The 115,926-nt window shown below is 33.5% G+C and overlaps 13 protein-coding genes, 1 long non-coding RNA gene, 1 other non-coding gene and 3 pseudogenes across 17 annotated transcripts; 6 read left to right on the forward strand and 12 right to left on the reverse strand.

Annotated features, from left to right (window-relative positions):
* Window positions 1-15,899: 15,899 nt before the first annotated feature.
* Window positions 15,900-16,997, forward strand: LOC142515577 (basic leucine zipper 43-like). Its single transcript, XM_075619806.1, has one exon. The coding sequence runs from the start codon at window positions 16,047-16,049 to the stop codon at window positions 16,746-16,748; it is 702 nt and encodes a 233-aa protein (XP_075475921.1). The 5' UTR covers window positions 15,900-16,046; the 3' UTR covers window positions 16,749-16,997.
* A 425-nt stretch (window positions 16,998-17,422) lies between these two features.
* On the forward strand, window positions 17,423-20,589 carry LOC142550078 (putative galacturonosyltransferase 9; annotated as a pseudogene).
* Window positions 20,590-23,433: 2,844 nt separating this feature from the next.
* LOC142545717 (protein GLUTAMINE DUMPER 5-like) lies at window positions 23,434-23,736 on the reverse strand. Its single transcript, XM_075653438.1, has one exon. The coding sequence runs from the start codon at window positions 23,734-23,736 to the stop codon at window positions 23,434-23,436; it is 303 nt and encodes a 100-aa protein (XP_075509553.1).
* Window positions 23,737-33,046: 9,310 nt separating this feature from the next.
* Window positions 33,047-33,735, reverse strand: LOC142515593 (uncharacterized). Its single transcript, XM_075619808.1, has 3 exons — window positions 33,601-33,735; window positions 33,453-33,521; window positions 33,047-33,296 (listed from the first exon to the last, which is right to left on the reverse strand). Exons 1-3 carry the CDS (start codon window positions 33,655-33,657, stop codon window positions 33,222-33,224), a joined length of 201 nt encoding a protein of 66 aa, XP_075475923.1. The 5' UTR covers window positions 33,658-33,735; the 3' UTR covers window positions 33,047-33,221.
* A 937-nt stretch (window positions 33,736-34,672) lies between these two features.
* LOC142550138 (S-adenosylmethionine decarboxylase proenzyme-like) lies at window positions 34,673-37,045 on the reverse strand. Its single transcript, XM_075659394.1, has 4 exons — window positions 36,841-37,045; window positions 36,676-36,743; window positions 36,200-36,356; window positions 34,673-36,096 (listed from the first exon to the last, which is right to left on the reverse strand). Exon 4 carries the CDS (start codon window positions 35,936-35,938, stop codon window positions 34,856-34,858), a length of 1,083 nt encoding a protein of 360 aa, XP_075515509.1. The 5' UTR covers window positions 35,939-36,096; window positions 36,200-36,356; window positions 36,676-36,743; window positions 36,841-37,045; the 3' UTR covers window positions 34,673-34,855.
* A 3,958-nt stretch (window positions 37,046-41,003) lies between these two features.
* LOC142550192 (proline dehydrogenase 2, mitochondrial-like) lies at window positions 41,004-43,055 on the reverse strand. Its single transcript, XM_075659445.1, is given in 5 exon segments — window positions 41,004-41,276; window positions 41,389-41,629; window positions 41,700-41,856; window positions 41,858-42,349; window positions 42,440-43,055. Coding segments are annotated over 5 exon segments (1,482 nt in total). The 5' UTR covers window positions 42,992-43,055; the 3' UTR covers window positions 41,004-41,236.
* A 4,079-nt stretch (window positions 43,056-47,134) lies between these two features.
* LOC142550320 (uncharacterized) lies at window positions 47,135-50,113 on the forward strand. Its single transcript, XM_075659550.1, has 5 exons — window positions 47,135-47,606; window positions 48,204-48,349; window positions 48,604-48,880; window positions 49,029-49,301; window positions 49,378-50,113. The coding sequence occupies exons 1-5, from the start codon at window positions 47,298-47,300 to the stop codon at window positions 49,843-49,845; spliced, it is 1,473 nt and encodes a 490-aa protein (XP_075515665.1). The 5' UTR covers window positions 47,135-47,297; the 3' UTR covers window positions 49,846-50,113.
* A 351-nt stretch (window positions 50,114-50,464) lies between these two features.
* LOC142550247 (uncharacterized) lies at window positions 50,465-53,064 on the forward strand. The gene is made up of 5 exons (XM_075659505.1): window positions 50,465-50,634; window positions 51,100-51,433; window positions 51,516-51,732; window positions 51,828-52,464; window positions 52,582-53,064. The coding sequence occupies exons 1-5, from the start codon at window positions 50,580-50,582 to the stop codon at window positions 52,839-52,841; spliced, it is 1,503 nt and encodes a 500-aa protein (XP_075515620.1). The 5' UTR covers window positions 50,465-50,579; the 3' UTR covers window positions 52,842-53,064.
* A 2,059-nt stretch (window positions 53,065-55,123) lies between these two features.
* LOC142515609 (uncharacterized) lies at window positions 55,124-56,017 on the reverse strand. Its single transcript, XR_012811449.1, has 2 exons — window positions 55,895-56,017; window positions 55,124-55,813 (listed from the first exon to the last, which is right to left on the reverse strand). It is a non-coding gene; the product is annotated as an uncharacterized LOC142515609 (long non-coding RNA).
* Window positions 56,018-59,613: 3,596 nt separating this feature from the next.
* Window positions 59,614-62,810, forward strand: LOC142550466 (protein trichome birefringence-like 19). The gene is made up of 2 exons (XM_075659581.1): window positions 59,614-60,202; window positions 61,907-62,810. The coding sequence occupies exons 1-2, from the start codon at window positions 59,716-59,718 to the stop codon at window positions 62,692-62,694; spliced, it is 1,275 nt and encodes a 424-aa protein (XP_075515696.1). The 5' UTR covers window positions 59,614-59,715; the 3' UTR covers window positions 62,695-62,810.
* Window positions 62,811-68,539: 5,729 nt separating this feature from the next.
* LOC142550547 (uncharacterized) lies at window positions 68,540-72,024 on the reverse strand. The gene is given in 7 exon segments (XM_075659644.1): window positions 68,540-68,937; window positions 69,355-69,409; window positions 69,499-69,595; window positions 69,678-70,422; window positions 70,639-71,000; window positions 71,275-71,382; window positions 71,471-72,024. Coding segments are annotated over 7 exon segments (1,893 nt in total). The 5' UTR covers window positions 71,931-72,024; the 3' UTR covers window positions 68,540-68,871.
* Window positions 72,025-77,981: 5,957 nt separating this feature from the next.
* LOC142515620 (transcription factor DICHOTOMA-like) lies at window positions 77,982-79,596 on the reverse strand. Its single transcript, XM_075619809.1, has 2 exons — window positions 78,252-79,596; window positions 77,982-78,141 (listed from the first exon to the last, which is right to left on the reverse strand). The coding sequence occupies exons 1-2, from the start codon at window positions 79,274-79,276 to the stop codon at window positions 78,126-78,128; spliced, it is 1,041 nt and encodes a 346-aa protein (XP_075475924.1). The 5' UTR covers window positions 79,277-79,596; the 3' UTR covers window positions 77,982-78,125.
* Window positions 79,597-94,550: 14,954 nt separating this feature from the next.
* Window positions 94,551-94,999, reverse strand: LOC142515636 (small polypeptide DEVIL 4-like; annotated as a pseudogene).
* A 7,427-nt stretch (window positions 95,000-102,426) lies between these two features.
* Window positions 102,427-102,498, reverse strand: TRNAD-GUC (transfer RNA aspartic acid (anticodon GUC)). Its single transcript has one exon. It is a non-coding gene; the product is annotated as a tRNA-Asp (tRNA).
* Window positions 102,499-104,869: 2,371 nt separating this feature from the next.
* Window positions 104,870-107,129, forward strand: LOC142550608 (lysM domain receptor-like kinase 4). The gene has a single exon (XM_075659705.1). The coding sequence runs from the start codon at window positions 105,017-105,019 to the stop codon at window positions 106,946-106,948; it is 1,932 nt and encodes a 643-aa protein (XP_075515820.1). The 5' UTR covers window positions 104,870-105,016; the 3' UTR covers window positions 106,949-107,129.
* Window positions 107,130-107,234: 105 nt separating this feature from the next.
* LOC142550672 (UPF0603 protein At1g54780, chloroplastic-like) lies at window positions 107,235-109,003 on the reverse strand. Its single transcript, XM_075659764.1, has 3 exons — window positions 108,475-109,003; window positions 107,775-107,967; window positions 107,235-107,618 (listed from the first exon to the last, which is right to left on the reverse strand). Exons 1-3 carry the CDS (start codon window positions 108,883-108,885, stop codon window positions 107,371-107,373), a joined length of 852 nt encoding a protein of 283 aa, XP_075515879.1. The 5' UTR covers window positions 108,886-109,003; the 3' UTR covers window positions 107,235-107,370.
* A 303-nt stretch (window positions 109,004-109,306) lies between these two features.
* Window positions 109,307-110,694, reverse strand: LOC142546482 (serine/threonine receptor-like kinase NFP; annotated as a pseudogene).
* Window positions 110,695-111,800: 1,106 nt separating this feature from the next.
* On the reverse strand, window positions 111,801-115,467 carry LOC142550730 (protein DA1-related 1-like). 3 transcript variants are annotated; one of them, XM_075659911.1, is made up of 12 exons: window positions 114,756-115,463; window positions 114,298-114,427; window positions 114,114-114,204; window positions 113,858-114,029; window positions 113,656-113,779; window positions 113,479-113,562; window positions 113,249-113,368; window positions 112,890-113,102; window positions 112,733-112,795; window positions 112,542-112,657; window positions 112,407-112,465; window positions 111,801-112,331 (listed from the first exon to the last, which is right to left on the reverse strand). In XM_075659911.1, exons 1-12 carry the CDS (start codon window positions 114,821-114,823, stop codon window positions 112,009-112,011), a joined length of 1,563 nt encoding a protein of 520 aa, XP_075516026.1. In that variant the 5' UTR covers window positions 114,824-115,463; the 3' UTR covers window positions 111,801-112,008. The 3 variants fall into 3 exon arrangements, with proteins under 3 accessions (XP_075516026.1, XP_075515977.1, XP_075515933.1); XM_075659862.1 differs by having other exon boundaries at window positions 112,890-113,099; window positions 114,114-114,427; window positions 114,756-115,467; XM_075659818.1 differs by having other exon boundaries at window positions 114,114-114,427; window positions 114,756-115,467.
* Window positions 115,468-115,926: the final 459 nt, after the last annotated feature.

Consider the following 115,926-nt stretch of genomic DNA (forward strand, 5'->3'; position numbering starts at 1 on the left):
TAAAAAATTAAAGTTTAATATCGATCATCCAAACAAAAAATTTGGTTTGATTTGTTTTTTATTTATGAATTATTTGGTTTGCTACTTAGCAAAACCGGTAAATCGAGTTTTTATTAGAATCCGAACTGATCCAGTTTTGTTGAGTCAGCCTAAAAAAATAAAAAAGAAAATGTCAAATATCTATATTTTTATATTATTTTATTAAGTTTGAAACACTTAGAGTAACTAACTTTGGTGTCATGGTCTGTTTTAATAATTATATATATTAATAAAATTTTAAAATTTTAATGCAAGTTATATGTAGTTCGGTGGATATAGTCAATTTTTTTGGGGTTTATGTATAGGTTCAATTCTTATTGATGTCATTTTTTTATTCTTTTATTTTTCAATTTATTTTTTAAATTATATATCAAAATTACAGTGTAGTCTCTCATTATTTCTTATAATTATATTTTGATCCTCATTTAAATATAAATCAAATGAATTATAAAAAATATTATACAAGCACGCAACGCGTTTGTCGGTGTACTAGTGTTCATGAATGGTGGGGACAGCCGCACAAACTTGGCCTAATCATGGCTTTACCTCTCGCGAATAAGCATTTACACACTAATTTATTTGTATTAATTTAACTACTACTTTTTTCACGGCCCAGACACTTTAATTGCTTCTTTTTAATTTTTTGTCATCGGATGATTCAATATGTCAATATTTTTCGAATTACATATAATACTCAACTCGAGAAAAAATAATATAACTTGAGCTCGAGATCAAACTCAACTATCTAACTCCTATTTTTGATCCCGAGTTCCAGTATTAAATTTTATTTACAACACCTTTTAAAAATTGAGCAGCAAAATAGAACGTAAGCTGTCTTTTTTTAAAAAAAAAAATGCTATTTCAAAGTTGTTAGTTTTCATTAATTTTTTGGCAATGATTTAAACATAAAGTAATCTGTCATTTTCTAAAAATTATTTTATATGCTTATATTTAAAAATACATCACTTTAACGCGTCATATATTATTTATAAAAAAGTAAGTCAACCCTGAAATTGTTTTTTTTAATGAAATGATATTACTTTTTGAACTAATATTATGCAGAGATAGTAACATCCATTTCTAAACATTCTTCGTTATAATACTAGTAAAAAAAGCATACGCGTTGCATAAAAATAAACTATAAAGAGTTCAATTTTTATTAAATGATAGAAATAAGTTATTAATAATTATATTTTAATCGATTTAACTCCGAACGATATACATATATGTGTGTGTATACATTCATATACATGAAAAGGAGAGTATGGTGAAATAACAACATTTTGTAGTTTCAACTTTGAAGTGTATATAAAAACACCCTTTTATTTCTTTATTAAAACAGTATGGAAAATTATGATTTCGATCATGCATATTAATTTATTTTTATTTGTTCAGTTATGTTGTTCAATTTCAGTCTTAGTTCATCATCATCGTATTTTTACAATTTTGGTTCTCTTTCCAACGTGATGTATGATATAATGCCTATATGATGATGTACAACGTTATATGAACATTTCTGGTAAATAAAGATTAATTTTGATAAAAAAAAAAAAATTCAAATATTTTTCTCATGAAACCCCAAAAGATTAAATTTAAATATTCATTAATTAATTCTGCTTGAACAATCGTATATATCTCTCATAAATCCTAGCTTCATATCTAGGTAGAATTATTTTATTCTTATCATATCAATGAAATATTTTATAGGTGAATCAATAAATAAATTGTGATGAGTATTGCTTATGGAGGAATGAAATAGAGCGCAAATAAACAAGAGTTGGCTCCACAATGTGACCAATGCCCACTCAAAAGGGTGCATATCTATCCCTTCAAATATTGCAATTGTTCCATCAAATTCAACACCGTACACCCCCAATACAAACATTCTTTTTTGTTAAGCATCACAAGAACATACCAAGTTGAGAAAACGACACTACAAAATAACAAACCAGACGCTCAATATATATAAACAGATCGAATAATTTTTTCGAGAGTCGTTATATTATAAAATTTACATACAATGATTTTTTAGTTGATTGTCAATGCGAAAGTTTTTTCGTTTTTTACTATCTCCATATTCTATATTATCTATACTATATTATGATAAATAGTGTGTCCGGAACTTCATGTGATATCTAGCTAGGTCAAAATAATCGATAACATGGATAATATCGACCCATAAAATTAAATTTTTTTTTAACACCAATTATAGTAAGTGAAAAAAAAACCCACATAAATTTGCCCTTTTTTTTATCTCATTAAAATTTACTTTTAACAACCAAACAATTATATATCCCACAAAGTTAGTGGATGGGGAACTTGTTCCAAGTACGTACGCACACTTTCGTACTAATGCGTCCAAAATAGTTCCAAATGCACCACCCACAATTTTTTTATGATATTCTTATATCATATAAAATAAACGTCGCCTAAGCTGGCAATGCCTTTAAAAATATTTATTCATTACACACAATATAATGATATAGAATTGATTGTTTGTCGTTTTACTTAAAATTATATTGATGATAACAATACAAGTCAAATGTTTTAAATCATTAAACAACTCAGATATCATATGTTTCGATCGTTCTCTAGACAGAAGTAATTATAACATCCCATGAACAATCAAACTCGATAATTGCACTACTTGGAAGTCCACGAGAATCGAACATGAGACATTTGTTCTGATATCAATTGTATGATCAAGTGCTTGTAACTTTTAAAAAAACTATAAAGAATGGTAATTATATAACTCAACAACCCAAAACATTATGTATGTTTATATAGTCAATAGAACAATTATTGCACCCCATTTTTTTAATTTTAAATGTGTATTTCTAAAATAATATATTATATCGTCCCTGTGTCATAAACTAAGTGTTTGGCACCCTGTCTAAGGAAGTGATGAAGACAAAGTTACCCACACTAATTAATTAAATAAAATAAGATTTAACAATTACGTTCGATGATTATGAAACTTATACCCTATTAACCCAGCTTCTGAGCCTTGTTATATACGTGCTCACTGATATAATATCAAAATTTCAAGATATAATAATAAAATCTTATGATATGATTATTGTAAATATCGTCGTACGATATATTGATTGTATTTTTAATATTATTAAAAATTTATATAAGTAAAGTGGAGTGCATACAACGTAGTAAAAAGTTCGCAAAATCAAAGGTATGGTATATTCAATTTATATATACATTTTGAATAATTAAAAGTATTACAATAATCAGACAACAATTATTTACCAAACTTAATTCTGGTTAACTACTTATCGTATTCCATATTGTTCTTAAACAAAGAAATACTATTTTAATGTATTTTCTTTTTATTTAAGTTGATCCTCAAATGTCCTAAAGGATAAATATATATTAAAATTATATTATTTTTAAAAAATACGTGTGTTTATATGTGTGTGTATCTACATTTTTAAATATATATTACTAAGTGAAGGTCTTTACAACAACTAGTAACTACCATTTACCTATAAATATCGCATTTTATACTCGCGTATAGCCTCATTTTTATATATAAAAAAATTATACTCTAGAAAAAAATTTAATCTACATAAATTATATTATACACATGAAGAATTAGGAGGAATTAATATTGTAGGACCCGATTTTTCTTCTTTAATTGTTGATGTTAATGATAAAACTCAAATATTTTAAGACGTACAACAACTCAAACGTCGGGTTTTGATCTATCTCCTAGAAATAGCATTTATTGCGCTTCAACAATCTCTCTCAATAATTGATTCGTTACGATACACGAGAATCAAATACGTGATATTAACTATCTGTTTTATATAAAATTATAGATTATAATAACGACATAACTCAAATGTTTAAATTATATAGCAGACAAAAAATAAAATTATATTTCGATTGTTCTCTTGGTATTGAGTAATATAAAAATAAATAAATAAAATATCGATACGATCACACGTACCACTCTTACAAATCCAGACAAAAACTTGATAGGGCTCACCACATGATTTTATTTTGTATCGAAATCATTTTCTTTTCACAAACATGAAAGACAAAACCACATGTAGCTAGATAGGTGACTTAAGTGTGGTGTATATGACAACAATTTCACCGTACCAAAAATTATTTCCCCATAAATTCGAAACTTCTAATAAATATTTTAACATATAGTATAATAATCAAAATATACAAATAATTGTGTGTGTGTGTGTGTATATATATATATATATATATATCAATGGATTCTTAAGAAAATACTAGATTACAAAAAGAAAAAGAAAATATAACAATATCAAGACAAATAACAAAGGCCTATGCAGCAGCTCCAAGTCACTTTAAATCCCACCTCGTCCGTTACTTACGGGCCCTGTCCCTATTCATTAGATTTCTTCCACAATTTTAATTTTCCCAAAATCTTCATATACAAAATAATTACTCCGATTTTCTGAGACATTAAAATAAAAATATAGTTGTAAATTATATGCTGGTGGGTTCGGATAAACGACACTTGAATTAATTTGTGAAAAATACGTTATAAATTTCTGAAATGTTTTATCTGAATAAATTCGGTGACAGAGTTGTGCCTTAAGTGGGTTTTAATAATTTCTGTCATTCACGTCAAAAAGAACAAGGTTTCCAGCCAACCCTTTCTTGTTCTTTCCTTTGCCTTGCTTATATATATTTTGTATTTTTTTTAGAAGATAGGAATAAATTTAAAAAGCAAAATGTTTTTTAGGAGAAAGTTTCTTGTCATACGATTAATATGTGAGATGAGTTGACATGATCTGTAATTATTATGAAAAGTAATATTTTTGTCATAAAAATGATATTTTTCATGAGTTGAGTCGGGTTGAACATCTATCTTACAAAATTGACTCATAAAACGGTCTCATAAATTTTTGTTTGTTTTTTAGAGTAAACACATTAAAGTCCACGTAAGGTATTTGTAGTGGTGTGTGTTTTTGAAAGTTAGGTATATTACAAATAGACTAATTCCTTTGTTTGTATGCTTTTTATAAATTAATTATGTTGTTTTAAGAAGGTACTATACATAATACACAGACGTGCGTGTGTGTACATGTATACATTGATAGGTGCAATTTACAAAAAATTAAAGAAATTAAAACGCTCCATTGAAATAAAATTTAAAAGCAATGCCTTAAAATAAATAAAAATTAGCTCAACCACTAAATTTAGTTGATGGGAACTTATAATTTTGGTTGTGTATGTTTTTTCAACTTTAGTAATACATGTTGTCAAATTTCAGAATTAATAATGAATCTTTCGATTTTTTTACAATGTTATTCGTTTTTATGCAAGAATCCTGATATGGCCGCAGCACACATGTTTGTGGCATGTCGGCGTCTTATTTGGAACATATTGGAAAAAGTCTAAATTGAAAAAAAAAAAAGGAAAAAATAATGGACCAAAATTACAAAGACAGAAATTTGACATCAAAATTACCCCAAAAAAAAAAAACAATAAACATCATAATTAATTAATTACAAATTTTCCTGATAGAGCCCGCTGGTATGTCTTGGATATCATATAGTGCCATGGTGGTGATAATACTAAAATATTATTTCTGTTGTTAAAAAGTAAAAATTTATGGTAAAAAGTAAAAATCTCAAACTCTCAAAATTTACCAAACTACACACTTTATAATATTTTTCTCTCTACTCAATTGTGATTTTCTTCACAAATGAGAGATCTATTTATAGAAAATCTTTACAAATAATCCAAAAATAAAATACATCATTATCTACATCATCACACACTAATTTTCAATATTTACAACTCTTATTTTCAACATTCAAATATTCAATACACACATTTTAAATATATTTTTCAACACTCCCCCTTGTGATGATGATCATAATGATTGTCTTCATTACGTGTTTTTATACTGCCTCGTTAAAAACCTTACTAGGAAAAACCCAGTGGGATAAAAACCATAGCAAGGGAAAAAGAGTGCACTCACGTAAACTCCCCCTCATGTTGACATGAACAATTCTTCACAAATTTCGTAGATTGCGCATCCCAATATTATATATATGCTTTCTGAATATTGACGTAGGAAGCGCCTTTGTGAAGAGATCTGATGAATTTTCACTTGATTGAATGTGACGAACATCAATACATTTATTCTTCTCAAACTCCTTGGTGAATGCGAAGAACTTAGGAGGAATATGTTTAGTTCTGTCGTTTTTTATGTATCCTTCTTTCATTTGAGCAACACATGCAGCATTATCTTCATATAATATCACAGGCTTCTCGTCGAATGATAATCCGCATGAGATTTGGATATGTTGGGTCATTGATTTTAACCACACACATTCACGACTTGCTTCATGTAGTGCAATAATCTCGACATGATTTGATGAAGTTGTTACGAGCGTTTGTTTCTGTGAACGCCAAGAAATTGCAGTGCCTCCACGAGTAAAAACATATCCAGTTTGGGAACGTGCCTTGTGTGGATCAGATAAGTATCCAGCATCGGCATAACCAATTATACTTTGATTAGCATCTTTTGAATACAAAAGTCCCAAGTCTGTCATTCTTCGTAGATAACGAAATATATGTTTATTTCCGTTCCAGTATCTCTTTGTTGGATATGTGTTAAATCTTGCCAACAAATTTACGGCAAAAGATATATCAGGCCTTGTACAATTTGTAAGATACATAAGGGCACCGATAGCACTTAGATATGGTACTTCTGGACCAAGAATATCTTCATCTTCTTCACATGGTCGGAATGGATCATTTTCTATGTTTAATGATCTAACAACCATTGGAGTACTTAAATGATTTGATTTATCCATATTAAAACGTTTAAGGATCTTTTCTGTATAATTTGTCTGGTGAACAAACATTCCACATTCTTTTTGTTCAATTTGTAAACCCAGACAATACTTGGTTTTTCCAATATCCTTCATTTCAAATTCTTCCTTCAAGTATGACACAACTTCTTGAATTTCCTTATTCGTTCCAATGATGTTTAAATCATCAACATATACAGCAATAATTACGCATCCGAATGTTGTTTTCTTAATGAAAACACAATGGCATATTGAATTATTTACATATCCCTTTTTCATCAAGTGATCACTTAGTCGATTATACCACATTCGACCAGATTGCTTTAACCCATATAATGATCTTTGTAATTTCACAGAATAACATTCTCTGGGTTTTGAACTTTGTGCTTCAGGCATCTTAAATCCTTCAGGGATTTTCATATATATATTACTATCAAGTGATCCATATAAGTAAGCTGTAACAACATCCATAAGACGCATTTCTAAATTTTCAGATATCACCAAACTAATCAAATACCGAAACGTAATTGCATCCATCACGGGAGAATACGTTTCTTCATAATCAATTCCAGGCATTTGAGAAAAACCTTGTGCAACAAGTCGAGCTTTATATATCACTATTTCATTTTTCTCATTTCGCTTTCGAATAAAAACCCATTTGTATCCAACAGGTTTTACACCTTCAGGTGTAAGGACTATAGGTCCAAAAACATTACGTTTATTTAGCGAATCCAATTCAACCTGGATGGCTTCTTTCCATTTTATCCAATCCTGCCGATTTTTACATTCACCAAAAGATTTTGGTTCATGATCTTCATTATCATTTATGATGTCGATTGCCACATTATAAGAAAATATATCATCAATTTCTTCTATATCTTTTCGGTTCCATATTTTTTCAGTATTAATGTAATTGATAGAGATTTCATGATTCTCGTCAGTTTGTGGTTCTGACAGAATATTTTCATCATCATGTGTTTCTTCAGGAACACCATTCTCTATTTTGTGATCATCATGTGTTTCTTCAGGAAAATCATTCTTTATTTTGTGATCATCGTGTTTCTCTATAAATTTTCTTTTTCGATGATTTTTATCCTTGGAACCGACTGGCCTTCCACGCTTCAGGCGTTTAATGACATCATGAGTATCTTCAATTTGTTTCTTTGGAATTTCAATTCGAGCAGGGGCATTTGCAGCATGTATATATGATTTAGTTACCCCTTTTGTGTCAGCAAATGCATCTGGTATTTGATTGGCTATTCTTTGCAAGTGTACAATTTGTTGTACATCTTTTTCACATTGTTTTGTTCTTGGATCCAGATGTAACAATGATGATACATGCCATGTAATTTCCTTTTCGGTATGTTTCTGTTCTCCCCCTAACATTGAGAAGATTTTCTCATTAAAATGACAATCAGCAAAACGTGCTGTGAACACGTCGCCTGTCTGAGGTTCAAGATATCGAATGATTGATGGACTATCATAACCTATATAAATTCCAACCTTTCTTTGAGGTCCCATTTTCTTTCGTTGCGGTGGTGCAATAGGCACATACACCATACATCCAAAAATTCTCAGATGAGAAATGTTTGGTTCTTTACCAAATGCAAGCTGCAATGGGGAGTATTTATTATATGCACTTGGTCTGATGCGAATTAATGAAGCAGCGTGTAAAATTGCATGTCCCCATATAGAAATAGGGAGCTTTGTTTTCATAATCATTGGTCTAGCAATCATTTGCAGACGTTTAATCAATGATTCAGCCAATCCATTCTGTGTATGTACATGAGCAACAGGATGCTCAACAATGATTCCCATAGACATACAATAATCATTGAAAGTTTGGGAAGTAAATTCACCAGCATTATCATGTCTAATTTTCTTGATTGTATAATCGGGAAATTGATTCCTCAATTTTATTATTTGAGCAAGTAATCTTGCAAATGCAACATTTCGAGTTGACAATAAACATACATGTGACCATCTGCTGGAGGCATCAATCAATACCATAAAGTATCTGAATGCTCCACATGGTGGATGGATTGGTCCACAAATATCACCCTGAATACGTTCAAGAAACATTGGTGATTCAGTTTGGATTTTGGCTGGTGATGGTCTTATAATAAGTTTTCCAATAGAACATACTTTACATTGAAACTTATTATTCTGAAAGATCTTCTGGTCTTTCAGCGGATGACCATGTGTATTTTCTATAATTCTTCGCATCATTGTTGAACCAGGATGTCCCAATCGATCATGCCAATTGGTTAATATTGAAGAATTATCAACTACCAAGTTTGATTCTGTGAGGCCCGGGGTCGAAGAGGGCGGGGGGTGATCGCCGGTGCCATCAGTTGCACGGACAATGAGCGGCTCCTGGCAGGCTTCTAGGTGGAGGGAACATGAATGAACCGACCCACACGGGAATGAGAGGGATTCCGAGACTGTTCAATGTAATGGGCTGTACAGTTGAAGAGGGCTTAAAAGATTTGATTTGTACTACTCATATCACGAAGGTGCATCTTCTTTTCGGTAGCTCATCACATAAGAACTCCAACCGAAGAGGGCGGGGGGTGATCGCCGGTGCCATCAGTTGCACGAACAATGAGCGGCTCCTGGCAGGCTTCTAGGTGGAGGGAACATGAATGAACCGACCCACACGAGAATGAGAGGGATTTCGAGACTGTTCAATGTAATGGGCTGTACAATTGAAGAGGGCTTAAAAGATTTGATTTGTACTACTCATATCACGAAGGTGCATCTTCTTTTCGGTAGCTCATCACATAAGAACTCCAAAGCGTGCTTGACTTGGGGCAATTTTGGGATGGGTGACCTCCTGGGAACTTTCCCATGGTGCGTGTGAGTGAGGACATAAGCACGCTGGAAAGACTCGTCGTGGTACAGTGAGGACAGTCGTCGAATTTGGGGCGTTACAGATTCAATCGGACTTATATGTGCATAATGCAATCCAGTAGGGAGCATTGGTAGTTTTTCAATCACATATTTCTTTCTTGATTTATATGTGATAAGACACATATATTTCTTATTCCCTTCATTCATTGTTTGAGTATCATACCCATGGGAATATATATTATTAAAACTCAACAAATTTCTTTTCGATTGTGGTGAATATAAAGCATCATTGATCAAAAATTTTGTACCATTAGGTAACAAAAATTGTGCTTTACCACATCCTTTAATCAAGTCTACAGGACCTGATATTGTATTCATCGTTGTTTTTGTTGGTTTTAGTTTCAAGAGATATCTTTTATCTCGGAGGATAGTGTGCGTTGTAACACTATCGGGTATGCAAACTTCAGCTTTGCTCATAGCATTTTCCATTTTTTTGAACTTCAAAAAAATATGCAATGAAATAAAATTACTGGCAATAAATATTTAAATATAACACATATCATAATTATACAATAAAACATTATATGGATACATGAAAAATAAATTATTGTACATTTATATTCTACCACTATATTGTTCATTTTCAGAGAAATCATTGAGAAAATCTGCAGCATCAATATTGTTCATTTCTATCCCACCAACATATTGATCATTTCCAGAGAAATCATTCATAAAATCACCAGCATCAAAATGAGTTGAATCACTCAAATGGTCACTGCGTTCAGTGAAGTTGGTCTCCTTTTCTTTCCCCTTTAATGATTCTTTATAAAGTTTACAAAGGTGTTCAGGGGCTCGACAGATTTTGGACCAATGTCCTGGAGTACCACATCTGAAACAAGAACTTTCATATCTTTTTGAGTGATTCTCATTAACACTTGTATTCTCATGATGCCTTTTCTGTGGATGGTTTGGGACGCTCTTTTGAGATGAATTATAAAAATAACTATCTCTATTGTTTTCAAAACCACGGCCTCGACCACGACCACGGCCAATTCCACGTCCACGTCCACGACCTCGACCTCGACCTCAACCAAAACCTTGTCTTTGAATTTGATTTTGGTTTCCAGGTTTAAATTCATTTTTACTTACAGCATTTACTTCTGGAAATGCTGTTGATCCAGTGGGTCGGGACCGATGATTTCTCATTAATAGCTCGTTGTTTTTTTCCGCCACAAGAAGACAGGAGATGAGTTCAGAATATCTCGCAAATCCACGTACTCTATATTGTTGCTGTAGAGTAATATTTGATGCATGAAACGTGGAAAATAGTTTTTCAAGCATTTCCGATTCTGTGACCTCATGTCCACAAAATTTTAGCTGCGAGATTATTCGATACATCGCTGAATTATAATCGTTGACTTTCTTAAAATCTTGGAATCTTAACATATTCCATTCATCACGGGCGGTCGGAAGTATAACTTCCGTTATATGTTCAAATCTTTTTTTCAATCCTTTCCACAAAGCCATGAGATCTTTTTCAATTAAATATTCACATTTCAATCCCTCGTCGAGATGTCGACGCAAAAATATAATGGCTTATCCCTTTTTTTGTGATGTCGATATGCCATTTTCTTTTATTGTCTCACTTAGACCCAATGACTCAAGATGCATTTCTACATCGAGAGTCCATGACATATAATTTTTTCTCGTGATGTCGAGCGCAACAAATTCGAGCTTTGTCAAATTTGACATGGTGGTACTAAAAAAAGTTACGATGCATTTTATTAGTTAATGAATATTGCAATACAAAGTAATGGATAAACAACAAGTACAAGCATTTGTAAAAATAAAGAAAACACACGAGGAAGATATTCTCCAATAAATAAAAGACTCGTGAGTATGATAACCAAAATAATTAAAAATAAACTTGAGAAAGCCATCTTCTTTTTTCTTCGAAAATTTAGTGAAGAATAATTTTTAGAGAAGAAGAGAAAGTTGGAGTGATTGAATGTGTTTATGAAATCATATTTATAGGGCAAAAACTAGCCGTTTTGTTACCGTTTATGACCGTTGGTGTATAAAAAAAATAAAGGTATGTATTTGTATAATTTTATGGTAATAATATGGTGTATATAATATTAGACATATTTAAATAATTATGTATATCATATCATATTATTATAATGATGTGTCATAAGATATTTTATTTAAAAATCTTATAGGCTTTTATACTTGTCGTATCCCTTACCGGGAGTGTGGGATGTCGTCTTAACATCCTCCCAGGATTTATAACAAGTTTTTGAAAAATTTATTTTTATTATTAATAATAACATTATATTATATATTAAATATATACACAATAAATAAATAACAGTAAAATAAATATTATTACTTTTGTTACCTTTTTCTTCTGTTTGGAGCTTGGAAAAGAATGGAGGACTTTTAGAGCTTCGTGCTGATAACGTGTTGTGAAAAAGTAAAAATTTATGGTAAAAAGTAAAAATCTCAAACTCTCAAAATTTACCAAACTACACACTTTATAATACTTTTCTCTCTACTCAATTGTGATTTTCTTCACAAATGAGAGATCTATTTATAGGAAATCTTTACAAATAATCCAAAAATAAAATACATCATTACCTACATCATCACACACTAATTTTCAATATTTACAACTCTTATTTTCAACATTCAAATATTCAACATTCAAATATTCAATACACACATTTTAAATATATTTTTCAACAATTTCATTATTATTAGAGTTTATTTTTTTTCTAAAATATATATATATTTCATTATTACAAGATATAGCGTTTTTTCGGTCCGAACGTCATGTGGAAATAGTCCGACATATTGAACTGTTTTTAAAGATAGACCAGTTTGATAACGAGTTTGATCATGAAAACATTGAGAACAGTTGGATAACTATTTTATAAGATATATCGATCTTTATATTAAAACAAATAACAACTAAACATAAATTTCGCTTAGGGTAGACATATATAACATAAATTTAACAAAGAAGTGAGCTGAAATTCGCGAATGTTGTGTTAGGATTGATTAATTTCAAATTTATTTTTGTTGTTTAGTGAAATAAGATCATAAACTTCAAATCCATCATTTACATGCCTATATTTTTTTTTTATTTCATGTTAATTATGGTGAATTTCAAATTATCCAAATTAAAATGTCATTCTAAAGTTATTATGTTTTGTATTACCGATATGTAAATAAGTAAATTATGAATTTAAGATATGAAATATTGTTACATGGTAAATAATAAAAGACAAAAAATTGTGTGAGACGGTCTCACAGGTCGTATTTTGTGAGACATATATCTTATTTGGGTCATCCATGAAAAAATATTACTTATTATGCTAAGAGTATTACTTTTTATTGTGAATATCGGTAGGGTTGACCCGTTTTACAGATAAAGATTCGTGAGACCGTCTCACAAGAGACATACTCATGATAAAAATATAATTAAAACCATAGTTTGCAAATCAATATCCCAAGATCCACCCGAAGATTCAATGGTAATATTTATATAGTCGACATTACCATTAACATAATGAAAAAGAGAAAATGAAAAGGTTTAATCCATTCTATTTTGTAGCAGATGCTCTTAAAATCGAGCCAAATATTTAAAACTTTGTCGAGAAAGATGATGTATAAATTGTATTTAAACATATAGATATAATTAATATATTAAAAATATTTATTATAATGTATTTTTTTTTTGAAACTATTATAATGTATATTTAAACATATAGATATAATTAATATATTAAAAATATTTATTATAATGCATGCTTTAAGAAAATTAGGTCTCATAACACAACCTTCCATTGTTTATACTATTAATTAGCATGATCGATTAATATTAAATCACATTCACTGTACTTATCCCTCTTTATAATTAACATATTTCCCATTACAAATCTACCATTAATTAAACACTAATTAAAAATTATCACCCCTTGGAAGAATGGATAGGAACTATCGTTAACTTTCATTTATGTATATATTAAATAAATAAATAATTATAATCTATGGAAGGCATCCCTTTCTAACATATAAAGTCGCACTCATGGCTCTATGATTTCCAATAATAGAATGATATAAAACTAACATATGACATTTAACAAAAATCTGAAAAAGTTGTAAAAACTCGGTGGGTTTTTAAAATACTGTGTTTTTAAAAAATCAGGCTGTTTAGAAAGATAATTGATTTTATATAATTCATTTTATTTTTATTTTTATTTTTCGTTTTTACAGAAGTGCTAGATGCAATTTGTCAGAAATAATAATAAAAAAAAGAAACATAACTTAATTATGTTTTTTTTTTATTTAAAAAGTATGAATTTAATTAGTAATGATTTTTTTATTAAACAACTTATGCATCTATTAAAAACATATAGCGAATAAATTATTAATTTGGCTGACCATTATTATCAGTCCCAATTACAAAACTATTTTCTATGACGTAAGCATCTTGGCCTTTTTGAAAAGATTATCCACAACAACAATTAAATAATATGATCTGATATAAACTTCTACAATAATAAATGACTTAAAATATTGTTATTCCAGTGACTCCATAAAAATCAACTATGAAATCATATTATATTTAACTTTTTGTCTTGCAACTGACATATTTTTTATTTTTAGTTTTGTTATTAGTCTATTCATGTCGTATTTAGGGGTGAGCATTCGGTCGGTTCGGTTACCGACTGAACCGAATTAGAGATAACCGAATCGAACCGAATTAATTTTCATAACCGATGAAAACCGAACCGAATTAAAATACCGACCAAATTAATCGATTATTTTTTAAAAAAATTTGTGATTTAAATTTAATTATATATATAATTTTTCTTGAACACTACAATTTACACAAATGCATAAAAACATAAAATCACACACATCACAAATGTATAAGTTTTTTTGAACATAATTAATACATATTATATCGATTTTAAAATTAAAAATTAAAATATATATAAAAATTGATAAATAATAAAAATTTTATTAAATAATAATATTTATTATATCGGTTAATTCGGTTAACCGATTTCAAAATTTTGAAAACCGTAATCGAATCGAATTAACCGATATAACCGAATTTTTTTAATTTGAAAACCGAATTTCCGAAATAACCGAACCGAATTTTCGAATTAGCTCGGTTCGGTCGGTTAATTCGATTTAACCGAAATCTTGCTCACCTCTAGGTCGTATTAGTTCATTCATTTGTAATTTTTTTGTAACTTTAATTATTTTTCATCTTAGGGTTAATATGACATCGAAACCGCAGCAATGATCAGTGTCACATCACGCAATTTCGATAACACATAGTAATTTTTTGATATCACGTCAATATTTCGATGGAAAAAATTAAAGTGAGAAAAGAATGAAAATTATTCGATTATATCCGTGAATTAACCAACCCGATAAGATGACAAAAATGAAAAATGGCTCTGTTGGAATATCTCAGAAAAGATCTTTCTAAGGCTAATGATTTTAACGTTATTCAAGTGTCTATGTTGAAATTGTTTGGGATTGACTTCAATTTCATAAACTGGACCAGTCAATGCTGGAAAAAGTTTAAATTTGGTCGAAAAATCTTCAGTGCTGGAAAATAGTACTTCGGGATAACAATTATTATTATTTTATCCTTTTAAACTTTTTAGTAAAAAATACTTATTTTGAAAATAACTTTTTACTCTATAATTTCATATTTTAAATTGTACATGGATGGATAGAAGACGACAGGTAAGATCTAATGGGCTAATGGTGTTGTCCGTACTAATTTAGGAGTTTATTGCAAAAATAGAAAAAAAAATTATATTGAATGACATTCCACTGCCATAGGTGAGCTCACTAGCTTTGCGTAGATCCCCCCTAATCATAATATCTTCTTTAATAATATTGAGATATTTTTATTTCTAAAATGTATACATTTCCTAAATTCAAATATTGGCTCCACTACATAATAGTATTGAATATTCTTGACTATTCAATCAAATTCCGATATTAGTTTCAACATTATTCTAATAGATTATATTTTTTTTTACAGTTTTAATCATTTTTTTATGTGACGTCACGACATGTATACTGCTGTGTATATATTCAGAACAAATTGCAAAACAAAAGAGGGAAATAATGAAAGATATGAGACTCAATTTCAATAACACAGCATACTCAAATCGTGAAGAAACACAAATATAAAGAAGGAAAAACATTTTTTTTTCTTCTAATGAAATATTCTTGACACAGACATTATTATTTGGGATTATCCTGTGTGACAGGCGTAGGTATCCTGGATTAAACATGGAGCAAAAAGTTTCTCCATTTTCATCATCTTCTCCATACTATAAATTCACATCTTCAATCACGTTTCAATTCGTCTTCAACCTCCAACTTCTCCTCCATTCAATCCAGATATATTTTATTCACCATATATATTTCGCTAAATCCAAAGCAATGCAATCCAGCGAATTTTCAGAGCTCCGCTACCCTCTATTCCCTCAACTCCCGTCCCAGTTCCCGCCCCAATTCCCCCTCGCCGGAATCAACCCACCAGCCTACCACCACCACTTCAACTCGCCGTATCCGAACCATAACTTAATCCAGGAACTCAGCCCCCAACCAGTCACGTGCTGTTTCAGCAGCAACTCGACTTCCGACGAAGGCGACGAGCAACAGCTGAACATAATCAACGAGCGGAAACAGAGAAGGATGATCTCGAACAGGGAGTCCGCGCGCAGGTCTCGTATGCGCAAGCAGAAGCACCTGGACGAGCTCTGGTCGCAGGTCGTCTGCTTGAGGAACGAGAATAGCCAGCTCCTGGATAGACTGAACGATTACTCGGAGCGCTACGATCAAGTGGTGCAGGAGAATTGTCAGCTCAAAGAAGAAGCTTCGGAGCTTCGTCAGACGATCGTTCACATGCAGCTGAACAGCCCTTTTGAAGGACTTCCGGAGCTTGACGATGACCGATCCATGAAATCATCCCTCTTTATGAATGAATAAAATGTTCGGGTCGATTTAGAGTTCCATGGAATTTAATTTCTGATATTGGAGGTGTAGTACTATATCAAATGGACTACTATATGATATCAAGTTGTAGTATCTAAAGTAACGAGTCGTATAAATTCTGGAAATGGGAACCTGCCTAGCATTATGTCCTATCATTTTTGGCTTCGGATAGGCTAATGTTATTTAGCATCCGTACGTCGGTTAGGCTAATGTTGTTAGCGTCCGTTCGATATACTGTGCGAATAAATTCTATACATAAAATGGGGTTCTTCTGTTCAATATATATAAATCCTTCTATAACTGTTGTCTACATTCAACTGAACATACATGATCTTTGTCGTATTGTGCTAATAAACTGTATACATTAAATTCTATAAATATTGTGTAAATATTCAGCTGAGCATAGAATAGCTATATTCTTTGTATTTCAATGCATAAGGGATTACTATTTTTTAAAAACAATATAAAGAGTGGATCCATTAACCATAATTTTCTCAAAAACTAAATAAATAAAAAGAGAAAAAGAGAGAAGAAATTGGGGTCTAAATAGAAATGAGTAAAGCTTGTGGTCTTGTCAGCAATTTAGAGGAAATAATGGACCGATCAAATCAATTAATTATTTTAAAAAACCAACCGACGTCGATTGGGGTCGAGTCGAACCGGCTACTGGTCTCCGTGTTCTTTCTTCTTCCCACTGTTAGATCTCAATCCCGTTTTGTTAACTCTCTCTCTCACACGCGCGCGCGCATACAGAACACCTCTCGTGTAAGTTTAGCCCTAACATTATACAACGTTTTGTTTAATCCACTCGAAGAAGGAGAGGATGGATTAATTTGTGGTTGGACGATCGTGATGGCAGTTGTGCTCCGCGGTGGTCGGGTTGGATCTGGTGGTGGATCCGGGATTCGAAGCCTTTTCAGCTACCGGATCTTTGTTTCCGCCATGTTTACGCTCCTGTTCCTCGCCACTCTCTCCGTGCTGTTCACATCTCATGCCTCCCACGACGAAGCCGTAAGTGCTAGCTTTCAGTTCGCACTGTGTGTGTTTTATTTCTAGCTGTGTCTACATTTGTTCCTTTGTTTCATTTTCGTGATTGATTTACCTTCTGCATGGTTCAGTTTACGTTGACAAGGAAACGGTGCGTTTGTTCTAGTTATGTGGAGTGTAGTTGATAATAATCTCTTTAGATTTTCCCTGCGTCTGTTTACTTCGAAATTTGTGATAGTATTTACAAGGATGTGTTGATAATCATTATATATGAGTTCGGGGATTAACTATTTAATTTGTACACTAGCAAGTTTTGGCAAATATGTTTAATGTAGGTTGCTCGACGAGTAGAAGGGAATACAACCCTATGAACTTGCATTATTTTCTAAATGGAATCGTAAAATGATGTGTATTTAGGATCACCACAGACTTCACTAGTTTCTGTGACTTCAAAATTTCACTCCACGAGCGGCTAACTTTGTTGCACATGCATTAGCTCGACAGACTCTCGGTGTTGGGCATAATTTTGTGTGGGAGGATGCAATCCCATTTCTTTTACATTCTGTTGTACAAGCTGATGCCTCTTTTGATGGTTATATATGGATGTTCTAGTTTTAATATATGCTTGGGTTAATAATATTGAAGGTTGTGGAAATTGAATAAAGAAGAAATGTATTCATTGATACCAATCGCTTTAATATCAACAAAATTATCAGTAATACTTGTCCTACAGTGAAAATCTAGATCCAAATTATTTGCAATTAATGTACCATAGGGAACAGAATAGATTCTTAAACTAATAAATATCTTGCTTGCATTTTCTATGTGCTTTTATTTAGAATTAAATAAACTATCGCTTTATTCTTAGGTGTTTACAATAAAAAAATCCAAGTGCCAAACATAATATATAATTTTGGATTTTTGTCCTTGGGTAAATGTACCTAAAAGTATATGTTTTCTTCGATAAACAGATTATGGAGACAACAGGAAATGCGTATGTAAAACGTACTTTTCTTGCATGGCAATCGGATCCACTGAAGACGAGGCTGGATTTGATAAAAAATCAGGCAAATAATCATGTTGCCTTGGTGAATGCATATGCTGCTTATGCTAGGAAGTTGAAACTTGAGATATCTAAGCAGCTTAAGATGTTTGATGACTTAGCTAATAATTTCTCGGAACTTCTATTGAATCCGAAGTATGTCACGGCATTGTTTGAATCCAATGGGCCAATTGATGAGGATATTTTGAGGCAATTTGAGAAGGAGGTTAAAGATAGAGTTAAGGTAGCTAGGTTAATGATTGTCGAGTCAAAAGAGTCGTATGACAATCAGTTAAAAATTCAGAAATTGAAAGATACAATATTTGCTGTCAAGGAGTTGCTGGTGAAGGCCAAGAAAAATGGGGCTTTCACCAGCTTGGTTTCTGCAAAATAGACTCCCAAGAGTTTGCACTGTCTTGCCATGCGGCTAGTGGAGGAGAGAATTTCACATCCTGAGAAGTACAAGGATGAAGAGCCCAAGCCTGAGTTTGAAGACCCGAGTTTATACCATTACGCCTTATTTTCAGATAATGTTATTGCAATCTCCGTGGTGGTAAACTCTGTTGTTAAGAATGCAGATGAGCCATGGAAACATGTTTTTCATATTGTTACCGATAGGATGAATTTTGCTGCAACAAAGGTTTGGTTTAAGATGAGGCCGATTCAAGGTGGGGGCCATATTGAGATCAATGCAGTGGACACTTTCAAGTTCTTGACGCCATCATATGCACCAGTACTTAGACAACTTGAAACCACTAGTCTGCAGAAGTTTTACTTCGAAACCAGGGCAGAGAATACCACTAAAGATATGAGCAACATGAAGTACAGAAACCCAAAGTATTTATCAACGCTCAATCATCTACGGTTCTACTTGCCTGAATTGTATCCAAAGCTGCACAAAATTCTGTTTCTGGATGATGACGTCGTAGTTCAGAAGGATTTGACTGCCTTATGGAAAATCGATATGGATGGAAAGGTGAATGGTGCGGTTGAGACATGCTTCGGTTCATTTCGACGCTTTTCTGAATATTTAAACTTTTCCCATCCTCTGATCAAGGAGAAGTTTAATCCCAGGGCCTGTGCCTGGGCATTTGGCATGAACATGTTTGACCTAGATGCTTGGCGTCGAGAGAAATGCACCGATGAATACAATTATTGGCAAAATTTGGTAAGCTATATATTTAGTTTTTTATCCTTGCTTGTTTCTCGAAAAACTGTCGGGAAGCTGTGTATTGTTCCTCAGTTTTCAAACATACTTGATGATTTTTTTATTGATTTATGAATAATCAGAATGTGGACCGTACATTATGGAAATTGGGAACATTACCTGTGGGGCTGCTTACTTTTTACTCTACTACCAAATCATTCGACAAGGCATGGCACGTCCTGGGTCTTGGGATCAATCCGAGTATCAGTATGGATGAAATTAACAACGCTGCGGTGATCCATTTCAGTGGAGACATGAAGCCTTGGCTGGACATTGCCATGAACCATTACAAACATCTCTGGACAAAATATGTCGATAATGAAATGGAATTCCTTCAGATGTGCAATTTTGGCATGTAAAGAAGCATCTCGACTTCAATTCAGACTGAAGAAATTCGAGCCTTTTTGATTGTTCATCGCAAGTTGTAACTTTCAAAGAAAAGGTTTTAGGCATTAATTTCTCTTACATTTTTGTTCCACGTAGTTGCTATTATAGTGTTATGTGGTGGCCTGAAGCCAAGATTGATCATGGATTTATATTTTGAAGCATATTCTTTGTACAAGATAGTTTATATACCATCTAAAACGATTAGTACATATTCAGTGTAATCTCAACAGGAATGGGTCTATATATATATAAATATATATGTATATAAATGTTCAGTTTAATCTCAACAGGGATGGACCCATTAATTTGATATGAAGATGTGCCTGGTGGGAATTTTGTGAAGCAAGCAATCAGATGGCTCAAATGAAGATGTATTCTTCAACGATTAACTTTTTTTTTTGTTTCTTGTTATTTGTGCTAGTTTTAAAAAGCTTTTTTACCTGGAAAATTAGTGGATATTTTTTATTTTTCCAAATCAGTTGTTTCAATAACTGCTGGTTTAATCATATGCTTTGAGACCTGTCCTGAATCTCTTCGGTTTCACCTCCTCACGTACTAACACACATCTGAAACGGTAATTTTACATGTTGCTATCCCCGAAATTCCGTTCATTTTCCGGAATCGTTGAGGCCCATGCATTTCATATGTTGAAGCACTTTTGAAAAAAGATCGTTCTTGCCAGAGTAGAATTGCTCTGTGAAATCGCACTGTTCAGCAATATGTGCTAGTTTACACCCCTTTGTTCAAGTTAATCTTATTTTGCAGTTGGTGTCACGTATGGTCGAAAACACACTGTTAATACAGAATACTCACTCAGTTGATATTAAAACGAGAAAGCCTAAGGTAGTAGGAGTCGAGAAATGGCCTCCATTGAAGCTTGTATTCTCTGTTTGTAAAGTACCAGTGGGATATGCCATACGTGGATCAGTACTAAAGACAAGACAAAGGTGTTGAATAAGAATGACGATTATTCTTGGTGCAAAAACATGATCCGTTGCTTTTGCGGGTCCTTTCCGCGGCGTATTACTACTGTTGTAGCTAAAGATCACAAGGTTCTTCCATTAGCGATAATGAATATTCTTCTAAGGGCAGCTTTGTGTGTGACCAGAGAAGCATATGTGCTTGGTCATTTCGACTAGAGGGATGCATAAAAGCCACGAAATTAGAGGATGTAAGATTGCTTTTTTCGCTCATAAGTTGTGTTATGCTCCCGTGGAACTTGTTTCAGGTGATCGTGAGGATTGATGATCGAGAACTTGACTTATTTTTTCTTCTTTTGAGACGGATCAGATATATTACTTCAAATATTCCTTGATAGATTAATATGCATTAAAACTTCGAAATATATAATATCATATTAATAAAATATCACACTTTTTAAAAAATTTCAATTTGAGATCGGCTCGAAAAAATTCAAACACCTTAGAGTTGATATCAAATTCGATAATTTTGAATATAAATATGTCCCTCGTTTTTTCATTGAGAAAGCCTGAACTCGTACTCGAGATGGCGTACTAATTAAGATGGATATTTAATAAGTTGGCGTGCAACATTTATTTCGGGGTTTTCAGTTAATTATTGTTTATTTTTATTTGTGATTAATAAACTAATATGTTTTCTTTCCGCCAACTCATTTTCCGAAATTTGCCATTGTTCTGAAAATCAAAATTAAAATTAAAAATAAGATTATAGCAAAACTAGTATATCATAAAATTCTTATACGTATTTTAAATGTGATATTTAGAATCTATGGGATAAAATCGAAGTAAAAAAATTTAAAACCAAATTCTTAGAGATTTTTTTAACTAGAATATGACTCTCATCATAAAATTTCAATTTTATTTTTCTATTTTTATATTTTTTTTTGCAATTTTGACCTCTTTAAGCGTTGATGTGACAGATGCATACAGTGACACATCACACACCCGATTAAGAATGACAAAAATTATAAAAAAAATTAAATATATATATGAGTAAAACTCAAGACAGAGGACAAAAAACAAACATATTAACGAAAAATGAAATTTTTCCTTAGAAAAATATTTATAAATTGTGGATAAAAACCTAGTATTTAGGGCAATGTTGTTGAGTGGCATCCAAGAAATACGCCTCCGCCGCAGTGCAGAAGCAAATGCGACCCGGAATATCCAATGAGAGATTCGTTTGTCCGCTACAAGTAAAGGAACTAAAGAGCATTAATGATACCACCACAGGTGTCTCCCATTAATCACAGTGTGTGTGTGTGTGTTGTGTGAATCCCTTTTTCTGATGAAACAAAACTTCTCCCATGCCATCATTAAATGTTTGCGTACTCTCGCCGCCGCGTCAACCTCTCTCTCTTCACATATATATATATATAAAAACTTTTCGATTACAAGAGATACTCCATAAATCACTTTTTTTGATAGAAATTTTGCCTAATCTATTATGTACTGTGCACTTTGTTCGGAATAATATTAGATTACGTTTGATTTAGACAAGGATTGATATAGGAGGATCGTCTAAAATTTTTATCAATTCAAACACAGTATTAGTCGAAAGAACTGAATATTGCTTATTGTTGACAGTGATAGTTGCATTGTAAGATATACGGTCATTACATAAAAGTCCTATGTTTTTAAAGTTGTAGCATCTTTCTCATCGAAAAATTGTTAGCTTGCACAAATATTCATGACCAATTAATGTTCACTCGGTCCAATGGGAAAAATAATTTGCAGAAGAAATTAACTGATGGAATTATGACTTGGATGCAATTAGCATTTAACAAGTTTGATTGAATCATTTGTAAATGAACAATTGCTTTGTAAAACATAAAGAAAGAAAGATGGAAGAAATAAACTTTCATCAGATCAAAATTTCTTGATATAACCAACACAAAATCTACTCAACTCTAAGCTCTTTGATCCATTTACATTCCCTGATAAAATCCATGGAAATTGGAAAAACCAACAACCCATTATTATTTCAATCAAGAAACTACTCTGATCTAAACACCACAACACCACAAAAATGTTCTGCCAAAAATCTTGATCATCAAGGCAGCTGTTTGGCGTTGATCAAGAAAGAAGAAGGGGGATAGGAACTGCGAGTTGTGTCGGATTATTATCTCCGGCCATGATCACCACAATCTTTGGCGTGTTGTCGGCCGCAGCGACGGTGGCGGGTAGCTGAGTCGCCTTCTCTCCGTCACGATCGGCGGAGCGAGAGAAGGATTTCCGGTAGGAACAGGCTAAGATGATCAAGGCTACAGCGATCAACAGAAGCATCAAGCCTAAGCCGCCGAACAAGTAAGGCAATGGAGAATTCCAGTTCAAGAATCCAGAGGGATTACCGTGTGCATCTGTTGGTGTTGGCCTCATATCTCCCACCTTTTCTGTGTGTTATTTTATGGTTTTTTTTGTGTGTGTGTGTGTGTGAGGAAATGTATATGATTGTGTGTGACTTATAGGTGTAAACGACGATGGGAGGAGTGTTGTGATATGAAATTACTATCATGTCCTCTTCGGACTTCGTCATAGTGTGTGTGTATATGTGTATATATATATATATATATAAAATCATCCTTCTTGGTTAAAGCGCATTTATCACATAAAATCTGAAGTTGGTGTTTGTGCAGATTTTGATGCCATAGAAACATCATCCATGGGTCTAATTGGGACAATTTTTTAAAAAAACTAGAATAAGGAATATAATTATTTTGATTACTTCTATTCTTTTTGGTTAATTACTTTCTATACTTTCCCATATAAGTAGTACAATTCGTTTGGGTGATATGTTATCAAATTTCAGTTTTAATCATAGTCTTAATATTTTTTTTGACAATTTTATTATTTTTTCATCAGAATGTTGATGTGACATATATACGCACGTCCAAATTGGACGAAAAATAGTCAAAAAAACAAAGATGACGGACTAAAAGAGAATTTTGACGATATAGAAGACTAAAATCAGGAAAAAAAATTATATACTTCAAACGACGTTACCTTGAAGGCTTGAGGAGTCCTCCAAAATAGTTGTTTTTCTATAAAATCTTGATCGATAGTCAAGAGAAAGCGTATCTTTGCGCACTATTTTATGGAGTCAATGTCATGAGCTCGTTTATCACGAACAGCAAACAACGCAATTATTTGAAAGAATATTGTTTGTTAGAATTACTATTCTTGCTATTAAAACAATCGAAATGCATTGTTCGGACGGTTAAACTATTGACAAGAATTTAAGTTACATATTACCATCATGCATTGCAGTATCAACTATTACATTTGTTAATACAATAAGCGACCGATCTTATATATCAACAACTTCGTGTCAAGTTTGGAAGCGTTTATGATAAATTATTGCATATAATCCAATATTTTAAAAAATAGGAGTCTGATCGATTATACAAGAGTTGCTTTTGACCAATATTGCACAATTTAATGCAGAGCATTACACTTTGTTCTTGCTCACCTGCGATATCTCTCGCCGGATGACATATCCGAGGCGCCACATATTTAATCGCTTGTACCAATTGAGGATATGACCATAATTTTTCCAAGGAAAAAAAACAGATAAAGCAAAGGCTATATCTTATATCATCAATTATGTTGCACGAAATCGGTAGTTAATTTTAAATATATTTTTTCTAACATTCTAAATCACGATCTTTTGATGGATCTATTTAATATTTAACATTCTAAATTTTGATCTCGATGGATCTATTTAATTCTGTATAAATTGGTCATATTATAAATTAAATATCTTCTTATTGGAAATTTTGAAACAGGTTGATATCATTTGTCAAACACCGTTGGCGAATGTGAACACTGGTTTTGGACATTTTGGCATTATAATGATGAAGGGAAATATAATTTCTTATTAAATTTATTTTTCAAGATCAATTTTTTCTTATTGATATGATTTCAAATATTTAATTATGATTTTGTATGTGATAATTATGCTAAGATTTTTGTGATATGTTGTTATCTTTGTTTAAAAAGAGTTTGTTTCTAATAAAACTATTACTTGGTTTCTTTGTTGATAAACCCTAGACCTATAAATAAGAGGATTCATCTCATGCAAAGAGATTGATTTAGCAGAAGCACATATATACTATTGCACCTTTGCATGTCATAAACTTTAAATAAAACAATCTACAAGGTTGTTGTTGATCGAAGAGTGCGGAATCCACGTGTTGTCGTGATTGTTGAAGACATCTTCAGACAACAACTGTGAAGGAGTTGGCTGAAGATTTGTTTTGTTGCTCCATTTTTAGCATCGTGTTTTGCTTCCTTATATATTGTTTTTGATGTGGTTATTTGTTTTAGGAAGCATCTGATTTTCTCAACATGTTAAGGAAGATAGTTTTTGATTAAAATCACTAGTCATAGTTTTTGTGTAAACTCGTTAGTTTTCTAGTGATTTTTTTTTTACATGAGGCACCGCGCAAGTATTTATACTTGTGCAAAATTTATTTTGTTCAATTGCATTACTTAAAATTAATTTGTATCACAAATTTATATATTCTGATGCATGTTGTCTGAAATTTGTAATATTTCACATAAAGACTTAATTCTGATAAACACAAACTTATGATCACATATTGTCGTACTAGTTTTACTTTCAAACAAAATTATACCCCAAACGTTGCAAATGATATCTTGCACTATTATTTGCTATCTCCACTAAAACAGAATTTTACTATATAAATTTTGTAGATCAAACATTTATAACCAGGTCAAAAGCCATCAATGCTAGTCAAAGTATAATTTTATTTTCTTATATTTGTGGCAGGACATAGTGCACCTACTTGAGTGATAATGAGTCATGATGTTGTCTCATATACTTTAGAGATCAGTCTTACTATTTTTCTTCCGTCAGCCTGTCCTCAGCAGAGATAATATTACCCGTTAAATCTGATGTCATTTTTTTACGGCTTATCTAGTCAACTAGATCAAGTGACACAACGTATCGTTTGTACGAGAACTTTTTAGAAGTTCACTCATCTCAGTACTACTATCACTCATGTACGATGAACCTAACAAATTTGTATATATATTTTTTGTTTGCTAAGGATGTTCAGTTTTTTGACTTAGATAGTCTTTTATTAAAATTCTTATAAAGCTTACATATTTATCATATGTTTTATTGTCTTATTATTGTTTTTTTCCTGAGATGGTGGGACAGTTTTGGAAAAAAAAAAAAAAAAAAGAAGCAAGGACATGGATTAAAAACAGTAGCCAACCCACTTTGTGATGCAACGGAGGGGACGTCTGGGTTCATTCCCAGTTAATAGCAAAAACCCTCAATCCAATGTAATTTTAAAAAATAAAAAAAATTGCTATTTGTAGCGATGGATGGGTAAATTATAATTTTCTGAAAATTATAAATATTAAAAAAATTCTCATTAATTTGAATGAGAAAATTTATTTATTTTCGTGACGTACTCTAATCGTCCAAATTCCAAAAGGAAACTCCAAGTCAATTTGCTATCAACTTCCACCAAGACCCCAAAAATGGAAGAAAAAACTTGGTGGGGTATATATATATATATATATTATGGTGGGGAATTTTAAAATAAAATAATCAATAAAATGTTTGTGTTTTTCCACTAGAGAAATTGAAGCTTCCTTTAGACTAATTTGCCACAATTTATTGGAACACAACGCACTTTTTACTTACTCACTTGTCTCTTTTCATTAAACCAACATTTATTGATAAAATTTCAAATCCTTATCCAATACTCTCAGATTTAATACTTTGCCGTTATTTTGAGGTTTTAACAAAATTACATGATCGAGACGCCACAAATTTTATCTACCTAACCATTGACAATTAGGGAGGATATCAAAAAATTTAATTTTTCCACCTGACATGAATTATTGATTTCTTAGAGATAGAGATATACCCTTGAATATAAACATTATTGAGAAGGCACAAAATATAATGTTTGAGATGTCGTATGATTCAAAATATCGTAAATGCACTTACACAACTAAGTATGAATTTAATTAACGCGTCATATTTTACAATTGACATAAAAACAAATATTACGCGTTTGATTACGAATAGAAAGTCGATATGCTAATATTGTACGTGGAGTTTGTTAGGAAGCAATAATTTTTAATTCATTGATGTTCTTAATTTATATTAAAACGCAAACAAGACTATATATCTTAGACAAATTTAATATCAAAATAGATCACATCAGTCTCAATTATATATATTTATTTTATTTTTTGGTTGTTTCAAATATATAGTCCAATTTCTACATTTAATGTCGTTTTTTCTTGATTTTTTTCCAATGCATCCATATTAACTAAGTTTTGAAAAACGCAAAACTATTTTTTTGCATGGATTAAACAGAGCTAAAAGAAAATTAAATTCACCTTATTTTTTTTACAAAAAATTCCTACAAAAAACAAATCACTCTCATGTTTTTAATTTTTAATAAAAAAAAAATACATTTAACTTTAAAGAAACTGATGCTGGAAATAGACACCTAAAGCCCGTGTACGGAGTTGCGTATACTCGGCCCGTTAAGCATCAACGTCAGCAATAGTAAGCCATATAACATAACAGTCCTAATTCTAATATAATATCTTATAATTTTTTTACACAAAAACTACTTAATACCAACAAATTTGGCACAACAAAAATTTTAATTTATAAATATTTTATTCACATAATTACTAGTTTATAATCATTTACCTCATAATAATCGTATTGTTTATGCTGGTATAATAAATTTGAAGTGCTCGATCGTGAAACATGGAGCAGATCTATTGTAAACACAAAAATTATTGTGAGATCATCTCACCGACCAATTTTGTGATATGTATATCCAATCCGACTCGATTCATGAAAAATTATTTCGTTTTATACTAAAAATATTACTTTTTTTTTAAATAAATCGTCTCACAAGTGACATACTCTCTCGTAAAATATATATATAAACTCATATCATCTTACAATTTTGGAGGTAAAAATCTTTGAGGTTAGTGTAAAAACCTCCGGGTGTAGCGTCGCAATTTTAAGCCGATGCAAATTGCTCGCTGGTTATTTACAATTCTCCGCTGGCCAAAATTAACACAAAAATCAATAAATTAAACTAACCAAACTTAATTATTGAGAAGGGAATAAAATAAATAATTAAATACATTATATTATGGAGCTAATATTTCAAAATGAAGAAACGAAAAACGACTCAAACTTGGCTGCGAGGAGCAGCGGAGACAGGTTTGGCGAGGTGCGTAGGATTAGTTTCTCCCGCCATGATCACCACCATTCTGGGCTCCATTTCAGGCCGTAAAGCGTGCACCGGGCTTCGCGGTTTATCGTCTTGAGATCGATCAGCGGGTGGCGATTTTTTGTATGAGCAGGCTAAGATTATCAACGCTGTGGCGATAAGCCCGAGCATGAGAGCCAGGGAACCGAAAAGGTAAGGTATCGGCGAGTTCCAACGCCGCAAATCGCCACCAGCTGCGGTGGCGGTGGGTTGTGCTGGTGTTGGTATCATTTCTTGATATTTTGTTATTGCTGTGGAAGATGGATTGTGTTGTGGGACGAGGATAATTAACGCGTGCATATTTATATGTGCCAAGGTAATACGCTATACTGTTACTAATTATAATTATTTTATGCTTTTGAATAATAATAATATATATATATATATATAAACGTATTTTGTGAGACATATATCTTATTTGGGTCATTAATTAAAAAATATTATTTTTTATTGTGAATATTGGTAGAGTTGACCCGTCTCACGGATAAAGATTCTTGAGACCGTCTTACAAAAAAACTTACTCTATATAAAATGGAGTTTTAAGAAGTTTTCAGAAAACACACCATTAGATATAAATTTATCTTATGCAACTTTTTTATACACAAATAAGATAATTTTAGATATTATCTATAATGAATGTAATCATGCAATGTAAATTGTGGGAGTGACCCACCAGCTTTGGTAAAAGTTGGGATTCTTTGTTTTGCTTTCTTTTTTTCCATGCAATTTTCTAGAGGATTGATTTCTTTGCAAGTCACTTCATTTTCTGAGTTTCCTTATTTACCCTCCGAAATTTCATTATCATGGAAAGTCTAAATTGTTTCATCTAAATTTGTCCATGGTTGGCAACATATGTAAGCCCAAGATTAGATAATTTGCGAGTTATTTATTTTCAATCGATTTAGAGCAATATATAATTATTATATTTGATTATTTCGAGGGCATTTTGGTAGTTTCCTTGAATGAGAATGAGTGTGAAGTTTGTCTTAATAAAACTAATACCAATTTCCTAAAAATGGGCTTTATTTACTCATCCCCATCGGGCCCACTAAGCGTGTTCGTTCGGGTCAAGTCTTCCCCAAACAAGTCTTCCATTGCTTGAATTCTACCCAAACAAGTCAAAAATAAGTGGACTATTCCAGCTAACTCTCTGGTAATTTCAACCCAACTTTATTTGGATATATTCTATTTATCGTCAATGTGAAATATCGAGAAAATATGAACTATTTGTGTAAAATTAAAAGTCTTTTAAAAAATCAAACATTACGATATTTTAAAACAAGAATTTTTTAAAAAATCCAAATATATTTTTTGGGTTTTCTACTGGATTTTTATATGTTATCTGCGCAACATTAATTTTCTTATTTTGATTATGAGTAGGTCTCTTGTGAGACAGTCTCACAAATCTTTATCTGTGAGACGGGTCAACCCTACCAATATTCACAATAAAAAGTAATACTTTTAGCATAAAAAGTAATATTTTTTCATGTATGACTCAAATAAGAGATATGTCTCACAAAATACGACTCGTGAGACCGTTTCACACAAGTTTTTATCTTTAATTATATATAACTAATGATAATGATGATAATATCAAATATTTTGAGAGAGATTTGACATCACTACAAGAATTACAGTAAAATGTTATATAAGCTTTTTAAGGCAATTTACGTTGATCACCTTTAAAAATCTTATGATTTTTTCCAGATGACGAAGAACTCGTAGTCATTATTTTTTGTTTGTGCACTGTATAATTTCTGACTGTTCAGAGTATTCCGAAAATCCCACACACTTGATAAATCTGCAAAAGATTGTAGATAGGGTGAGACATAGAAGACTTTTTTAGGATTTGTATATAAGACTTTGATCCCAAATTTCATACACTCCATCAACTCGATTATCTCTTAAGGACAACATAATATGATTTTAAATCATAAGCGTGTATGTCCTATTTATAACTTTTTTCCTTCGGGTTGTTACATTTGTGATTTGAAAGCATAAATTTTTAACACGATATCGAAGTAGAATTCATGTGTTCGAAATATTTTTGTCCTATTTTAATTTATATTTAAGTAGATTAGTGTTTAATGCTAATTGGATTTTATTATTCTATCCAGCTTACCTGCATGGAGAATTAAGGAAATGATTACCAAATTAGCTTTCTTGGCTTAACTGCTCTAATGTTAAACCATTAAACAAGTAATATTGAGTCATTTCATATTAATTAGAATATTTTAAAATATATTATTTCTAGTAAAGCACATGATTAATTATGTGACCTTAAAATTTATTTTCCGGATATGAAATATCAGCCAAAAAAATCATGGCAGACGTTTTTTTGCCTGCTAATTTTTTTATGAGAATATTATAATTTATTTTTTAGAGTTTTTTCTTTGGGAGTTACGTGCCGTTAGTGTCGTTAATTATAGTTTTTAGAAAACTGAAATTGTACACGTTTAGAAATGTGAGGTTTTTGTTTATTTATTTATATCATTCTACTCAATTTTTCTTCCTATAAACTGTTGGATTATATATTGAGTTGTTAATGAGATTTCCATACGCGTGAATAGAAATGAGGGAACTGTGGGTTTATCCTACGTAGAAAAACTAAAGTGATGTAGAAGAGTAAGGGGGTGTGCAATCGGTCTATTCGGTTATCGATCGAACTGAATAGACCTATAACCGATTTCACCGATTTTATTTTCGAATAACCGAACCGATTGAAAAATTCATAGAAATCGAATTAACCGAACCGATTTTCAAATCGGTTGACCGAAATAACCGATATTTTTTTTAAAAAAATGCAAATTTTAACTAAAAAAAACAATGGAGAACTTATAAATAACAAGAAACATTGAACAAAAAATATCAATAACAAATCAAAATATTGAAAATAAAATCATTGAATGAATGAACTTCTTTCTAATGTATGAAAAGTTGGATTTCCTTCTAATGCATTTTTAATCCTCATATACAATTTAAATTAATATATATACTAATTCGGTTAATTAGGTTTAACCGAATTTTTCAAATTAAAACCGAAACCGAACCGAATTAACCGAATTAACGGATTGTTTAAAATTTCAAAACTGAACTTCCGAATTAACCGAACCGAATTTCCGAATTAATTCGGTTCGGTCGGTTAATTCGGTTTAACCGAAATTTTGGACACCCCTTTAGAAGAGCTTATATTATGTTACATTTTATGGAAATGTAAGAATGATCGATCAAGAGCCTTTCTCGCACACGCTAGGGCATGGGTGCAAATCAAGGGTTCGATTTGAACTGGAAAAGACTTGACTTGTTTGCAAGCGTACAAACGTGACCTGAGTCCGTCGAATGTATAGGATGAATCAAGGCAAAAATTGCCAAGCTATGCCACTTTTTACAAATTTTTTTTCCGGAATTAAGAGACCTTCCATATTCCCCGTGAGACCTCTCACTGTCTCACATGCTTGGCTGTTGGTGCTTCGGCTAGATGAATACGATATTAAGATCATAATGAAAATGTAATTTATTTTTCTTCTAACCAGATACATACGATATTGAGATTTTTTTGCCGACGTAATAAAAAATTCTGATAAATTGACAAGGTGATGTAAACCTGAGTTGGAGGATTAGAATGAATACGATGTCAAAATTGAAGTGGGTGTAAAATGTTATTATCAATATTACTTAGTTAAATTAAAATAATTAATAGTGTGAACGTTAGTGGGAACAGAAAGATTTAAAAGTAAGGCATCAAGATTTTGTTAATGGCCATCCTCCCACTAATCTAATTATTTAATTTAATTGATTAAACATATTATTCTTATTCTATTATGAAGTCAAAAATTTTTGAATAATGGAGCATCGATAAACATTTCCAAATATTCTTTTAAATTTAGTTTGGTGAGTTACTATTTTCATTGCAAAATGTTAAATAATGGGGATTTTTATGCAAATTTTTTATTTGGCGACATCGAAATACAAGCAAAGAAAAATTTCGATAATGTATTTTTTGGAAATTTTTATTTTTTGTTATGTATGCTTATCTTTTTATGATTTTTTATATCAATTCGTCAGATTTAATCTTGGTAATTTTAGTCATTTTTTAATGTGACATTGATGCGACACCGATGCAGTGTTGATATAGCGTTTACGCGTATTGTCACGTTAATATTCTATATGAAAAATGATTAAATTTAAAAAAAAGTTGAAGTACACACACTACGAGAATTATTAAAAGCCACATTGGCCTAATATACTAATATTCATCGATCATCTTGGTTTGATCCAAATCCAATGGGGACGCTTTTATTTCATCGGGATTATTCTAGCTAGTTATTCCGGATACAACTCGAAACTTCGTCTCAACCCAACAACTTTTTCATCATAAAAATGAAAAAATGTAATTGAAGAAATCGAGGGAAAACTAATATTTATTTGATCGCATCAAGAAATTCCATGGCATGAAAAAAAATAAATAGAAACCATCAAAATGCGACTCAAGATTGCCAAAACAAAACTCCAACTTTAAATCCTGATCAAACATAAAAAACCATCAACTCAAAGACTTGAAATCCGAAAGTGGAGGCGTCACTTATTCATGCCAGTGGCATTCTTCACAGATTCAGCTGCACCTTGCGCCTTAGCTTTCATCTGCTGTCCAGTCTAAACATCCACAAAAAATTGTCACTATATCAGGACACATATTAGCATATTTGAAAATTTAAAAATTAAATATGAAATTCCTTTGTATGTCTCCGTGACTAAATGTCATGAATAGTGTTTGGTGCCTCTAACATATGGGGCGAGTGGAAAGATTACCTCCTGCATTGATTCCTTGGCAGATTGTGCAGCGTTACTAGCTTTGTCCATCATCTGGTTACCTTTTTCCTGCAATGAGACACAAACTTTTAATGTGAATCGGATTTCGGAATGCCGATTTTACTTAAAGGAGAGTAAAGGGTAACACCTGCGCCTGTCCCTTGGCCTGGCCGGCTTGGTAACTCATGTTCTGTGAATTATCCATTTTCTTGTTTGAATAATGAGGTTGTAGGAGCTGGTATTTATAGCAACTTAGGCTTGCTCGATGTTTGCCAAGCGTCTTGTGAATATAATTAATGTAGGGATTTTGTAACTAATTCTACGATCTATTCAAAAGCAATATACTAGGAAATATTGTTGTTGAAAATATCTTCTCATGCACGTGTGTCTCTAGTTCAACAAAACTATTTGATCAGTCCATATTATCATTATGTATACATACGGATCCCATTATTAAGCTTTGTCTATTTGAGTACTTGGATCCTTATTTAGACAATGATTCTTGATATTTATAACATAACCAAATAATAAGTCCAAAATGCTCTATATATAATTTAAATACTAATTGGCTTTGTGTTTTGGCTACAAAATTATTAACTAAATTAACAAAATTGAGATGTTCAAGGCACGATATTGATTTATAAATGAGAATTTTCTTCGAGAACTTTATGAGTCAGTTTATGCTACACCGAGAAGTGTTTCTCTTTCTATTCTAATATCATTAGCTCATGTGAGTACTTCATATTTTTATAAAAGTTGATATATATATGTTTTACATCAGAATAAAGATTGACCACATCTTATTGTTTAACTTGGGCCGAGTAAGTCGTGTCTATTAATGGATATTACAGTTTAAAATTCCAAATATGGACGTGCTCTTCGTGATGAATTTTTTCAGTTTTCTTGCGAACTTCGTTGAGTTTCATATTCTCCAAACACGTGTCGAGATCTGAGCGATGGATGAGTATTATCTTTGAATATAATTTTCTAATATATAAAATCGTAGGTGCGACTGCAGTCACCATCCGTTCTGCTTTTGCTCCCACTGGCTATGGGCTGGAATCCTATTCTAAATCTTACGCATCAAAGCACCGTAAAAAGACAATGACAAGTGCCGATTTCTTATGCATACAAATTCCTCGTTGGAAATCTTTTATGGCGCCAAATGGAATGTTCAAATCTTTAAAAAGCATTATTGGAGTGAAACATGAAACACAACATTTCAAAACCAGATTAACATGTTTTATATATTTATTACTCCAACGTACAAACTCAAAATCCAATACAGAAAATACTCGACAATCAAGAAACATATAGTAAACTGTTTGTCGACCCTTATTGAAACAATAGAAACGGCGAGTCAAGAAACCAGTGCAAAACCATAGCTAATATAAAACACGAAATTATTTCTTCTCAACCTCCTCATCCTCATTCTCGCTCCAACACGATTGCAGAATCGACCTGGGTGATCCACAGCCCCTCGAGCTAGTGAAGCTGCTGTACATTATGGATCCTCCATTGCCAAGTGCTTCGCAGTTTCGTTCTCCACAACAATATCCCTTCATGCATAGAGTAAACTCAGAATCAAGGTCCTCTCCAGCAACAGAAGAATGTAAAGCCACAGAAAACTTTGCTGGCTGGAAGCAAGCCAACACCCTCTCCAGTAGTAGAGACAGATCTTGTAGATTAAAGTAGTAGCCAACTGCTTCAAAACTCGCGTAACTGAAGCCATCTTCTGGCGTGACGTGAATTGTAGAGATTGCACCGCCTTCTATAGCATTCATCGAGTAACCACAGGGATCAAATTCGAAATCACATATCTCAGAATGCGGAAGGATTTTTCTGATTCCAGACACTTCAGTCATAACAGACGCAGAGCTTGATTGATTCTTGAAAAACACAGAAGCCTTCTTTTGGTCCAAATTCGTCATGCACATCTCTAGAGTGTAAACAGGGCTCAAACCTCTAGTCCCATTGGCACAAGCAGAATAAACGTGCCATTTCTCATGGTCATCAGAATCACCCATCAGACAGGCCTTGCTACTCAGACCAAGTTTGCTAAAATGGTAATCGAGAACAGCAACTTCATCAGAAAAGCTACGGTACGGAAATGGCTGGGAGCCAGGAAAAATGAAACTTCCACGACTGTATCTTACGGAACTCACAGAAAGACCAAGCATACCAGACAGCTTAAGGATAGGTGGGATAGAAAGCAGCAGTTTGGTAGTCCCACAGGTTTTCAGTATAATTTTGTAAGGGTACACAAAGAGGCTTGATTCTGATAGAACATAGGAGTCTACTTCATCATTCTTTAGTGAAGACACAATGGTGCATTGAGCTGGGTCTAAAATTTCATTTAGTTGGAATTTGGACAGAGTCCGAAGGCCACGGCCTCCAGGATCAGCAAATATACCAGGCTCAGAAAAATAAATCTCGAGCCTCTTCTCATAACCTTCGAATCCCATTGGGGAGATCGGTACAGTCATTTGGACTAGAGAGAAAATAGTGGTGCTTTCGAGCAGGAATAACAAGAATGAGGAACGAAGAAGAGACAGGAGAGAGCAGATTGTTAAGACACTATTCTTTTGTTAAAAAGTTGGTGGATAGGAAAACTTGGGTCGTCTCAGGATGGCTTCCGAGCGCACTGCAACAAAGAAAGCCAACTAATTAATGTTTGAACAGTGATCTAAGCATATCAGAATCCAATAAATGAAACAAAATCAGATTGTTCAGAAGGTGAAACTCACGTTGGAGTATGCGGCAGATCTGAATTTCTTGATTCCACCGTTCGGGCGTACGTCTTCAATGCTGTAACCGAGGGGAGCTTCGTAGAATAATGATTTACTATTACTAGACTTCTTCTTACCACCCTTTAACTCCATTAAAACATTCAGTCCTTCCTGGCTGGACAATAAAACGAGATTCAGAACCACGTAAAGCAACACAAAACTCAAGCACCAACCACGACCCAAAAAAGAATTAATACCACAGAATTCTAGCAACGCCGACAAGAAGACAGGATATGGGAGATTAAACATTGGGAACGAAATCAAGAAAACAAAACATTACGTAAACCAACAGATGGATTCCACTGCATGATCTATGAAGTATGAATATGACATTGATTCTATAAAAACTAAAACTTCGTATTATCGACAGATTTATCATCATTTACCGAGGAAAAAAGAAAAGAACAAGAAGGAAACGAGAATCAACAACTAACCAGAAACGATGTATCCAACGATGGCCGAAGATCACCTATTTTCTTCCCGTAATCTTCAAATATCAAATCTGGGAATTAAAAGCAAATAAAAAAAATCTCATTAACACATCATGTACCGCGCAAACAAATAAAAAATCCTAGAACAAATTATCAAAACACACTTACGAAATCAAAACCAACAAATCTGAATTATAAAAAGAAACCCCAGAAATCGAGAACAAATGGCCGTAAAAAATAATTATTAAAAATTAAAAATCGGAGAGGATTCCGTGTTCGCAAAACTTGGAGGAGCGAATCAATGGGGTTTGCTAGTTGTTACGCCAGAGGTCTGCTTAAATAGGGAAACGAAAGAAGCGCGTGGAGCATACTCATCGGGATGTCATATAATTACAATATTACCTTCCGCTTAATTTGGCGATTATTTTGTGATTTACTAATTTACCCTTGTTTTGAGCGCCGATTAAGAAACATAGATTATTACAGATTCATTGCCTAGTGTGTGATTCTTTTCTTCCGGAAAATTTCCGTCTCCTTTTTTATTGGTGATAATCAAAGTCAAAGAATGTTTTTCGTGAGAGACACTACATCGTATTATTATTATGTGACGCTCGTTTTACATAAAACTATATAATCCATATTAATGAAAAAATTCAAATTTTAATAATAGTACCTACAATAATCCAAAACCACAGTTAAAAAAAATTATTTATTATTTATTATTATTAGAGAATTCAAGGATAAAGATAATATCTTCGCACCATCTTGATTTGATGCAAGGATTTGAAAAATCCCTAAACAGAAACTCATATCCGAAAATATATCTCCGAACCCGTACCTGTTTGAATTTTCGTCAAGAGCCTCGAATCTAGAGGAAAATTGTCAATATTCCTATTTATAATAACTATAAGATTATAATCATATCCTTTACAAACGAACGGAATAGATCATCCTAATCAGGGACGGAGTTAGGATTCAGCTTGTTATTTTAAAAAAAAAAAAATTAGGTAGGAGCTAGAGCCCAACTCAACCCCATATGTAGCTCCGCTTCTAATCCTAATTTTAAGATGGATAGTATAATAAAGGGTGTTAGAACTCTCGGTACCACTACTTTCTAAGCAATATAAGAGAGTAATAATAATAAAAAAGCCTAGAACCGAGGATTTTGAATGGCTAGGCATAAAATTATTCTGTTTAGTGTCAAATAGAGAAGAATATCTTCCTTGGGGTTCACTAGTAATAGTGGTCTTTTGACTCTTGATTAAAAAATTCAAATTTACTACGCATTTTAAAATCTTTTTGGCTTCGTTCGTATGGAAAAACGATAGATTTGAAGTTATGAATTTCGAATCTATTTGATTTATTAGGAGTGTTTCGATATTTTTAAATAAAATGAGAGTCAAGGGTTATTAATTTTCTCAAAAAAAAAAAAAAAAAAGCCTATAATTTAATTTTGTGGATCCATTTACCTGCCTGCATGCATGCATGCATGGGCTGCCCCACTGATCAACCACCGCAGCCTCCTCAATTTAACATTCGTCCGATATTTTGTTTTACTATAATAACCTTCCAGTTAACGAAATCCATTCGAAATACAGCTTACAGTTCCCGTTTTATCCCCCAAAGAACGTGATTCCCGTTTTATCCCCCGAAGAACTGATATAACACACATTTTATATCAGTTAAAAGTTATTAATGAAAGAAAGTGGTTCAGATAATATGATCTTTCGGAAAATTTGCAAGCGCTATATAAATATAATTCATCCGTCAAGTTAATATAATATGGTGTGTGTGTGTGTGTATATATTAAAATATTAATATATATAATTTTAATCATTTTCATCATAAATATTAAAATATTATTACACACGACTGAATTTTGTAAAAAAATAATTAATAAAACCTAGGCGAATCGAGCTCACGCTGACTGTACAATTATTAATATAATATATGTGGAAATGAGGATAAGATTGCCAGTCAATGGAACAAATCACCATGAGCTGGTTCCCATGAAACTCGAATTTGGCAACAATAATCCTTTTATTCAATTCAATTATCAAAACACGACAAATATATAACGTGGAATATTTTTCAAAATTTATTCGATTATAATTTGACATTTTCTTAATTAATAATTAGTCCGATAAAATATTAACATGCCATGTCCTACCATAGTCAGATTATTGTCTTAATGGATCTCCATTGTACGCCTAAAGAAGATTATCGCAAATAAAAAAAATGTTTTAGTCTTTGATTGTATTGATTTTCTTGGAGCATCGAAGAATACATGTATGTCACACCCTTACCAAGGGGAGAGGGAAAAAAAATTTGATTTTAATATTATAAAGTATACATATTTTAAGTGTAAGTTTTCTTGAATTGAAATATCAAATGTCAATATTTCATGTTACAAAAATTCAACGTCTCGTTTTCTTGAATTGACTTGGTAATTTCCAGCGCACTTCATTAAACTACTTGGAAGTGGCATAGGCAATTTCCAGTGAATACATAAAGAAATTTAGACATTAGTGTATAATATTCTCTTCGTGTATCGATATATCTAATTCCTTTTTATAATATAGAAGCAAGTTTAGATAATTGCATCGGGTTCCACTTGAATAGATGAATTTGAAATCCACATATTTCGATTATAGGTTTTACTATTTACAACTGAGTGAATTTTAAAGCTTATGATTTTATTCATGTGAACAACAAGAATATATTCGATTACATGCAACCTATTGATTTTATTAATTGATTCATTTGTCATGATTTGGGAATTGATTGCTGTCAAATCGTCCAAATGTTTACATGGAATATATTTATGCGCACACACAATTGACAAAAGCCCAATTGGAAATAATCGAAGTTGCCAAGTCCAATAACACTCTCCCAATCCAATTATATCTATTTGTGGTCAGCCAGCAACAAACCACCCAACTTTCGTTCCTTGGCTTGTCCTGCAAATCAATATCGGGTATATCTTTAGGTGTGGAGTAGAGCAGAAACCTTAAAAGATGAAAGAGATCTATTCATAAACAAGAAAATACCATTGTAGTTTGGGTTGAATCTTGATGAAATAATATATCAATAGAAAGTTAATTCGATTAATTTAATGATTTTTTTCTATTCTAAGGAAGAAAAAAAGTCCAAAACGCCTCTTTATTAAAAAAATTGAAGAAAAAGTCTTTTCGACAAATTTTCAGTGTATCTCCATTGCGTCTGCAGTTCATATCAACTGTTTTACGCGTTAGTTCATCATCCAATTTTTTTTATGCAGTGCTTATCAAATTTTATAAGATTTTATTTCATAAATACTATTATATTTATTACACTTCTATTGAGGAATTAATATTAAGATTGATATTTTTTCAAACACTTAAAAGAGATATTACATTAATTAAAATATTACACTATAATAAACAGGTAAAATCAAAATAAGAGTGTAGAAATTTATATTAAAAAAATTTATAAAGAATTAAATCGAAAATAATATGATAATATTTGTTTTTATTCTGGGACTGAAAAAGGAATGATGGGAAATGAAATCAAACTAAAAAGGTTACTTTATGATCCACGGAGAACTTTGGATGTCTTCCTCAAACCCAAGTGTACAATTAAAGCACGGCAAGTAACTGAATGATTGGCTTGAATAAAGACACCATGACCCTGTCCATTATGCGTACTTGCTAGAAAATTCCACTTGGTCGTGAAATTTCATTATTAAAATTGTTCGAAACACTATTAAAATAAATATTAATAGTAAAATAGTTTTTTTCAACAATTGTATCTTGAATTTGATGGGCTGGTAGTTTTATTTAAGAAAATTGAATTATTAAATTAAAGAAGCTTGTATTTAAGAATTTACGGTGTGCGGAGGATTTTGACTAAATTAAAAGGGACGGAGAATTCTTTATGAAATAGGAGTAAGGGGACCACCTCCCCTCGGCTCCATCTCTACTTCTCCAAGATTCTTGGGTTCCTTGACGTCCAAAATGGTGCACTAAGACTTGATAATTTGTAATGTTTGTGATTTGAAATTTTGTAAATTCAGACTTATAATTTGGTTTCTTTTGATTTTTCGTAAATAAGTTGATTTTTTCAAATACTTTTAGTTTTTTTTTTTGTTGGATTGTTGACGAAACACTCAACATCGTTGAATTGTGTCTAAAATTGATGCTATGACATTGATATTATATCCGGACACAAGCCAAACTACTGAGTCAAAACTTCCTTAAACATAAAATTTACTAGAGTTCGAACCAATTATGTAAATTAATTGTGTGAATCTAACGGGCAGCAAAGAAAACGATCATATATAGATAATCATATACCAATTTCTTTATATAAAAAGAGAAGTTATTGAAATGATCTTTTTGCTATGCACACGGTAAAGGAAACTAAAAAGGATAATATCAAGAAACATGACATTATCCCATTATAAAAGATACAACTTTTCTTCTTCTTTTTCTCATGTACATCAAATTTTCATTGACCATTTTGTGTTTTAATCTTAAATCTATGTACAAATACTACAATCAGATACTTGGATTGTTCCAAAATGTCAAGAAAATCTAGGCGTCAATCTCCGAATCAATTCCTTCCTGCAAAGAAAAAGAGAATCGAGAACCATTAGACTCGTTCGGATTCAAGAATAATGCTATATTTTTCGAATGTAATTCGAATGAACTAGGGTGATCAAAGTTTGATTGATACCTCATAAGTTGTCTGTCAAGAGATGAAGTAGATAATAAACCTCTGTTTTCTTCAGCTCTTCTCAACAGATAAGGCATAATCTGCTCAATAGGCCCAAAGGGCAAATACTTGCTTACTCTAAAACCTGCATTTTTCAAACCAAAAGAGAGGGTATCTGCCATTCCATAAAGTTGGCCGAATTGCAGATTTTGGCTACCCTTTTCAAGTCTGAGATCGATCGCCTTTGAAGCGGCCAATTTTCCTACATTCAAAGAACCCCATTACATACCATCGCCATGAAAACTTAAATTCTTCTTCTGTAAAATGTATACCTGATTCAACATTATGAGTCGCCAGCACGACGGAACCGGATCCATTGCAGATTTCTTGAAGCATAAAAGCAGCACAATCGTTGTAACAGGCATGAGTTTGCTGTATAGTGTCATGGATTGGGGACTTGACTCCCAAAGAAGAAGCCAATTGTCTCTCAGGTCGATAAGTATGCGCCTCTCACCAATTTAAACCCGACAGACACTCCCATCACATCGGCAGATTTCTTAGCTACAACCAATCTCTCTTTCGAATCTCTCAAATAAGCCTGAACCGTGTTGAAAATTAAAGGGCCATCGTCATTTTTACAGTATTGTGTCGCTGCAGAGTAGGATAAGTAGTCTATCCCCGGTTGAATGGAGGTATCCTCCGCATCAATTAGCAGAGGCACATTTGCTTCTATACATTTGATGCAAAGTTTGGTTAATCTTTCGTGGGCTAACTGGAGATTGCTTTCTTCTTCTGGAGTTAGGGGCTCTGGCCTCCTCGGAGTGTGATAAAACGGGCTTGAATCCGTAAAAACGGGTAAAGTTTTGAGCTTCCATGGAAGATGCAAGGATTTATCCTTGTGCTCCCATCTTAATAGATCACTCACCCTCTTGAGCAAACTAGGAGGACAAATTGCCGTAATCTTCAACACAATAAAACTAACCTGGATTGAAACTCTTCTTGTATAAATATCCTGATTCTTGGATAACAGAATTTAATCAATCTCAATTCAAGAAAGTTGATCAAAACTTACAGAAGAATCAGGGTGCGATTTAGCAGATTCAGCTGTTTGAAAAAATTGCTCCAAATTTCGATCACAATCCTCGTTACTGGTTGCGTGTTCCAAACCATAATCCAGCATAGCTCTAAGTCCAGAATCCCAAAGTCTCTCCACAGTTCCTCCCACCTCCTTCAAACCTTTCCCCGCGCAGAAATGATCGTAAAACGAATGTTCGATTGCTTCGAACACGATTTTCTTCACCGGGGGAGACCCCATGAGCTTCGAATTCAGAACCCACATGCCGAAATCGACCATAGGCTCAATCGCGGCCATGTGAAGAATGATCGATGATTTGATCAGCTTTGAGGTGGAGACCGTCGAGAAAATCTTATCGGAATCATCGATATTGATTGCTCTGTCGCATGGGTCGGTGTGGGTGATCGTGTCCTGTTTGGAGGCGGTGGTTTCGGGCTTGAGGTTGAACGCGGGGACGGCGGAGATGGAGGACTGCGCGGCGGAGTTGAGGCGGCGGAAGAAGGAGGGGAGCGCGTGGAGAACCTTTGGGTGGACGCTACGGGTGGTCATGATCGAAGAACACTAGCGGTTAAGGGAGCTATTCGGTTCTTGTTTCTGGAGAGATTAAGGTTGAATAAATAGGCATTATTGGTTATTTTATAGAAAATTGAGATCATTGGCGTTACTCGTTAGTACAATGTAACGAGAATATATATATATATATATATATATATTTTTTCGCTTATTTATTTTAGTTTTATTTTTTTTGGCTTTGTACTTGGATCATAAATATTAAAATAGTACGGCAAAAATTTATCTGAAACGGTCTCACAGATCGTATTTTGTGAGACATATATCTTATTTGGGTCATTCATGAAAATGTATTACTTTTTATTCTAAGAATATTAATTTTTATTGTGAATATCGATAGGTTGATCCGTCTCACAAGAGACCCACTCAAATAGTAAAATTACATGTTTACAAGTTGTTAGTGTGTTCCTTATAATTAATCTCATTTTTCTAAAACCTATTTAATTTGATTTGGGTTTTTTGAGTTGGGGAAGATGTTTATTATAATTAGATGTCGAAATTAAAAATTCGCTTTAAATTTGAGATTTTTATATAAGATATACAAACGATAAACTGAATATGTAACTTATATCTATATAAAAATTGTAAATTAAGTAAGAAGTCAATAAGAATACTAATCATATTTTCCGTCACTCTTTCACCTTATATTATAAGATAAAGTCTGTTTTTTCAATTTATCTAATTATATATCTATTATTATTATTACTATTATAAATATATGAGTTTGAATTGTGAATTTATATGTATATCTTTATCTTCATTAAATTATATTTATTAATACATGTTTTTTGTTTGTTTTTCTTAACTATTAATGACTTCTACGATAAATTGAAAAAAATTGAAATTTAGCTACTATTTTTTAGAATGAAAAATTTAGTTACCATTTTTAAAATGAAATCTAAATTTATTTTTCATTTTTTGGAATGACATTTGCACTCCATTTATTAGAGTTTGAATTGTGAATTTACATGTATGTCCTTATCTTCATTAAATTATATTTATTAATACATGTTTTTTGTTTGTTTTTCCTAACTATTAATGACTTCTACAATAAATTGAAAAAAATTGAAATTTATCTACTATTCTTTAGAATGAAAAATTTAGTTACCATTTTTAAAATGAAATCTAAATTTATTTTTCATTTTTTGGAATGACATTTGCACTCCATTTTTTTTAAAAAAATATGTCTTTAATGAAATTTAAAATAATAGTAATAATTCATTTTCTAAAAAAACTTATATCTTTAATGAAATTCGAAATGATAACAATAATAAATATATGTTTTTTGTTTGTTTTTTTAAATTGTGATGTTACTATCTTGTCCACGAATTGTTGTTGTTGAGATATTTTGGTAATCACTGAAAATTGAAACATTTGATTTGTGTTTTTGGATTTCTGACAATATGTTTGTCAACATATTATTTTTAATTTATTTTTTAAGTATCATGAGGGATAAACACATTTATTACAATATATAAATATTATTGTCTCTTTAAATTGATATTCACTTTTATTTTTGACATGTTATGAGTCTAGCCAAATGAGGAACAATAAGTTCAAGCAAACGAATACATAAAGTTTGGGGCGAAACCAGAATTATGTGGTAACCATAATTAAATATAAATCAATAAATTTTTAGTGAATTTATCGATGTTAAGATGCATAAAAAATCTTATATGATAATGTATAAAATTTTGTGATGAAATTTGCACACCATTTTTTAAAAAAAAAACTTATACATTTAATGAAAATAATAAATATATATTTTTTGTTTGTTTTTCCTAACTATTCTTGAATTCTAAAATAAATTGAAGAAAAATAAAATCCAACCACCACTTGTTGGAATGAAATTTACACTTCTATGTTTTTTTTTTAAAAAAAAAAACTATATCTTTAATCTTTAATGAAATTTAAAATAAATAAAACAATAACTAAATTTACATTCCATTTAAAAAAAACCAACTATTTTCTTATTTTAAAAATAATGTTTTAGTTCTATTTACCAGTTGGGTGCAATAATTGTCATTGCTTAGTAGAACCATCGAACTGTGGTGATTGAGCTGCTGTGCGATTTAAAAAGATTTGAGTTGCACCATTACTACTAGCTATAGCTTTTGGTAAAGCGGCAAGCGCTCGATCCTATATTATCTCCTTTTTTATTAGAATAAAATTGAAGTTTACGTTTTTGTTCAAAATTTTATAATTCTCCTATATTTTAGTAGGTCTTTGTAGGACCGAGTGCTTACCGCTTTACCAAAAGCTATAGCTGGTGGTAATGTTGCAACTCAAATCTTTTAAACTGCACAGCAACTCAAGCACCACAGTTCGATCGCTCTTCCAGCAGGGACAATTATTGCACCCAACAATCTCCCTCCCAATAATTGCACTTCTTGCAATCAATGAGAATCGAACCCGTGACATTGGCTCTGATACCAATTGTAGGACCGAGTGCTTATTGCTTTACCAAAAACTATAGCTGGTGATAATGATGCAACTCAAATCTTTTAAATCGCACAGCAGCTCAAGCACCACGGTTCGATCGCTCTTCCAACAGGGACAAATATTGCACCCAATAGTCTTTTGTAAGACGGTATCAAATAAATATATCTCAAAGACGATTTGATATTTTTTATTAATTAATGTTAATTCATTTAAAATAAATCAAAGAAAAATAAAGTTTATACACTTTTCAAAATTTTATACTTCTCCAATTTTGAGTAGGTCTTTTGTGAGACAATTTTGTAAGACGGTATCAAATAAATACACTCTATAATATATATATATATATATATATATATATATATATATATATATATAATTGTGATACACCGTGCAAAGCCATATAAAAAGCTAATTATGAACATAATGAGAATTGCACTGGCGTGGGTGTCAATGGGCAAACCGTAAAAATTTATGCATGTCAAACCTAAATAATTGTTTGGTGACATGAGAGAACACTTCAACAGAATGAAAATGAGTTTAAATTTGTTTGACGTGTAATAATTACTCTTATATACATCAAAGTGATAGAAAATGAGGAATAAGAATGAATTCATATCTTTTTTTATGTGAAACAAAGTAGTCTTACATCTATAATTACTTAAAATACTATTATAAGATTTTAAAATTTTTCTTATATTTTTTAAATATTTTTTTGGCTCGAAAAATAAATTTTTTTAAAAAATTACAATTATCTTCCTGCTTTATGCCCCGTCAAATTTCTTTCGATGAATACTTGTTGAACTTGTAGCTACTTTTTCAATGATATGATTTATGTATAGAGCTTTATAATTTTAAAATATATCATGAGAAATTCAGAAATTACGGTTGTTGTATTTTCCACACGTGCAACGCACGTACATGTCTTCTAGTATATATATGATATTTCATTTTTTAAATTTAAACAAACCTTTAAAATTTTTTTAACAACTATATTGAAATTGATAGTAGAAGTATTAAATTAAATATTTTAAAAAATATGATTAATATGGATGACACAAGCCGAAAGATAATGAGATAATAATGATAACAATGCACCGTCAGCACTCACATTTAAGAAAGGGCACTGCCGTCTCATCCATCCACATTGAAATTACGTTCTAATATAATACAAATACATAAAAGATATTACCAAGTTCCGAGAATTGGACCATACATTTGCCAAATAGTTGCACATATTTTATTATTCATTATTATATATACCGAAAATTGTGAAGTATTTAGTTACTGGGAAATTTGACTTCGAAAAAATGCACGAGGGGTCGTGTCATGTCCCATCACGATGTTCGGTTTAGATATATATTCCAACTTCGACGTTGATCCGATTAATGAAAATTAACTATTACTTGTTAATAAATATTTTTTTAAAAAAATTATAAAAAAATATTTGAAATTTATAGGTTGTTAATTACTTGAGTAATTTTGATAGTAAAAATTGTTTTAACACCAAAATTATATCGTGTCATATTTGTAAATAATTGAGATTAACCTACACAAACATACAATGATATCTCTATTAATATTCTTTCATGTAAAAAATACATTTCAAATATTGGTCCCAAATCTTTTTTTTAAACTCAATCTAGAAATAATATATCACTCGTGATAGAAATTCTCTTCAATAGGTCTTTTATAATTAAAATTAATCGAGTATTCTGCTTCACCGCCGGCAGCTGAAAACCTACTCGCTGCCGCGATCGACTCCTCGTATTATCTGTTCAGATTTCTGCATAATACTCGGATTACAGATTGATAGCCCAGCCTGTTATTATCATAGCACATAGGAATGGTTAACTCAGAGGAGCCAAAGAGAAGGGTGGCTTTTGTCCTAATTGATGGATTGGGAGATGTGTCTCTGCCAAGTTTAGGCTACAGGACTCCTCTGCAAGCTGCTAATGTACCTAACTTGGACGCCATAGCCTCCGCTGGAATAAATGGTTTAATGGATCCTGTTGAAGTTGGTTTGGCTTGTGGAAGTGATACCGCACATCTTTCTTTATTGGGTTATGACCCTCGTGTTTATTATCGAGGGCGAGGTGCATTTGAGTCAATGGGCGCTGGACTGGCAATGTCTCCTGGAGACATCGCATTTAAAGTAGGTCCTTGCTCTTTGATCATCATCCTGTTGCGCTGTGTTTTCAGTTTCTTGTGATTAACATTCACTATTTCTTGGACTTTATCATGGCATCGATTATTTCATGTGTGCTGCCTGACTGTTTGGGATGATGTTTGTGTGAAGGTCTAAAATGGTGATTTTGCTAACGTATCGATTTTATTACAAATCTGGCTTTAACATTACTGGAGTTTTATGTGGCAGAATTTTCTTTTCTTGTTCAGTTCTCAGCATGTTCAAGAGACCGTGATTGTCCCATCAGTAGTTGTAAAGGAATTCGTCTAAGCTAGTAATTGAAGTTCTCTCCCTTGAGAAAAAGGATTGTGTTTAGAATAAGATGCTTATTTTCCATTCTTAATCAGTTCATTTTCTTTTATACTGCAAAAACTAGAATGCTTTATACACCTGATAATCAGCTATTCGAGCATGAATGCTCAGGAATCTTTGCTACTTTGTATGCGTTTCTTTAAATGGAAAATATTTATACCAACTGTATCGTAGAATTTTGTTTTCTTGATACTTCTGAACAAGTTTGATTATAGTTGTCGGTGCTCAGTACTGACTTTTATTTATACTCAGTCAAACTTTGCTACCCTGGACGAGAAAACTGGAGTAGTTACTAGCCGGAGGGCTGATAGGCATTTTGAAGAAGAAGGACCGATTCTTTGTGCAGCGTTGGATGGAATGAAGCTTCCCTCTTTTCCTCAGTATGAAGTTAGAGTCAGGTGCACGATTTTCCAATTTTCTTACATTTTCGACACTGTTATTCATAGGAACAGTGCATGCTTCTTTCTTGGGTTCTAGCCTACAATCCAAAAGCAAGTGGGGACTTGAATGAGTGACCATGGGTTCACTAATCTATGGTGTTCACTCATGTTATAACAACTTCAAAGTATTCAATTTGAACATAGATTTCAAGTTGTGTCTACTATATTGCCAAGTTAAACTGATAAAGTACATGATTAAATGGATTTTTAAGGTATGCAACAGAGCATAGATGTGGGGTGGTTGTAAAAGGACCAAAATTAAGTGGAAATATATCAGGAACGGATCCATTGAAGGATAACCGCCTACTTTTAGAAGCTCAACCACTGGATGATTCTGATGAAGCTAAAAACACAGCTGCAGTTGTTAACGAGTTATCCAGGGAAATATCTTGCATTTTGGTTGCACACCCTCTGAACGCAAGAAGGGTTGCTGAAGGAAAGAATATTGCGAATGTTGTTCTTTTACGAGGTTGTGGTATTCGAATAGAGGTAATTCTTTTGCGAATTAGGTAATCTCACTTCCTCTCACCTGAAAATATAAATATCATATTGTTTATAAATTGTTTGTCGGAATTCATTTAGTTTATCTTCTGAGATGCCGAGAAATTACTTATGTTTTCACTATTATGTATTTTAGGTTCCTCCATTCGAAAAGATACATGGTTTATGGCCATGCATGGTTGCTCCGACTAAAATTATTGCTGGGTTGGGTTTATCCCTTGGTATCGATATTCTGGAAGCTCCTGGAGCCACTGGTGACTACAGAACCCTGTTAACATCCAAGGCAACTGCCATAGCCAATGCCCTCTCAGCTCCTCAGCAGTTATGCCCCAATGTTTTTGTGCCTGGTGAAGAAGAGCATGAACCTGGCCGATCTAATGGCTATGATTTTGGATTTCTTCACATTAAGGTTGTGATATACTAATCTTTTATCTATTCAGACTTTAACTTTTTTTCTGCAATTCCGCTTAAATTATGTAATGCAGGCGATAGACGATGCAGGTCATGATAAAGCGATCATTTTCAAAGTCAAAGGATTGGAAGCTGTTGATAGAGCTATAGGCCAGTTAGCTAAGCTCCTTTGGCAAGCAGAGTCAAGTGGGGCATTCCAATACTACGTATGTGTCACCGGTGACCACTCTACGCCAGTTGAATATGGCGACCACAGCTTTGAACCAGTCCCTTTTACATTGTGTCGATTGAAAGACTTTGTTGGTGCTGTGGGTGGGGAATCGCATGTCTTGGAAATTTCTCTCGACCCATTTCCACTTCCAATCGTAGCATCTGGTGAAGAGCTGGTAGATAAATATCAAAGTCAAGAAAAGAAACAAGATCGAGCTTTCAATGGTGACGCGGTGCTGGAATTTGACGAGTTGGCTGCAGCAAGAGGATGTCTCGGAAGGTTTCCTGGAAGTGAAATGATGGGGATCATTAAAGCATTTCTCAAGCTGTAACAGAAGCTACAATTATTAGATTTTTGGTGGGTGATTAACCGCATCTGATCAGGAATGAAGTGTGTTTTCAACTTCGACCCGTTAGTTTTGAAGCTTCTTTGAGTAATAAAATGACAGAATTTCTTTGCTTACCGACTGACAAAGGAAGCTATGACAAATTAGCAAGCTAGCAATAAATCATTAGCTGTTTCCCATGAACTTTGGACAGAGCTTGTGTTTCCTCTTGTTATTCTGGTTCAATAAATAAAACTGTATTTATGGGTTTCCACACCAGGCTTCATTGTTTTCTTCAGAAATCTGATGAACTTTGGTAGTAAGATTCTATTAATTATAATATCTATTTCTTATTTGAAAAGCAAAAAGTTTGGCAAATAATGAAAGGATGCAAAATCTCCAGGTTGACTATCGGAGATATGCATGAGAGACTTCTTCCAACTGGCTTTCTGACGCAGCAGATATGTCAACGATATGCCGTGCTAAATCTAAAACCTTTGCCATTAGGGAAGGTTTTTTTAGAATGGGTCACCCAAAAACACGAACTCACTATCATTGAATTTTTTAGGTTAAAGAAAGCCCAGTACATCAAAGTCAGACGTGCGTTACAAAAGCAATAATTGATTAAATAATCCAATGAGATGCTGCCATTATAATTAACAACTTGCCAACCTAATTCCTACTTCCCAGCCTTCACCCACAACTCCAATGAGCACTTCAAATTAAATTAAACCTCGGAAATGGCACAATCCGGTCTACTTTCTCAGGCTGTCTGCCCCCCATTTTGCCTCAAAGGTGACTTCTATCTATCTTTTTGGCTTCTGTATGCAAGTTCTCTCGCGTGTTTGTGTTCGTAAAGAACTGATATCTGTAGTATTACAACTAATTAGAAGCAGTTTTTGTCGATAAATTTCGAGTTCTTTAGTCACGATTTACGAATAACAGATTCATACATGATTCGAAGGAGCATCATGAATTCTTTCCATATTTCCCTTTGTGTTGAAAAAAAGTCCCCTCTTCTTGACAGGGAGTCCATGGATACTTATCCCATTCACTATTTAGTATATTTATGGCAAGATTCGTCATTTTTTAGTCTGTTATTAGTAGGTGAATAGCACGTGAACAACCTTTAGATTATATAAATTGAAACACAATGTTGATTTTCATATCACTAATTTAATTTCTCTTATTAATTGTTAGTAATATACTTGCTTGGGAACTAATAATTACTATTAATAGCTCTGTGAATATGTTATGCAGGGAAAGAGAATTGGCTGGGGCATTTTTCATTGAGGAAAAAGCCATTTTACTTGAACCTTTCATCCGGTTCCAAATTCGGCGCTCAAGCACTGTATTCGGTTAACTCCAAGGCAATCGAAATTCCGAAGCAGTGGTACAATCTGACGGCAGATTTACCAGTAAAACCACCTCCTTATCTGCATCCAAAGACTTTTGAACAGGTGAAACCCGAGGACTTGTTACCTTTATTCCCTGATGAATTAATCAAACAAGAGGCCACAAATGACCGGTTTATAGACATCCCGAAAGAAGTTTTAGACGTGTATAGGCTTTGGCGTCCAACTCCTTTGATCAGGTTGGTCTACTTGCTTGAATGTGATGTATTATATTATGCTCAACTCGTTGAGGAAAATCTTATGCTTGTTATGTTAATCCAGGGCAAAGAGATTGGAAAAACTACTCAATACACCTGCCAGAATCTACTACAAATACGAAGGCGTTAGCCCAGCTGGCTCGCATAAAGCAAACACAGCGGTCCCTCAAGCCTGGTATAATGCGCAGCAAGGTGTCAAGAATGTGGTTACTGAAACTGGCGCTGGACAATGGGGGAGTTCTCTTGCTTTTGCTTGTGCCTTATTTGGGCTTAATTGTGAAGTAATGTACTTTTCTGCTTGTTATTTCTGTTGTGGTCGTTGCTCCTTTGTCGTTGTAGCACTAGGGACAGTGTTAATGTTTGTTTACTGCTGCAGGTGTGGCAAGTCCGGACGTCTTATGATCAAAAACCATATCGTAAACTCATGATGGAAACTTGGGGTGCCAAGGTTCATCCTTCGCCTTCTGGCCTCACGAAATCAGGTCAGAGAGTACTTGAAAAGGATCCGTTGAGCCCTGGGAGTTTAGGAATAGCAATTTCTGAGGCAGTGGAGATTGCTGCTGCAAATGCTGACACAAAATACTGCTTAGGCAGTGTACTCAATCACGTACTTCTTCATCAAACTGTTATAGGCGAAGAATGCATCAAACAGCTTGGGGCTTTTGGGGAGACACCGGATGTGATTATTGGTTGCACAGGGGGTGGATCAAACTTTGCAGGGCTCGTTTTTCCATTCATTCGAGAGAAGCTTAGTGGGAAGATTGATCCTGTTATCAGAGCCGTTGAACCGGAAGCCTGCCCCTCATTGACGAAAGGCGTGTATGCTTATGATTACGGTGATACGGCAGGGATGACTCCTTTGATGAAGATGCATACACTCGGGCACGATTTTGTACCCGACCCGATTCATGCTGGGGGTCTTCGGTACCATGGCATGTCTCCGTTGGTTTCGCATGTGTATGAGTTGGGTTTTATGGAAGTGACTTCAATACCTCAGACTGAATGTTTCGAAGGTATGTTCCTCTCTCATACACACTAGAATACAAATTTTGAACTTGACCTGTGAGGTGAACGTGAAATTATATGTATGATTCTATAACATATTAGTTCTTGTGTTTCTGTATCTTTAGGTGCCATAAAATTTGCTAGGACTGAGGGGTTGATAGCAGCACCAGAACCAGCTCATGCCATAGCTGCGACCATAAGAGAAGCTCTGCGCTGCAGAGACACGGGCGAATCCAAAGTCATTGTCATGGCGATGTGTGGACATGGTCATTTCGATTTAACATCTTATGACAAGTATCTGCAGGGATCTCTCGTTGATTTATCGTTTTCAGAGGACAAAATGCAAGCATCATTGGCTGGTATTCCCCGGCCAGTTCTTTCATGAGCTCAACTAAAATGCGCGTATTGCTCCATTGTAAGATTATGTTTGCTGCTGCATATTTGCCTTAATTCTATAGTGGCTACTTTTGGGTTCTTTTGTGTTCAATCGAATAGTTTACACAAAACGGCCTTTACCAATTCTCCTAATACACAAATCAAACTCATTTTTCTTCTCTGGAATTCCAATATGTTATTCCTCATGCACTAAGATGAAATCACGTTCATAGACTTCGTATAAATCTGTTCAGAAGAGAAGACATCGGATGTGCCTTTTAGAATTCATCTTGGGATCATTTTTAACCGATATTACCTAGAACATCACAACGATTTTAGGCATGCCAACTAATTTCATTTTCTTGTTTCGATTGAAATGCGGAAAATTAGTGTAAAATATTCATTTTGAAAAATGACACATTCTATTTTTAACTGTCAAATTTCTTTAAACTAATTTTGCCAAACAAGTAAAAAATTAAAATAAATTACGAACATATAACTTACATGTAATCAAGTAAAATTTATTTTCATAAACTTTAAGGTAATTGTTAGGAATTAAATTGTAATAAATTTTTATATTCATCTTAAGACTAATTTTTCAACAGTAATCGAGGAAAATTTATTTTCATTAAATGTTTGTTTGTACAACTTAGAAAAAATTTGATTTGAATTATTATTATCGGTTATACTTTTAGGTAAAACGATAAACTCTTGATCATACAATCAGTATGAGAGTCAAATTAATACACTGATTCGATTTTCATGAATGGCAAGAAATGCAATTACTAAGATAAATATTGTTAGGATACATTGTCATCATAAATTATAGTTTTTAATCAAATGACAACGACCTGATCTTTAGAATAAAAATAGTTCTAGTTTTTTATTACGTAAAACTTTATGAAAGTATTCGTTTTCAAATAAATGTTGATTAAATTAAGGTAAAATTAACTGTGGATGTCAAAATGTACACGTCAAAAGCAATATTAATCGTGTCAATACTGTCTCATCGATATAAATTTATTATAGATGTTTTGTCGCTTTGAGGTTGTTTTAACAATATATGTTGAATATCTTATCGAGGAATGCTTAATTTTAATAAAACAAACAGTAATTAAGGGATTAAATTTAAATAAATCATGAATAATATGCTATATCTATAAGATAATTAAATAAATTTAAGTTATAATTTTTAATTAAAAAGTGACGGGATACTTTTATTCACACATTCAATAATGAGTAGGTGTCTTGTGAGACGGTCTCACGAATCTTTATCAGTGAGACGGGTCAACCCTACCGATATTCACAATAAAAAGTAACATTCTTAGTATAAAAAGTAATACTTTTTAAGAAGAGATATGTTTCACAAAATACGACCCGTGAGATCGTCTCACACAAGTTTTTGACTTCAATAAAACCATCAATGGACTATTTTTTATATATAAAATAATAGATAGTAGAGTCAATAAGAAAGATATTTTTGTTAAAAATTTGTCTTATAACAATTCATTTCTCTTTCTAGAAAAAAACAAGTGTTAAAATAGGATATATGATAGAAAAATGAAAGATCTATTCTTTTTTTTTCCCCACGAAATCATTTGGAGATTGTGTAATACTTACTCTAAAACTCTCCATTTATAAAATATAACAAATTTCAAATAGATTCATTATTCGATGAACTTGAAATTCATCATAATTAACATGAAACATTATATAAACAAGTATAGATGAATTTGAAGTTTATAGTTTTACTTATCTAAAACTAAAAAAATATATTTGAAATTTATAAATTTAAAATCCATCAATTCAAATACAATCACATATTTTTTACTCTATTTTACCCTTTTTGGGCGGGATCGTTATGATAACAAGTGTTACAACAAACATAATGTATGCATATATAATATGAAGTACAAAAATTATGTGTTGCTTATATATACTATATATTTTTATTTTTCAAATATTTGATTTAATAGTGATTTTTTTAATCTAAAATGAGAGAAGATAAATGAATTAAGGGTGAGTATCCTATCCCTAGCACTGAAATTTATTATAGCAATGAGAGAAGATAAATGAAATTACCAATAAATACACGAACTGAAATCTACAGAATAAATATGATTTCATGGCAAAATCGGAAAAATTTATGGTGTGACAGATTATAAAATTATTCTAATATCCTCAAACATTATAACATACTATAGAAATTTATTTCCACTAAAATTCTATACATAACGATTTATTATAATTTAAATATATACACGAAATATGGATTATATACTCTCTAGCGTATATCACAGCCAATTTTTTTTATTAAAATAATTTGCATTAGAGAATCGGTAAATCCTTAAATACATCTTTGGTAATAAACAACAAAATCACATTTGAAAACACAAAATATCTACGATTCTTTAAACTATATCCACCTAATTCATTCATCACATGCTTTGCATTTCTTCTGCATCATTGATTTGTTTGGTTCTGATTCTCTTGCATTTGCCACTCAATGATTCTTAAAGTCCCCAACTTTTTCTCCACCTTTCACTTTGATCCATCCTGTCGGTTATATTTTGGTTCTTGTCGTGTAAAGAAGCTATTGACTCTGTTGAGACAGTAACAACATTAAACATGAACTTCTTTGACAGCTTTTCATCAAAAGCATACATTACTTTAAGAAACGACATTTGTGTGTGTGTGTGTGTGTGTGTGTGTGTGTGTGTGCACATATATATATATATATATATATATATATATATATACATATATATGATCTTAGAAGTTAAAGGTTCTTGTCTTGGGTGAATCAGCGACTTTAAGTGTTTCTTCAATGAGCTTTCGCGCTTTTCGGCTCCTGATTTCGACCCTCATGCTTTCGCTCTTCTCGATCTTGTCGTAAGGTTTCTTCAATTTCATGGACTTGAGTCTCGATTTCAAGCTGCCCAACAGCCTCTCCAACCCCATCATCACCATGCTGAATCTGCGCTATATATCTAATACCACAATTCAAACCATATAAAAATATGTGTGTGTGTAGTAATTGATTGATTGGGAGAGAATGGAAACAAACCTGGAAGAATTAAATGATGGGATTTTGGGAATGGAGGGTGGGTCTTAAATTTGAGTGAAGGAGATGAGACAGAAAGGATAATATGAATGAATCAACCACAGAGAATTTGGCTGCTTAAATTGCAGACAAAAACTTGTATGACACGGTCTCACGTATCGTATTTTGTGAGACAGATCCCTTATTTGGGTCATTCATTAAAAAAATATTATTTTTTATGCTAAGTCTATTATTTTTTATTGTGAATATCAGTAGAATTGATCCGTTTCACAGATAAAAATTCGTGAGACCGTCTCAAAAGACATCTATTCTAAATTTGAGGATTCATTTCAGTTATAGATATTACCTTAGATACTCGCTCTAGTCCAAATACATTGGTGGGGGTTGCATTTTTTTTCCATATTCTTGATATATTATCGAATATCTATATTTAGTAGTATTTCGTTTATTATTTTATTAATTTATTACTATCATTAAATAATTAGATACTTTCAACAATAACTAAACCCAGACATACCCATCACAAAATCTGATGTGTCTAATCAAAGATGGACCCGCCAACCCTTTAAAAATAATATATGTTTTTAATTCAAGTAAATATAAAATAAAAAAGTCCAAAACTAATACATCAATCAAAATAAAAATCATAGTATTTTAATATTAAGTTAAAACCAATAATATTGTGACTTAAAGGTCAGGGATTAAGATATTCATTATTTAATCTAATATATAATATAAATTATTATTATCAATATACATCAGAGAATATTTATTAAAACTTGTTACTCGCCTCGCAACCCGTTTGATCGGGTTTAAACATATCCCGAACTCAACGAGTTTAATGCAGAGTCGGGTTTAAGTGGGCTATTCTCTTCCCTAATTTTCAGATAAAAACTCCCAAACTCTCTCTTGGCTCGCTTCGAAGCTCTATTGGTTCCTTTGGATTTGGATTTGGATGCACGTAACTATCGTATATGTGAATATGATGGCAAGCGTAGCAAAGTTCAAATAATAAGCTTGAAGTATAGTTGGGTTAATTCTTTAAGCCCAAAATTATTCTACAAATGGGATATGGATCCATCAATCTATACAAAATGAAGAGAGACGATCAATTTGGAATTGTAGGTTTTTTAAATTATTATTTATTAGAATTACTTTTAAGAACTTTTTATGTTGTATATATAAAAAAATTTTAAGCATTTCATTAAATAAGCCCTCCATCTATATTTCCTTTTTTTTAAAAAAATAAATATTTTATCGAAAGAGCTCTATCCAAAAAATACTCTCAAAAGAAAAAAATAATAATCCCACAATATTATACAATATATGTTTATAGAACATTATTAACTCCACAAATATTAATTTTTTAAAAAAAATTAGAGTATATATATCTTTTGTAACTGTCCATTCAATATATAAAAACAATAATTTATTTCTCGAATTTGATACCTAAAGCTAAAACCGAAACCTAAACCAAAACCCAAAAAGTAATTAACCATTCGCACCAATTGATCAGTAGTCTTAGTTTTAAATTTTAATTTATAAAAAATAAACACTCTACTATTTGCTTTAAAAACTTCATTTTATCTCAAAATTTTATAAGACAAAATCAACTCTATTTTATTTTCGAATGTACACAATCAAACGTAGAAATACATCATAATGCATCACTACACATTTGATGGGTAATAACCCAAAATTAAGCTTAGTCCAATAAAGAGTCTATTAATTATTAAGTCCAACTAAATTTATGAGTTTACGCGAGACCCCAAGCCCCCAAAGCTCTCAAATAGCCTGTAAACAAAGCGACTGATCTCTCATTATGGTAAGTTTAGCATTTTTCATTCTCTCTGATTTCGAGCATCGCTGACTTGGTTTTCGGCAAATAATCTCCAATGTCTCTAACGATTTGTCCATGGTTTAAGTGACACCGTCGTATTTTTTTTATGGTTCGCCGGAGCGACATTTACGCACATGGATGCAACACTCGTGCATCCTCTTAATTTGATTGGTTCGAATAGCGATTTTATTTGACTACATCAATATTATAAGGAAATATATATATGTAAAATATCATATTGTTCATGATTAAGTGATATGGTTAAATGAAATATAATGTTTAACTGACACATGCTAATTATAAAACATTAAACAAGTGGGAGGGGCATCAAATCAAACAACAAATTTAAAATTATTAAATGTCTTTGAATAATCCAGCCGCCAATTCATGCATGCATGGCCTAAATAGCTGGATTATATTTATTTATTTCATAATGATCATTTAAAAGGATGTTACATATTACCCATCCATATGAACACGGTGTATCTCTGCACAAAATTAAAATCATATAGTAATTAATACATTCTAATTTGATTATAGCCAGTGATATTGTCTTTTTAAAATTAATTTTATATATATGATCTTAGAAGTTAAAGGTTCTACTTCAATATAAATAATAAATATAAGTGTCTACTTGAATATTAATAATAAATCCAGATCGTGACTCTTGATTAATAATAATAATAATAATAATAATAAGATAAGACATATACAATAATATATATTAACCCAAATAGGCTGATACTTGATGAAATCTTGCAAGTATCCCCACACCTTCTTGAATTATAATTTCTTTACATCATCTGTATTAATTTTAGCTAGTGACAGAAATGATGGATCTATATTTTTATTTTTGATAATGCAGAATGATATCAAAATTGATTAAATTTTAAAAATTATACAGTGTATCACCAAAGTAGTATGTATAAATCAACTCTTCAGGCTACACCTGATAAAAATTGTGCATTTGTTTTTGCAGCGACCCAATTCGGATCAACTACTAATTAAGAGTAAATCTCTTGTGAGACGGTCTCACGCATCTTTATCTGTGAGATTGGTCAACCCCACCGATATTCACAATAAAAAGTAATACTATTAGCATAAAAAGTAATATTTTTTCATGGATGACTCAAATAAGAGATCAGGTCTCATAAAATACGGTCCGTGAAGACCGTCTAACACAAGTTTTTGTCACTAATTAAACATGCGATCAACTAATTAGTTAAACATTATTATTACAAACTTAAACAACAAAAACACATTTATACGACCAAATCGAACTCAATATCTTAAACCAACGACAAACTCTTAACTTAGTAAGTTATATTTGTTTTGTTTTTAATTTTAGTTTTTTCTGAAACGACATCAATGAAACCGACATGATGCAGACATGATATAAATGTGTATAATACCAAATTACACTCTTAATAAAAAATAATTTGTCAAAAATTGAAAAATATATTAGATTAAGATGGAGTTTCTAAAATATAGAAAACTAAAATAGTGAAAAAAATAAAAAATCAACATAAAAAATTGTAATTTTCTCATTAAAATATAATATAAGCTTTCCTTCATTACATTTAGAAATTACTGACATAATTAAATTTATTGCATTAATCAGTGAGAAATAAATAAAAAATACTTAAAAGAATAGATCATAGGCTAACATAATATAGAAAACATCTCGTTTATTGATTTTTTTATTAATACATTTTTTCACATATAAAATTTAGTCCGTGGATATAAAAATTCTGATTTTAATGTTCTTTTTTTCTTGTTCAGTCTCAATTTTAAAAAAATCATCCATATTTTAAACTTCTCTTCCCAATACTAACTTCGAATAATCCATTTATATATATATATAAATGTCAACTAATTTCGAAACGAAGCCTCTTATAATATACATGACCAATCCTCAAAACATTTCCGAACAACCCCTTGATCCTCATTGACAGATCACTGAAGCTAAGCTCCAAGATTATGGAGCTTCACTTCAGGAAAAATCTAACCCCGACTCAAAAAATTAAGAATATCGGTATCGCGATATCCGCCGGATTAATACTTCTCACATTTATCCGTCTGAATTATCCTGCAACACCAAGATATTCTTCACTGTCCTACAAGAATTCGGCTGAAATCATCACACCACACCATGCAGAGGGTATCGAGATAACCGATAATCAAGAGAAGTGCGATATATTTACCGGAGAATGGATTCCGAATCCGAATGCTCCATATTACACGAATACGACGTGTTGGGCGATCCACGAGCATCAGAACTGCATGAAATATGGGAGGCCGGATGCCGGATTCATGCAGTGGAGGTGGAAACCGGACGGGTGCGATTTGCCCGTATTGAACCCGTTTCAGTTTCTGGATATGGTCCGGGACAAGTCACTGGCTTTTGTTGGAGATTCTGTGGGGAGGAACCAAATGCAATCCATGATATGCCTCTTGTCCCGGGCAAGTTTTATCAATATTTCCTTTTTATCATTTTTTATATTTATTATTGATATATGTACTATTCAATTTCTCAAATGTTGCATTTGTAGTTTAGCACTCACCATCACAATTATAAATCAATGATAACTGTTAATGTTCGAATACCTTAAAGGCATATTTTGGTACACATGATAGGATAAACATGTGATATATAATATAAGGATAAGGTAATGATAAATAAGATGTAAGATATTATATTTAATGTTTGGTATGATTTTAATAAGAGTGATTAAATTTATATATTAGATTGTAATGACAAAATTAACCTTATCATAATAAATTTTATAATTTCAAAGTTGTTGCTTGATTTCATATTTTTTATATGTTCATGCGCCGATGGTGCTTGCATGATTTATTTATTTTTACCTAATTTTATATATATTATATAATATGATAATTGAGCCCTTGATTCTGTGAGTCAAATCAAATATCAATTTTTAAGATTAATCGAGTGATACTAATAATTTTATTGATATTTATAAAAATTATCTATATAATTATCTCGAATTCATTTATATAATTATCATATTATATAATATATAAAAATAAATAAAAATATTTATTTGATTTTAATTTCTACCTACTAGCATAGATTTATAAAAATCATTTATAAATTGAGGGCAATTAAGTCATTTGTAGTGTATTTTATCATTAAATTAAAATTATCACACCTAATAGAATGAATATTTTATCCTTCTAAAAAATTATTTATCAAGGGCCCATGATATTATCATGAGCTTTTTAAAAAGGAACCAAACATGAGATAATGATGATTGTTTATCAATCTCTCCCTTATCCCATGTACTAAACTATGGCCTAAATATCTTCTTATCTTGAAACTTGCTTGTACTCTGCATCTTCTCTAGATTTATCATTTATGTGATGTGCGTGGTTTGCAGGCTACGTTCGATTCATAATGAAAACGAGTTTCTAGTTAGACAAAAATGTCATTGAAAAAGAAAATAAAATAGTAGGTTACCTAAAGTGGTAGAATATTTTCAAAAACCCATCAAGGGCTGAATTATTTGTATTAACGATTAGGTAAATTATTAGAAACATGCATATCCAGTTATCAACGACACTAGTAAACTAACACATGCACTAGATAGCTAGAATACAAAAAGTACAAGAATCTTTCCCTTTTTTATTTGGAAAAAAATGGATGGAAATTATTATTTAAATCTATTATTCCTTCGTATCATTAATTTTATAAATAAGATTGGTGTATACAAGGATGAGAAATTTCAACTAAAGAAAACATTGGGAAGACTCAATGAAGACAAAAACTTGTGTGAGACGGTCTCATAGGTCGTATTTTGTGAGACGAATCTCTTATTTGATTCATTTATGAAAAATTATTAGTTTTTATACTAAGAGTATTACTTTTTTATTGTGAATATTGATAAGGTTGACCCATCTCACAGATAAAGATTCGTAACACCGTCTTACAAGAGACCTACTCTCCAGAAAATGAGTTGTTTCTCTATGTCCTCTCTCGTGTAAAACAAAGTTGACAAGTAACAATAATTGAATCAGCTGGCAAATGTTTTGAGTCGATTTGAATTAGAAATTATTAAATTCAACTAGAGCTTGAACATACTCAAAATAGAGTTCGATAATTTAGTGACTTTGAAATTACTAAATGTGAATTATCTCCAATTTCAGGTAGAATACCCAATCGACGTCTCCCCCACGTCCGACGAGCATTTCAAACGATGGAAATACTTCACGTACAACTTTACTCTAGCCTACTTGTGGACTCCGTTTCTGGTCCGCTACGAAGACCGAGATCCAGACGGCCCAACCCACACCGGCCTCTTCAACCTCTACCTCGACGAGTTCGATGATGCATGGACCACGCAGATCGACGGTTTCGATTACCTCATCCTCAACGCCGGCCACTGGTTCAGCCGCACCGCCGTATACTACGAGAACCGCCGCATCGTTGGCTGCCGCTACTGCCAGCTCCCGAACATCACCGACCTCCCGATGACCTTCGGGTACCGCCGCGCCTTCCGGACGGCGTTTAAAGCCATCAACGGGAGGGATAATTTCAGAGGCGTGACGTTCTTACGAACCTTCGCACCTTCGCATTTCGAGGACGGGCCGTGGAACGCCGGAGGGAACTGCGTGAGGCGGCGGCCGTTCCGGAGCAACGAGAAGATTCTGGAGGGGTTGAGTTTGGATCTGTACATGATCCAATTGGGGGCGTTTCGGGCGGCGGAGAAGGAGCGGAGGAAGAGATTCAGGTGGCTGGACACGACGCAGGCCATGTCGTTGAGGCCCGATGGGCACCCGAGTAGATATGGGCATTGGCCCGATGAGAACGTGACTCTGTACAATGATTGTGTTCATTGGTGCTTACCTGGGCCCATTGATTCTTTGGCCGATTTTTTGTTTCACATGTTGAAAATAGAATCCCGCAGATCGTACAACGAAAGACTTCTCAAGCGCTAAAAAAATATTTCATTGAATCGTTTGTTTGGTTCTGTAACTTCTGTATGAGAGTATTCCTTTTGTTATTATTTATTTTATTATTTTATATCTCTTACTATTTATCACATCGTTACAGTTCAACAAAATCTTAATACACATTTAAAAATATTCATTTTTGGTTCTATATATTTGATTTTTTTGTCATTTTAGTCTTTTATATTATTATTATATTTTAGCTTTCGTCAACTACGATTGTGTGTGTTTTGTTGCAATTCCAGTATTTTTCTCCATAACTAGCTGGTGAACAAATTGACGTGAGATTTTCATTTTAAAAAGAATCTTTTGGACATGAGTTCACCCAAAATATTCTTGAACTTTGATTTTAAAAAGAAAATTTAAAATAAATATTAATATTAGTTAGCATACGGAAATATAAGGTATCCATGAATTGTTACGTGAAATTAATAATTTATGGGTAATTTGTAGAAAAATACATCTGTCAATGATTTTTTTTAAGATTCAGTACCTAGTCAGTTTTTTTTTGTATTTTAATACCTGACAAAAGACTAACTTAGTTTTTACTGCATGTTTCAATCATTTTTTACCTTTTTACCTTTTTAATTAATAAAAAAGTATATAAATCCCTATTTTTGTTGGTCAACTTCTTTTTCCACTCATCATTTTCGATGCATTTGGATGACATGTACATTGAATTAAATATTTTTTTATTTAAAAAAAAACAAATTCACAACTAAGCATTGAACTCTTTGAAATACTTAGTTTTAATTGCGAAATATTTAATTTCAATTTTAAAATACTTGATTCAGTAAATAACATACTCAGAATATGTATTAAAACACTGGATATTCGAATATGCAACGAAAGTTCACCAAGTGCTCGTATTTCCATCCAAGATCTATTTGGATTACATGTTCATTTCATTTAATTATTTTTTTATTTTAAAAAAAAACAAATTTGCAACTAAGTATTGAACTTTTTCAAATAATTAGTTTTACTTGCGAAATACCTAATTTCAATTTTAAAATACTTGATTTGATAAATGAGATACTCAGAATGAGAATTAAAATACTGGATATTCGAATATGCAACGCAAATTCACCAAGTGCTCGTATTTCCATCCAAGATCCATTTGGATGGCTTGTTCATTTCATTTAATTATTTTTTTATTTAAAAAAAAAACAAATTTGCAACTAAGCATTGAACTTTTTCAAGTACTTAGTTTTACTTGCGAAATACCTAATTTCAGTTTTAAAATACTTGATTTGGTAATTGAGATACTCAGAATAAGTATTAAAATATTGGATATTAGAATATGCAATGTACTTTTAAAAAATAAAGAATATGCAACGTAAGTTCACCAAGTGCTCGCATTTCCATCCAAGATGCATTTGGATAACATGTTCATTTAATTTAGTTATTTTTTTATTGTTTAAACAAATAAATTCGTAATTAAGCATTGAACTTTTTTCAAGTAATTAGTTTTATTTGCGAAATACCTAATTTCAATTTTAAAATACTTGACTTGGTAAATGAAATACTCAGAATGAGTATTAAAATACTGGATATTCGAATATGCAACGTAAGTTCACCAAGTGCTCGCATGTCCATCCAAAACGCATTTAGATGACTTGTTCATTTCATTTAATTATTTTTTATTTTAAAAAAAAAACAAATTCGCAACTAAGAATAGAACATTTTGAAGTACTTAATTTCAATTTTAAAATACTTGATTTGGTAAATGAGATACTCAGAATTGAGTATTAAAATACTGGATATTCGAATATGCAACGTAAGTTCACCAAGATGCTCGTATTATCAAAGATCCATTTGGATGACTTGTTCATTTTCATTTAATTATTTTTTTATTTAAAAAAACAAATTCATAACTAAGCATTGAACTTTTTCAAGTACTTAGTTTTATTTGCGAAATATCTAATTTCAATTTTAAAATAATTGATTTGGTAAATGAAATACTCAGAATGAATATTAAAATACTGGATATTCGAATATGCAACGTAAGTTCACCAAGTGCTCGCATTTCCATCCAAGATGCATTTGGATGACATGTTCATTTCATTTAATTATTTTCTTTATTTAAAAAATAATAAATTACGCAACTAAGCATAGAACATTTTGAAGTACTTACTTTTATTTGCGAAATACCTAATTTCAATTTTAAAATACTTGATTTGGTAAATGAGATATTCAGAATGTGTATTAAAATACTGGATATTCGAATATGCAACGTAAGTTCACCAAGTGCTTGCATTTCTATCCAAGATACATTTGGATGACATGTTCATTTCACTTAATTGCTTTTTGATTTTTAAAAAAACAAATTCGCAACTAAGCATTGAACTTTTTCAAGTACTTAGTTTATTTGCAAAATACCTAATTTCAGTTTTAAAATACTTTATTTGGTAAATGAGACACTCATAATGAGTATTAAAATACTTGATATTCGAATATGCAACGTAAGTTCACCAACTGCTTGCGTTTCCATCCAAGATGCATTTGGATGACATGTTCAAGGACTTTTTAGCAGCCACAAAGCTTTGAAAGAGAAAAAAAGCTTGGAGTGAAGATTTGAAGATTTCCGGACAATGTTCTTCGAGATAATAGCTCGTGATAGGAACGAGTAGCTTAATCCATGGATTTACTAATTTACATAGAAATATGAAGTCGGATACACGCCGATAGTCATAGTCCAGTAGGTTGAAAGCTAGGGGATTTAATAAAACAATATGCAATTCACCCTTGATAAGAAATCTCGTCGAAAGCATAGATCATTGTCGAACGAATTAAGAAGATTAATGAGGGGTAGGTGAACCGAGATTCTCAACAAATTCATTTCTCATTGAACTTTATCAATCATTCTAGCTTTATTTATTTCATCATTTAATCCTTGAACCATTTCATTGAGTTTTTATTTAATAATCGTAGTAGTAAACAATCATCTGAAGTATCGCTGCTAAAGATTGAATAACTGAGAATAATAATTGAGAAATACAGTCCTTAGAGGAACGATACTCGTATTCTTGTACACTATATTATTACTTGCACATCGTGCACTTACGATTATTTCGAGCTTGAATATTATTAATTTTTACTAAGAATTTTACAATGAAAGTTTTGCTCGATCACTAAGCATGGAACATTTTGAAAGTACTTACTTTTACTTGCGAAATATCTAATTTTAATTTAAAATACTTGATTTGGTAAATAAGATACTCATAATATGTGATAGAATACTGGATATTCGAATATGCAATGTAAATTCAGTCATGATTGGTTTCTCCAACTAAGATTCATTAGAATACTTATTATGTCATTTAAAGAAATGAACACAGTTCATTACTGATCGTGGAGTAAGAGTAAGTTGTTTGTAGATCAAAATAAGCACTTACTTTTAACAAAAATATAGTAGCATACTTGTCCCGGAGTAAAAGTAAGTTCTTTCTTTGTATACCGAAATAAATTGTTATTTTTATTTCATGGAGAGTGATGAACAATGTATTTGTTAAAATTTCAATTGCATTGAAATTGCATCATAATGCATATTATAAATATTCAGTATTTTATTACCTATTTTGAGTATCTCATTTATGAAATCAATTATTTTGAAACTGAAATTAGGTACTTATCAAATAAACTAAGTACTTTAAAAGTTTCATGCTTAGTTGGGAATTTGATTTTTTTTTTTCACAAAATAGATATCACCTGAGAAGAATATGTCGTCCAAATGCATCTTCCAAGGAAAGAACAATACTTGGTGAACTTACGTTGCATATTCGAATATCCAGTATTTTAATACCCATTCTGAGTATCTCATTTACCAAAGCAAGTATTTTAGTGTTTCGCAAGTAAAACTAAGTACTTGAAAATGTTCAATGCTTAGCTACGAATTTGTTTTTTTTTAAAATAAAAAAATAATTAAATGAAATGAACATATCATCCAAATGCACCTTGGATGGAAATACGAGCACTTGGTGAACTTACGTTGCATATTCTAATATCCAGTATTTTAATACTCATTCTGAGTATTTTATTTACCAAATCAAGTATTTTAAAATTGAAATTAGGTATTTCGCAAGTAAAACTTAGTACTTCAAAAAGTTCAATACTTAGTTGTGAATTTGTTTTTCTTTTAAAAATAAAAAATATTTAAATGAAATGTACATATCATCCAAATGCATCTTGGATGGAAATGCGAGCACTTGGTGAACTGACATTGTCCTACTAGAATATCCAGTATTTTATTAACTTTTATGAGTATCTCAATTACCAAATCAAGTATTTTAAAACTGAAATTAGGTATTTCGCAAGTAAAACTAAGTACTTGAAAAAGTTCAATGCTTAGTTGCAAATTTATTTTTTTTAAAAATAAAAAAATAATTAAATGAAATGAACAAGTCATCCAAATGGATCTTGGATGAAAATATGAGCACTTGGTGAACTTGCGTTGCATATTCGAATATCCAGTATTTTAATACTCATTCTGAGTATCTCATTTACCAAATCAAGTATTTAAATTAGGTGTTTCGCAAGTAAAACTAATTACTTGAAAATGTTCAATGCTTAGTTACGAATTTGTTTTTTTTAAAAATAAAAAAATAATTAAATGAAATGAACATATCATCCAAATGCACCTTGGATGGAAATACGAGCATTTGGTGAACTTACGTTGCATATTCTAATATCCAGTATTTTAATACTCATTCTGAGTATTTTATTTACCAAATCAAGTATTTTAAAATTGAAATTATGTATTTCGCTAGTAAAACTAAATACTTCAAAAAAGTTTAATGCTTAGTTGTGAATTTGTTTTTCTTTTAAAAATAAAAAATATTTAAATGAAATATACATGTCATCCAAATGCATCTTGAATGGAAATGCGAGCACTTGGTGAACTTACATTGCCTACTGGAATATCCAGTATTTTATTAACTTTTATGAGTATATCATTTACCAAATCAAGTATTTTAAAACTGAAATTAGGTATTTCGCAAGTAAAACTAAGTACTTGAAAAAAGTTCAATGCTTAATTGTGAATTTGTTTTTTTTTTTAAATAAAAAAATTAAATGAAATGAACAAGTCATCCAAGAGCACTTGGTGAACTTGCGTTGCATATTCGAATATTCAGTATTTTAATACTCATTCTGAGTATCTAATTTACCAAATCAATTATTTTAAAACTGAAATTAGATATTTCGCAAGTAAAACTAAGTACTTGAAAAAGTTCAATACTTAGTTGCGAATTTGTTTTTTTTAAGTAAAAAAAATAATTAAATGAAATGAACATGTCATCCAAATGGATCTTGGATGAAAATACGGACACTTGGTGAACTTGCGTTGCATATTCGAATATCCAGTATTTTAATATTCATTCTGAGTATCTCATTTACCAAATTAAGTATTTTAAAACTGAAATTAGTTATTTCGCAAGTAAAACTAAGTATTTCAAAAAGGTCAATGATTAGTTATGAATTTGTATTTTTTTTAAATAAAAAAATTTAATTCAATGTACATGTCATCAAAATGCATCGAGAATTATGAGTGGAAAGAGAAGATGACCAACAAAAATTAGAGATCTATATAATTTTTTATTAATTAAAAAGGGTAAAAAGGTAAAAATGCATAAAACATGTAGTAAAAACTAAGTTGATCTTTTGTCAGGTATTAAATTACAAAAAAAAACTATTGGGTACTGAATCTTAAATAAATCATTGACAGATGTATTTTTCTCCAAATTACCGATAATTTATTAACAAATCAAGCCCACCAAACACCAATTTTTTTTATTAAAAAAAAAAACAATTTCTCAAATAAATTTGCTAACTCCAATGTAACAAAATTTTGCAATGTTCAGAGTAAGAAAATAGAGTGAATATACATACACTTAATCGATTTTTTACTTACATATAAATGTCACCAATCGTTAAACACATTTGAGCATTTCTAGGAAGCTGGTCGAGATATCGTAAGATCCAAAAACTGCTCGGAGAGGCGGAACATTTGCACTCTTCACGGAGTCAGGTGAAAAATCGAATCAGTAACCAAAAAAAATCAGTTCTTGGCCTGAGATATTATTCCTAAAAGGGAATAGAATAAGAACTGGAAATGTGAAGCTGCTACTTGGGGGATCAAAACTGCATCTCATTTGAAAGCCAGAATCCTCACTGCATCCATAAGTTTTCTCTGCCATATTCACGCACAACAACAGGAACACTCGATGGTGGGATCTAAATATGTAGTTATCAACAGTTGATTAGCATAATGGTACATATCCAGCACAGAAGAAGAAGCAAGGAAGGTTTCGAAACAGTTTAGACAGTCTAGAGTCAACATCAGAACCCAGTTCCACGCACACACATATATATATTCAAATATCTCAGTAAATGCGTGAATTAATCCATGAGCCACACTCTATTCCATGCTATTGTTATGCCTAAAGACTGCGAACTTGTAAATGGACATGCATTTTTTGACTGAAATGGTATGGTATATAATCAAGATATAGTCATCACGGTGGAAAGTAACTACCTATATGATGCACCTATAAGCTGAACTCTTGTAGGGGAAAGCAATTTTCTGGTGAAACCCAACAGCATATAATCATAATTTATATTGGAACTACAGGCAGTAGAGCGACAACATACCATGCCATAGTCCGTGATAATCATTGAAACATAATCTGAAGGTGTTGCATCATAGCTAGAACAATAAAATCAAAAGGTCAGCACAGCAACAATCGGCAGCACAGTAAAAAAATAGTATCTATATTCAAGAACAAAATCACTCACATTAGGTTCAGAACACGTAGATTCTCAATTTTCACCCAACCATTCAAGTAATTGGTTTCCTTTCTACTAGAAACACTTGAAATATCATCAGGATCACCTACGATGGAACGTGATATAATTAAGTTAGAAATTGGGTATGTTGCCATCACTTTAGTAGGCGATCCAGTATGTCTCCATACCAAGTTCATTAGAGCAGATCGAATCCAGTTGAACCCTTTCGTGAAACTTGTATGCTTCACAACAAATCAAGACCGGGACCCGGAATTGATGAGCAACCATAGCAACAGATGCAGTGCCAACCCTCGAGTAAACCGTGCCATTAGACAATACAGATGAAGCACCCAAAAGTACTCTAGTTACTTCATGCATGATATAAGAAACCGCATTTAGATGAGTATATGCACAACTAATACCCTTTTCCACAAGCCTACGAAGTAACTTCTGGCCTTCAAGCTTTGGACGTGAATCCACCACTACAACTCGGAACTGTTTACCAAGTTCTTGGGCATGTGACAATATCATCTCAACAACAGATGACGAAGAATAAGTGAGAAGAACATCACCATCCCTAATTTTCGTCACAGCATGCTTCACAATTACCTTGTCTGCTAGAGTTATCTTCTCACTAATAAAACGGTCAATATCAGAAATAAGACTCGCTTTTGCCTCTGACTCTGAGAGTGTCAGAGATAATTTTGCAATTTGAATTTTAAGAAACCTAATTGCATTCCCCATGCTGATTGAAAGGGGTCTGCATTCAATCAAAAAAGAGACGTAAGCGTTTATTTTTGTAGTCAAGTCCCTGATAAGGGCTTTCTCGGGTGGCGTGGTGTAGTCTTTGATAGACTCTTGAAATGCTTGAAGCATTGTGATACAACGTGCATTGCCACCAGATATTTCCCCAGCTAGATATCTCAGACCAACCTGACAAGCACAAAGTCAGGATAGGGTAAAGTGCATCAAGAATTCTATCCATTTTTTTACATTATGGTGGAAAAATAGTTAGATTTCTTTCTTCCTGAAAAATGTTTTTTATTAAACAATATTACATGAAAATATAATACACGCACTTGTTCTCCAAGGTACTTCCTTTGAGCAATGTCCAGATGGGTAAATGAATACAATTAACTTAAGAGTTACCTTGTAAACAGAAGGATGAACTGGACCTAATTGAAAGAACTTGGCTTCGAGATCAGGAAGCTGTGTCCCGTGTTCATACTGTGGTAGATGCCTAAATAGTTCAATTCTGTTTTTTGCCTCTATTTGTTTGACTACTGAATGCTTCTTTGCCTTCTCGACTCTGTTTTCATCATCAAACTGCATCCTTGTCCTTGGATGAGGGACATCTTTCTTCTTATCTTTATCTGGCTGACGATCACCTCCTTTTTTCTCAGAAGATGCAACCACAGAGCTGTCTTTCCTTAGTGGAACCACCTTTACAGCCTTATTGGCGTTTGCAGAATTGACCCCAGATGCTACAGCAGATGCCTTATTTCCTCCACCTGGAAAAATGCAGCGTTCGGGGATACAATAAGCATAAAGGTTACATTTCCGGATGATGTATGCGTTTGCCAAAAAAATCAATCAAAAAAACTGTAGCACCAACTCAAAAGAATTCACCAATATCCACATATGCACAATCAGTGCTAATCATTATAATATGGAATCGCACCACGGGATCTGAATTCAATATATCAACCTTTTTGGGCTAAAATTACACAACCGAAATGATCATTAACTAACTACTACTCTCCAATATAAATATAGATCATTCACCTTTATCAGAATCCTTTTTTGCTCGTTGAGCATCTTGAATAGCACGTCTCTGAGCCTTTGTAGTCTTCTCCTTCAACGTCTTTCCACTAGCAGGCTTTGTCTCTCCATAAATTTCCCCACAAGAATCAAACGTCGAACCATAAACTCAATTTAATAATTATAAAAATAAGTATGAAATTCAGGAAACGCAACAAACCTATAACATCAGGAGCCATGTTCACTACACTCTTCTGCTTCACAGCCGCCATTTCAAATCCCCCAGTTGGCAGTGAAGTAGCGAATTTCCCAGAACCACTCCTGAGGCCCCGTTTAGGAGATATGAGGTCTTCCGAGAACTCCGTAGTCGCCGTTGGAGATATAAACTCGGAAGGATTATAACTTCCAACAGAAATCGAATTATGATCCGCAGCTCGAGCGGCATGTAGATGGGATAAAGGCGTCCCTTGTGGGAAGCGGCGGGAGAGACCGGCGGACTAAGTGGCGTGGCGGCGGGACAAGGAGTTGCTGGAGGGTGAGATGTTGGAGACAGGAGGCGACGAGGATGCCAGTTCGGGCGGACCCGATTGAGATCGTTCGGGTGCATCCCCCGGAGCGAAGAAGCCGACGTGTCGAACTTTAGGGTCGCTGGCGGCGCGAGGAACGCGGCGAGGGTCCATCTTCGCCGCTGGATTGGGGCTCGGGGAATTGGGAGCGGTTGTATTTTCTTGAGAAACCACGGTCTGAAGTCACGCACGCGATTCCAGTCGACCATTTTTTTTAAAAAAATAATGGACCACAATTAGGATCCTCATTTTTTTGAGTTTGAGCAGGGTTCGGAGATTTTTTTAGATATTTGATGTAGTCTGGGGATTATTATGTTGATCTTTGAATTCGTCTTGAAAATAATATCAATAATAATATTATTAATATTAATAATATATTATTTTTTAAAATATTAATAACATTATTATTATTTTATTATTATTGATATTAATATTAATATTATAACTAATAATAATAGATAATAATAAGTTTTGGATTGAGAAAAATTTCTGAATACATCATCGTCTTAACATATTAATATTTTTGAAACGGAGATGGGGCGGGGAATGGGAAGTTGATCCCCGAAGTTTCGAGTTTGGGGATTCTCCGAACCCAAAAAAACGAGGATCGGGACGAGTATAGGAGTTGGAATGGAATTCGACGACGTCCCCCGCTTGTCCCATTGCCATCCCTAACCACAATTAAAAACAAAAATAAGCTGATTTTAATTGTACTTTACACTTTTAAAACCTTTTGTTTTTTTAATTAATAGCCCTAATCAATTTTTTTTATAAACAATAAAATAATAGTACGGAATAGCAAACATTCGAGTTCGAGTTTTAATTATTTCTATTAGAGTATCTAAACTCTAAACTTTTTTATCAACCAGTTTAGAAGAGTTTTAAAATTTTCAAACCTAAGTATATCGATATGTATATAAGTCGAACTCGAGTTTGAAATTGATTATTCAATCGATTTTGAATTCTATTTTGAGTAGACATCTGAGAATAGTTGAATCGAATAGTATGGTTCTCAGCTAAACTCGTGTGCACTCCCCTCCATAAGACATATTTGATTAAAAATAACATAAAAACCTTGGCTTCAAAAATTCCATATATTTATGAATTCGGTTATTAGTTATTAATTTAAAATAGATACACAAGTAGTGAAAGTCGTTATTTTTATAGAATTAGTTTTGGAAGAATTATACATAGAAATATATCAAGAAAAATGGTTATTGTTTGGTAATATTTATTGATTTTATAATAAAGATAGTAAATTAGCATGGCTATCATATCAAATATTGTGCTTGTTTAGAGCCAGTGGAGTTTAATGAGGATTTAATATTTATTTTGGGCCAGGCTTTCTCATACCATCGGGCCCTTTAAATATTTCCAGCGGCAAAGTTGACGATCCAACTCATTATGCTTCCTGTAAGTCCTCTGGGCCAGTTTCCAGCCTTAGATCAGAGAAGCCGAAGACCGGAAAGTTGGAGTAAAAAGGGCAATTCGAATGTTGGCCCTGGTGCTACTTTTCCCTCTCCATAACCTGTTACTTATTTGATGGTGTAGGGTTATTAGTAATTTTCATACCTTATACTATCTTTTTATTTAAATGTCTTTTTATTTTTTCTCTATATTGTCTTTATTTAATTTCAAAACTATATAAACCACACTAGAAAAAATCTATGTGGCAGACTCGTTCGATAAACTTTGGTGTGAAAATCCATAAGAACATTATTCAAGTGCTCGCATGCTCTACCAACTCTGACATTTCCCTGAAAAATATTATTTATATCGCACTTAATAATTGTAATTCGTTTCATGACAATATCTTAACAGAGAGAGATTATGTTTTTTTTTATATTCAAATAATCATCAGTGATTTTTTTTGGATACAATAATTGTCTTTGGTAAAACAATTGAAATGTGATGTCGATGCTTGAGATATTGTACGATTCAAAAAAATTTGAGTTGCACCATTACCACTAGCTATAACTTTAAGTAAAACGTCAAACACTAGTTCCAACAATTTGTATCAAAGCCAAGGTTATGAGTTCGATTCTGATTCATTGCAAGAATGCAATTATCGAGAGGGAGACTGTTGGGTGAAATAATTATCTCTGTTAAATTGAGTAATCGAAATGTGATGTTTGAAGTTAGACGGATCTCTGATTTTGCCAAACCTGAAACATTTTCGTCCCTCTACCCAAAACACAACTTGTTTTCATGAAATTTACGAACACACTAATTTGATAAGGCTCTCACAAGTTCTGAGTTCTGACCAATTTTCCTTTCTTATCATTTTCTCGAGTTCACAATAGAAATAAATCAGTAGATAGGTTAACTAATTTTTCAATCAACACTGGAATGAGAATCTATCAATCCCCATTTAATAAAATTATTACACAATCAAAAATAGCAATTCCAAAGAAAAAACCGAGTATGGTTTTTAATAAAAGTATTACAAAACCAAAAATAGCAATTTCCAAAGGAAAATTCGGGTAGGGTTTTATAAAGAGAAATTATTTTTTTGTCCACCGACTTGTTTAATTTTGGTTTTGGTTCTTTTAAGTTTTCAAATTTTGATTTTGATACATTAAATATTGGTTTTCAAATATATATTTTTATTTATACTAACGTGTCATTATAAAAGTCAACAATTTTCGATAACATATTATTATTTTCATATGTCATTTTAGCATTTTCTGATGTGACATTAACATATTTTCGTATGACATTCGCACTCTAACAAAATAATACTAAAAGCAAAAAGCAAAAAAAAAAAGTTAAAGAACCAAAATCCAAAATAGGAAAAAATAGTAGACTGAAAATTATTTTCATTTTTATAAATGATAGTCTCTCTAAATGTTGATAAATTATATATTAATATTATTCAGGCTAAAATATATAAAATTAAATAATTAAAATAGTCCTTTAAATTAGTATATATTGGGTTATGCTAACATGTCTCGGCGAAAAAGAAATAAAAGTGCAAAAACATAAATTTATTATATTAAAATTAAATTTGGACTAATTTTTTTAAAAAATCTGAAGTAAATCAATTCATACAATTATCTTAGTAAATTGAACAAAATATAAATTCGTATGAAAAGAGGAATTTCAGCCGATTACTTGTAGCATATCTAACACAAAAACTCATATGAAAATGTATCACGTATTAATTTTATAAAACAAATTCTAACACAGTCCGATCTATAAAAAAATTATTATTATTCACGTATTTACACGAGAACTCACCCAATTAATTAGAACTATTTCATCTTCAACCAAAAAAATAATTCAAAGATCTTTTGGGTCGTGTTATATCTCTTCACCTACCAACAATCCCTCATGGTCTTCCAGATTTCACGCACCCCATCCCTCAAAAACAAAAATTTCTAGAATTATCAAACATTAAAAATAAGCTCATTATCTTCATTAAAATTTCGAATCAAAACTTTGACACATGTCTCCATGTATGCAACAAAACAATAAAATATACACATTCATGAATAAACAAATAAAATAAATTGTCATTCAAGAATCTAATGCCCGAAATGTAGAAAAATCGTTTGATTTCATCGTACTTTTTTTAGTAACCCCCTCTCCTATTCTGCAATTACGCCTCTTCAGTTCATATGAGCCCAAGAAAATAAAAAAAGGTTTGAGGCCTTCTGCTTTGGTAAAAATACTGTTACTATTACAGGAAATGATTACCTCTACGGGTTGGGAGAATTTCGATATTGTTACAATTTACAGAAACTTTGAGCATGCATTATTTCTTGAAATTTTTGGGTCTGATTTTGTACCTTTTGCTGTAGATTTAATTAATGTACCCTTTTTGCATCACAAAATTTTATTATTTAATTTCATTTTATTTTTAGGAAGAGATATAAATATATATTTTCACATATTATAATTGTATAAATTTATTAACATACTGTTTAATTTTTAATCTTTAGGCCCGAAGAGTTACTGGTATCCAGGAAGATGAAGAGCATCTAGCTAGTGCATCAAAATGAAGGTTTGGTTTTCATACTCCAGGTGATTTCATTAACTATCTTGAAAGGGAAACACATTTGAATTAATTAGTCACTGATATATGAAGAAGTATGCATGCAGTATAAAAAATAAATTTTATAGTCTTGCAAACTTTGAACACTGACGATCGAGAAGTTCATGAATATCATACCAGTGGGGAAAACAGTTAATTTATACCTCATTTTTTCTGTTTTCGTCATCTAACTTGTCAAGTTGACGTTTGTTTTCGTTATGGACAGCTTATAAGCTGTAAAAGATGATAACAAAATGTAAGATAGTAACATGATTAGCTACTATGGTATTAGGACTTGGTCATCACGTGCTTTATAACTTTATAATCTTTAAATTTGATGATTTCCCCTGCCCTTTACAAGATCTTTTATGATATAACTTATTCTGAAAGTTTTGAAAAATATACCAAACGTTTGGAAGTCTTAAAAGCTTCGGGCATGTATGCTTGAAGTGGTTTATTAACTTTCCTAACTACCTTCTATAATCTATCACTTCTTTGGGAGGCAACAGAAAATGTACTAAAATTCGACACCCTCAACAAATTGCATGTTCCTGTTTGTTTGTATGTATAATTTAAGGTACAAAGATTAATCTCATAATTCTTTTGTCCAAATATTTAAGCAATTCTTGGACATAGTCCCTCGTCGTTCTGAGAACAAGGAACTAAAACAGAGAAGTGAGAAAAACATGTACCTACAGTATATATCTTGTTTCAATATCCGAATATATATACCACTAATGATTTTTTTAGGGGAAAATAGTTTTTTAATCCACTAATTTGTTCAATTTTTGGTTTTGGTATAATAAGTTTTAAAATTTTGGTTTTAGTACACTCACTTTTAATTTTAAGTTATTTTTACGTCAGCTATATTGAACCAAAATAACATAAAATTAAAAATTAATGTAGTAAACCAAACTTTGTAAAGTTAATAGACCAAACACAAAAATGGACAAATTAATGGACCAAAAAAATCATTTCCCATTTTTGAGCTAGCCGGAGCATGTTGAGAATCTGTAGTTTGGAGCAATATACATGGTTTTGAAACATGATAAAGAATCTTCAATGACGTTGGTAGGACTGGTTCAGAGTTATTTGTGTAGAATGTTAACACTGACAATGGGTATCGTCAAGAATCACAAGGAGCACCCTAAATAACAGGATAAAAATTTGTGTGAGACGGTCTCGCGGGTATTATTTTGTGAGACAGATCTCTTATTTTTGGGTCATCCATAAAAATTATTACTTTTTATGCTAAGAATATTATTTTTTATTGTGAATATCGATAGGGTTGACTCGTTTCACAGATAAAGATTCGTGAGACCGTCTCACAAGAGACATAATAAAATAACAGTACAAAGTCAAAACTATGTAAGGTGCCAAACACACACACTTCAGCTAGATTTGTAAGACGGAAGAAATTTGTGGGCGTGTCTCGGTTTTTTTAACATCTTCGAGAATATATATAATAAAGTTTAATAATCGAATTACTTACTTTGAAACTAAATATTTTCATAAATATATAGTCGCTGTAAAGATCTTCATGATTTTGATATCGTATCTCCGAAGGAGATATTAAAACCAAGATTTTTATTCAGTTGAACTTCTTGAACATGTATATATACATAGAAGTAAAGCAGTGCTTTACAATATTGAAGTTATTTTCACCATTTTATTCCAAAAATTATAGTGGGATTGAATAAATAAAAATGTGTATTATGTGTTAGCGATTAACAATATTAAAAGTTCTTCCTTGAAGGGATTATAATTAAATTTTCGAAATGATTATCGCTAAGACTCTGAATCCAAATGCTTAACGATAATCATTTCGAAAATTTTGATGTTTTCAAGTCATATCGTCTGCTTTTATTTCTTAAAATAACAACAAAATTGACATTTATTAAATCTCAAAAACGGCATCTCACCTGCACAAAATTGAGAATTGCAGTGACAAAGACAACTGAAAGAGTTTCATGAGTTTGGGCATTGATTGTCATGTTTCAGCCATATCCACGTATGGGTGTATGCATTAACATTGAATGATGCATGCACCATTTATGACATTTGAAATAAGACAAGATTAGTGACCAATAAAAGACAGCAGATTATATATATATATGTATCTGGGAATATTAATCCAAAAAAAAATATTTTACATTTCCACGGTAAAGATTCAAGATTAATCGCTGAAATTTATGCGGTAGATCTTACATTCACTTGTAGCACCAGCAAACTACATAATTCCGACCATAATCATTACAGATTGCAAAAGATTCTTATATGTTTGAAGATCTGTATATAAACAAATTGACGTGAGAAATCACTTGTGATATGATACACACACACACACACACACACACGCATTATCTATACCGAATTGACCATTTAGAAGATAGATTTACCTATTGATGAACTTTTGTTGATCCAAAATGTCACAAAAGTTGGATTGTGAGGTTAAGCTGCTAACATCCCAATTCTCATTGACATTAGGAGATGGGAGACTGCAATGGAACCCGAAAAACGAAGAGTGGTGCCTCAGCATCCTTCTAATGACATTGGATTCTTGAATTAGGTCTTCATGAGCTGCTGCTACTGTAGCAGCAGTTGCTTCATTAGTTATGGGACAATGAATATTAGATGCAGATGGTCTGCAAACTTCAAACAAATTGTTTCTCTGAATTGGGACTGAAGGATTTAAATTAGAACCCATGTTTCTTGATTCATTTTGCTTCTTGATGCACATTTTCTCCTTGGTTCTTTCCCTAGCCCTTGCTCTTGCCTTAGCCCTTGATTCTTTAGCTAGAGTTGATGCACTCTGTGTTGGATCTTTTGCTCCTTTACATTTGTTAGAATTCATCGATACCGATTTTCTCTTCGAATCCGCACCTAATAAACAACTCCCATTTTCAAAAGCTTCGCCATTTAACACTACTTCGCATTCGGAAGGGGAAGAAGTGCTCCTAGCACTGGAACTTTTCTTTGTGTGAACCAGATCTTTAATGGCTACTTTCGATTTCGTTAACAACCACTCAAGTGTTTTACTTGGCTTGTCAAAACCTAGCATCTCTTGAAGATCAAAGAACTTTCGTGCTATGCCAATGGACAGTCTTACTCTGCGATCCCTCGGCCCCTGAGATGTCACGATTTTGCTGTGCCTATCTTTTTTCAATATTTGATTTCTTGAAAATGTGTTGGCCAGGGCAGAAGGATCTTCATTACTCCCACCAACATCCTGATTATACAAGGTTGAAACGTCAAGAAATGACGCATTTTCTGCTAAATAATGGTCGGAAAGCAGCATGTCTTGGTGGTGGTGGTGGTGCAAGATTTCAGCTTCATTAATGAGGTCTACAGCAGAAGTAGACCCACGAGATTGAAGAGACTGTGAAACTTGAGGAGGATGAAGGTATGAACTCTTGCTAAGCATTATTTTCTTGTGGTGGGAGGTTGGGGCCCTGGGGGTGGGTCAAAGATTCAAAGGGTAAACCCTATTCAATTTCTGACACGAAGCTGTATCTTAATCAAGAAAACTGTAGAACAAAAACCCTTACAGTTCTCGAAAAAGAAGCAAATGTTTTTTTTACTGTCGACCTTTTTATCTTGGATTGAAAAGGGTTCTTTGAGTGGAGCACCCCTCTTAACATGATGTTATTCATTGATTGAAGATATCAAAACGTTTGTCTTCGCTTTAATTATTTACAATCTGGAAAACGACTTTGCCTGAGAAAGAACGGAGGCTAGCAAGTAGGTAAAGAATGGAGGATGAAGATATGATGAAAACGGGGGAGCTTAGGTTTTCAGGGAATAAAAAGTGCTAGCTCCCCTTTTCTTTAAACTTCGAATAAGAATACGTACTAAGATGCAATAAATACGGTATTAGTTGTGATAAAAAAAAACGACCACTTTAAACTCATCTTCTTCACTCATAGCAGTACAATGTTCTTTGGCGATTCAAATCTAATGTACAGTCCTGCTGCGACAGTTCCTCCACTTCATGAGCAACAAATCTCAAAAACCATGAATTGTATTTAGTTAAACCATCCAAAAGGAAAGAAAAGCAAATTTCCAGATTTTGACATAAAGTTCCTTCAACCATCATAAAACCTAACATTTTAGACATACTAATAGATAGATTTAGTATACAAACACTATTCATGAACTGGGCCTTGGAAAATTTAATCATATTATTGTGATTTGCACTTGGTTTTTGGTGTGTGTGACTTTAGATCCAAAGCTTAGGTTTTCAAAGGGCCGTGAGTTTTTTGTAGGTGTGACCTTTGCATGAATGGTGTAAAAAGCTGTGATTAGAGCAGGTTTAAGGCCCTAAATACGTACGTACCTTTGCCTACAACACTACGCAATGGACAAATCTAACTTCAATTCTTGCTTTTTAAGGGGGGCCCCAGGAGCATCGTGTCATGTCCACCATCCATCTCTCCATTTCTGGTATGACAGTGAGCAACTCACCATTTTCTTCTGTTCGGTCCACAGCTTTTTTCCCTTCTATGTAATTGTTAAAAAAATTGTTCGAAAATCCTTTTTTTTATTTTGTTTTTCGGTTTGAAGAAGGCACAGTAATTTTTTCTTCAAGTGCCTTTCTTGGGCTTTTTTTTCCTGCCATTTTCGTGTGTGAATCAAGGTGGAGGAACGACTGGGGTTTTTCACAGAATTTGGAACCCTAATACTTGAATGGTCGTCTTCTTGCTGCATTTTTTACCCTCTTTTCGTTTTATCTATAAATTTTCAACTGTATTTTAATGGTTTGTTTCTGGCTTTCTTCTTGATTTTGTTTACTTAAAGAAGACATGAACGGAAGCTTCAGCTTAACAGAAAAGATAGCATTTGCAATCGGAGAAGAAGGCACGCTGGTTGGTAATGGTAAGCCTAGCTAGCCTATATATATTGAATCTTGAAGTTATTGAAATAAAACTTTGAATATCACGAGTAAATAAACAGTAACTACTCTTGGATTTTTTAATCAGAAATTTTTTATTTTTATATTTCTGAATTTTTTTACTCTTGGTAGCTTAGCTATGCTCTAATTATTATTGCTGCTATAATTATTTTTATTGTTTGAAGATTTTATGTCATATATAATTTACTGAGAATATTTCTTGAATTTTATTTGCGTTTTTTGTGTAGTTTAATTTTCCTCCATTTATTTTGCCTTAAAATGTGAACAAATTTTTTAAACCTTTTTTTCAAAGAAATATCTTCTTGATTTACTTGGTGGCTTGCGATTCTTCAATTATAATGGTGATTTTTTTCATTAGGCTATGTTCTAATTAATTTGAGAAAATTATTTTTTCATGAATTTTTTTACACGATCTTAATCATATTTATGCTCTTAGTCTTACCTTTTTAAAATTGTTCCTGCAATTTAATGCGATTAGAGGCGCGCACTTGTGAATTGATCGTCTTTTATTTTTTGAATGTATTATTTAAAGGCATCGCAATTATTTGAATATTTTTGGATTTGATGAATTTGAAAAATGTATTTAATGATTGAGAGCATAGTACATTGTTACAGTTAATTTTTGGTACAATTGAAAAGACTCGTTTATTAACATGATAGATTTTTTTTCCAACATTACGATTTTGTAAAAATAACAAATTCATCCGATAAGTTGACATGTTTTGGTTTTTGTTACTACAGTGGTCAAAGTTGGAATATAGGGTAAAGTCTGTTTTACTTATTTTTAGGGTAAAATTGGATGTGATAATAGATATCACTGATGTGCCACTATATAATTATGACATGTTCAATTGTATGTCAACATTCCAATAAAAAAAATACTAAATAAAAATCAAAATTTCTCCTTCAACACCCACTTTTGAAAACTTAGAGACAAAGACTCAAAACCCGACAACTTAAACTACTAAAGTGACTATTTTCCCTTACATATTATATATATATATATATTCCACTTTCATAATCATATATTTATATATATATATATATATATGTATGATTATGAAAGTGGAATATTATACCCATCCATCCATCCATAAAGTTAAAAACATATCACAACATCAAATTTTAAGCTCTGACAATCTTTTGCATGATAATATGATAAAATACAAAAGATAAAATAGTGGATAAGAAACTTGGGATAAGATTAGTTCAAAGTAAATGGGGATTACGAAGTATTTTTGGTATTTTTCGTGTGGTGTCCCTTTGTCACTCCCTTTTTTTAAACCATTTTTTGCAAAAAAAAAAATAAAAAAATCGTGAAGTGTGAGACATTCTTGTTTGTATTATTTCAAGGGCATGATTTAATGTTCACTTAAACCTACACACATCAATATATTTTTCTTCTCGTTTAGTGTATATATATATGTATATATATATATGAGGCGATTCCATTTATCATTACGATACGTGTCAAGTGGAAACCAATTCTGTTGGAGAATTCCTGAAGCTTAGTTTTAGCTTACTTGATTAGTTTTAGCTGGCTTCATTTTCTATTCTACTAGAATTTTTAGGAAAGCTTTTCATTTGCTTCTTTGTCGGGATGCTTTAATTTAAATTGAGAATAAGATTTAAATTACCAACGAAATATGATTCTAAAAATTTTGAATCGTCACAATTTTAACCATTATTATCTGGAAAATATACCATTTTATATTATTATATAACACGCCATATTTATTTTTATTACATTAATTAGAAGATAAGATGGTTGTCACGGATTTGGATCATCTACTGTGTTGAAAACACAGCATTTGGTGTTGTGCAATTTTTACACTAGATGATCACGTGATCATCTTGTGGACATCTTGCCATATAAGATAAATTTAAAAAGTTATCAAATTAAACGAGATGATCATGTGATCATCTCGTGTAAGTGCTGTGTTTTCAACACAATAGAGGATCCAAATCCTGGTTGCCACACCACTGTTTTATCCTTTTTGAGTAATGAGATGAGATAGTGGATATAGATTACGGTGCAGTGCAAACAAGCCCTCAACTTCTGATTTGACTCGCGGCCAAAATTTGAAACTCGATTTAATTTTATTATTGACTAAAAATTTATAATGATATATATAATACAAATTACAAATTTTGTAATTAATAGAAGGAATGTGGAAAGATAAACAGTTATGTTCTAAGTTTTAACGTTTTCTTCGATGATAATTACGTTAGAGTTCGAGCTTATAAAATTTTATTATGATACGAATAATGAAATTAATGTGAATTAATTTTTTTAAAAAAACATCAATTCCTTTAATATATACCATCATTAAGTGAAATTTCCTGGTTGAGAATTTGATACATTTTATTAATTGTTTAGGACCGAGATCTTATATTTTACCATAAATATATATAATATAATAACTATGCAAATCAAATAATTTGAATCTATATATAAACTCAATTATTATGTTTTGATGTATATACAATATAATTCTCCCCAAAAAAAAAAAAAAAAACTACCACTAATGCAAACAATTTTTATCGATACTAACTAAAAAACCTAAAATTTACAAAGTTCATATTCGACAAGCGTGGGACAGATGGCTAACCAAAAGGTAGGTCAAAACTCTTCCCGACAAAAATGTGCAACTCATTCAATCAATTACACCAAAAAAATGTGTATAAAAAATTCAATGAATTATCTTTTGACTCATATGACATTACTGGTTGTTGACTTACGCAAGGATCGTAACATTCAACATGATGATAACTTTGAAAATTATAGAGAGACTGGGCAATTCGTCTCACTATACTAATTGTTGATTTTGTACTTGTGCATGCAAAGCCCGCGAATCTAATGAAGAACAATATTGCAAACCAAGAAACAAGTTATATAATTATAAATCATATGGTTAGAAATCAATATTATGGAGAAAAAGAAATCATTATGTATTGTTTGAAAAATAATGTACGTTTTCAACTTACTCGAGATCGGAATTCCTTGGTTCTCTGATCACAATTCCATAATAATTGGAAATGATTGAAATCGAATTTGAGGTATATAAATGAAAGACTCAATTTGAACTCAACCTTTTAAGTAAAATCTTTTCATCTTCTCTGTGATCTCTACACATATTGTGTGTGTAAAATACAAGATATATATCCTCGTTTGAAATCATTCAAACTTCATCAAAATTCCCTCTTAAATTCTTCATATTTGCTTCCGTTCGAGTGACAACGATCGAGAACGGTTAATTTTACTTCGTTGAACAGTGGTTTGTGCTTCATTATCACATCCAGGGAAAAATGGACGTCCATATATGTATCAAATCACTCATGTGAAATGACCCTTTTATTTTAAGAAAATTTTGTTAGCATCACTTCTTGGTTGTCTTCACTGGAAACTGTCTGTTGAACTGGACTTTTCGACTGTGTTCGCGCAAAAGATAGGGTTTGGTGGTAGTCATATTGTAAAGGGTAGTTTTGGATTAGGCAAAAATGTTTGAGGTATGAGGGTCTAGAAAAAATTTCATTTATTTATCAAAATATCATAATTAATTTTCAAGAATTGAAATGAGCACGAGACTGGCTTTGGATTTGAATCAAACTGAGTAAAAATTTAAGAAAATTTGGGGTTAAGAAATACAAAAAAGAAATTGATCTTTTCAAGCGTACAATGTATATATAATCACTTTTTTTAGAGATTGCAAACACTCCGCTAATAGTTTGGACCAAGGATGCAAATGAATTGATTTGAGTCGAATATTAAGAAAAATTTAAGGTTGGAATTCAAGCTCGAAATTAATATTTTTTGAATGATAATCAAATAATATTTGTACGATCAGACGCTTCCAACTTTGTCAAAAGTTGCAAATGAATTGAATTGAGTCGAATATTAAGAAAAATTTAAGTTTGGAATTCAAGCTCGAAATTAATATTTTTGAATGATAATCATATATTATTTTTACGATCAGACGCTTCCAATTTTGTCAAAAGTTACAGTTAAACGTATTGGTGGAACTTAAATTTATATACATATTATATGCATATGGCAGAAACTTGTGTGAGACGATCTCACAGGTCGTATTTTAAGAGACGAATGTCTTATTTGGGTCATATATGAAAAAATATTATTTTTTATGTTAAATATATTACTTTTTATTGTGAATATCGGTAGGGTTGATCCGTCTCACTGATAAAGTCATGTGAGACCGTCTCACAAGAGACATACTCTATATATATTTTTCTCTTAATAATAACGTTCAATGTTTTGTTACTCCTACCCTCTAAAAATATCATTCTTAAAAATATTTATTTTCTTCCTATTTTTTAGTGCAATACTTTCACGACGTACATACTTAAATATCTGAGTGCAATACTTTCTGGACGTACGTATTTACTTCCTATTATTCGATTCTAAAAATTTATTGAAAGGTTTCTCGAGAAGCAAATATTTAAGCTAGCTCAAAGCCTAGCGACGATTTTATCACCAATCGGTGTTTAAGGTGAGTGGAACTCAATCGACACCAGAACGTTAACCAAGTCATGCCTCGTCAAGCAGAAATCCCTGGAGGAGATTTTAACAGCGGTGATGGATATTTCGGGAGCAGCTATGGCGGTATAGGTAGAATTTCTGAGCGATTGAGTTAATTCTTCCTTTTCATTTCTGCTTAGTCTTTTTATTTCTTTCGCAGAGATTTATAGGTAAATCGAAGGTTATTGTTGATTTGATTTGGTCTATATTGACATTTTTGGGTGAATAGTGTGCTGATTTGGAGATTGGTGAATTGATTTGTGATTACATTAAGTTACAAATAACGGACCATATATATAACATCAAGGGAGGTTTGAAGGCTGGAACAATCGCCTTTATTTCCGTTTCTTGAATGCATGCAATTGCAATTGAATTGATTTTAGTTGAATGGAGTTAAAGGTGAACAAACGTAAGTGAATAGTTATTTAACTTGTAAATTCTTGTACCCTTCCAAGTAATAATCAATTAGTAGCAAACTCTGATGAATGATTTACATGTGGGAATTGAGAAGAAAAAGTACATCGGCAGAGACATGTGGATATTTGAAACCAACAAAAATTATGTTTTGTTCTTGCATATTTTAAGTAAGGATTGATAAATTCTTAGTAATAATGTTGAAGTTATAGGTAACACATGAGAATTTGACCCACTCACCGTGAATTTGTTTCTCGCTATAACAAGATCATTAAAAGTTTGCGATGAAATATGTTCGGCCATGTTGCTCTTTTTAACTACAACATGATATTTTGAATTTTCTTTCAGAGTTTAGTTTATGAACTGTGGAAGAAATTGAATTCTTAACTAAAGCATGTGATCTCTCATTGGGCTACATATTATGTATAAGTTAAAGAGTCTCCTAGGTTGATGAGACTGCGCAAGACTTAAGAAAATAAAACAAGATCGATATGAAGAGATAAGGAGGAAGGAAAGAGGACCGTGAAGCTCAAGAACGAATGTTGGTTAGTTGACCCAGGTTTTTTTCCCACAAGATTATGCAAAAAAATACTATGTTTTATTGTAAAAGTATCATGACTTGTACCTAAACCATATTTTGGGTCAAATTTTTTACTTGTAGATCATATTTTGGATGAATTATTTAATGAATTTAATTCATTAAATTCATAGATATTGAGGTCTTATTGTATATTTGTTCGATTTTGGTGAAGTGAAAAATTTATTTTTACTCCACTACTTTATTTGAAAAATGAAGTTAAATGTAATTCAAATACTTCAAAAAGTTATTAAATTAGAGCGGTAATAATTAACAATTATTTCGTTAAATTAAATTGTGTTGAATTTTCAAATACTTCAAAAAGTTATTAAATTAGAGCGGTAATAATTAACAATTATTTCGTTAAATTAAATTGTGTTGAATTAAAATATTTTCTATTACTTCTACTGTCCAAATAAATGATGAAGTAATAAAGCAAATATACTTCAATAAATCCAAATTTTGGCCAAGTGAAAGAAGTATTTTACGTCTTCCATCAATATAACTTGTGAAGTTATGTTTGATCATTTGTTTCGTTAATAACAAAACTGATGAAGTAAAAGACATTATTTTACTTCGTCTAATTTCAATCTGGTTTTGCCTTCTTGAACCGGTCAAAAACTTCCTTTTTAATGACTTAAGACTTCGGTTAAAATGCGAGTAAAAACACACTTTTTTACCTAATGTGTATCTATTTCGATATATAATTATCGGCTTATTACTCCATGTAATATCCCAAGTAAAAAACTGAGTTTCTACTAGCCCTGTGTAGGTTTACTCCATGCATTTATAGTCGCATAAATAACACATTTATTGTGGCAAAACACAACATAATAGGTTGTCTTTTGAAATTTTGATTATTTATGTCGTCAGATTTTAGTTTTATTATATTATATTTGAAATTTTTGCAATTAAGTGTCTTTTTTTTTTACGCGATCCTGATATAAGATATGTTACTTTAGCACTAATGATGAAAAATATCTAAAATTTTCAAATATTTAAATATATCATATTAAAACGTATATTAAATATTAATCAAAGTTTTCAAAACGTAACTGATCGAACCCCTAATTAAACCTGAGAACCATTGAACTGGATATCACTTTGGTCCGAGCCTTTTAACTAACCGGATTGTCGTTGATCCATAAAAGACTCAAAAAAATCGGTGGTTAAAACCAGTGACCAAATTACTAAAAACTTATTGGATTATAATATATCCTATCATATTAAAAATTTACTGAAATATTAATAGATTTAACGATATTTTCATCATCATCGTATTATTAAGGTTGATGGGTCTTGATTAACTAAATTTAGTGTCGTTGTGTAAATTTTAATAGATACATATTTAGAGTTGGCTTTTTGATGTAATGAAAATACCATTTAAAATGTATATTAAGCATTCATCGAAATTATCACACTCAAATAATAATAATTATCTATTATTAACATAATAAGATATTTAAAAACACTCAAATAATCAAAATCTATTATTATATGGATATAATAAGAACTAAGAAATATAAATCGATGCTATAAAATTACTGGATACAGGTCGATTTTTATTTTTTTATTATGTGAGTATCGACTGCTGCTATCTTTCGGTGGACAATGTGTAAATCCCCAAGCTAATATAGTCGTTTGAAAAACACGTTAATCTAGTAAACTACACTGTGCAAACTCTGTGTGACATGCACGTTCGAGAAAATGTTGACATGATGAATCAAACTCATAATCATTAATCAATCAGTCACATTTCTCCACCAACTCGAACATCCCTCGACGGCTTCAAATTTATTTAACGAACATGTGAGCTGAAGTTATAATAAAATATCAAATAATATGACAACACAACTATATTTTCAGCAAAATATAGTGCTTGTGCATACCGATCGAATACATTGAGAAAAAAAATTTGATTTCAGTACAGTTTTCGAAATTGTTTGGGAAGTTAACGCAGTTCAGGTGATAATTTACAGTCCCAATGAAAATGAGACCAAAACAAATAGGTTTTGGATTCCGCTCATCAATCACACACAAACCCTTAACACGTGTACACTTCTCATTATAAGTTTAGGGCCCCCTCTACACCGTCACTCTCACTCCACAGTCCACAGGGGCTAAATTGAAAAGGTCGTAGCCAGGGTCGAATTGCAAATACTACGTTATGGTTCAAAGTTGGATGGTACCATGTCTTAATTAGTATATATTGAAGATTATTAAGTTTATACCTTAAAAAAATCATACCATAATGATGAAATAATATTCATTTAGCACGTCGGCTGTGTCCATACCCGATCAGTTTCTAATGGTTCCATTTTATGATCTAAAAAGGAAAATGATTTATATCAATTCAAAAATCTAAATATCAGCTAGATTTGAAATTTTATATATATATATATGATACTCACGGGAAATTTAGGGTCCGATCCACGCAAGCGTCACTAATCCAGACACGGGCTTCAAAATTACCCTGGGCCTGAAATCACAAATAAGACCGTTAGGAGGGGACCAGGAGAGTATCCTGGCGTAGCCCCTCCGACGCTCAAGTCAGAGACTGAGGATATATGGGGGGAGCAGCTAAGGGCGCTGCTGAAAACAATATAGTGAATGAAATATCGTACGCTCAAACCTGGTATTTATAGGAGAATACCTGGGCTTGTCATGGGCCCTTCACCTGTGGGCTACCTGTGGGCCTTAGATAGGGGCCGGGGGTTTGGGCCAGATCTTGATGGGCTCATCCATGGGGTATCACCAGTCTCCCCCTCCCGAGTCGAACTGAATCGTAGGTTCAAAGTTCGATTAATGGTGTTGTCCTTGGTTCATCGACGATGAGGATGTATCGTACCAGAAAAAATTAATTTCGTTTGCCGTTAACGAACGATGTCCACCGCTGCAAAAATTACGGGGATCGACCTGCCCGGTCAGGTCGTGGAGGTGTGGGGGCAACGCCCCCAAAAGATTTTTTTTTTCCTGCCGTCCTCCAGTCTCCAAAGATTTGGAAGCAAATCTAATCATAATCCTGCTCTGAAAGGAAAAGATATCAAATCAAATCGCAATCTTGATAAGATTTGTGCTCCCCTATAAATATAGGCTCCTTCCCCACTTCATTCTCGCTTCACCCCTACATAATTTTTCAATCACGCTCACGCCCTGCTCACGCAACCCATCACCACACTCGGCCAGACGCCCATCACTCCAGCGCGCGCCCACCCTCTTCGACAGCTCACGCTCGAGCCACCGCCCAACTCCTTGCCTAGCCAACGCCTCGCCTCGCCACCTTGCCTCTACCCCGTCCGCCCGAGCGCCCGAGCGCCACGCTCGCCTAGCCAACGCCCAGCCCCGAGTTCGCCTCCTTCCAAGCTCGCCCCTCGTCGAGCGCCCTGCCTACGCTCGCCCCGCCGGGCGCAACTCACCTTTCGCCTCGCCCAGCGCTTGAGCGCCCCGCCCAAGCCAGCTACACGCTCGCCCTGCCGAGGCGCTCACCCGGCGTGCATCTACTCTTGCGCGCATCCCTCGCCTGAGTGCCTTGCCGAAGTGCTTGCCCCCTCGCGCATCACGCTCGCCCTGCTGCCCGAGCGTCTCGCTCGCTCCTGTCACGCTCGCCCGAGCACCTCGCTCGCTCCTGTCACGCTCGCCCGAGCGCCTCGCCCCTTCCATGCACATACCCTGCCACGAGCTCGCCAAGCCGCACGCTCGCTCCTGCTGCCCGAGCGTCTCGCTCGCTCCTGTCACGCTCGCCCGAACACCTCGCCCCTTCCGTGCACATACCCTGCCACGAGCTCGCCCAGCCGCACGCTCGACCCTGCCACGAGCTCGCCCCACCGTGCCACGCTCGCCCTTGTCACGAGCTCGCCCCACCGTGCCACGCTCACCCTTGCCACGAGCTCGCCCCGCCGTGCCACGCTCGCTCGAGCGCCGAGCGTCCCACGCTCGCCCAGCACCCGTGCACCCGCTCGCCCCTCGCCTGCCGCTCTCGCCCTCTCCAGCCGAGCGTCTGCCTGCCGCGCGCCCGAGCATCACACGCTCGGCCATCACCCGAGCACCAGCTCGCCCCTCGCCCTTGCACGCCAGCCCTCACGCGCCGTAACGTACCTTGCTCGGCCATTTTTGCGATTCTATTGTTTGAGTATTTTCCCCTGCCTCATCCGGGTCAGTTCTCTCCTCTTCCTGTTTGATTATCCTTAGCACTTATGTCTTTTTCTGATTCCGATTCTGAGTCTAGTTCTTCGGGTGGTTCTGAGGGGTTTAGCGAGTCTAGCGAGTCCAGCAGGTCCAGCGAGTCTAGCCAGAGTAAGATTTCCCTAGCCGATCTTGATTTTACCGTTGATCCTCCTGAGGAGGAAGTCACCACTCATAGTCGTCCGGGTAAGGAAGTTCGTCACGTGACCCAACAGATGAACATATCTAACGCAGACAACTTGTGGTATGGTCATTTGTCATCCCACATCCCACATCCCAGAAAATTAAATATTCCATCTCCCTCTAATCTCGACATAGACGTTCGTGGATGATAAGTTGCTCATATGTCATTTGCGAAGTATCCTTCGAAAGGATTGCATATTCATTTAGTTGAACTTTGGCCATAGCAGCTTTTGCTTTCATCTCCTCTACTTCGAGTTGTTTTTGTTTCATTTCAACTTCAACTTTTTTCATGCTTGTATATTCAGTAAACTTTGCAAACATATTGTCCAAGTTTGTTGTCATACATTCCATGTCCGATCTCGTTTTACCTTTTCCCTTTCTTTTTGCTGCCTTCTGACCCATTGGACGATTTTCTTCTTCGTTTAGGTCTACATGTAGACTCGCATCTTTGTTGGATGAGGTGTTGCTTGCTCCCGACTCCGAGGTCCTTGCCTTCTTCATGCTAACAAGGTGATCAACGGACTGTAGAGTAAACATTGGACGGTCTTTTACGATCCTCCACACATGCTCAAGATTAAATGCGATGCCGTTATTTTCCTCACGATATAATAAGAACTAAGAAATATAAATCGATGCTATAAAATTACTGGATACAGGTCGATTTTTATTTTTTTATTATGTGAGTATCGACTGCTGCTATCTTTCGGTGGACAATGTGTAAATCCCCAAGCTAATATAGTCGTTTGAAAAACACGTTAATCTAGTAAACTACACTGTGCAAACTCTGTGTGACATGCACGTTCGAGAAAATGTTGACATGATGAATCAAACTCATAATCATTAATCAATCGGTCACATTTCTCCACCAACTCGAACATCCCTCGACGGCTTCAAATTTATTTAACGAACATGTGAGCTGAAGTTATAATAAAATATCAAATAATATGACAACACAACTATATTTTCAGCAAAATATAGTGCTTGTGCATACCGATCGAATACATTGAGAAAAAAAAATTTGATTTCAGTACAGTTTTCGAAATTGTTTGGGAAGTTAACGCAGTTCAGGTGATAATTTACAGTCCCAATGAAAATGAGACCAAAACAAATAGGTTTTGGATTCCGCTCATCAATCACACGCAAACCCTTAACACGTGTACACTTCTCATTATAAGTTTAGGGCCCCCTCTACACCGTCACTCTCACTCCACAATCCACATGGGCTAAATTGAAAAGGTCGTAGCCAGGGTCGAATTGCAAATACTACGTTATGGTTCAAAGTTGGATGGTACCATGTCTTAATTAGTATATATTGAAGATTATTAAGTTTATACCTTAAAAAAATCATACCATAATGATGAAATAATATTCATTTAGCACGTCGGCTGTGTCCATACCCGATCAGTTTCTAATGGTTCCATTTTATGATCTAAAAAGGAAAATGATTTATATCAATTCAAAAATCTAAATATCAGCTAGATTTGAAATTATATATATATATATATATATATCAAGGTTATAAAATTCGCTAGGCGTTAGTCGGGCGCCAGCCCAGCGCCTAGCGCCTAGGCGGGGGCTAGGCGCCGCTAATCGGATTCTACGATATCAAAGATTCAAAACAATATAAATCATATACTAGAACATAGCTACGATATCAAAAATTCTACGATATCAAAGATTCAAAACAATATAAATCATATTGCTTCTGGAACGAGGACTGCTTCTGCCTTCTGGAATGAGGCTTGCTTCTGGAACGATGCTGCCTTCTGGAACGAGGAGTGTTTCTGGATCGAGGCTGCCTTCTGGAACGAAGAGTGCTTTGGGAAATAACGATAAGAAAGAAACGCAACAACCCAGACAGAAAACCATCATACCTAGTGGGCCAATTTTTTTTTTTTAAACGGGCTTCTTACCGGATCATTGAATTTTGAAGCCCAAATTTTTTTTTTAAAAAAAAAAACAAGCCCACCTAGGCGCGCCCAGGCCCGCCTAGCGCCTGGGCTGGCCGCCTAGCACCTTATCGGTGCGGCCGGCCTCCGCCTAGCGCCTAGACGGCGCCTAGGCGGGCGCCTAGGGCGCATTTTAGAACACTGATATATATATTAAAAAAAACAATCGTGTGAGGTAGTAAAAAGTACAAAATTAAGTAAATTGTCACATGTATTTGTTACTGATACATAGAATTGTTGGAAGTCCATGAAATCTTTCACTATCCCCCCATAGCATCTTTACAGTTAGACAAACGCATTTTCACAAGGGTTAGGCACCACTTTTGCTAATTATAGGGTGGGAAACTGTTCTATTTTGATCCTATCATGATATGATTCATGAGTCACCAATTTAAATATAGGGTTAATACTTTTTTTGGTCTAGAAATTTTACCATTTTGGGTTTCAGTACATTAATTTTGAATTTTTGGTCTCGATACATTATTTTTTCATATTTGAGTATTTTGGTCCATTTTCTCTAGGAGTGGTCAATTTTTGTATGAAAATACCGACTAGGTAGTGGTTGAAGCTGATGCAGCTAAAAAATTGATGATTTTTTTTATTTATTTCATATACATTTCCACTAGGATGTCGATTAATACCCGAGTCTAATAAATTTTTTCGGCGAAATTGATCACTCTAAAAGAAATATATCAAATAGCAAAATTTGAAAATTAATGTAGCGAAACTAAAAATTGAAAACTTAGTTGACTGAAATCCAAACTTAATAAAGTTATTTGGACCCCAAAAAAATATTAACCCTTAAATATGTATTGAATTGGGAATTTAAAAATTATGAGGAAATTATATTTTTAGTCCTATATATATGTTCACTTCTTTCCATATTTCGTCTTTTATAATATCAAATTCCAGTCTTTGTTTTGTATTTTTTGATTTTTGAAAATTTTAATCATTTTTCAACGGGAGTACTGACGTGAGGCTACACACGTAGGTGTCCTTGATGCCTCATCGGCGATACATCAAAAAGAGTATTAAAATTTCCAAAAAAGCAATGTTCCCAAATATTATTACAAATTATCAGTTTTAAAGTAATTTGTTTTATTTAATATATCATATATTTCGATTTCGCTGCGACCCCGTATAAAATAGATTTATGACCTAAAGTATTAGTGCTATACACATATCATGAAGCATGTTTTGTATGGATCTTTAATTTAATAATAATCTAGTTTTTAAATATATAGACAATACGAATATTATGGATATACCAAAATGAATAATACAATAAGATAATCAAAAGGGGATTGATTAAGTTTAAAAAAACAAGAAAAAGAAAAGTGGTAGAGGCCATAGTTGTGTGTGTATTAATTAAATCCTGGTAAGGATAGATAAATATGTTTAATTATAAGGATCTTCGTCCTGTCCCTTTTAATTTTACTGTCATATGTAAAATTTTTGTATAATAATTCTTGTCATGAAATTTGTTGCAAATGTGTGATAAATTAATATATACATGCATATTGTCTTTTAAATTGGTTTTGATTATCTAATTACTCGAAACAAGATTTAATGCAATAAACTCTTTTTTATATCTCCAATTTTCATTAAAGTGCACATTACTGGAAATAACTGATATGACGTCAGACATTATTGAAATTAAGAATTCCGACAAAGATCAGAGTAAATGAGAAAATAATTTATTATTAGCGAACCAAAAGTATATTAGGTCAATTTATAGAAACAGATATTAGAATATGCGCCTCTATTTAAGTATGATAGGAAATATATTTTTATCATAAATAGGTTTTTTGTTAGACGGTATCACAAATTTATATGACATGAATTTTACTCGGAGTGAAAAATAATATCTTTTATATAAAAAATATTACTTTTTTGGATCAGATAAGAGATCCCACTTACCATACATACACAAATTACCGTTCATGGTCAAAACTCATTGATGCCTTACTACAACCTTTCTCGATCATTAGTATTTACAAATGACATTATTAAGAGAAAAACCCTTTCTCAAGATGATAGATAGATTAACTATAGTCAAATCATCAACTAAACAAAGAACCACATATCACTCTCACCCAGTGTAGCATAGAATCATCGATGCGCGATCATTCACGCCAGCAAAGAAGCATCACCACACATCTTCTTATAATGTAGAGCCTCCCTCTTTGTTCCTAAAGAAATCTTCCCAATTTTTTGCTTGATAGTCTTTTCTTTGATCTTCTCATGTGATCTAATGAAGGTGGACTTCCCATCAATATTTATTGTGGGTTATATATATTGTTTTATATGTGTGTTCGCATGAAAATATGAAGATGAGAGGCCAATAGGGCATCAAATTAATTGATGTTTGTTGAGTTAGAAATGAAGGGCAAAAGGGGTTTCTTATAATGGGAAAAATAGTGGATAAGAACCCATGGTTGCCCCATTTCTTCTGTGAGAGACATCATTTAGCTGCAGAGAAAATAGTGCAGGGGTCATTATCCAGGATACTTGGTCGGTCCCAAGGGGTAAAAAAGGGATAAGGTTATATCATTTCCATCTATTTTTGCTGCCACAATGATTTTGATGTTTATATAAATTTGTACAACTTCAATGTCTAATAATGTTTATGGATTTTATCTATGTGCTAAAAAAAATTTCATATATAATAATATTTTTTAAAGTTTATAAAAATTTAGGGAAAAAAAAAAGAATGACTGAGCTTGCTAATGTTCTATGATTTCGTCAAATTGTTTATTTGCATATACTAATGTCTTTGTGCACGCGATTATTTTGTCATAGTTTATAACTATCATCGGTTACAATATAGCTATCTTGTTTTGGTTTTTGCCAACCCTTTATTCTAAGTTAGTACACATAAATTTTATTCGAAACAAGTGGTTTTACGGAAAGGAAAATGAGCTTTTTGAAAAGTTATGGCTTTGGTACTACCCCTGTTTGGTTCTTGTATTTTATTTAAGCTTGCTGGTACACATTTGAATCTAGTTTGAAGTGCACGAGTTGTATCTGTTAGTCCCACGTGCGGAATTTGAGATAATAAAACACGAAAATAAAGAATAAACTGGACACCGAGATTTACGTGGAAAACCCCTACAAATTATTAGGGTAAAAACCACGGGCAAGATGAAAAGAATTTCACTATAATATTTTGTGGTGTACAACTCACTCACTGTGTTTCCAAAGAGAACACACACTCTCTTAATACAAGAGAACAAAACACCTCACAAATATTATAGAACTAAGCACTCAAATGCTATAAGATGAGAGAAAACTCGAAGAAGAGATGATTTCATAATGAAGGGGGGAGCTATATTTATAGAGCCCATTGACCGTGTGAAAACGCGTATCAAAACGCGTTTTTTCTTCTGCTTTATTCGTAAAATTTGCCAGCCTGCACAAAAATGTGTTCACTCATTTAATTATATTTGACTGGTCCCCCCTCCCACTTTTGCCGACATTTCTCCCACTTGGAGATTTGATTGAGAATCAAACACATCTCCACACATCCTTTCAATCTTGTCATTCCCTGCTGCTTACGTTTCTGCTAGACCACTTGAGGATCTACACCACGCAAACTTATCAGTGTCCACTGGCTTGGTCAGAAAATCAGCTATGTTATCCTTTGTATGGATCTTCTGCATATCCACACTTCCTTCTTCTACTATTTCTCGCACAAAGTGAAATTGTACTCCAATGTGTTTAGTCCTGGAATGAAAGGCTGGATTTCTTGCGATGTGAAAGGCACTCTGACTGTCACAAAACAAAGGAACATTCTCTTGTTTGTGTCTGATCTCCTCCAATAACCTTTTAATCCATATTGCCTCCTTGCAAGCTTGAGTAGCTGCCATGTATTCTGCCTCTGTTGTAGATAACGCCACAACTGTCTGCAGTTTTGAAACCCAGCTTACTGATCCCCCTGCAAGTGTAAACACATAACCAGTAGTAGATTTCCTCTTATAAGGATCTCCTGCATAATCTGAATCGACATAGCCTCTGAGTGTAAAATCTGATCCTCCGTAACATAATGCAGCATTTGAGGTACCCTTAATGTATCTAAGGATCCTCTTAACAGTGCTCCAATGCTCTCGTCCAGGATTCGCCATATACCGACTAACTGCTCCCACTGCTTGAGCAATGTCCGGTCTTGTACAGATCATAGCGAACATCAAACTTCCCACTGCTGATGCATATGGTACTCGAGACATCTCTATCCTCTCTGCTTCACTGCTAGGACATATCTCGGAAAATAACTTGAAGTTAACAGGAAGAGGGGTCGATATTGGCTTTTTGTCTTGCATGTTGAAGCATTGCAAGACTTTCTTCAAATAATTTTTCTGGGAAAGCCACATCTTTCTATTACTTCTGTCTCGGTGAACTTGCATCCCTAGAATCTTGTTTGCTGGTCCCAAGTCCTTCATATCAAATTCCCTAGCCAACTGTGCCTTCAATCCTTGGACCTGATCTCTGTTGGGGCCTGCTACCAACATGTCGTCCACATACAACAGCAAAATGATAGAATCATCACCGGACCTCTTGAAATATGTACAAGGGTCTGCACTCAGTCTGTTGTATCCAAGGCTCATGATATAGGAATCAAATCTTTTGTACCAACACCTCGGCGCTTGTTTGAGACCTGTACAGAAATTTGTTCAACCTGCAAACCAAGTTCTCTTTGCTTTTTTTTCGCAAAACCTTATGGCTGGAGCATATAAATTTCTTCTTCAAGATCTCCATGAAGAAATGTCGTTTTCACATCTAGTTGTTCTAGATGTAGGTCAAACACCGCACATAATGTCAGCACCACTCTGACTGTTGTAAGCCGAACCACATGAGAAAATATCTCATTGAAGTCAATACCTTCTTTCTGAGCATACCCTTTTACCACCAATCTAGCACGATACCGCTCCACTAGGTTATTGCCATAACGCTTGATCTTATAGACCCATCTGTTACCAATGGCTTTCCTCCCTCGTGGTAGTGTAACAAGATCCCAAGTTTTATTCCTGTCTAATGCCTCCAACTCTTCTTGCATTGCTATCATCCACAAGGATACATCCGAGCTTTGAGTAGCCTCGTGGAAACTCGATGGCTCACCATCCTCTGATAATAGACAATATGCAATGTTGCTTTCAGTGACATAATCTGAAAGGCAACCTGGTGGTCTTCTGTCTCGAGTTGACTGCCTCACATTGGAAACCTCAAACTCAACATGTTCTTGTTCTTCGTGCTCTGGTACTGCTTCACAAGAAACTTGACCTTCGTCCGTCTTATTTTCCACCTGAAAAATAGTAGTTTCTGAATTCGGTGTGCCTTTGTCTCCCTTTACTTTATCTTCCTCGAAGATAACATCCCTGCTGATGACAAGCTTGTGAACAGTAGGATCCCACAAGCGAAACCCCTTTACTCCATCAGCATAACCCAAAAAGATACATTTTCTGGATTTCGAATCCAACTTTGATCTTTCTTGTTCATTGTACAGAACGTACACCGGACTTCCAAATGTATGCAAATGAGAATAATCTGTCGGCTTCTCGGTCCACATCTCCATCGGAGTCTTCAGATCAATCGCCACTGAAGGAGAACGATTGATAATATAACAAGCGGTTTTGACTGCTTCTGCCCAAATGACTTTTCTGGATCTGCAGTCCTCAAAATAGCTCTTGTTCTGTCCAACAAGGTCCTGTTCATCCGCTCCGACACTCCATTCGGTTGAGGTGTGTAAACCGCCGTGAACTGTCTCTTGATGCCCTCATGTTGACAAAATGCATCAAACTCGTCACTGGTATATTCTCCTCCATTGTCAGTCCACAGACACTTGATTTTCTTTTCAGAATCAAGTTCAACCCGCACTTTGAAATCTTTGAATATCTGGAAAACATCTGATTTCTTCTTGATTGGATACACCCAACATCTCCTAGAGAAATCATCAATGAACGAGACAAAGTATCTCGCTCCTCCTAAGGATACAACCGGTGCTTGCCAAACATCCGAATGAATCAGCTCCAATATGCTTTTGCTCCTGACAGTAGAAGTGCCAAACTTTAATCTGTGTTGTTTACTTGTAACACAGGTGTTCACAAAAGGGTAGTGACACTTTTGTAAGTCCCGGCAGCAGCTTCCGTTCTGAGAGAATTTTCAACCCTCGTTCTGACATATGCCCGAGCTTTCTATGCCATAACACTTTTAATTCTTCTCCTGAACCAATTGATGCAACAGTTAGTTCTGCCTCTTTGTGTGTTTCCCCCAATAGTACATACAGATTTGCAACAACTTTTTCCGCTTTCATAACCACAAGCGCGTCCTTCACAATTTTCATGATCTCGTTCTCGATCCGAGTTTTGCACCCGATATCATCCAATTGCCTCAAGGACAAAAGATTTTTCGTCAGTCCCTTCACATGTCGTACCTCCTGTATGGTGCGAATTGTGCCATCAAATATTTTAATTTAGATAGTACCGACCCCAGCGATTTCCAAGGCATGGTCATTTACCATGAATACAGATCCTCCTGAGACTGGTTCATAATGATCAAACCATTCTCTCCGAGACGTCATGTGCCACGTCGCTCCTGAATCCATAATCCATGTATCACAAAATTTGTGCCTGCCTTCTGCAACAGTTGCTGCTTCGCTGAATAATATTTCACCACTGTCTGAAATATTGACCTCATTTCCTTGAGAGCTTTTATCGATACTCGTACACTCTTTCTTGAAGTACCCTTTACCGCCACATTTAAAGCAGTAAATATTTTTCTTCTTACTTCTCGACTTTGATCTATCTCGCCTTTGGTTCCCATTGGAGTCACGATCCATAAATCTTCATCTTATCATCGGCAAAGCATATGCCTGCTTCGAAGTTACCAACCTGTCTTCCTTATTCTTGCGCTGGTCCATAAGAATATTGTTGGTTATGTTGATGATAAGTTGATCATATGAATCTGATAGACTTTGAAGTAGAAGCTTCGCACGTTCATTTTCCCCTATTTTATGCCCCATGGAAGTGTGTTGATATGGTCGGTCATCGATGAGGATTCCACCATCCGAAGAGTATAAAGCCTTCTCTTTAGGAAAATCATGTTGTGTAGCGACTTGACCTTGTACATCTTTGTCAGAGTATCCCAGATAACTTTGGATGTTTTTATCTCAGAGATACTTGACAGAACTTCGTCTGCTATAGCCAAGTGTAAATTAGCAACATCATTATCATTCATCTCATTCCACTTTCCATCATCCGCAATCTCTTCCGGTCTATCTCCAATAGCCGCCAATCAATTTTCCTTTCTTAAAACTGCTTGTATCTTTATTTTCCACAGCATAAAATTGCTTCTGTTGAACTTTGTTATCTCATACATTCCCGCCATTATGTCTACAACAATTTAGTAGACTGGACAAAATTAATCCTGCCTTAAATAAAAAATCTCAAAAAATCTTTTCTGATGTGGAAGATCAGTCTAGGCTGCAACCACAGAGCATACTTAGAAACTTAAGAAATTTTAAACCAAGGCTCTGATACATTTGTTGGTCCCACGTGCGGAATTTGAGATAATAAAACCCGAAAATAGAATAAACTGGACACCGAGATTTACGTGGAAAACCCCTAAAAATTATTAGGGTAAAAACCACGGGCAAGATGAAAAAAATTTCACTATAATATTTTGTGGTGTACAACTCACTCACTGTGTTTCCAAAGAGAATACACACTCTTTTAATACAGGAGAACAAAACACCTCACAAATATTATAGAACTAAGCACTCAAATGCTTATAAGATGAGATAAAACTCGAAGAAGGGATGATTTCAGAATGAAGGGGGAGCTCTATTTATAGAGCCCCTTGACCGTGTGAAAACGTTTATCAAAACGCGTTTTCTCTTCTGCTTTATTTGTCAAATTTGCCAGCCTGCACAAAAACGTGTTAACTCATATAATTATATTTGACTGGTCCCCCCCTCCCACTTTTGCCGACAGTATCACAACCAGTTAAATTGTTAGGCTCAGTTACTAATAGGATTCAGGGACGGGCTGCTCAACACTATCTTGATCATTGATTTATACCTCCTGGAGTTGTAGCGTTGGATGCAGTGTCATCGGAGCGTGATCATACTACTGTTTCATGTGATCGGCAGTCGGTCAACAGAGACGACTACCGAACCAATCAGAGTTCCCGTGAGTCTTTGAGCTGCTATATCTATTCTATTATATTAAGATTGAGCACATGATAGTAACTACCTAGGAGGACACCAATTTTTTCTTCCAATTTTACCCTTATATGATACTAATATTACACTTTTGTTATTTTGTTTTTTTTTTTTTTTTTAATTTCAACACCCACTTTTATTTTTATTTTTTTATTTCAACAATTCAAATATCAATTTAGTTACTCATAAATTTTCAAATTACACTTTACTCCATCGATAATGATAAAAAAAATTTGTACACACGCATCGCATGTGCATAATAACTAGTGCTAATTAATTTCCCGGTATGCTAGTAAACTCATGCATCTGCATGATTGCGTTATTATATATTCTCATGTACTGCAAGAAATTAATTTGCATCAAACTATACGTACGTTTTTTAAATTTCGAAATTATATTCGTTCATCATCAGTGTCGCAAGGAGGGCCCATAAAGGGCCTCCCCCTAGCTACTAGTCTCATCCAGCAACCACACCTTTTTTACTGACGTCGTACTAACCTAGATTAGTGACTAGAGCTTGGTTGCTTGATAAATAAATATTTCAAACATCTGGTTAAGCATAACTAATTAATATTATATTTTATTAAAATTAAAAATTATTATTTTTTATTTTTTTGACTTTATTATGTAAATGTGAATATATATAAATATATATGAATCCGTATACTATTTTGAAATGAGTAAGTTTCTTAGTAACAATCTAGTGGATTTTTATATATGTAGCTTGTCGATCTGGCTTATACAAGTAGTGAAAAATAATATTTTTAACATAAAAAATAATATTTTTTATGGATCGGGTCAGATTGAAGATTCATCTCACAAAATTGAAATATGAGACGGTCTTATAAGAGTTTTTGTATTTTTTAGTGGCAAAAACTTGTGTGAGACGTTATCACGGGTCATATCTTGTGAGACGAATATTTTATTTGGATCATCAATGAAAAATATTACTTTTTATGCTAAGAGTATTACTTTTTATTGTGAATATCGGTAGGGTTGACTCGTCTTACAGATAAAGATCCGTGAGAATGTCTCACAAGAGACCTTCTGTTTTTTAATTATCTTAACTTTGCATTGACTTCTCATGAATAATGTTTGAAAAACATATAGAACAAAATAATGAGTCAGAATAATGAGAGTTAAATAGAAACTTATACATTTAATTAACTCAATATCACCATTATTTTTAATTCAAAACTTCATTCTTCATGTTTTTATTTCACCCAAAAAAAATATATTCTGCGATAAACATTTAATTAACTCAATATCACCATTATTTTTAATTCAAAACTTCATTCTTCATGTTTTTATTTCACCCAAAAAAAATATATTCTGCGATAAGTTTGTTATAGTATTTATTGTACACACAATTGCTGACAGTCACGTTTGATAAGGCATGGTTTAGTTTGGTGGAGTTCCAAATAACAAAATATGTGGGCCACTACGGACCCTGGCCCTAAACAAAATTGGGCCAATTAATATACTAATTTGAACTCTGACCAACTGCATTAAAATATGCGGCCCAAATTTGAAATTGGACCAATTCTATCTATATTCTAAATATTTAGAAAATTGGGCCTGTCTATCATTATTTAAAAAATTAAACGCCGTTGCCGGGGATCGAACCCGGGTCACCCGCGTGACAGGCGGGAATACTCACCACTATACTACAACGACCTGTGTGTAACGGCTGTCAACTTTTATTAATATTTAGATTTTAACCCAAATAAAAATAACTAAATTTGAGAGATTCGTGCGTTTGACACTACTAAGTAGAAATAAAATTTAAATTTAATTATAATTTCATGTAGATAAAGTGACAAACCACTACATCGATTAAAATTATTTTGTTTTATTTTTGGTCCAAAGCTCTCATTCTCTTCCTCCGAACCTACCACAGCGACCCGTTAACAAATTGATTAACTTAATTTTATTTTGCTAATTTTTTAAAAAACAATTAAATGAGCTTTTACGTTTGATTCCAGGGCCTGTCTATCTATCGATGGTCAAAATGCAGACAGTTGCTTGATGGTTTCTCAGCTGTACGATGAGAATTTGCAGTTTTCTAATGTCTTGAATCCGATGCTATACCAAGATGTACCGAAGGATCTCGATGTGTTAATAGACCTCTTGTTGCAAGGAAATAAATAACCCGCCGGAGCCTGCCCTTTCCGTATTCAGATTGATGGATAGTTGCCTCAGGAAATATCCGTGAGGTCGCCCAAGCACGGATGAAATTTTCCAGTCTCTTTGAGGAATTTCGGATTCCAGCGTATCCTACGAATGGGTGATTGGCAGCCCTGAGCACGATATACATCCAGCCTAAATATGTTGCTGCCGATATTGCAGCTGTTTTTTGAGTTCTCATACATATGTGATGTCTCGGAAAGGCGGGGTCATCTTTGGATTCGAGCAAATAGAAAAAACATGATATATTGAATTTAAAATTAATTTCACTTCAACTCCAATACCACAATGGCAACAATAATCAAATATTAATTACCACAACAGTTGCTTCATGGTTCTTTCTGTTCTGTCAGCTAATTTTGTTCCGTCACAGCAAACCAAAAATATTCCTTCACCTTGCGTGACGGACGGTGGCCTCATATTTAAGTAGAGGCCAAATTAATTTTTTAGTGTTTTAATTTCCGGCTATTATGATTCTATTATTGATGTGATTTTAGGAACTTTAATGATTTTCAATATCAGGTCATCGTTTCGGACATAATATTAACATTTTTTAATATCAAATCAATATTCAATTGAATTGAATTAAGACCACTAAAAGACAAAGAAAATTAAAATTACGGCACCAAAACAAAACCCAAAGTAATATAAGTTAAAAGATAAAAAAAACATTTTTTTCTTAATTAAACAACCATAGATTGGCAATACAAAATTTAACTATTTGTAAGACTAGACGATTGTTTGACTAAAAGCTATAATTAGTGGCATTAATACAACTTAAATATTTTAAATTGTACAACAGTTCAGATGAGACGTTTCAATTGTTTTACCTGTCAGAGACAATTATTATATCTCAACAATCTTTATCCTAATAATTGTAATTTTTGCAGTCAATGACAATCAAACTCGTAACATTGACTATGATACTAATTATAGAATCAAACATTTGTCGTTTGAACAAAAATTATAGTTGATGATAACAGTACAACTCAAATTTTTTAAACTGCATAAAATTTAAATTTCAAGTTTTGATTGTTGCATCCAACATAAACAATTATAGTAACCAACACAGTTAATCAATGTCCAAATAAATTTTGAAAAATTATTTAACACGTTTGATTATCTTCTCATGACCAAACGCAAGCCTTAATGTCAATAAGGCCTAAAGAGAGTCGTTTATTACGTGCCGTGTTGAAAGTCAAATGTTCTTTACGAAATTATGAGCCAGACATCCATTTTTAGGTCTACCCACTGCCACCATACGCACAGCGCGTAATTTTTTGTTTTAAATATAACGAGGTCAAAGTAGTTTTTTTATATAAAAATATTATAAGTTTATTTTAGAAATAATGATATTACGAGAAAAGGGTATTCTATCTTTATCAAATTCGAAAATATAAGAGGATTCCGTCACTCTGTCAAGAAAATATTGACATTTTAGATATGAGTTTTGATAATAAAAAAGTGTGGATATTTGAAAAAATTCTAGCATCATAGGTTGATATGACTGATTTTGAATTAATTTGAGCGCGTGTAGTAAAAATATGGTTTGTGGTTCAATTATATTATTTTATCAATTTTCATTAATATTTTGTAAAACTTCATTTGAAAGACTAACATGTTTTCTAATATGATTTTGGTCATCTGAATTGAATATAGCTTCTTTTTTTAAAAAAAAAAACAGAAGAAGTAGGTATTAAAAATTTTCAAATGAAAACCCGAATAAAAGGTAAACGAAGGCAGCCGTAATTTTATGTTGTCTTATCTTGAGTTTCAGGAAAATGACAGCACTTGGAAAAAATCAAGAAATCTTAGTCTGACTGTTCTTCTTGGAAACTGCTGGTTATCATAATTGACAAAGTCAAAAGATCGATTTTTTTATTACAAACTTGTTACTTTTCTAACGACAAATTTAATTTATTTATCCTATCCCCGATTCAGGGAATCTGTGTTTTAAACAAATAATTCCTCCATTTTCTTGAGATTCAAGCTCTAGAATACCAAAGAAATGGGCTTTCTTCAATTTGTTTCTGCAATCTCCATCTTCCTGATATACTCTTCTCCCTTGATTCTTGCGCAGCAGCCTTACATCAGAAAGGCCACGACTTTATGCGACAGCAGAGACAATTCAACTTCAGTTCTTGGCTACACCTGCAATGGCGTCAGCCGGAGTTGCCAATCTTATCTCACTTTCAGGTCCACGCCTCCGTATGATACCGTCTCCGCCATCTCCACACTCTTGGGAGTGAATTCATCGCAATTATCGCAACTCAATTCGATCCCCGAAAACACGACCTTTGAATCGGATCGGGTGGTTCTTGTTCCTGTTACCTGTTCTTGTTCGGGCCTGTATTATCAGGCAAATGTTTCTTACGTAATCAAGAAAGATGACTCGGCTCTTATTATTGCTAACAACACTTTCCAGGGTCTGTCTACCTGCCAAGCTATCGGGGATCAGAATGGTGGTCTGACAAAGAATTTGTTATTGGGCTCTCGACTTAATATCCCACTGAGATGTGCGTGTCCAACCAAGGGCCAGAGCGACGCAGGTGTGAAGTATTTGTTGAGTTATTTGGTCACTTGGAATCAGTTTGTATCCTCCATAAGCGAAATCTTTGGGGTTGATACTGGGAGCACTCTTGCAGCAAACGGATTATCTGAACAAGATACTAACATATATCCATTCACTACTCTTCTGGTTCCGCTTCAAGACCCGCCATCCAGTTCACAGGTTACAGCGCCACAACCTCCGCCGCCGCCCTCTGGCACACCATCGGCATCTGTTCCTCCAGGTAGTGGTGGTGGGGGCTCCAGAAAAACTTGGGTGTATGCTGTGGTGGGAGTTCTCGGAGGTTTTGCTCTCGCTACAGTTATTGGGGTTTTTGTTTTTTTGATGTGTTTTCGTAAACGAGGAAACAAAGATGAACCAGTCATATCATCCGAGAGCTTTGAATCTGTCGAAAAACCACTTAAAAGAGAGGAGGATCCTGAATCAGAAGAGTTTCTCGAAAGCCTATCCGACATAGCTCAGTCACTTAAAGTCTACTCTTTTGAAGAACTTAAAGCAGCAACAGAAGATTTCAGTTCTAGTTGCTGGATCAAGGGATCTGTTTATCGTGGAACAATTAATGGGGATTTTGCTGCAGTCAAGAAAGTGAATGGAGATGTGGCGAAAGAAATCAATCTTTTAAACAAGATTAACCATTTCAATCTTATCCGTCTCTCTGGCATTTGTTTCAACGAGGGAAACTGGTATCTTGTTTATGAATATGCTTACAACGGATCGCTCAGCGATTGGATTCACAACAATGATGAAAGGAAGGTCTTGAGCTGGAACCAGAGGCTGCAAATTGCTTTAGATATAGCCGCAGGCTTGGATTATCTCCACTGTTATGCAACCCCACCGCATGTACACAAAAATTTGAACAGCAGCAACGTTCTCATTAACCGTGATTATAGAGCCAAGATTGCAAATTTTGGTTTGGCAAGATCAGCAGAGGGAGAAGGAGGGCAATTTCTCTTAACAAGGCACATTGTTGGAACAAAAGGTTACATGGCTCCGGAGTATTTGGAGAATGGATTGATCTCTCCCAAACTTGATGTTTATGCTTTTGGTGTTCTCATACTGGAGATTTTTACAGGATCAGAAGTTTCCCAGCTGTACGAGGGGTATCCGCAGTTATCAGATGTCCTCAATCCAGTTCTAGATCAAGAAAATGGACTAGAGAATCTCAAGCAGTTGATGGACCCTTTGTTGCAAGGAAAATACCCTTCGGAGCTTGCCCTTTTAATATTCAGATTGATTGATAATTGCCTCAAGAAGGATCCATCAGATCGCCCCAGCACAGATGAAACTTTTCGGTCTCTTACAAGAATTTCGAATTCCAGCGAATCCGGTGAATGGGCGATCAGCATCTCAGAACACCACACCAGGCCTTGATAAGCTGTTGCAGATATTTTGTAGCTGATTTATGTTTTCTGATATGTATGTTTATAAAATGAAACACGAGTTTGACCTCAGGGTTCTTGTAATCAGTAACATGAAGCAACATTTAGATCATTGTAAATAACTGTAGTGGCTGGAAAACATTTTCTTGGAGGTGATTTATCGATTGCATATATATATGTTAGTCTGTGTGATTTGATATTCCTTATAATAGCTGATGAGTTTTCGCATTCTTGAGAAAATTTGTATCATGATAATAATTACCTTGCACCGAAAAGAATGAGGAAACAGGAGACAGATGCTCATAGCGTTTCTATGGAACGATCAATCCACATGAACATATGTAAACAATTTTTGCATTTTCTCAACTCTAAAGCAGATAAAATAATCCCGGAACACAAAAGATAGATCTGTTTTCATTTCTTGGAGACATATGCATAGTACTGTGCCATTGGAACGACAAAAGCAATCACTAACAAGCCTCCAACTACAAGTGAGAACTGCCCCCGTTTCTCTTCTGTCTCCTCTCTGGTTTTGAAGTTAGACTCTCTTTTATTATCTTTAGCCATAGGGCCACCAGGATCAGGGAGGCCATCTATCGCTGCAACTAGACGTTTTGCAGCACTAAACAAGGCTTCATTATACTTTTCCTCCACTGCTAGCACTGCAAAAATCCAATCAGCCCAAACAATCAATTTCCTGCTGAAGCTTCTCTTAATAATATCTAATCTAGTCAACCATTATATTCAATCTACCCGGAGTACACACAAATGGGCTAATCTTGCAGCATGAAAAAGAAATCTAAATATTTAAACAATACCCGGAAGATTCTCTGATACTGTGGAATCAAGAACAGAATCACCAACAGCCTGGATGAATTCAGGCCCCCCTGTAATTGCACCTTCTTTTTGGCTGGTAACAAGCACAATTATGCCTTTGTTGTTGCCTTCCTCCACAGTTGGGTACCAGCGTTCCAGAACTTGATCAGCATACTCGAATGCATCCGCTTTGCTCTTCAGCCAAAGAACATGAACAATTCAAAACGTAAAATACAAGCTATATATTACTAAATCTTATTGAACGTGTAAGTAGTGGCTTAGTCATCTAAATTCTATCCCATCTCAATCCTGGAGAAACTTCTTGAATGTTTAAGTAGTGGCTTGGCCATCTACATTCTATCCCATCTCAATTCCGGAGAAACTTCGTTCTTTTGTTCTACATATTAGCCCTTCTTGGTTCCCAGTTTCTCTGTTATTTTCTTCACTCTGAAACTAATTGATCATCCGCTCTTCTATATGCATCATAATAAAATTTTCTCATCCAGTTTTACATGGGATTGAGCTATCAATTAATCTGAGACCGTGACTTGAAATATTTTATTCGAAAACTACGCATACTTCGAAATGTTTGCCTCACTTTCTATTGGAAATGGTAGACAGATCTACGCCTTAAAAGCACATAATTTTACTTGCAAAGCACTACATTAAGACGCAAGGAAAAAAAAGAACGAATCGACTAACAGTGAGCTTGCGGACAGTTACAACGTTAATGTGGTAGCCTTTCCTGGACTCCAAATCCGAAAGCAATCTCTTCAAATCAGATTTGGTTACACGGCTGAGCACTCCAGCATCATCAACAACGTATGATTCTGCCGGAGGGCCGTCGCTCAGAACGTCAAATTCAGAGGCCAATGCAGAATCGGTCAGAATCGGGCAGGAGAAGTTTAGTGCTAAAGAAATGGCGAGCGCTGCTATTCCCTGGGTCACATGAGAAAACCAACTATTGGGATTGTGAAAAGGTCGTTTGATTGATTGAGAAATCTGTTTTCCGAGGGTGCAATAAATGGGTTTGAGCCCGGAAGCCGATTTGGGTTGGAAAAGAGGAGTCTTGAAAATAGGATAGAAGGAATTAGCAGAAATAATGGTTTCCATTGAAGAGTATCAGAAACTCGAAATGGTGAAATCTGTCATGTGTTGAAAGAAGAATTTGGTCACTGGTAAGTCTTCAATTTGGTGCCTTTTTTTGGGATTCTATAATTTGGATGGTTGGCTGGATTTTGGAGGAAGATAATGTTTATCAGTTGTGGAAGGAAACAAGTGGGCTCAATTTGGAGTAATCAAAGGACTGTTTTGTCCAGACAATCTATTTGGTTTACTGGTTTTTTCTTGCTACTTAGTGGATAGAATTGTCCTTTAATTTTCTTTCAATTGTGCATGATCACACAATTTACAAATCAAACATCTGCGAAAAAACTGTTGATCAGAATAAGATCTGTTTCCTCTTCGAGAAAATTTATACATGGTTTGTTTATGAACATTACATATAACTGGAGTGATGATAAGGGAAACTTCTTTACAAGCTACATACTCGAATATGAACATATAAAGAGCCATTCTCAACATATTCATATACCCATCATTTTCGGAGGAGACTCCGGTTAACTTCACTAAATTCACATGATTCACTCTATGTAATATTTGGAGTTCCTCTGCTACATCCCTTGTTTTCTTCACCGCAAAAACTTGCTCGTTTATTATCGCCTTGTTCACTGAGCCACCAATTCTGTTGTGTTCACTGAAGTTCATAGCTTCTTTCAAAATTGCATGCAGGTCATACATTATTGGCTTTCCAAGATAGCCCGACATTCCTGGAAGCAGCTTATCCTAAATGATCTTCGGGGAAAAAGTTTCATCTTTGGAGGCTTTACAAGCTGGTGTAAGATCAAACGTTTCTAAAGAAGAATCATTTCATGCCAATATCTTTTTCTTTTTGTACAAAAGTTTGAAGTATGCAGCAAAATCCAATAACACGATCACGAGAGCCATAACAAGGCTCAAAATTGTGATAAGAATCCAGTGATGTTTGGAATTAATGAGTTTGTGGAGCACGAAACATCTGCAGTTTAATCGGTGACTTTATTGGTATCAACACTGGAAGGAATATTGCACGTGTGAAAGTTAGTTATTATTCTCCATGACAATATCTGATGCTGATGTCTGAAACATGGTACTCGCGGAAAATACATCATCACCTGGCTGCCATACATAAGTAATCAGATGCTGAGTTCCCTTATCTGAATATGATTTTCGTGGGAACTTACGCAGCAAAGGAAAGACTGCTTCCGCCGCTAAGTCAAGTTGTTTGGTGTCAAAATTGGATTAATATCTTCGACGTATTGATAGTTTGTAAGATTCTGAAACAGCTTGATTGAAACCGAGTAAAAGTTGTCCCCTTTCAGGATTTTATTGGTGACATTCGAGAAATAGTATGTACCGTTGCAGTTACATTTGATTGGTATCAGTACCAATTGATAAGGAATCAGAATAAAATCATCTGATGGTAAACTAGAGGTTGTTGCTATATCCATACTGCTGACTCCGAATAGATCATATATACTTACAAGATCTGAATAAGGTGCCCGAACACAGTATGTAATATACGTTTCACACGACATTGGTGACTCTGCGGACCATGTAAAATCAGTGTCCGCGGTATCATTAGGCTGCTGCGCAGAAACAAGGGAAGCTGCAAAAACGAGAAACAAAGAAGAGATTGACAGAAAGGTAATATGAGAGAGTGCCATCTTCTTCCAGCTTTGATTGTTAAAAGGCGAGGTGTTTAAATAATAGTTGAAGATAATCTCTTCTTGTGAAAAGTTCATAGAAAAAACGAACAGGGTTGCTAGTTTGTTGCATAAATGAATTGTTTTTGAATTATTTAAGCAAAATCTCAGAGGCTTTGTCCCCAGCTTTGCCTACAAGTATCCTTCATATGTCAGTCTGTCCGATAAGTCAATATTCGTTAAGTTTTGAGATTGTTATTTATAACCTTCCGCATTAGTCTTGAAAGAGTTGTTTGATATAAACAACTGAATAGATAGAAATTTTGTGAATTAGAAGTAGGTATTGTGTGTAGTGTTGTAACACTTTAACACAACATGCAACAAAATAGTATAATTTATCACACAATTAAACTTTGATGAATAAAATAAGACGAAATTCATCATGCACAACTTTACAAGATTACAAAATCAATACTAATGAATAAAGAAAAGCTAATTTCTTCAACGAAGTGAGGGAGCAAAGTGCATTCAAAACACTTATCAAACCAAATAACAAAACTACATATGCAAATTTTGTGAAGCCGGAAATCTATTTGATGAACAACTAATTAGCACTATGATTAGGTGTTGTGTTTGTATGTCTTCAATACTCCTTGTAACACGGCAGTACGTTTCGGTTTGATCACTGGATCTCTTCGAATTAAATCACCAACTCTCGTGTTTGCTCTCTACCGTGTCTCTAATGATCCATTAGTCTCAGCATTTATCTTTAATTATTTATAACGTTTCTTTGGCATAGAGTTTATTTCTTAAATAAAACCCTTCAAGATATAGAAGCAAAAGTTTCATTGGGAAATAAATCTTTTAAATAAATTTATCATATTTAGAGTTTATCAAATATCTCAATAGTCTAAAAAATGAAATTCTATAATTTAATATCTACAATATTATAAAAGAAAAATATAATTTAAAAATAAATTATATTATTTTCAAGTTTAACAAGAATCTAAGTTCGGACGGCACAAATTTTGCCCTTGCTTCTTCTGAATTTTACATACAAAAATCAACACGAGAGTTTTAAAAACCAGAGTTGATGGCCTAATTAGATGTGGACAAAATCATAAGCCTATTCGATCATTATATCGTGTTTTCTTACGAATTTGGCGTGTAGTGATAGTTTGTTTTAATTACAGGAATTCGAAGTTTTCGAGAAATCTTGCAACTTGGAATTATGACAATCACTATCATTTTGTTCTTCTGCATGAGAATCTAATAGAACAGGCAAACAGAAGATGCCATTTTTTCATATATTTCCAAGTTTGTACTTGATATTCTAAATCAACAAAAAAAAAAGATTTCATAAAAATTTATTATGTGACATAAAATATGTAAGACTCAGATCAGTACATTACTTTGTATTTGCATTTTTTTCTTTCTTTGCTTCTAACTTTTCTTCTTTCTTTCTTATGTATGAGGAGAATTTCACTGAAAGTTAACTGGGAAAACTTCCTGTAAGCCTAATGTGATCAAGAGTCCTCTTTAGACCGAACTCCAGCACTGCCTTGTTGCCTTGTCTGAAACCATCTCCGTATGCTACCGAAGGGTTCGATTCAATCTGGTCTTTGAAAAATCCACCGAGTTTTTTCTCGAACTGGGATCGTTTCCCCTTCTTCGAAGAACCAGATGGTAATGAAGATGAGGATGAAGTGGACGGTTCGTCATTACTTAAACCAGGAATAATTTCGGAATCTAACCACATATGAGCCAACACTTGACAGATACCTTCTTCAACGTGTGGACTTAGACTCGGATAACCTGAAAGAAAACCAGTTTTTAGAGACGGAACTCGATACAAAAACTGGCTGCGTAGCAGAAAAAGAAATCAAGAACCTTTGAGTCGAAGCCAAGCATGCATCATTTCGTGAGCAAGGATGGATCCAGTCATCAACCTGAATACGTAACATGTTTTTCTTAATTAGCCAATGAATTAGACGAATCAGAAACAGAAGAATACATAAAGCTTACCTAGGAAGCCCAAACAAGACAAGGATTGCAGTCACTTCACATCGACGAATCAGCCTGTAAGGTTCAGTGAACATGTCTATTATTCGATATCCACCAATTCTCGGCCGCCTCAAAATCTGTAAAAGTTAGTAGAATTGTAAGAGTAAACTTCAGTATCACACAAGAAGCATAATCAAGATGGATGTCGGTACCGTGCGAATGGTTTGCTCTTCTGACAGACAAAGACCTCTGGTCTCGGGCATGTGGTGGTGACCCTAAATAACATTACAAATGATACAAAATGACTTTATTTATAAAAAAACATTTCAACTTTGGAAAGTTAACATTATCCAAAAGTAACCCACTTACGATTTTCTCTCCCTCCATGGCCTCATTTAGTGCCTGTCTCTCGACTAAGAGCATTGGAATTTGCTGCTCCACCTTCATGTTTAAACCTTCATAAAATTCTTGGATTTCGAGATATAGAGGTTGGCACTCGTGTGTGTCCATTATCGAAGAGTCTAAACACTCCAAGCATAGCTTTCTTCCATCATCAAGAATCAAATATCTACAATCCACCTGCTGCTGAGAACGACATTTTTCCATCAGTACACCACGTAAATTGCATACTTGATCATATCTAGGCCCCAACAAGTTAGGTTCAACAGATAGTCTTCGATAAATTTTCCTGCTCATTCAGATTATATAATGTGTATATCTATCCTCACCTCCATTCTTTCGCAGCTGCAGCATCGAGGCGTCCCATCATTCTCATGAGACGGGCAATACTTTTGATGCCAGAAAGGATGCTGTCTATACGCAATTTCGCCAGAGGCATTGCTTGGGATCTATATTAGAAACGACGAAACACCAAATTCCAGGTAATGAACGTGAAATATCTGAGAAATATTATGAGATTTACTATGCTATTGCTCTATGGAAATGCTTCGACTCTTACAAATTGTTTGCAAACATCGCACTTGGGGTGATACAGATCCTTATAGCAGGATTTATGGTAAGGTCGACCATCGGACATCGAAAACTGAAACAGAAATAAGAAAAAAATTAGTTTTTGCAGAACCATTAGTGTCTGAAAATCAGAAAAGACATTAGTACAAAACAATAATTTCAGAACCTCATGATCCGAAATTGGTTGATTACAAGCATGACAACGAAAACATTCTGGATGCCAAAAAGCCCCCATGCCACTAAAAAATCTGTCATTGCCAATTTCACTCTTGCAGCCACTACAGATTGTGCTGAAAACAGAAACTGTTGGTTTGAAAAAGGAGAGAATAAGAAATTGAAAATAAAATTCCAACTAGTACACCAGTTACCTGCGTCCTAAAGGATATCGAAATATATTGTGGGGAAATAAACTGCCATGATCATAAACAGGTGGCCGAGTGGGAGGGGCTCGAGGGGGTGATTGAGATGGAGATTCCACATTCAAACTTTCTTGAATTGCCTTAGCTAGCTGTTCATCTTCTTCCAAATGAGATTCTTTGTCTAACAATCAGCATGGTTCGATAAATTAGCAAGAATATCACAGCATTCTAAAGAAATATATTGCAATTGGTTCTTGATTTATACCTATTGTTTTTTTCTCTTTCTCATCTACTTCAGCAATGGAAAGTGCTATGGCTCGATCGATTTCTTCTCTGTCAAAATCTGGCCTTGTCTCCTGTAAATCAGATTCATTATGAAAATTTTCAGTTTCTAAAGCTGGAAAGGAATCAAAACCAGCAATGATCAACAATGACAGAGTAACGAATACCTCTGAAGTAGTAGGAACTTCCCAAATCGTATCATCTTCATATCTCCCTCTATATTGGCCACCTAATATTTTGTGGTTGGAACCTTTGAAAATCTTGGTTAGCCAACCCATTGCGTAAAGCACGTTTACGCTGCAGACCGACACAATACAAACAAAACGACCCACAATTTAGTTCAGTAAGCTGACTTTATGACACATTTGTTGGAACCTATAATTTTCTGAAAATTATACATAAAATTGAATTTTTTTTCTTATTGATGGGGACCAACTCCATCCCATTCATGCAAACACGACCATTTTCTCATCATAGGGGTCCCAAATTTCATAGTTAATATCTCGAAATCGATAAGGTAGATTAGAAGACGCTTGAAAGTAAAAGGTATTGTTAATTTTCAATCAGATATCAACTGAACATGATCGTGGAGAAAAGAAGAAGAAAAGAAATGCATACATATAACCTTAATCGATCCAAATTGCTGCTGCAATAATTTGAACTCGATGAATTCCAATCAAATGTCAGTCTCATCCATTGACAAAATATAAATCATACGCAATAATTCGTGGCTGTTCAATAATACAGAAATCCCACAATGAAAAGTTCAAACTTTTACTCATCTGATCATCAAAATATGGAGATTTATGATTCAAGATTGGTGGGCTAGCTCATTATTATCGACGACACCATTAACAAGAACTCGAAAGGGACAAGAAAAATAGAATAACAAAAGTGAAAGAACGTGTTTCAATGGCAAAAGCTATTTTACCTTAAACAGATGAACAATCTGAAAATTTTCAAAGAACCTGATTAACCCCAGATCAAATTAATCATCCAAATCCGAGAGTTGACCAAAAATATATCCCATTTCACAGAAGAACAACAACAGAATTGAAGTATGGGAACGCATCATTGTTTTCTTGATTTAAAGCAGATGATTAGGAAGAGCTCTAGTTTAAACAAAGGACAAAAGAGACGACGAGTACTACTTGTCAAACACTTTAAGCCAAAATATGTGAACTTTTAGATGATGGCGCGTAGTTCACTTGACACCAGGTCCGAGAGGTCCGGTGTTCGAGTCCAAGTATAACAAATCACCCGCCCTATAAAGTTTTTTTTTTTCTTCTAAACAATAATATTTAAGATATAATAACAAAAAGAAATATTTGTTGGCATGAATTTCACAGAACTTTTCCGAATAATAAGGACATCCACGATGGGGTGTTAAATGGGTATTATAACACCCATTAAACACCCCTCTCAACGCCCACTCACAGGAGAGAGGGTATGAGGCGTTCAATCTTGTGTCAGTTTATTTTTTTAAAAAAATTGGATAATCAAAAATCGTAGTTGATTTGCTGACACGCGTACCCCATGTATTTTGCATTATTTTAATTATATTTTATATTTTATGAACGCCCCTCTGTCCGGTTATTTTTTTAATAAATTTGGACATTTAGCGACGAATTTCCACAAACCCCGGTGTATCCAGATCAAATATTTCGTAGACGATTTCGCATGCAAAGAGAGTTATTCTTTCGAATAGTGAATGCACTTAAGGATCGTTCACCGTATTTTCAGCAAAGGGACGATGCTCCGAGAATTTCATAAATATCTCCGAACAAATTCCAAAA

Source organism: Primulina tabacum, chromosome 1, assembly GCF_025594145.1.
Source record: "Primulina tabacum isolate GXHZ01 chromosome 1, ASM2559414v2, whole genome shotgun sequence".
Lineage (NCBI taxonomy): Eukaryota > Viridiplantae > Streptophyta > Magnoliopsida > Lamiales > Gesneriaceae > Primulina > Primulina tabacum.

What these genes read in the sequence shown, in the direction of transcription:
- LOC142515577 (XM_075619806.1), top strand. Translation starts at nt 16,047, where the DNA reads ATGGAGCAAAAAGTTTCTCCATTTTCATCATCTTCTCCATACTATAAA.
- LOC142545717 (XM_075653438.1), bottom strand. Translation starts at nt 23,736, where the DNA reads ATGAGGCCAACACCAACAGATGCACACGGTAATCCCTCTGGATTCTTG.
- LOC142515593 (XM_075619808.1), bottom strand. Translation starts at nt 33,657, where the DNA reads ATGGATAATTCACAGAACATGAGTTACCAAGCCGGCCAGGCCAAGGGA. An exon ending in AGGCCAAGGGACAGGCGCAG is followed by an intron (nt 33,522 to 33,600) that starts GTGTTACCCTTT and finishes GTCTCATTGCAG; the next exon opens with GAAAAAGGTAACCAGATGAT. An exon ending in CCAAGGAATCAATGCAGGAG is followed by an intron (nt 33,297 to 33,452) that starts GTAATCTTTCCA and finishes GTGGATGTTTAG; the next exon opens with ACTGGACAGCAGATGAAAGC.
- LOC142550138 (XM_075659394.1), bottom strand. Translation starts at nt 35,938, where the DNA reads ATGACTGTACCGATCTCCCCAATGGGATTCGAAGGTTATGAGAAGAGG.
- LOC142550320 (XM_075659550.1), top strand. Translation starts at nt 47,298, where the DNA reads ATGGTTAACTCAGAGGAGCCAAAGAGAAGGGTGGCTTTTGTCCTAATT. An exon ending in CTGGAGACATCGCATTTAAA is followed by an intron (nt 47,607 to 48,203) that starts GTAGGTCCTTGC and finishes ATTTATACTCAG; the next exon opens with TCAAACTTTGCTACCCTGGA. An exon ending in TTGGATTTCTTCACATTAAG is followed by an intron (nt 49,302 to 49,377) that starts GTTGTGATATAC and finishes TATGTAATGCAG; the next exon opens with GCGATAGACGATGCAGGTCA.
- LOC142550247 (XM_075659505.1), top strand. Translation starts at nt 50,580, where the DNA reads ATGGCACAATCCGGTCTACTTTCTCAGGCTGTCTGCCCCCCATTTTGC. An exon ending in CCCCCCATTTTGCCTCAAAG is followed by an intron (nt 50,635 to 51,099) that starts GTGACTTCTATC and finishes TATGTTATGCAG; the next exon opens with GGAAAGAGAATTGGCTGGGG. An exon ending in TATTTGGGCTTAATTGTGAA is followed by an intron (nt 51,733 to 51,827) that starts GTAATGTACTTT and finishes TTACTGCTGCAG; the next exon opens with GTGTGGCAAGTCCGGACGTC.
- LOC142550466 (XM_075659581.1), top strand. Translation starts at nt 59,716, where the DNA reads ATGGAGCTTCACTTCAGGAAAAATCTAACCCCGACTCAAAAAATTAAG. An exon ending in ATGCCTCTTGTCCCGGGCAA is followed by an intron (nt 60,203 to 61,906) that starts GTTTTATCAATA and finishes AATTTCAGGTAG; the next exon opens with AATACCCAATCGACGTCTCC.
- LOC142515620 (XM_075619809.1), bottom strand. Translation starts at nt 79,276, where the DNA reads ATGCTTAGCAAGAGTTCATACCTTCATCCTCCTCAAGTTTCACAGTCT.
- LOC142550608 (XM_075659705.1), top strand. Translation starts at nt 105,017, where the DNA reads ATGGGCTTTCTTCAATTTGTTTCTGCAATCTCCATCTTCCTGATATAC.
- LOC142550672 (XM_075659764.1), bottom strand. Translation starts at nt 108,885, where the DNA reads ATGGAAACCATTATTTCTGCTAATTCCTTCTATCCTATTTTCAAGACT. An exon ending in TAACTGTCCGCAAGCTCACT is followed by an intron (nt 107,968 to 108,474) that starts GTTAGTCGATTC and finishes CTTTGGCTGAAG; the next exon opens with AGCAAAGCGGATGCATTCGA. An exon ending in AGTATCAGAGAATCTTCCGG is followed by an intron (nt 107,619 to 107,774) that starts GTATTGTTTAAA and finishes GGATTTTTGCAG; the next exon opens with TGCTAGCAGTGGAGGAAAAG.
- LOC142550730 (XM_075659818.1), bottom strand. Translation starts at nt 114,823, where the DNA reads ATGAGACTGACATTTGATTGGAATTCATCGAGTTCAAATTATTGCAGC. An exon ending in CGATATCCTTTAGGACGCAG is followed by an intron (nt 113,780 to 113,857) that starts GTAACTGGTGTA and finishes TTCTGTTTTCAG; the next exon opens with CACAATCTGTAGTGGCTGCA. An exon ending in GCAGCTGCGAAAGAATGGAG is followed by an intron (nt 113,103 to 113,248) that starts GTGAGGATAGAT and finishes CGTTCTCAGCAG; the next exon opens with CAGGTGGATTGTAGATATTT.